General features: G+C 38.5%; 4 protein-coding genes, 4 long non-coding RNA genes and 2 pseudogenes across 20 annotated transcripts in view; 4 read left to right on the top strand and 6 right to left on the bottom strand.

Annotated features, from left to right (window-relative positions):
- Positions 1-2,838, bottom strand: part of LOC148847226 (uncharacterized) — an 8,942-nt gene extending 6,104 nt beyond the window's left edge. Inside the window, exons 1-3 of the long non-coding RNA XR_016101258.1 lie at positions 2,455-2,838; positions 1,569-1,821; positions 1,343-1,466 (exon numbers count right to left, since the gene is read on the bottom strand). This is a non-coding gene — a long non-coding RNA (uncharacterized LOC148847226). The remainder of the gene's footprint in view (positions 1-1,342; positions 1,467-1,568; positions 1,822-2,454) is intronic.
- Positions 2,839-18,011: 15,173 nt separating this feature from the next.
- Positions 18,012-20,087, bottom strand: LOC148847225 (GDSL esterase/lipase At4g10955-like; annotated as a pseudogene).
- Positions 20,088-21,774: 1,687 nt separating this feature from the next.
- On the bottom strand, positions 21,775-28,643 carry LOC148847224 (uncharacterized). 10 transcript variants are annotated; one of them, XR_016101249.1, is made up of 4 exons: positions 28,088-28,643; positions 27,290-27,486; positions 26,978-27,187; positions 21,775-22,481 (listed from the first exon to the last, which is right to left on the bottom strand). XR_016101249.1 is itself a non-coding variant. In XM_088951943.1 (4 exons), the coding sequence occupies exons 2-4, from the start codon at positions 27,445-27,447 to the stop codon at positions 22,312-22,314; spliced, it is 399 nt and encodes a 132-aa protein (XP_088808069.1). In that variant the 5' UTR covers positions 27,448-27,486; positions 28,088-28,608; the 3' UTR covers positions 21,775-22,311. The 10 variants fall into 10 exon arrangements, 1 of the variants encoding a protein (XP_088808069.1); XR_016101254.1 differs by having other exon boundaries at positions 27,078-27,187; XR_016101250.1 differs by having other exon boundaries at positions 27,329-27,486.
- An 11,508-nt stretch (positions 28,644-40,151) lies between these two features.
- On the top strand, positions 40,152-43,868 carry LOC148847223 (uncharacterized). The gene is made up of 3 exons (XR_016100266.1): positions 40,152-40,469; positions 41,287-41,357; positions 41,477-43,868. It is a non-coding gene; the product is annotated as an uncharacterized LOC148847223 (long non-coding RNA).
- Positions 43,869-44,806: 938 nt separating this feature from the next.
- On the top strand, positions 44,807-72,248 carry LOC148847221 (uncharacterized). The gene is made up of 2 exons (XR_016100264.1): positions 44,807-45,044; positions 71,743-72,248. It is a non-coding gene; the product is annotated as an uncharacterized LOC148847221 (long non-coding RNA).
- LOC148847222 (uncharacterized) lies at positions 55,657-71,311 on the bottom strand. Its single transcript, XR_016100265.1, has 2 exons — positions 71,244-71,311; positions 55,657-56,273 (listed from the first exon to the last, which is right to left on the bottom strand). It is a non-coding gene; the product is annotated as an uncharacterized LOC148847222 (long non-coding RNA).
- A 636-nt stretch (positions 72,249-72,884) lies between the features above and the next one.
- Positions 72,885-75,647, bottom strand: LOC148847220 (subtilisin-like protease SBT3 pseudogene; annotated as a pseudogene). Its single transcript, XR_016100263.1, has one exon. The product of XR_016100263.1 is annotated as a subtilisin-like protease SBT3 pseudogene (transcript).
- A 10,762-nt stretch (positions 75,648-86,409) lies between these two features.
- On the top strand, positions 86,410-121,220 carry LOS4 (P-loop containing nucleoside triphosphate hydrolases superfamily protein). The gene is made up of 8 exons (XM_088948863.1): positions 86,410-87,047; positions 87,147-87,440; positions 87,531-87,758; positions 91,563-91,628; positions 109,353-109,754; positions 109,856-109,967; positions 120,443-120,528; positions 120,813-121,220. Exons 1-8 carry the CDS (start codon positions 86,817-86,819, stop codon positions 120,873-120,875), a joined length of 1,482 nt encoding a protein of 493 aa, XP_088804989.1. The 5' UTR covers positions 86,410-86,816; the 3' UTR covers positions 120,876-121,220.
- Positions 121,221-121,350: 130 nt separating this feature from the next.
- Positions 121,351-131,204, top strand: PHF1 (phosphate transporter traffic facilitator1). Its single transcript, XM_088948864.1, has 10 exons — positions 121,351-122,531; positions 122,621-122,715; positions 123,356-123,488; positions 124,232-124,323; positions 124,968-125,067; positions 125,167-125,239; positions 125,342-125,462; positions 128,271-128,390; positions 130,535-130,605; positions 130,787-131,204. Exons 1-10 carry the CDS (start codon positions 122,358-122,360, stop codon positions 130,978-130,980), a joined length of 1,173 nt encoding a protein of 390 aa, XP_088804990.1. The 5' UTR covers positions 121,351-122,357; the 3' UTR covers positions 130,981-131,204.
- A 1,652-nt stretch (positions 131,205-132,856) lies between these two features.
- On the bottom strand, positions 132,857-139,269 carry LOC148847217 (ATPase complex subunit). 3 transcript variants are annotated; one of them, XM_088948861.1, is made up of 7 exons: positions 138,937-139,269; positions 138,744-138,784; positions 138,329-138,392; positions 137,351-137,536; positions 134,762-134,833; positions 133,355-133,533; positions 132,857-133,248 (listed from the first exon to the last, which is right to left on the bottom strand). In XM_088948861.1, the coding sequence occupies exons 1-7, from the start codon at positions 139,093-139,095 to the stop codon at positions 133,152-133,154; spliced, it is 798 nt and encodes a 265-aa protein (XP_088804987.1). In that variant the 5' UTR covers positions 139,096-139,269; the 3' UTR covers positions 132,857-133,151. The 3 variants fall into 3 exon arrangements, with proteins under 3 accessions (XP_088804987.1, XP_088804986.1, XP_088804988.1); XM_088948860.1 differs by having other exon boundaries at positions 132,857-133,269; positions 138,937-139,211; XM_088948862.1 differs by having other exon boundaries at positions 132,857-133,269; positions 138,329-138,397; positions 138,937-139,200.
- Between the last annotated feature and the right edge of the window lie 4,910 nt (positions 139,270-144,179).

Raw genomic sequence — 144,179 nt, 5'->3', positions numbered from 1 at the left:
CTTATGCACATAAACAATAGTAGCGATGAAATTGAAAAGGAGATGATTGTCTATAATAACAAACTTGTCTAACATTGGATGTTTAGCACACAAGGATTGTTATCTACGATAGGATACCTCATGCAGAATAAAAGATGTATGAATGCTTAAAGATAAACTGGTGCTTAGACAGGAAGAGATGATATGGCATGTTTTGGGAAAGAAATGAATGAGTGAATGACAAATAGATATGTGGACCAAAGAACATATATGATGGCACAAATGACCACTGTTAAGCACCTAGGGGAGAGACATCAAAGTTATTAATTATAATCAGACTTCAACAAAGTCTGGTACTCAGCCCTTCTTTGATCAAGTAGTCATGGATGGATGATTAAATATGTCAAAGAAAAAATTACATGGATTGACAAAACTAGAGTGAATATATAACTACTGTGAGAGTAGTGTAATATTAGTACTGGAGACCAAGATATGGCTCTATAATTTCTTTTGTTACCTTGGATCAATAATTCATAACAAGGGAGAGATTGAGGAGGATATTTTCCATAGAACTAGTTCATCCAAAATGCTAAGTGATTGGGGAGTACCACTCAGGCATGGAAGTAAATATGAATGTTGAAATGGTTAAATGGTAAAACTAGAAAAGATAGGATTAGAAATGAACATACTCATGGAATCTAGGAGTAGCTTCAATAAGTGAAAAAATGATGGGAAAGTCGAGATGGTGAACAAAAACTTGTTAGAGACAACTGAACAAATTTAAGGAAGAAAACAAGCCTTAACCAAACTAATATAAAGGTCCATATGATAAATGCAAAGCTATGATATAAATGAAAAGAATCAATGGAAGCAAACAAGTTTTAACCATATAGTTCTATAGGTAAGTAAAGATCATTGATTACTAGGGTTCTAATTTCTTTTCTCTCCTTGAAGCATAGACTTCCAAAGGAAGTGTTAGTGGACAAGCTCCATATTTTTAAGAATCAAAACAAATATCTGTTTATCTGATTATCAACATCCAACCACTAAAATTTATAAATGTGTTCGAGAATAAAGAAAAATGTCCTTTACAGATAAAAAGGAAAAAAATGCATGTATTTCCAATATGTCCATTCACAACTTTTTATGGTACTAATAATCCAGAAACAAACTTTAGATCAGAAAGGAGACTGTGATGGCTAGGCTACATGAAAAGAAAAAATGGCAAATAAAAGATAATAGCTCCAAGAGAGGACTATTGATTTGGAACAAGAGAACTGTAGACAATATTTGGCTCCACAATCCCCCCAAAAACCAATATACCTCCAACACTATTAGCTCCTATCAAGCAATGAGAAAACACCTTTGGTGCAACTCCTCATGAGAACAGTTGTGAAATGACAGACAGTTCATGCTGCCCAAACCAAAAAATCCCATCAATGGCTCTATCTGGCTTGGTCAAGTCTCCGGACTGATAGTTGCTACATCTGTCTCAAGAACAAACCTCTATCATGTGAGTTCCAAGAAACATAATATTATCCCCACCACCCAAGTCATACAAAAGAGCATATCTTATACATAATGCCTACTAAAAATCATGGTTGCCGAAGAGTTTGCAACCAAAGATTTTCCGAGAATTGTGTCAAAGAATAACATATCTTGTACAATAATAACCCGATGTGTCCCACTTCCATAATCATACTGAAAGGAGTAACCACACTGGGAATCCTGAGCACTGCAGCCACCATCTAAAGTTTGAACCGCCAAATTACATATTTCATCTGAACAAGATACTAGAGAAGCGGTGAATGAGGCAGCAGCATCCAAGAAATTAAATGCGATCTGCAAAAATGTAACAGTCTTGGTAAGGATTTCATCTGCAAAAATGTCAAAGGAAGTGAAAGAAGAGGAAGCAGGCATTGCAGGTGACCCACAAGACATCACTTCTCAAAAAAAATTTGAACATAGAATTCTTTTGGAGTCCCCAATTTCACTCTCGTAAAATAGAGTCTGGTTCAAAGAAAAAGAAATGTGTCAAAACCATTACAATAAATCCCCACCCAGTAGAGTTTTAAAGAGATCAAAAGCCGAAGAAGATAAACAAATAGAGAAAAAGAATCAGCATCTTCGAAACCCCATCTATGAACTACATCAAAAGCATCAAAAGAGAAAGGACGGTATAGACCCACGTAGATGTCAATTTGCAAACTAGAGAAGCTCAAAACAATAATAATCATCAAATCCAGAACCTACTAAACAAAGAAGAGGAAAACGGTAAAGAAGTAAATAATATCAAAAGCCCATCAATATAAATTATAAAATAACGAGTAGGCAAAAGAAGAACAGAAAGAAATTCTAACTCCGTGAACAGAAACGAATTCAAGAAACAAAACTCGGACGCCAAACGCCATCCGCAATTGAACCCAGAGCTTAAAATCAACCACGGACCAGAAAAACAAAAACAGAAAAAATTACCCGACGGTGTAAGGATCGTAGGTACTCTCCACGGGAAAATCAATCCCACCCTGCAAGATTCGGCGGTGCCTTAGCTGTCACGAGCTCGAAACTCACTCGGCTCAACTCTCTGGTCCACCGGAAAGGCTTTTTCGAGCTTCGGAAATCCACACTACATCACCGCCGGCAGGAGGACAGCGCCCAAACCAAGATCAGAAACCCGGCATTTCGTTTTGATTTGCTTTTCACCCTTTCCCGACAACAACAAAAAAACAAACGGATCTAATATTATAAAGTATAAACCCGTGCAATTCAGAGGCGAAGATCAAGGTGTATGTGCTTTTTTGTATCACTGAAAGTTCAGAAGAACAGAGTGTGCGTGAGAGAGGCAGAGAGAGAAAGAAAGAAAAGCAGAGAGAGAAATCAAGAAGAGAAAATAAAAAGACGTTTGACGAGACGAAACCTTGACAACGGCCACCAACGGACAGAGGATTCAAAATCAGATTACGTTTCTGTAATTTCTTCCTTTACTTCCACCTTCTAAAGCTTCTAAACTACAATGAGTGCGTACAACGCACTCCTCAGTCCCCACACTGGCCCAGTTGGATACACGGAATCATTCTTTCTTCGAATCCAACGGTTGGTATTCTCGTGCTTTAAGTTCAAATCCAACGGTTGATAATCTCGTGCTCAAATGATAGTTGTCTGACCACGCACGTAGCCCTGCATCTGTAACTGTAAAAACGACCGACAGGCTTACAACACTTCCGGGTTATGGCACCTTACATCTTAATAATATGGCCTATGTATATATGTATTAATAATAGAGTCAAACCGAACCGAAAAATTGAATAAAAAATTCAGTTAATCGAACCAGGCGGTTCAATTTTGGTTTGATAGTTTTGAAAAAAAAAACGAAGGTATCAGTTCAGTTTTGGTTAGTCAATATAGAAAACTGACAATTAACTGACTGATGTATTTATGTATATTATAAACATTTTATATTTTCTATATATTATAAGTCAATAAATAGACATTAATATATAATATATAATATATTATTTAAAATATAATATTATATATACATATATATTTCTAGTTTTTTATTATATATTTATATATATTTTTTATAATATATATTCATATACTCCAACAGCTTCATTGAAATCACCAATAATAAATATTGGATCAGCAATATTAATTAATCAGCTATACATATTCATCCAAAATTTATTCCTTACGTATGAGCTCGCCATATAAAAAACAACAACCCAAGGCAAAAAATCCGTAACATTATGAATTTTAAAAACAGTAAAATTTTGATTGGAACAAACAACCGAAACCTGAAAACCATCTTTCTAAAAGACAATAACTAATCCTCCAGTACGGATGTAAACGGATCAAATTCGAATCAAATCGAGTAATATATGAATTTGAATCCGATTAAATATTCGAATATTCGATTCGATTCAAAATCGACTAATTAATTATTTTAGTTAATTAATAAATATATAAAATAAATATTTTATTTATATAAAATATATAAATATATAAACTATTTATATAATTTAATTATATTATAAGACATTTAAATGTTTTATATATTATATATAAGAATTAAATAATCGGCTGAATTTGGATATTTATCGAATCGAATCAAGTCATATCCAAATTCGAATCCGATTAATTATTCGGTATGAATAGGATATATCCGAATTTGATTCAATTATGTCAAATCTCATATTCGAAATTGGATTTTCAAATAATGTTGACACCCCTAGCCACCAAACAATCCTATTCGGAGAACTATTACGGAATTAGGGAGGTGCAAAATAGAAGCCATGTGAGTGGCCTTAATATAAGGAATCTTCATTTTGCACAAAAAAAATTAGGATGATATTGTGAAATAAAATTCTTCCAACCTCCAAGTTCAAATCAGCCCCACACAATGACCCACAGCACATCCCCACCATGTATTGGGAACATCTCCCAATGATAGTTCCAAAAATGATGATGTTATCATCGGGAGATGTTCCCAATACACAACAGGGATGTGCTGTGGAACATTGTGGGGGGCAGTCTTTTGGTGGGGATGATTCGATCTCTCAACCTCCACACCCTCAGCAGTTCCAACCGCAAATCCTCATAAGCTGGATTGTGGCTGTTTAGGGCCAGCCACCACCACCCAAATAAAATAATAAAAGAAGATTCTCACTTAGCACCGAGACCTAAGCTCCATACTTCCTCCTCCAAAGAAAGCTTTAGTATTTCCCCCAACAACAACTAATTAAGACAAAGAAAAAAGACAACATACGTAGAAAAATATAAAAGTGCAAACATAAATATAAGGGCCTATTTGTTTGCTCTTAATTGTTATATTTTAAGAGGAATTTTTTAACTTTAAGGCCCTGTTTGTTTACCGCTATCTTACTTACTTGGGTAAATTCATTTTACCCAGGTATGTATTTCCCAAGTAAAATTTACCCAAATAATTTATTTACCCATGTTCTTTTTGTTGAAATTTACCTAGGTAAATGAGGCACTCAAACATACCCATGTTCTTTTGTCTCACCAACTTTACTGGGTAAGAGGCCCATATATTACATTGTTGCTAACATTACTCTTTTGGCCTAAATAATTTTTTTTGGATGTTTTGTTTTATAAACCTGTGTAATAGGTCCATGCCATATCAAAAGGAACCCAATCAATCACAACCCACCACTAGAAACAGCCCTATGTGTCCATTACTATTTGCCCCATTGAAATTGAGTTTCAACTCATTCTAAGTTATAACCTTTAAAGGTTTGTAATTTGTAATGAAAAAGAAAAAAAATAAATAAATAATAAGCACACCTTGAACCACTTCCATTTCTTATCAGTTGATTTTGCAGGCACAGTTTATGGCTTTTTAAGAAGGATTTCATGTAAGCGTAACACTGCATTCAAGACCATATTGAAGTACTTGCTTAAGGTGGACATCCTAAAGTGCCATTTTTGCTCCCTAATCTTGACATCATGTAATAAAATGTTTAGGAAGCATGCAACCATTTCTTCCACTCCCACATATCTCTTAATTTTCCTACACTCCTTAGTAACTCACATAGCCTCAAATAACTAGTCCTATCCATTCGTATATGGTCTATACATGATTGATCTGATTCCAAGACCATAGATTTAAGGTTTGAAAACCTAATTGCAAGCCCTTCCTCCCATGATTCCCTACCAATCCCCTCTATCATAACTTCTCAATATCCTAGAGACCATCATCCCTCTCCTCCTGATTGCAATGATAATAGCAACCAAAATACATAAATAATCATACTGCATCATCATTTCATAATGAATAGAAATAGCAATTGCAGCCAACTTTTTCTTTTGATTTCTATTTAGTGGTGATCGAGGCATGTCTCTGCAAAACATCATTACATTCAATTACATAAAATATAGTGATGACCAAGGCATGTTTTTTAAATTAGACATGCAAGAAATTATTAGAATAAAAACAACTTAAGATGGAAATAAATTCAAACTAGTTGAATTAGTTTGGAAATATATGTGCCAAAAAAAATCAAGAAAATGCAGAAATGCTTCCATATTTTCTAAAGTAAATTGCATAACAGCTCAAACTGAAGCTAGAACACATTGAATTATGCTTCCTAGTAGTTAATTTTCTTTTTCAAAATATAACTTTGTTCTGGAGCAAAAAAATCAACTAAAATGGTAATCTCATGCTTCCTAGTATCAAATAAAATGGTAATCTCATGCAACTATGCTGGAAATAACAACTGAAAACTAAATAATATTTTATCAAACAGAGTAAAAAAAATCAGGAAAAAAAAAAGAATTGGACAGATTTCTCATGGATGATTGAATATGGCTCCAGGACTCCCAACATCACACCAATAAAATCCATTTGTTCTTATACTTTGGTCTTATATGGTTTCCTGAATTTGAAACCATATATGTAACTGAATTCAGAAAGGTATTGAATTGGAATTCAGATTTTTGTGATAGCTCTCTCCTCAATTCTCTTTGTTGATTGTGTAATGGAGAGAGAGAGAGAGAGAGAGAGAGAAAGAGGCCTGGGAAGAATGGAGGTGTGTGACGCTTCAGCAAGCAAATCTCCACTGCTGGGAGGAGGAGGAGATATGGTAGAAGGGATGGTGGATTATAAAGGTCGCCGGGTTAGCAGATCCAAGAGCGGCGGTTGGAGATATGCATCATTCATCATAGGTGAGTTATTTTCTTAATTAATTTTCTTTTTTGGTTTCCTTAATTGATTCTTAAGTCTTTGAGGGTATAAGATTTGGAAGACGGACCGCAGGAGTGGAGATGGCGGAGAGTTTTGCTTACTACAGGCAAGCCCTCAAATAACTGAATAAGAATAAAGAGAAGGATAGAGATTTGCTTACCCTGGACAACTGAGAATAGGACACAAAATGATGTGCAGGTTCTTTTTTAAGCAGCAAAAGGGAATAAAGAGAAGGATAGAGGTCTTTAAGGGTTGAGTCACCAATCCAAAGATCCTCCCAAAAGAGAACCTTGTCTCCACATGCTATATTACCTCATTCAGTTTTTTTTTTTAATGGCCGAACCACCTCATTTAATATGGTTGGTATATATACTGAAAGTAGGTTGGATTTACTGAGATTTATTAGTGTCATCAATTTTGACTTTTCTTGTATTCTAGAGTATAGAATTCCACATGAGCCAGGAAAAGAGTAAAAGGGTACAACAACATGAGCCAAGTCCACCCTCTATGCTGTTGACAATATGTTTTAATGATATATTAATTTATTTCAATTTACTTAAGTGCTAAACGGTTTGGAACTTAACCATGAACTATGTTTTTATAAAATCTAGAAGTCTACAAGCTTGCTAATGTCCTGAAATATGTTGCATCAAAAGTTTCAATTGTGTGGGTTTTGTAAGATAATAGACTAAATTGTCAGATCAGACAAAGCCTTTTAGATATTTGAGGAAGAGTTAGTACTGGAAATGAATAGTTTGTGAAAAGAAAAAGTGTTTCTTTTATCAATGGTCATTTAGTTAATTCATCGAAATGTTCATTGTCACGGTCAGGGCCTTATTTTTTCCTGGAAATGGAATTCCTGTCTTACCCCAGAAATCCAATCAAGTGACAACCACATGGTCCACATCCAGCTCAATGTCAGTGGTAAGCTATCTGATACCTGCATTTTAACAATTCAAGCAGGTTGTCCTGGTTCTACTATTGCAGCACTAGTGGCTTGACAAGGAAACAATTAAAACCCAGTTTTCATAGACTAGGATCCTGAATTTTTCTCAATTCTTCTCTCTATTCTCTGGTCTAGTTACTAGCCTCCAGATATGACCTAATAGATGAATCCTTGTACTAAGGTATTGAGTCCTGCCTCAAATTGGTGATGAGGCCACCCCCACTTATACAAGTTGATGCTTCACTTGTTGGTACAGTTCAATGCTCTGGTAGTGGTTTTTCATCATCCTCCACTGTTGGTTTGGTTATGGGTTAGTTCGGATTGCCATTGGTGATCAGATCTCTTATTATGATTTATGACTGGAATTTGGCACATCTAGGACCACAGAGAGCAGGGACTATTGTATACATATACAAGTGTTCAAAGAATGGCAAGATTAGTTCTTGGAACAAAGTAATGGAGTCAAAGGCATGATTGGTGGGAGTTCTAGTGGTTGTCCTGCTTTAGTGATAGTGTAGCTCTAAGGGTACATTGGATCTTGGTAAGTTCCTGCTTCTCAGAAGTAAAACTTGATACCTTAAACTGAGTTTCCAATACTTAAAACAGTTTCTCCTGTTTCATGGACAGTCTACATTCTATTGGTTTCCTTGCACCATTGGATGGAATCCTATTGGTAAATCCTAAGCTGTCTGCGAAATTAGCTTATTCATTAAATTACTTTTTGTTGTTACAATTATTGTGAAGGCAGTGTAAGACGTATTCCTTGATGCAGGTGCTATGATCAGACGAGCAGAAATGTATCAATAATACATGAAGCAGATATCGGTTCCTTCTCAAATGTGCATCGGTTATTCTATTCACCTCATGGCAGGGCCTGGGAAAATCCATCAAATAGTTATATGGGCAGCCTCTACATTATCTTCAGCACCAATCAAGATGAATATCGCCCACTGGATGCCATAATCCATCCTTGTAAAGCTGAAGCCATGCTTTTGGATCCCATGCACTATGCTTTTGTTGATCCCATTTTCCCACAGATATGAAACACATTGTACAAAACCATTGTTTCTGAACTCGAGCTTAGTCCACTTAGGCATTCAGTAACATTTCTAGACATTTCTGTAGATCTAATATAATGTGAATTCAAGAAGAAATGATGTTTCCAATTGTTGTTTTTTTATAGTTCTGTTTTTCAGGTTGTTACAGCACTTTTTTGAACATCAACTCTTTTGCTATTATTTTTTTTTAGTTAAAAATGTTTGGATGTTATCTATCAAAAAGTAGGAAGAAATTTCGTCCAAAACAAAAGAAAAAAAAAAGAAATGATATTTTTTATCATTTTTATTGCTCATATGATGCTGATTATCACGTGGAAGAGATAAGTTCATCTGCTTAGCAAGGAAGTAGAAAGGAAAGGGAGTTTTTTTTTTTTTTTTGATAAATTAGAAAGGAAAGGGTGTCTGAATAAATTTTTCTGACTAGTGGTAAGCAAAAACAATGATCTCGAAGTGCACTCTGCCAGCAAGTGCAACTGTTCGTGTGATCAATGCATATTGTTGACCTACATTACATTTTCATTTGTTCCATAGAAATGTATTAATTGGATGGTTTCATTTTGACCAAGAAGATGTCCTAAATAGGTAATAGCCTGATAGGTTCCTCAAATGCTAATTCGGCCAATGGAATAATGTGCTAGGTTGGGTTTCTAGACCTTACTCATCAACGAGTCGGGTCTTGAATGGAACTGATCCAACATGAAATATTGGTGACTTAGACCCGAAACTAGACTAGATAGAGGGTCTATGATTTTTGGACCCAGAACCTAACCGATCGGTTATTAGGACAAATACACCCGATTATAATAAATAATAAATAACGAATAAATTTTTAATATATATTAAATATTCCAAACATAATATCAGGTGGGGCCTGGACAATACAAGAAGTCACCTCTGGTGATAAAGAAGTTAATTAGAAGGAAGTCCCAGTGATGGGTAAATAAGATATTGGTAGTGAACTATCAGGTAGGGGTGTAAACGAATTGAATTTGAATCAGATTAGGCAATATCCGAATTTGAATACAATTAGGAAATCCAGAATCCTAATTCAATTCGATATCCAACGGATATTGACAATTTATATTCGAATTCAAAACCGATTAAATGTTCGAATATTTGATTCAATTCGAGTTGCACTAATTAACTATTTTAGGTAATTAATAAATATATAAAATAAATATTTTATTTATAAAAATCATATAAATATATACATTATTTATAACTTAATTATTTTTATATAGTATATATAAGACTTAAATAATCGGTCAGATTCGGATATTTATCAAATCGAACTAGGTCATATCCAAATTCGAATCCGATTAACTATTCAGTATGAATAGGATATCCAAATTCGAACAATTCCATATTTGAATTATCCAAATTCGATTTGAATATGTCGAATCTCAAATTCAAAATCGGATTTTCGAATACCATTGACACCTCTACTATCAGGGTCATGCCAGCCTTAATTGGGGTCAAATCTGAATCCAATCCAATTATAAATCAGAGGTATTATAACATCTGAATTCAATCTAATTAAATAAATACATCACCCAAATGCAAGATAATCCGGTCGAGTCTTGGATTTTTGGGTTTCATTGACAAGCCTAGGGATATTGACTTCTAGCTTTTCATGGCAGGCCCTATATAGGCATCTGATAAGACATGTTAGGTGAATAATCGGATCAGACCTGATTATTATGAAAACTAAATTTGTTTATTTAAATAATAACTAAAAACATAAAATTTGATAATATAATCTCAATAAAAATGGTAGTAAAGTAGTATGTTGTTTATATGTTAATAAATTACTATCATATTTACTATTTTAAATATAAAATATATATTTAAAATTGAAATAAAATGAGCAAAAAGTATATATTTAGTAAATTAATCAGTATGGGCCCTAATCGGTTCGGGACAAGCAAGAACTAGAACAGACCTGATTATTTATTGGGACAAACTCATTAAACCATAATCGACATAATCAATTCAATTTGATTTGGTTTGCCAGGTAGAACTGACCGATTGGCAACCCTAGTTGCAACTCCATATTTTTTTTTTCAACTTGCTATTGACTTGAATGGTTGAACTATTTGAATCATAACCTAGCCATGATTTTGGGTATGCTGTTCTCAAAACTTGGAATCTTGTCAAAATTTTGATGAATGGTCAAAAACTATCCAAGACGGGTAATTTTGCCTAAGGGTGAAAATGGATCGGATCATTATCTGATCAGAGATCTGATCCTATTTGATTGAATTCGGATCTTTGGATCGGATAATAGGATCTAAATGATTGCATTCCATTGCATTTCAGCCAAACGATTGTTGTTTCTTGTTGCCAAGCACATGATTGCCGTTTCAGGTGTGATTGTCCCATTGGCAACCCTAGTTGCAACTCCAAATTTTATTTTCAACTTGACATTGACCTGAATGGTACAACTATTTGAACCATCACCCAACCGTGATTTTGGATATGCTATTCTTAAAACTTGGAATTTGGTCAAAACATAGTGAAAAAGTATCCCACTCAAATTGTTTAGCCATTTACCTGTTTGACATGGTATTATTCCTACCATCCAACTTTGACCTTGATTCTATTATAACCAAGCCCAATTTGACCAGTTGGTATTACCCATTACTCCATAATTTATAAGAAGCAACCATTTTAGTTAGGAATTAAGAATGGCTATGAACCAAAATTAGTTGAATTTTATCAAAACATATAAAAAGCAACCTAAAAGGCAAAATGATTAGCCAATTCGAATCAAGTCATTCACATGAGATGAGAATTGAATTTTGGCAACCACATTTAACCCATAAAGAAACCCCTATTATCAAATGTTGGTACATAGATATTGCTCTTCAATTAAGCATTTGGAATACAAGAAAAAAATGTGCAGAGTTATAGTGACACTGCTTGACCATTACTATTTCATTGAACTATTGACGGTTATCAAATGTTGGTACTGTTAGAGTGAGCCGAATAGGGGTAGTTTAGTAATCTCATGTCAGTTAAGTACTTTGCTTATGTGGCTGTTTTATTAGAGTACTCTGCCCCACACTTAAGTGAGGGCAGTTTAGCCTTTGTAAGTGTAATTAGAACCTAATAAACATTAGGGGGTCGACTGAATGAGAGACTAATCAGTTTCGACTAAACCCTCATATTCTCTCTTTCTCTTGTCTTCTTCCTCATCTTCTTCTTCCTTCTTCACTGGTTCAGGTTTCTATAGCTGCTCCAAAACATGGTATCAAAGCGAGGTTTTTGACCTGCTTCTTCTTGTAAAGCATCCCAACTGTGTTCGTGACACCTTCTTCTTTGTTTCTGGTTAGTTAACGGAGAGAGCTGGTTTGCCCTAGGTCCGAGACATCACAACTCATTGCTCTCTGTTGCGCACAGTTTTCTTCATCAAGGAAGGTGATTTCAGCAGTGAATGGTTGGCTGATACTCTCAAAGGAATGTTGGTTATTTAGTCCTTTTTTATTGCTGGTATTTCTGGGTAGGAACCCTTCAAGAATCAGTTAGTACTGATTAGAACCTAGAGAATTAGGTTCATTGTTGCCCTAGGAAGGGCTGTGTGCAGTAGCCGAATGGTGTAGGGCTGCTGTGAGTTGTTGAGTGGTGTTAGGGCTACTGTAGGTGGCCGAGTGGTGTAAGGTGGAATGCAGTGACCTTGCCAAGCTCCTTATGGTTGTGTAATGCCCTCTTAAGTGTGTTAAACAAATCTGAACTGGGTGTAGCAATTTGACTGTGTTGTGGTGCTTCTGATGCACAATTTTTTTTTTTTATTGAGTGGTTGTAAGAGGGCCTACTGTTGTGTTGTGGTGCTTGTGATGCTTATGTGGGTCGTAGGTGTGTGAAGTCAGCAGTAGTGTGAAGAATAACAAGTGTGTGCTCCCACTGTTGTGTTTAGAGGCTGCAATATGTGTTGAAGTATCAAACTGTGAACAACATCAATAAGTTTGTAGCTGAGAAGTAAGGTTAGAGGCAACTGTGAAAGAGTACAATGGCAGCAATAGGAGATAGCTACAATGATCAGAAACCTAGTGTGGTAATTTCCTCCGACTACCTAGGGGTACAAATGACCTCAATTAAGCTGAATGGGGAGAACTATGTTCCGTGGGCTAAATCAGTGGAAGTGTTTCTCAAGGCAAAGAAGAAAGTAAAGCATGTAAGAGATGAGAAGCCATCGGAGGACTCTCCAGGGTTTGATGATTGGGAACAAGAAGATGATCAAATCATGACTTGGTTGTGGAATAATATGGAATCCAAAATTAGTGCCAACTTCATGTTCCTTGATACGACTAAGGATATATGGGAGCATGCTAAGAAGCTATATTCTTGACAAGATAACACAACAAGAGTGTATCAGCTTTATCAGGAGTATTTTGATTTACAACAAGGAACCAAAACACTAGAAGAGTATTATGCCTGCATGAAGAATATAAGGAATGAACTCAATGTCTATCACCCCCTTACTCTAGATATTAAAGTTCAGCAACAGCAAAGGGAGCAACTAGATGTTACAAGATTTTTAGTGGGGCTGAAGTCGGAATATGAACCAGTTAGAGCCCAAATATTGGGGGGATCTACTCTTCCTACACTTGAGGAAGTATTCTCAAGGCTTCGTAGAATTTCTTTGGGACAGACAGAGAACTCCACACAGTCTGATAGATCAGCACTTGTGACAGCTAGAGGGGTTGGACATAGTACAAGAAGGGGAGGTCATGCTCCCTGAGGAGGTCGTGGCAGTTCCATGATTAGTCGGGGTGGTGATGACTCAGGGGGAGGCCGTGGTAGAGGAAAGAATAACTCTATAAGGAAATGTACTCATTGTGGTAGAGAGGGACACACGGTGAATTTCTGTTATGATCTACATGGCTCTCCTTCTAAATGGGCTAATCATGTTGTAGCGGGTGAGGTTGATATCAGTGACAGTAAACCGGCAGACCGAACTCATCCCACATCTACATCTACCTCTGGGAGGGAGATGGTGAGCGTACCGCGTGATGAGTATCAACGGTTCCTTCAAACTACTTCACAGCATACCATTGCCACACTTGCCCAATCAGGTATTGCTTGCATATCATCTAAAACCTCTCCCTGGATTATTGGCTCTGGAGCCTCAAATCATATGACTGGGACTCCAGGTGTGTTCTCTTCTCTTTCTGAAACCTCTACATCACAAACTGTTACACTTGCCAATGGGTCCTCATCCCCCATATGTGGTGTTGGTAATGTTGACATGGCTTATGTGCCCTTATCATCTGTTTTATATGTTCCTAAGTTTCCATTCAATCTTATGTTTGTTAGTAAAATAACCAAAGCTCTTAATTGTTATGTTACATTCTTTCCTTCCACTTGTGTTTTTCAGGATCTCAAGACGGGGAAGAAGATTGGTGGGGGGCATGAAGCTGGTGGATTGTATTATCTTGACGCTGGTGGATCTTCAATTGCTCTTCAGACTTCACTTACTCCTCTACAATGGCATTGCCTACTGGGACGTCCATCTCTCAAGGCTCTCAAGATTTTGGTCCTGTCATTGAGTCATTTGTCAGTTTTGCAATGTGAGTCATGTCAATTTGGAAAACATTGTTGTGTGTCATTCAGTCCAAGAGTTGAGAGTCGTATGTTGAGTCATTTTTCTTTGGTTCATTCAGATGTTTGGGGTCCAATCAAAATAGAGTCTTATAATGGGTACAAGTATTTTGTCTCCTTTATTGATGATTGTTCAAGAATGACATGGATTTACTTAATGAAAGAAAGAAGTGAATTGTTTTTCATTTTTCAAAAATTCAATGCTGAAATACGCACACAATTTGGTGTTCCAATCAAAATTCTCCATTCAGATAATGGTCGTGAATACTTTCTTACTTCATTTCAACAGTATTTAGAACATCATGGCATTATTCATCAGACATCATGTGCATTCACCCCTCAACAAAATGGGGTAGCTGAACGGAAGAACCGTCAGCTTCTTGAAACTGCTCAGTCTATTCTTCACCACATGAATGTTCCTAAACGGTTTTGGAGTGATGCTGTACTCACTGCATGTTTTCTCATTAATCAGATGCCCTCCTTCATCCTTCATGGTCAGTCCCCCTTCTCTATCTTGTCTCCCACTTTATCTCCATTCCCATTAATTCCTCGTGTCTTTGGTTGTGTGTGCTTTGTCCACAATCTGAGCCTCGAAATAGACAAGTTAGATGCACGCTTAATTAAATGTGTCTTCCTTGGCTACTCACAGACTAAAAAATGGTACAAGTGTTATAATCCCATTACTCGGAAGTGCTATGTATGCCCTAATGTCACCTTTTTTGAGTTAGTCCCTTTCTTCTCAAGTCCTGAAATGCCTTCGTCTCCACCCGTCCTTCCTCTTCCTCTTCTTGTCAGTGATCCAGTTCCAGATGTTGTTGTTGGAGTAGACTCATCACCTCATCCCGTGCAGATCACCACCGAGTGTCCACCAATCTGGCAAGTGTGTACACGTCGAACGACACCGGCCCCTCTTCCAACTTCTACCTCATCTGCGGATCCTCTCATGGCTCCTATTGTTGAACCTTCAGACCTTGACCTACCCATTGCCTTACGGAAAGATAAACACAATTCAACCCTCCATCCCATTTTCAATTTTGTTTCATTATCTCATCTTTCTACCTCACATCGCCAGCTTGTTTCCCTTTTATCCTCTATTTCCATACCTAACAATGTTCAAGAAGCTCTCAGTTCACCTGATTGGCGACGAGCAATGGAGGAGGAACTTTTTGCTCTTCAACATACTCAAATGTGGGAACTTACTACTCTCCCACCTGGTAAGCATGTTGTGGACTGTAAATGGGTGTATACTGTGAAATACTTTCCAGATGGTAGTGTGAGCATCTGAAGGCCAGATTTGTTGCTAAAGGTTACTCACAGTTGTATGGAGTGGACTACATGGAGACATTCTCTCCGGTGGTTAAGATTGGTTTTGTTCGTGTACTAATTTCCTTGGCAGTTATGTATGATTGGCCTCTGTTTCAGCTTGATATAAAGAATGCCTTTCTCCATGGTGATTTTGTGGAGGAGGTATATATGGAGCAACCACCTGGGTTTGTTGCTCAGGGGGAGGATGGTAAGGTATGCAGATTGAAAAAGGCAATTTATGGGTTGAAACAATCGCCGCGTGCTTGGTTTGGGAAGTTCAGTGAAGTGGTGAAGAGTTTTGAAATGAAGCAGTGCCAGGTAGATCATTCAGTATTTAGCTATGACTCAGAAGTTGGGAAGATTCTATTAGTGGTCTATGTGGATGATATTGTCATTACTGGCAATGGTAAATTGGGGATTGGCAAATTAAAGGTATTTCTGCAAAATCATTTCCAAACAAAAGATCTTGGAACATCGAAGTATTTCTTGGGAATAGAGGTTGTCAGGTCAAAACAAGGTGTAAATCTGTGCCAAAGAAAATATGTTCTTGATCTATTGGAAGAAACATGACTATTAGGTACAAAACCGGTTGAGACCCCTATGGAACCAAATGTTAAGTTAAGCAATGATACAAGAGAAGTATTTGAAGATCCTAGAAAGTATAGACGATTAGTGGGGAAGCTGAACTATCTGACTATCACGAGACCCAACATATCCTTTGCAGTCAGTGTGGTAAGCCAATTCATGCAGAATCCTTGTATACCTCACTGGGATGCAATTCTTAGAATTGTGAGGTATCTGAAAGGAACTCCAGCCCGTGGACTATTGTATAAAACAAGTGAAAAACCTGAAGTAGTGGAGTATACAGATGCAGACTGGGCAGCCTCAGTGAATGATAGAAGATCTACTATGGGCTATTGCACATTTCTTAGAGGAAATCTTGTGACGTGGAAGAGTAAAAAGCAGACGGTTGTGGCTAGAAGTAGTGCTGAAGCTGAGTATAGGGCCATGGCACATACTACCTATGAGTTAGTGTGGTTGAGAACCTAAACCTGTTAGTGGACCTGTCCATGGCCCTACAGTTGTCCAAAACCTGAACCTAGACCTGTCCATGGCCCTACAATTGTTCAGAACCTAAACCCAAACCTGTTAGTGGACCGAGACTTGTCCATGACATGAACCTAGACCTATCCATGGTGCTGTACCTGTCCAAAACATGAACACAGACCTGCCCATGGCCCTGTACATGAATTCAAAACCAAAATCCATATCTGTCAGTGATGCTAGACTTGTTCAAAACCTGAACCTAAAGCTGTCCATGGCCTTATACTTGTCCATAACCTAAATCCAAACTATCAATGGACATAGACCTGTCCAAAACCTGATCCTAGACCTGTCCATGGCCCTATACTTGTTTAGAACCTAAACCCAAACATGTCAATTGACCTAGACTTGCTGATAACTTGAACCTAGACCTATCCATGGCTCTGTACCTGTCCAAAACTTCAACACGGACCTATCCATGACCATGTACCTGTCCAACACTTGAACACAGGCCTATTCCCCAAGGCCAATCAAGGCCAAGTCTATGGGTTGGTTTGGGTAGCTTTAGTCCCTAAACATTGGAATTGGATTGGATTGGTTTGCAGTTAGTGTTTCATTCACTTTGGATTGGATCGTACCCAATCCAGTCCAGATGCACTTCAATTGATTTGGATTGGATTGTAGCAAGTATGCATAATCTTCTAAACAAACAGATGCAAAACTGAACCGTGTGCAAAGTTCGTATTCAGTTCAGATTTGAACTAAAAACAAATAAAGCATGTATTTTTATCATCACCATGAAACTTATTTTGCCATAATCATCATAAATATTCAATTGGCCGTTCATGTTGGATTCTCTACCGAAAATATTTTTAGTAGACTAGAACTAAGTGGTAATATAGGGCAAAGCACTCAACAAACCAAAAGAAAAGAGTTAGAGTTTGCATGTATGTAAGTCTTAATATAAGTTGAATATGATTACGGTAGAACATGAACAGAAATAGTACCCTCTAATTATTTTCATCATAATTAGAGGCTCAGTCCATACAATATGTGTGAACGATTGCATACAATATAAACTTGGCTCAGTCCATACAATATGTTCATCATAATCAGGTAAACTGTCAGAACCCTGTACCTAGAAGTTATTATTGTCTCAGTCTATACAATATTGGGTTGTGAAGAAAGAATTTGGGTTTTCGTTTTTGTTTTTTTTCATTACTGGGTTGTTCTCATCAGAATCATTGTTATGGTCGGATCCGAGTTAGTTAGAAATAGGAGTTAAAATGAGAGTTACACTTGAGACATCTCAAGATATCCAAGTCTGTACCGCCTTTCAAGCACACATGTAAGGATAGGTGAATATGATCGATCAGTTTTGTATTAGCTGTAGTTTCGTCCTCCAGCATTGGTGAATCCCAAGAGCACGTTTAAAATCTGATGATGGGCTCTGGTTGATGGTCAGATTGACTGATGAAAGATGCTGCAGTGGCTCTGCTTCCTGCCCAATTACATGCATGAATAGGCCCCAAATAGAGTTTTGAGTGGTCACTTTCTCAATGCTTCCAGCTCCAATCTCCATCTTTTTCCTATGCTCAAAGTACTGAACATACTCCGAACAGATGTCATCTGCAGGATTCAAAAACAGACATGGGACCCATGTAGACAATCAAAGAAGAGGATCTTCTTATGGAGAATTTTCGTTGTAACCCTTCACAGCCATAGAACGTCCTTCAGTGATCAAGCTGCTTGCGATGTGGATCTCATGCTTCAATTTTTTATCTTTTATCCTCTCTATTGCAGCAGAGAAGAATGGTGGATTGAATAAAATCTCAAATGGAACAGAGAAGAATGGTGGATTGATTAGAAATGATTTAAGAAAAGTGCCAGTCTTTGCCAAGTTCTTTCTGGCCAACATTGCTACAACAGATCCCAACAGATGACCTGTTATCCATACTTTCAAATCCCCAACAACAGTAACTGTGTCTTGGGCAAATTCCGTTGCAATCTAAAATCGAGAGGTACAATGAAGTTCCTTCTTGATGAAGTGGAGGTCCAAACTGAGATGTTGTAGGAAGGATTCAGGCATGGTAATGGTACCATGGAAAGCAAAAACATATCTTGGACAACCCTGTGTTGAGTGGCCACAGTAGCAGAACTGGGGTTTGACTTCATATATAGCGCCAAAGATGGAGAAATCTACGCAGTCTACAAGTGGACAAATCAACTGGAAATGTAAAAATTCCCACCAAGGTGGGGCAAGGGCTTTAACTGTCTCAGATTTTAACAAATTTACCAAATGTAATTTTGTACCTGTCAAAGCACTACATTCTCAAACATGCATGCAAATCCTGCTCACATCAATGCAAGACTTAGTTAATTGTGGTTATTGCAAGGAATGTTTCACTCTCTCCCTCTCTCTTCTTTGTTTTTTTATGTATAGTTAGTTGCAGTCCATGAGGGTTTGTGCTCAAAGAAAAATCAACATATCACCTCCTCCCAATTAAAAATTCAGGCCAGAAAAAGAGTCTGTGAATGTTTAGAGCTCAGGTTCCTCTCCCAAAACCAAGATAAAAGGATAGAGGAATTTTGTGACGTCTTCAGCTATAATGAGTAGAGGAGCACTTAGCTGTGTGGTCTTCTCCAACAGAGGAATTATGTCCTTTATTATTGAAATATTCTGATCAGTTACCAAGACATTTTCATTCCCAAATCCAATAATCATTTTTCTCAGGCTTTGTGACAAACTGTGGTGAAATGTAACCAAGATCAATGTGCAGACAAGTCTGAAAAACATCAAGGGAAAACGCCACATACATCATATAATTAACAAAGACAAATGGAGCTTAGAACCAGCTAAAAGATACAGACCCCCATTCCATCCGCCTCTACAATTGTCTCAAAGGATGATGAAGATTCAATGGATAAAACACCTTCTGGGCCAACCTTATCAGTTGCATGGCAATCATAGTCCCAGTGGTATCATTATTGCCAGCAGAGATGGAAGCAACAACTGAAGAAATAAAAATAAATGTTTGGTATAAGAATGTACCAGGCAACATTAGAAAATGCAGAATAACTTGAAGAAATAAAAATAGCAATTACCTTTAATACCATCACGTCCCTTAACAGGCCTAGATTTCTTCTCCAACTTACCCACTAGGCCTTGGACTGTCTTATTATTTCCTCTCTTGATTGAGATAGGCTTTGCACCGAAAGTAACACGCAATCAGCCTAATTTGATAATTTCACGTGCAAGAACTGATGCGGTTGCTGACCCATCACCGGCAGAGTTCTGAGTTCTACGTGCAAATTTCAACCCAGAATCAATAATGTCAACAAAGATATCATCTGTAGGCTCCAAATGTTCAATAGTTATTACATCCAACAATTTAGTTATGCCATTAAAGTTTGTTTCAATCACAACTAAAAGAAGTTCAGGATGCATCTCGATATCACCTTGAATAATACTTGAATAACATCAAGAAAAGAAGCATCAATTTATCCAACTCAAATCCTGTTTATCAAGCACATTGCGTTTTAGAAAATAAATAATAATTAAAGATACATCATTTTCAAGGCATAGATTGACACTGGGTGTTCTTCCATGTGAATTGTCTTTCTTGTTGTTAGTTACAAATACAAATTAAACCATCTATTTTGATGACAAATTGGTTACTAAATTAAAAACACAGAAAACAAGTTATTGGTAGTTTAAATGTTTGTTACCAAAACAGAGTTAAAATGAGTTCAAGAGTTTCTGGTTTAAGAATCATGTTTTCAACTTTTCATATAATGATCTTTCATGAGCTCATCATCTTTCCTAAATCATACAATATCTGTACTCTAAAATTTGTTTTCGTTTTAAAAACCCACATTTTGATGATTCAAAAAAATCTGAACGGATTCTTTTTTTGAAATAAAACAAACTTATTTTTGCATCTCAAAACAAACACATTATTCGAGAACAATCATGGGATCACTGATGATCCTTGTAGATCTTCAAACTGAGAAGTAAAAGGGAAAAAACAACATATCTGTTTCTTTGTGGTTTTAGGTTAAATTACACCCATTTGATGTTGATCCCAATTATCTAAATATAGCTCCGGGTAGTTGCTTTTTTAATGAACAAGTTATTACGTAGGTTGTGAACTCCTTCTTTATGAAGCTGAAATTGGGTTGATTGCTATATATGATAATACTTGAAACTTGCAACAAAGAAAAGAACATCACATTGGCTAACACTCCCACAATAAGTAATTCAGTTCAGCCACCTCAGTCTTTGCGTTCTAAAGCCCACTGTTCTTCTCAACTCAATTGATTTATTTGTGTCCAAATAATGCTGTTGAATAGAAGGATATCAAGAGGTTGATTCATAAGAATTCACCCAGGCAGTGACTTTGCAGAGAGAATTAATTTATTTGGCTATTGGAAATTTCCTAGATGAGGAAATGTGAGTAAAATCAAGAATAGAGGCTCCCTAATTGGGTCAAATAGGGAGCTTCCTCTCTCCCACACATGGAAGCATGATGTGGCCAATTCCAACTGATCTGGGTGACCTTCTGGCATCAGTCGCCCATTCAACCCTACAACTTATATCAGCCTTCCACTGCACCAGTTGGTTTTAATAGAAAATAAGAGAGTAACAGAAAATTGAGACAAAGTTCTCAACAAACTTTGTGAAATTTCTTGAGAATGAATTTTCCCACAACTTTCTGTTTCTCTCTTATTTTTCTTTCAAACCAAAAACAAAAACAGTCTACATGTTTTAATATTTTAATACCGAACTTTTCCCCCAACAGGATTTTATTCTAATCACCAGCTGGCAAGGGCTTTGGGTCTCAAATTTAATTAATCCATCAATGGATGAAAAAATTATGAAAAGTCTCCCAAGTTAAAACAGTAGCTAAACAATTAAGTGACATAATCCATATGTTTGAGTGAATGTCACACTCCTTTGAGGAAAGAGCTAAAATGAAATCCAAATGAATGGGGCCATTTTGAGGTCCCAGATCAACATTTTATATGAAAGATTCATGATCATTCAGTCTTTTTGACCGACTGTGAAAGATAATTGCCATGTGTTAGGCTAAGCAAGTGTAAAAGATACTTCAAACCTTGCTTGCGACCCCCAATAATGAAACACACATTTTTTTTGATAATGGTCAAAGGGGCTACACAAGACGGGGGTAGCACGTCCCCACATATCTCCAGACACAATTACAATAAGATCACAAGGAAGAGCTCTTGGATTGAATGTTGAAGAGTCATCCCCAAACTTCTGTGCTTCACAGGCTAACCAGTCAGAGAATGACCTTGTTATCTTCTTGATTCCTTCTTAGTGTAATTCAGAGTGCAGAGAAGCCTCATGTAGTCCTATGTATTTGCATCATATACAACTGGAGGGCTGCTCGTCGTTTAAGAGTTCTGTGATGGGTTTGATAGTGTTATCAAGTCAATCCGCTGTTGTCATCATGGCAGATCGAATGGCTGTTGGATTTCATTCAGGATGGACTGCTTTCATAATTGCTGCCACTCCTACTGCATGAGGACAAGCCATGGAGGTTCCGTATAAGATGTTGAAGTTTCTAATCAACTTTGTTGATCCTTCGTTCACCACAAGACTTACTGAAGACCAAGATGCAAGAACAAAGGAGTTGGGAGCCATGAGGTCAGACTTTAGAACGTGGTGGCAAATTGCAGATGGTCCTGAAAAGCAAATCTACAATGAACCTGAAAAGTAAATCTGCAACTTGATCAACATTCTTCAAGGTAAACTTGAAGGACTTGCATTTTCTGTTCAACTTAGAGTCATAATTAGCCCATCCAATGCACTGACTAGCTAGATCATAACAAAAAACCAAAAAAGAAGATTAGTTTTCTTCGCATTAGTCATGCTTACCAACTCACAGCTTTTAACTCTTGTACTAATTGAGGCAAATATACATGCAAGATTACTGGTGTTGACAATGCATTTGCATCACTCAAAATGTAGTTGCCAATATAATGATTTTGTTTCAGACAGCAGAACTACTAGGAAACAGTTTGATCTTTCATAAAAATGGAAGAAAGTATTTCCAATGTCTAAAAGTAGAAAGATTTTAGAGAATCTAAGACAATTATTGATGGAAAAAAGATTGTTGGAGAAGTAAGAATTGGCATAACTAGCTAAACCTCAGAATGGACTTTCAATCAAATTTTTATCCTGATATAACTTGACTAGTCGCTACAGGTTATCTTTTATCTGTAGATAAAATAAACAAGTTCTTCTATATGTTAACAGTTGACACTTCTCTCATGGCCTATATTCCATGATATTGTAAGGGACCAATTAGTATGATTTGCATAATTGCATCTCAAACTACTTAAGATAGGCAATTGTTCAGATTTTCTCTGTGCAAACAATGTAGAGAGTGCATATATCTAAAAAGGCCATTAACTAATCACGGCCGCTGCTATATGGGGTCATGGGAGGGGTAGACTGGATAGTGCTAACTCCTAACATTTGGCATTTTCTTTTGCACAAAGTGACTGCTCTCACTCTCACGATATGAGAGTGCACATATCTCTCATCCAAAAATAGTATTCAGTGGGAACTTTTCAAGCAATTTACTTCTATTCAACTCATGCCTAACACTTCACTATGAGAAGTTGTTTATTAGATACGGTTGTTGCATAACTTAAACCCACTTTCTAAAGGTTTTGGCGACTAAGATTCTACGCCATTGACAAATAGTGGATATACTTTTGCATGTTTTCTACATTGCAAATGCATTTATGAAATTCTTAGCTGCTATTTCTCCCTATTAGATATGGTGTCATGCCCTGATTTATTGCAATGTATTCAAGAGTTTGTGAACACACTACACAGATTACATTTAAAAATGAGTTTAATAGTGACATTTTGTGTAGCCAAAAAGTGAAAAATTACCAACAAACCACAAATCATGAAATACAAAATTAGGAAAAACAAAAACTTAGTTATACTTCACATTTACACAACCTCCAAGACCTAAAATTCAAGAGATCAGTGACGGGTGACGCAAAAAGAGCTAAGGGTAGAACAAAAAGGACATGGGTAGAAGTTGTAAGAACTGATTTAGGCACTAAAAATTCAACAGTGGATAGGGATTTAACTTGAATGGATTGACGAAAAAGGATTCATGTAGCCAACCCCAGAAAGCTAGGATAAGGCATGGATGATAATGATGATGGCATATTAGGGATGATTATTTAAGACCCGACTTGACTTGCAAATTTATGGATCCAAAAAGCCACATTTCTTCCAAGCCTAGCCTAGCTTCGACCTAAATTAAGACTACAAAAAATGCAGATCTGTAATGTTTAGCTATATTAGGATAAACCTGATATTCATTGTAACCTCAGAATGAACTTCCAACTTGCAACCTTTAATATTGTAACATCATAATGAACTTTGAGCCAATTTTTTAGCCCGATATAATAGATATGATCGCAGATCTGTAAATTTAGAATTGCTTTGAGATACCCTACAGCTTGTTTATGATGTTTGGGCACACTAATTCAATATCTTAGCATTAACAAAATATTATACAACTAAAAATAAGATAATATGTTAACGATAAATATTAATACACTGTTAATTAAATATTAATAAAATAATAATAAAATAACATGACTATTAACAAAAAATTAATAAATTAAAAATAACAAAAAGATATTAATTGTTAAATATAATAATAAAGTATAAATACAATATCACTAAAATAATAAAAAACATTAATAATTAAATTAAAAAAATTCCAAAAGTTATATTAAGATAAAATAATTAAATAAGAGTATATTATAAATATAGGTCGTAATAAAACATTTATGAAAAATCCATAAAATAATAATACTATAATAAAAATAATAATAAATTAATAATAAAAAAGAAAAGGTATTAATTCATTAATTAATAATCATAATAATATTTAAGTACAATATAAGATGTTAAGATATATAATTAAAGTAATAATAAATACTAACATATTATTTCTTAAATAATACTATATTATCTTTAAAATGATAAACAATAATAATGGAATATTATTAAACTAATAAGAAAATGATAATAAAATAATAATTACGAATAAAATACTCATAAATTAATGACAAATACTAAGGTATTAATTATGAAAAACTAATAAAATCATAACAATGTACTAATAAAATAATTATATATTCATAAAATAATCATTAATATTAAAATATTGAAGTCTAATGTGTGCCCAAACATCGCAGACAAGCTGTAGGATTTTTCAAGACAATTCTAAATCTTCTGAACTGCAATCGCATCAGTTATACCAGGATAAAAATTTGGATGAAAGTTCATTTTGAGGTTACAATTAAAAGTTGCAAACTGAAAGTTCATTCTGAGGTTACAACTAATATCAGGTTTATCCTAATATAGCTAAACATCACAGATCTGCATTTTTTTGTAGTCTTAATGTAGGTCGAAACTAGGCTAGGCCTAGAAGAAATCTGGCTTTTTGGGTCCACAAATGTGAAAGCCAGGCAAGCGAGGGTAGGTTATAAACAATCATCCCTAATATGTCATCATCATCACCATTCATGCCTTATCCTAACTATATGGGGTTAGCTACACGAATCCTTTTTCACCAATCCATTCAATTTAAAACAATATCCACTGCTAAATTATTAGTGCCTAAATCATTTCTAACTACTAATACCCTTGTCCTTTTGGTCTACTCCTAGTTCTTCTTATGTCACCCGTCATGGATCTCTTGAATTTTAGCTCTTAGAGGCTATATAAATGTGAAGTATAACCAAGTTTTTTATTTTTCCTAATTTTGTATTTCATGATTTGTGCTTTGTTAGTAATTCTCCACTTTTTTGGCTACACAAAATGTCATTGTTAAACTCATTTTCAAATGTAACCTGTGTAGCGTACACAAACTCCTAAATACATTACAACAAATCGGGGCATGACACTATACCTAATAGATAGAAATAACAAAAAAGAATTTCATAAATGCATTTGCAGTGTAGACAACATTAAAATATCTCCACTATTTATCCACTGCATAGAAGCTTAGTTCCCAAAACCTTCAGAAAGTGGGCATAACTTATGCAACAACCATATCTAATAAACAACTTCCCACAATGAAGTGTTAGGTATGGGTTGGATAGAAGTAAACTGCTTGAAAAATGAAAAGTTCACTGAATACTATTTCTGGATGAGAGATATGTGCACTCTTGTATGGTGAGAGTAAGAGCAGCCACTTTGTGCAAAAGAAAATGCTAAAGGTTAGGAGTTAGCACTATTCGATCTACCCCTCCCAAGACCCCAGATAGCAGGGGCCACAATTGGATAATGGCCTTTTTAGATATGTGCACCCTCCACATTGTTTGTAGGGAAATCTCAACTACTGTCTATATTGAGTAGTTTGAGATGCAATTATGCAAATCACAATAATTGGCCCTAACTCAACTCTCGAGCACCGTAACCTGACCCTGACCCCGACCCCGACCCCGACCCTAGAGGTTTAACCCGACTCGACCTGTAGCATTTCAAATGTATTTTTTAGCATGTTTTGGAGACATAAAAAACATTAATTTAAGTTAGGAAGTTGTTTTATACATTCTAAGGTGTTACTTTTTCCATTTTAAAAAAGAAGAAAATCAAAATCAACATGTAAATAAAATATAAACTCTAAGTCTATATAGTTAGAAGTCAAAAAATTGCAAGAATACTTGGCATATATGTAGGTATCATGACCCAACGGAGTGGGCTAGTCAAAACCCAAACCCAAACCCAACTCGGGTCAAAGAATCAAAACCCTAACCCGGCCCAAAAGCCGAATACACCTGACGCTAACCCGGCCCAAAAGCCGAATACACCTGACCCTAACCCAACCCTATAGGGTCGGGTCACGTCGGGTTTACCATTTAACCCGACCCATTGTCATCCTTTGTTAACCTATACAAGAACTTCCTCATTTTGTTAAATATATTTAATTTCTTAGTTTTACATGTCATCAAGAATAACAGTTTAATAGGCGATTAATTTAAGCAAAATAATGCTTTCATGTATACATCATAATTATCAATAGTAAAACCTTTTTAGAATGAACTTCATGACAAAGATATAGATACATACATATCTAGGCATGTATACAAATATATACAGAATATATTTACATATCTAAATAAAAGCATATGTTTATAGTGTATGTTAGAAGCCACAAGGATACGCACACATGACATAAATGCAAAGGTTAGCATATAACCAGTACTCATTCTCTATATTATGGACCAGAGCATACAATGGAGAAACATTCAAGTCAGGATTCAAACCCCATAAAATGGTTGTCCCTTGGTCCTGAACTCTAAGGAAGCCAATGCAGCAAAATTCTTGCCCCATCCTGGGAGAAATGTTAAAAATTTGAATTGAAACCTTTTGGTGGCAGTTGTGAAACGACGGACAGTCCGTGATGCCCAAACCCAAAAATCCCATCGTCAGCTCTGTCTGGCTTGGTCAAGTCTCTGGACTGATAGTTGCTACGTCTGTTTCAAGAACAAATCTCTATCATGTAAGTTCCAACAAACATAATATTATCCCCACCACCCAAGTCATACAAAAGAACCTATCTGATAGATAATGCCTACCAAAAAATTACGGTAGCCAAAGATTTTGTAACCAAATACCTCCCGGGAACTGTGTCAAAGAGTAACATATCATATACAATAATAGCCCGATGTCCCACTTCCATCACCATACTAAAAGGAGTAACCACACTGGGAATTCTGAGAAGTGCAGCCACCATCTAAAGTTTGAACCGCCAAATTATATATTTCATCGCAATCTACAAAAATGTAACAGTCTTGGTAAGGATTACATCTGCAAAAATATCACTGGAAATGAAAGAAGAGGAAGGAGGGGAAAAAAAATAAAGAAAGAAAGAAAGAAAGAAAGAAAGAAAGCTTTAGATTTAGATTCAGGCCGTTATATTTGGGGCAACCACGGCATTGCAGGTGATCGACAAGACATCACTTCCGGTGCCAATTTGAACATAATTCTTTTGCAGGAGAGTTTTAAAGAAAAAAGAACTACAATAAATCCCCACCCAGTAGAGTTTTAAAGAGATCAAGATAAACAAATCAACATCTTCAAAAACCCATTTATGAACTACATCAAAAGCATCAAAAGAGAAAGAAGGGTATAGACCCACATAACTGTCAATTTACAAACGAAAGAACGTCAGAACATCAAGAATCATCTAATCCAGAACCATTAAACAAAGGAAAACCGTAAAGAAACAAAGAATATCAAGAACCCATCAATATATATTATAAAACGAGTAGGTAAAGAACACAAACAAAACCCCGAAGCCAAACGCCATCCTCAATTGAACCCAGAGCTTAAAATCAACCAAGGAGCAAAAAAATAAAGAAAGAAAAAATTACCCGACGGTGTAAGGATTGTAATCACTCTCGAGGGGAAAACCGACGATCCCACCTTGCATGATTCGGCGGTGCACCGGAAAGGCTCTTTCGAGGTTCGGAAATCGACAAAACACCACCGCTGGTAGGAAGACAGCGCCCAAAACCATGATCAGAAACCCGGCATTTCGTTTTGATTTCCCGACAACAAGAAAAAAACAAACGGATCTTATACTATAAATCCAGACAACTCAGAGACGATCGAGGTGTGTGTCTTCTCGGAAGAATAGAGTGTGCGTGAGAGAGAGAGAGAGAGAGAGAGAGAGAGAGAGAGAGAGAGAGAGAGAAAGAAAGAAAGAAACAGTGTGGAGACTAGCAAAGGGCCCAAGCAAAGAAATCAAGAACAGAGAATAAAAAGTGTTCCATGAGACGAGATGTTGACAACGGCCACCAACAGACAGAGGAGGATTCAAAATCACATTTATGTATGTTTTCTTCCTTCACCTCCACCTTCTGAAGCTTCTAAAGTCTAAACTAACGACGACGCACTCCCCAGTTTCTGCTTATGATGATTGATGGTAACAGTTTCGGCTTATCCAATTTATTTATAAGAGATACATGGAATCATTCCTATCTTCGAATCCAATGGTTGATATTCTCGTTCTTCGAATCCAATGGTTGACATTCTGGTGCTTAAATGATGATGTTCTCACCACGCACGTGGTAACAGCCCGGGTTCTCGCACCGCCCATCTTAACACCTCTCTACTTCTTCTTCTGAAACGTGGCCTATGCATTTTAAGGCGATTGGAATAACTATTCAAGTCTAATGGAATTCAAATCGCACCGCCCATCTTCTAAATACAGTTTTGTGGCTTTTTGGAGGGTGAATAACTGTAAATTACTTAAGCCTCCTATTTGTTTTAACCCTTGCAAAAACCTCCCTTGACCTTTCAAATAAGTATGCAAACACACCCCTTCTGTTAAATTCCCTAATGTAAAAAATGGATAAAGTTGACATATTGCTTTAAACTTTTTAAAATCTCAATTTTACCCATGAGGAGTTTTAGTGAGATGAAGATTTAGTAGATTACCCTCAAAATCTTTTTAACCCAATTTTACCTCTGAGAATTTTATTGATAATATCTTTTGATTTTATTACTTGATTTATTCATTTTAGTGAATATTTTGACTAGTTTTATTATTTGTCATTGAAATTTTATTAATAGCACAATAATTAGTTTTATTAAATTAACAATTTTTCGACATTTTTATTTTTATTAAATTAATTATTTTATATGTTTTGAAATGCATATTTTTCTATTTTGTTGGTCATAAGGGCATAGTTGTAATTGTAACATCTCTCTTACATGAAATTTAATAAAAGTAGTATGCTTGCGTATTTACTTGAAAGAAAGATAAAGGGAGGTTTTGCAAAGGTCAAAATGGATGTTGAAATAATTGTTACATAATCCGGTGGAGTTTTAAGTCATTTATCCAATTACCCTGTTTTGTGTTATGATTTATAAACAATTACCACTACGTAGAACCAAGGTTTTCGAACTGCCATTGATTCGGGCAATCGGACTGTTCGACCGAGGAACCGTCCAGGCAATCGGTTCCGTTTTACTCAAAATCCGGTTTTTGGTAAAAAACCATTGAAAAGGTCAACAACCTATTGACTTGGGTGGTCGAATTACCGTTTTTATTTATTTTTAATTTATTTATTAGAACGAATCATCCATTTGAATCGGATGGCAGGATGGTCGGACCGTTGACCTAGTAGCTAGAACGATTCCGTTTCCGGGTCATTTTTTAAGACGTTGTGTAGAGCACTAGGATGTATGATATATTCAACTTGATCAACTGCCTTGACTAGGGGCTTGCAATTCTACGTACAAAATGTCAAATCAAAGTTAATTGAAGGTGGATATATAAAATTCTAGGAATAAATGAAAAATTAAATGCAGCTGGTAAACAAATCTTGAAACAACCTGTCAACCTATAATGAACGAGAAGGATTTAAAAGCAAAAAAACAATGAAAATTCAAATAATATTTAAGCTATCTGAACATAATAGTTTCTAACAGAGTTTTCAAAATTGGATCGGATTGGACGGTTTGTTCAGAAAAACTGGGAATCGGTTAGGTGATTGGTTTTGTTTTGCCCCAAAACTGTTTTTTTCGCCAAAAAAAAAGCGTTGCTTTGATCAGCAAACCATTGACTGGGTGGTCAAATTAAACCATCAACCCAGACAACGGTTTTTTCTCCTTTTATTATTTTTTGTTTTTTTTTTGTCAGAGCGCGCTGTCCATTCAGACTGGAAGGTTGGACTGTTCAACCCAGGAACCAGACCCTAGAATGGTTCCCTGCCCGGTTTGATTTTAAAAACCTTGGTCTCTAATTACTTAGAAAATAAGTGATGAAGGGATTAATTTATATAGAAATGAAAATAGAAATACCAATACATAATTGTGGTTAGGGGTGCCAATGGACAATGTTGGGATTGGGCCACATCCAAATCAAATCAATTTGAACAGATTGGACAAACCAATTAGACAAATTGAATTCGACCTGTTCAGACTTAATGGTCCAATATATTTATTAGATTGGATAGGACCTGGTCCATTTGTAATGGGTCTATATTGGACTGAGTCGGACTGAACCAATATCTGATCCATTGACATAAGATAAAAATAAAGGTGTCAGCAGACCAGGTTCAGGATGGACCCAATCTAAATTAAAACCAATTTCAATAGTTTGGAGTTTGGACGGTCTAGACACAGAATTGGACCAGTCGTCCATAAAGGTCTAAAGTATTTTTCAGATTGCATTGAATCTTAGTCCATATGTACTAAATTCATACTGAGAAGAGCTTTGACCAATAATCAAAACCCATTTCAGACTTTAATTCTTCATGTTTGGTAGGCATGAGGCAGTGTGTAGACGAGAAATTGTTGAATGGGTTTCGAGGTTTATGATGTGCGTATTGTAGGGATATGTGGAATGGGAGGAATAGGTAGAACAACTATTGCTAAGTGTGTCTATGATTAATCAAATATTTCACAAATTTGAACATGCAAGTTTTCTTGAATTTGGTAGAGAAGTTGTTGGCAACCAGTTTGTTGATCGACAAAAACTTCTTTCCGATATTCTAATGGCACCCACCCAGCTTTGGGATTTGGTATGCAACAGTTCCCTGCTTTGTATAGGATATGTTTTGTAAAGTATGATGTGCTCGTATCTGATTCATAGTATAACACGGATTTAAATATACATTCATATATGGGACATATCGTATCGGTATCAGTGCATGAGCATATGGGATATGTTTTGTAAAATGCACATATTAGACTGATATGGATGTGCATTGGCCTATATCGCATTGTATCATTTGATATGCACCAATACAGATCAATATATAGCGTTTCACTTAATGTTCTCAAAATCGGACCGAAGAAAAACTGGTCACCTGACCAGTTCTGTTTCACCCCAAAATTGCCTTTTGGCAAAAAAAATCATTGATTTGGTCTACAAATCATTGAACCAAGTAGTCGAACCATTGACCTAGACAACGGTTTTCTGGTTGTTTTTGTTTTTATTTTTTTTAGAATGGGCCATCTGTTCGGACTGGACGATTGGAGCATTTGATGCGGGAACGGTGCCCATAACAATTCCTTGTCTGGTTCGGTTTTAAAAACCTTGGCTTCTCTCCCAAAAATTAAATGACGCTTTTAGTAGGACTGTATCCTAGATCACCTGAAGTGGCGTCGAATTTCTTAACACGCTTTCAAATCGCTAAGCCATCATGTATCTTGTAATATTTCATGAAATAAAATAATTTTTATTACTTTTTCGCCAATCCAAACTCCAACTAAAAATTAAAAGAAAAAATATTAAAATTAGCACTTTATAAACAAATGAAATAAATAATCAATAAATTCTACATTTACGTCAAAATATGATTTTATTCTCAGGAAATTTATACAACTAAAATATTAACAATGGAATAATTATCTTGGCATTTAAAATTTATAAATTTGCACCTGATATACATCTTATAATTTTTATATATTTTATAATTATTAGTTGATATCATAATTTACATTAAATAAAAATAAATTTATTATTTACAAAAAAAAAGAAAAAAATGTTTACAAAATACTAATGAATAGAATATTAAATTTAAGCAACCAAATCCAGTAATTTACATTTATATGAATAAATGATTTTTAATTTAAAAAAATGTTTCGATACCATGGTAGTCACAACAAACACATCTTGAGATCAAGAAAACCCCTCTTTTAGCAACCATCCACCAGGATATCACCATGGACAAATTTCCAAATGAAAATTGAAACTTTAAGGTTGTGTTTGGTTTGAAGGAAAAAGTAGGGAAAGGGGTAACCATTTCTCTTGAGATTCCAAGAGGAACCAAGATCACTTCTGCTCCATGTTCTTCCATTTAGATATGTTGCCAGGGGTATAAGTGTCTTTTCATGTAATTTATAATTTTATATATAAAGGAGAACGGTTGCAGATAACCCTGTCATTTTTGTATCCTTATTTTTTTCATCTTTTAAGTTTCTCTCTTCATCTTCCTATTCCTTTATAGTAACATATATTAAATTAAACAAATCAAATCTAACAAGACAATAAGGTGGGAGAATGAAGACAAACAATCTTCATCCCATTCTCCATTTAAGTAGCACATTTTAATTTTTCTATTTCTTTTGTAGAGGTGGGGAGAGTGGGGGAGGAAATCAACCGGGTTCTTCTATCAGATGGCTGCATTTCATCTGCCAATATCACTTTCTTGATCTTTTCATGATGAGAATTCTTTAATTTTCTAAAGAGAAATTAGGAAGCCGTAAATATACTTTTAAGCAAAATGAGTTACTTTAACTGCTGGTTGTGAGACACTCAAATTCAATACAAAATGAGTCCCAAAAATGTAAAAAAAAAAAAAAAAAGATGAAAACTAAAAAATTGGAGAGGTCAAATTTAATGAATGAAAAGAAAAGGAATTATATTCAATTTATATAATAATAATTGGAGCTGTTCTGAAGCTGAAGATTGCATATGGCCTTGCCCTGCACAAATATGATTCAGACATGATATATTATACATGTGTGAACATATACATGCATATCAGAAAACGGGTGGATATGGTCAAATGGTAAAATTTCTCTTTTATGCAAAATTTTCTCTTGTGGTACACATGTGAGCCAAATTATCATGGACCACCTCTTCAAAATGTCTGACCATGTCAAAGAGTTCCAGTATCCGAAACTTCTATCTTGCCGTTAATGCTGCATTCTTTGGTCATCCATGTTTTGGTTATAAATTCAAAGGTTAGACCAACAAGTGAAACTTATTTTCAGGGGAACATTATCCAAGATTCACCCACCTATCAAAGGGTATTTATGAGTTGGTTAATGACTTTTACTCAAAGAGGATGGCATTCTAGGTCTCATGTTTTCTGTAAAAGTAGCAAGTATGGTTTGACAAGCTAATTGACTATGATTGTGTGATAGACTAAAACAATGTTTGGAATTAGATGAATGGTGTTGAGCAAGAGCAAGAGAAGAGAGGAGGAAGAGAGGAAGAGAAGAGAGCATTAGCTACGTGTATTGTTGCCCACAATAATGCACGGCTTTCTTTGCTGGTATCAAATAATTTTGCAGAGATTAAGAGCAATGTGTTTAAACGCTTTAGCAAGGACAACATTCACAGTGTGGTGTACCATGGTGAGTTTTTGTTCTACCTTTGTTCTTGTTTGGTGGATTGGTAATCCACTTCCACTGTCTGCCTTTCCACCCATTGAATGTGATCTGTGTTTCTGATGCTCAAACTTGTTAATAACTATGAATATCCTAAATGGTCCTGGGTCCTGCTATAATTGCATGCCATGGAGCCAATTGATAGTTCTTCTGATTTATCTTGAAAGGGCAGTCTTGGTCTATCTGTTATCTTTCCAAAACTTTCCATATTTCCTTTTTAATTCTATAAACTTTTCCAGCTTGTATGTAGGATTGGAACATGACAGAGCAATGCCTCAATGTTGATTGCTGGTCATAGTCAAGTGTCATTCTCTCCACAATTGAATGATGGATATGGCACTGAACAGAACGGAATGGCAAAACAGGATTCAGGTATCTCAACCCATATAGTTGGGACAAGGCCTAGATGATGAAGATGAGACTAGCACCATTCTCTCTGAAACTTAAAACTGAAGTAGAATTTCTTGTATAGAGCCTATTTGTCTCCAGAATAGCACTGGTGTTCTCAAGGTCTTAAGAGAAAAGGTGTAGGGATTTCCAGTAAGGACTGATTTGGACCATGAAATGCTGAGTTGGTTGCAATTATAGAAACTTAAAGTTGCCACCTACCATGATTTTTTTTGTTTTGATAGCAAAAGAAAAATCTTTATCACTTATAATGTGCAAAGACAACACCTTCACTCAAACACAACACCAACCAAGAAAGCAAACACTCACTGACCATTACACCTCTTCAAAAGAAACAGGCTCTCCACCTCTCTCACACCTTCATAGCTAGCAAAAAGAAAACAAGAATCCCCTTCATCAAAGCAACAACTTCAGACTCCCCACTCTCTGACTGAGCCACTGCCTCTAGACCTCCCACTCAAATATTTCCTCCTACCTGACCATTGCACCCACTGCCTGAGCCCCTGCCTTTTGCCTGTTCCTTGTAAGTTGTAATTAGGTACATGCTCATGCTTACATTCTTTCCTTTGAAATAAAGATGTTGGCCATGATGATGCTTTTCAAATTTCTATTTAGGTAATTTTTTCTTCTTTTGTTTGTTGTTAACCAGAATTTGGTAAGAGATAGAGAGATACAACAAAATGCACAAGATGTTGCAACCAGAAAGCAAAGAAGATGCTAACACATTTCTTGGAAAAAAAATTAGAGAGAGAGAATACACAGCAATATCCATGGGTCTACATGGACTCCAAGAAGTCGTGCTATCAAGACAGATCTGCAAAATGATGTCATTCCTAGACTATTTTATCCCCAGGCACTGGAATCTTCTTCTTTTTTTCCCTTTCTGTAGGTGGACTAATTTGGCTTTCCTCAATGTCGTGCTATCAAGACAGTATGAGTTTTACTTGCAACTTTCAACCCGGAATTAACAATTTCAACAAACAGATCATCCGTAGGCTCCAAATCTCCAATAGTCATAACATCCAACAATTTAGTTATGCCATTAAAGTTTGTTTGAATCACAACTAAAAGAAGCTCAGGATGCATCTCAATATCACCTTGAATAAAACTTGAATAACATCAAGAAAAGAAGTATCGATACAAATTTCCAATAACATTAATTTCAAGTTTGAAAACAAAATTAGACACGGACTCGGTGGCCAATATGTTGTGAAAGGCATTTGGCGGTGGTTATTTTACTATGAACAATGAAGAATGATTTCTCCTTGTTGGCCAATTGGCCTGATTTATCCAACTCAAATCTTGTTTATCAAGCACATTGCGTTTTAGAAAATAAATAATAATTAAAGATACATCATTTTCAAGGCACAGATTGACACTGGGAGTTCTTCCATGTGAATTGTTTTTCTTGTTGTGAGTTACAAATACAAATTAAACCATCTATTTTGATGACAAATTGGTTTGTAAAATAAGAAACACGGAAAACATGGTATTGCTAGTTTACGTATTTGTTACCAAAACAGAGATAAAAATGTGTTCAAGAATTTCTGGTTTAAGAATCACGTTTTCATCTAATGATCTTTCATGAGTTCATCATCTTTCCTAAATCATACAATATCTGTACTCAAAAATTTGTTTTTGTTTTAAAAACCATCATTTTGATGGTTTCAAAAAAATACAAATGGGTTCTTTTTTGAAATAAAAAAAAAAAAATTATTTTTGCATCTCAAAACAAACTCATGATTCAAGAACAATCATGGGACTATTGATGATCCTTGTAGATCTTCAAACTGAAAAGTAAAAGGGAAAAAACAACATTTCTGTTTCTTTGTGGTTTTAGGTTAAATTACACCCATTTGATGTTGATCCCGATTATCTAAATATAGCTCTGGGTAGTTGCTTTTTTAATGTACAAGTTATTAAGTAGGTTGTGAGCTCCTTCTTTACGAAGCTGAAATTGGGTTGATTGCTATATATGATAATATTTGAAACTTGCAACAAAGAAAAGAACACCACATTGGCTTACACCCCCACAATAAGTTATTCAATTCAGCCACCTCAGCCTTTGCATTCTAAAGGCCACTGTTCTTCTAAACTCAATTGATTTATTTGTTTCTAAAAAATGCTGTTGAATAGAAGGATATCAAGAAGTTGATTCATAAGAATTCAACTAGACTGTGACATTGCATAGAGAATTAAGTCATTTGGCTATTGGTAATTTCCTAGATGATGAGATTTTGAGTAAAATCAAGAAAAGAGGCTCCCTATTTGGGTCAAAAAGGGAGATTCATCTCTGCTACACATAGAAGCATAATGTGGCCATTCAACCCACCAACTTATATCAGCCTTCCACTGCATCAGTTGTATGTTAAGACTATGTTTGGCTTTGATAGAAAATAAGAGAGTAACAGATAATTGAGGCAAAGTTCTCAAGAAACTTTGTGAAATTTCTTCAGAAATTTCCCATCTCTTTCTGTTTCTCTCTTATTTTTCTCTTGAACAAAAACAAAAACAGTCTACATGTTTTAATATTTTAATACCAAACCTTTCCCCCAAAGGGCTTTTATTCTAATCACCAGCTAGCAAAGGTTTTGGGTCTAGATTTTAATTAACCCATCAATGTAGGAAAAAATTATGAAAAATCTCCTAAGTTATAACAATAGCTAAACAATTAAGTGACATAATCCATATGTTTGAGTGTATGCCACACTCCTTTGAGGAAAGAGCTAAAATGAAATTCAAATGAATGGGGCCATTTTGAGGTCCTAGATCAACTTTTGATATGAAAAGATTACTGAGCATTCAGTTTTTTGGCCAACTGTGAAAGATAATTGCCATGTGTTAGGCTAATCAAGTGTAAAAGATACTTTGAACCTTGTTTGCAACCTCCAATGAAACACAAACATTTTTTTTTTTATAATATTCGAAGGGGCTGCACAAGACGGGGAACCTGTGATACCCACATTGTCATACTCCGAATCAGTAATAAATTGAGGCGAATAAGAGAATCACTGGTCAATAAAGTAGTAACAATAATGAACAAATTAGTGGAGCAAAAAAAAGTCAAGTAGAACCAACTGCCATCTTACTTGCAAACCTCCAAAAGTAGAAAATAATTCAAAACAAATACCTATCCAAGACATTTAATTGATTAACAATATGGATCTTGTCACGGAAAATAAACCACATGAATCCTTAATATTAAAATGGCCTTAATAATATAATGGAAATCTATTCCAAATCAAATCAGTTTTTATATCAATTACTCAACCATTTATAATATTCAATTGATACAGACTGTTACAAAGCATACTTGATTGTTACAAGTGTATACTCAAACATTACAAACTGATCACACAATTCGTACAAACTATTACACAGCCATACTTTATTATTACAACCAATACTCAACATATAAAAACTGTCACAAACCTGTACTTTAACCATTATAAATCATATTCAACTGTTACAATCCCATTACTAACCTTCACAAACTGATGCCTAGCTAGTACAAACTGTTACAAACCCATACTCAACCATTACAAATATTTCCAATATGAATTGTCCCATTAATTAATGCTGCTAAAAACAACCCAAATAAAAGAGAGATTCCTCTAAAAGCTATTTTTATTGACTTTTCATAAACTAATTTGGTAGTTCACACTTTACATAAACTAATAAAATATATATTTTATATGTGAAAGCACATTACTTACAGTCAAGACCTAAATTTAGTTATACTGATTTACCTCTGGGATTTATTTGAGTTTCCTTGGCATATCCATGTATATCTTAATGTTTCCATTATATACACTTCTGATCTCTATACCACCACTCCTTTACTATTAACAAAAGAGAATATCAAAACGAAAAAATGATTTATGGTCTATTCTTATAAACTCTTTGTTTTTTTTTTTTTATCAGTATATTCTTATAAACTGTTTGTGAACTACTACCCAAAAGTGTAATTTTCCTAAACTCTATAAACAGATAGACTCAGCAGAGACCCTCTTCCCTAAAACTCTGTTGTTTCTTTCTTCCCAGATCATCAATAATGCTGCTGTTGGGACAGTGTTCTCTTTTTCCTAATCCTTCCAATCTCCATCCCTTCAAAAGATACTTAACTGAAGCAGGATAACATCCCTTGACGGCAAATAATTTCATCACTTTGAACCAAATTTTGTTGGAAAAACTGCAGTGAATGAACATGTGCTTAACCGACTCATCATACTCTTCACACAACTAACAAGTTTCTCTGTCCACCACCATTTCTCTCCTCAACAGATTGTCCCTTGTTAAATCTTATTCATATAAGCTGTCCAAACACACAAAGACACCTTTGAGGGCACACATGATCCACACAGCATGAGATGGAAAGCCATTATCCTCTTGTGATATTAAATGATTATAAAAGGACTTCACTGAAAATTGACCAGAATTCTCCCTGGTCCCCACCCTCCTATCTTCTCTACCCATGTCCATCTGGACATTGTACAGCAAATTCATTAGGCCCATCAGAGGTTCAACTTCCCAATCATTTAATTGCCTCCTGAACTGTGGTGTCCATGCCATGACTCCATTGTTTTCTGATAGGTGCCCAACTACCTATGCCTCAATATTTGTTGCTAGACCATACAAGGATGGGAAGTCATATTTCAAATGTCAGTTACCACACTAGCAGTCCTAAAGAATTACTCTTTGTCCATTCCCTACTGCATACATTACCCCTATACTGAACTCTCTGTGGCTGTTCTCAATCTCCTTCCAAATAGAACATCCAAAAGTGTGCTTGGCTTTACCTGGCTCACATCCTGATATCCTCATACTGTATTTGGCTTGAATTACTTTCTTTCCCCTGCTCCCCATTCTGCTTTCCGAATCTCCCAGACCACTTTCCCATTAATGCTACATTCACTTCCTTCAACTTTCTCACACACAAGCTTCCAGCTTTCTTTGTCCAACATACCTCATCCCAAGACAGTTTTTCATGCACAAAAATGGAATTTCAAAATTGTAACAGTGTTGTCTAGACAATTAATATAAGGGGTATGCTTGTAAAGGTAGGTTTTTGTGGAGGTGAAAATACAGGGGAGGTTTGAGTATTTTTGCTATAAAACACGGGTAGTTTTTAAATAATTTTCCTTATAGTAGTGACTTCACTAAGCTATAAGCCCAATATTGTCTTGCAGATATCCGTGCAGAATGTCCAACTTCAAATAGATGCATGTTTTTTTTTTCTTTCTATTCATCTCCCTCTTTCATTGAATGAATCTGGTTGGCTGGTAAGTTGTACTGTTTCAAGTTGGGCAAAAGTATTTTTGAAACAATCTATATGGTTATCTATGGGTTGGGTTAAATGGTAAACCAGCCTTAACCCTATTGGATCTGGGGTTCAGTCAGCCTCAATAAGGTGTCAGGTTGGGTCAGGTCAAGCTAACTTGACCTGCACCATGTTCGGAAGACCGGAAGCAAACCTGATCCATTGGCAATATCAAGTCTGCTCTGTTTTTTCTTAAAAACTGCATACAAAATATGGTTGAATAACTAACTGGATTATCCATATGGGAAGCATACCTTCTAAATTTTGCTTCCTTCGAGATGTAAAATAGTTACGGAAGCAAGGGAAAAACCAGTCAGATTCATGCTATGTGCATCCTGAATCTAATTTCTATATCCATCTTTCAACAGGTAGCTGAGAAAGATGAAAAATGATTTTTCTTCAGCTATACCTGTATCTGTTGAGTGCAGACACTATATATACTTACAGAAATGTGATTTTCTTTTCTTTTTGTAGATATTATCTAAAATCAGTGTTTTGTAATGCACCACTTTGTTTCTTTAGTTGAGGGCTTTAGAATAGCCAGTTTGTTATTACTTATGAGTGAAACTGCTGTACATTGGTAAGATAGCATGTGCCAGGCTGAATGGTCACCCAATATGAGTACTATTTCTCTTGGTTCAGAACAGATCACCATACAGACAGGCACATAAACTGCACCCAAGTTTAGGCTGGTACACAACCACCTAAACCATATTTTCTATTTACATCATAATTGAGCCCAAAACAATTCCTATCCACCCTCTCTTTGACCAATCCATCAGCCAAATTGTTTGCAGATTTTTGAACCTTGGAGAATGTATCCAGTTCTCCTGTCAAGCTTCTTATTTTCTTGTAACGTATCGATATTGCCAAATACCTTGACCAATCCAGCAGGGGTATATTTTTCTTTGTAACTTTTTATGAGAAACATATAAATGCTAAAGGGTTGTATGAAAACACCATCCTGACTGTTTTGATGAAGCTCACTTCCTTTATTCTTCATACCCCTATCTAAAAAATAATATGTTCCTTAAATGTGCAGTCTTAGGTCCACCTTTTCCTAGGATGTCAATAAGATATTGATATTTAAACAAACATCAAGAAATCTAAAAGTTTGTAGCAATAAAATCAGAACTTTTGCAACTCAAAGAAAAATATCAATTTTAAATTTGTCTCCTTCTCACCATGTCCAAAGGAGATGGGGGGGGGGGGAGCCATGGTTCCCCCTATGCCCGAAAAACCTCTATGTATGATGGGCCCTTGTCCATCTTTATTTGCTCCTTCTCATCCCATGGTTGGCCTTCCCACTCAACTTTGCCAATTGAAACCTAACCAAATTTCTTCTCAACTCCATGCAATGAAACCTAACTTTTGTTTTTTTTTGAGTTCACATGTAGATGGATATATCTGTAATTAACCCTCTAGGTCTGCTTTAGTACTAACTCCTTGTAGGGACTAAGGGCGCTGCCATTTAACATTATCGGTTCCACCAATGCCTTTTGCTGTGACTACGGTGTATTTGCAGCTTTATGGCTGGCATTACTGACCTGGAACTTTGAAGCATTATGGCTGGCATTATCGGTTCCACCAGTGCCTTGGATGATGATGATGATTCAGTTGGTCATTGGCCTGGAACTTTGAAGCATGAGAGTTTCTATATTGAGTAACTTGAACAAGAAGACTCTCTTTACAATATTTATTTTCTTCTATCAGATATCCTAATATATCACATGATCCGTGGTTAAGGAACAATCAAGCTCTATGCGGTGTACAATGTATTAGAGGTCAGCCAGCAGATCAAGTGATTATGTCAATTTGGATGCACTTTTCTTGCTTATTGAAATTGAACGTTATAATGCTTGGATTGAAAATCTATTTTAACTGATCCTTCAAACTGTGACAGATATTTGATAAACTATACCAAAATTTTGGCGGGGATGTGTTGCCAACACTGTTCAGTTCTTCAGAGGGGCTTGTAAATTCTTCACCAGAAAATATGAGATTTTGGCTGTGGAGATATATTTCCGGTCAAGCATTAGCTATTGTGTTATCAAATATCCTTTTTTGTGGTTTATGCTTTTTTGTTTTAGATTTTTTGGTAGCTTGGTCATGGCAATCACTTTGTCTACGTGTATTGTTGCCCACAATAATGCACTGCTTTCTTTGCTGGTATCAAATAATTTTGCTGAGATTAAGGGCAATGTGTTTAAACGCTTTAGCAAGGACAACATTCACTGCGTGGTGTACAATGGTGAGTTTTTCTTCTACCTTTATTCTTATTTGGTGGATTGGTGATCCACTACCACTGTCTGCCTTTCCACCCATTGCATGTGATCTGTGTTTCTGATGCTCAGACTTGTTAATAACTATGAATATCCTAAATGGTCCTGGGTCCTGATATAATTGCATGCCATGGAGCCAATTGATAGCTCTTCCGATTTATCTTGAAAGGGCAGTCTTGGTCTATCTGTTATCTTTCCAAAACTTTCCATATTTTCCTTTTTAATTCTATAACCTTTTCGAGCTTGTATGTAGGACTGGAACATGACAGAGCAATGCCCCAATGTTTATTGCTGGTCATAGTCACGTATCATTCTCTCCACAATTGAATGATGGATATGGCACTGAACAGAACGGAATGGCAAAACAGGATTCAGGTATCTGAACCCATATAGTTGGGACAAGGCTTAGATGATGAAGATGAGACTAGCACCATTCTCTCTGAAACTTAAAACTGAAGTAGAAGTTCTTGTATAGAGCCTACTTGTCTCCAGGATAGCATAGGTGTTCTCAAGGTCTTAAGAGAAAAGGAGTAGGGATTTCCAGTAAGGACTGATTTGGACTATGAAATGCTGAGTTGGTTGCAATTATAGAAGCTTAAAGTTGCCACCTACCATGATTTTTTTGTTTTGATTGCAAAAGAAAATTCTTTATCACTTATAATGTGCAAAGACAACACCTTCACTCAAACACAACACCAACCAAGAAAGCAAACACTCACTGACCATTACACCTCTTCGAAAGAAACAGGTTCTCCACCTCTCTCACACCTTCATATCTAGCGAAAAGAAAACATGAATCCCCTTCATCAAAGCAACAACTTCAGACTCCCCACTCTCTGCCTGAGCCAGTCTCTAAACCTCCCAATCAAATATTTCCTCCTACCTGACCATTGCACCCACTGCCTGAACCACTGCCTTATGCCTGTTCCTTGTAAGTTGTAATTAAGTACATGCTCATTCTTACATTCTTTCCTTTGAGATAAAGATGCTGGCCATGATGATGCTTTTCAAATTTCTATTTAGGTAATTTTTTCTTCTTTTGTTTGTTGTTAACCAGAATTTGGTAAGAAAGAGAGAGAGAGAGAGAGAGAGAGAGCTACAAAAAAATGCACAAGATGTTGCATCCAGAAAGCAAAGAAGATGCTAACACATTCCTTGGGAAAAAACTAGAGAGAGAGAATACACAGAAATATCCATGGGTCTACATGGACTCCAGGAAGTCGTGCTATCAAGACATATCTGCAGAATGATGTCATTCCTAGACTATTTTATCCCCAGGCACTGAAATCTTCTTTTTTTTCCCTTTTTGTAGTTGGATTAATTTGGCTTTTCTTGATGTTTTGGGTTCGGAATGTCAGTGTCTCTGGCTAAGTGGTAAACCCGCCTTGACCTGACCTGGGTCAGCCTAATTGGGTTTCAGGTTGAGGTCAGCCTGTGCCAAACATGACCTTTAGACATAGTATCACTGAAACATTTGTAAAAATAGCCTTCATATCTATTTGTTGCAGTATTTATATATTCTCGTTATCCACAAAGGCATCGTTAGGAGGTTTCTACTCCACCTAAAGATTAGAACTTTCTATTCAGAGGTGGATCAGATTGAAGATTGACACAAGGGATTTTCCAGAACAAAGGTGACAGTGATTTGCCAGAACTAGCAGACACCAAACAGTTGGGCTTAAGGCTGGATCAAGTTGACTTGTGTTGAGATGAATCTTGATACTAAGAAAATTCAACTCAGCTCAATAAAGCTTTGTCCCAACTATATGGGGTTAGATAGATTAATTTGGTTCTGCCATTCTGCTCTATTTAATATCATGTCAATTGCTAAATTATGGGCCCTAAAATCATTTTTCTTACTTTGACCAATGTCCTTTTTTGGCAATCCTCTATTTTTTTTAGATTCTTCAACTTGCAACAGATCACTCATTGATTTTAGTTTATGAAGATGCTCCATTTACAAGCTAGTTAAGGATTCTTTACTCAGATACATCAAGGACGTGAGTGGACAAGGTATAGGACACAGAGTTTACACTAACAGTTGAAGTATTCAACATGATATGTTACTTTAATCTTGCCTTCAATGAAATAACTATGGAAATCTTCCTTCTCAGCATTTGCTATAAACATAAATAATACAAGTTCAGATTGCTTTACTTGATTTCACTGGACTAACACATTACGTAATTAAATTAGTCCATTTCCAGTGATGCTTGTCTTTTTCATGATTTCTACCAATGCAGGACCTGATACATGTTATTCAGTCCAAATTGGCAAAGCAGTATGGTGATTACTTCTTGCATCAGATTGTTAAGGCATGCTTATGTTATTGCTTTTTTTCATTGTTATTACTCTACTCAGGAAACTTTCTTTGAGATACTATTATATTGTGTTGACTTCCATGTTTTAACACAAATATCAAACCAATCCATCAACTCTGTTTTGTCCACTTTCATCTTCCAATACCACTCCAGCAGAATCTATTTTTCTTCTTTTTTTTTTGTGAAAATTTTCTTGTAGTGCATACTAGAAACTAGAACTAGAATAGGAAATGACCATTCCTGGTTACTAGACTAAAAGTTGGAATTGGAACCCAACTGGTCATTAGTTGAACCCAAAACTGAAATTGGTATGTCTATTACTGGCGAAGTCCAGATTGGAAAAATGGAACTGGAATTGGTTGCGGTCCAAAGCTAGGTTGGGAATCCAAACTAGAACCACCTTAAGTCCAAAGATCTTCAAGGTCGCGTCTTTTTTTCTTGAATAGATCATTGTATCAATTCAGTACCATATTCCTAGCTATGGTTTAATCAGTGATTCAATTCCTTTCTTAGGTTTGACGTATGAATAGTGTGTAGTTCAGTTATAATCCAGCTTGGCTTAGGCATACAAAATGCTTCAACTCAATGTTATATAAATATCGTGTTTCAAAACTTTTATTTCTGTTGCAGGTCACCTTTTATGAAGCCCCTAAAGATTTGACAGAGTATGGGAAGCAAAAATGGATGCCAAGTCATTTTCATATTAATCCTTCACCAGTATATTGTAGAACAGAGTTGCACTTTACATCCAATGGAGAAACATGATACTGAATTAAGACAGTACTATTGAGCTTTGAGATTTTATAGTACACCTCTACAGGAAATTGAACCCCCCCTAGAGAGGACTTCATAAAGATTGCCAATTAAGGTAATAAGGCTGAAATCTTTAGTAGAAAGCATCAAGTTTTTTTTTTTTAAATTTATGTTTCTGGAACAAGCACAATGATAGTAGAAAGCATGAAGTTTTCATTGGTTGAACTTATAGGAGAAGAAGACACATCATTGGTGAAAGCAACTAAGCTTTCGATATTATAATGATTAATATTTATATTAATAGATTGAGTTCTACATTTAATCTTTTATCTAAGTTGTTTAAGTTTTCATATATCAATTTGCAAGAGTGTATTAAGTATGTATTATTGTGGTGGATCAATAAAGTGCAGATAAAAAAATGTTGAAAATAACATATCATTAAAAAAACAGAGATCTTAGCCGGCTTAGCTATACGTAAGGCCTAAATGAAAACTTAGATATGATCTAAGCCGGCAGTGCAGACCGTCACCTGAAGGAGCATACCAATTTTTTGCAAAATTTAGGACAACTTAAGGAGCAGGCCATTTTTTTTTTGCAAAACTAAAGCTGATGGTTCCAACCGCTGCCTAAAAGAGCAGGGTCGTCTTGGGTTCGCCGCCAACTATTTCAACTTTCTTTGATTTTCTTCTAGCCTGAGTGGAAGCTCGACAAGAGGCCAAAAAGGAGTGGTCGTTTTGTGGTTTTGGAGGTGAGTATGCCTCCAGTTACTGTGGTGGTGGTCATTGAGATTGTGTACTAGATGCCCTCTATTCTGTGATACAAGAGGGCTGTTTGTGGACATGTATGAGCAGTTCTGTTTTTTGCCCAAATAGTGGACTGTAAATGCTGTGTTTTGGTTCAAAATATTTTTTTTTTGTGGAGGTTTGAAGTGATTAGTATGCATACCAGCCTTGTTCTTCTCTGTTTTTACCTCATATGGGTGCTGAAAGTAGAGTTTTTAGACTGCTGAAGTTCACGACAGCAGAGGTGTGGTGGTGGTTGTACTGTGTTGAATGGTGTGTGGGTGATTCTGAATAGTTGAAAGTGAAACCTTGTGTCGTTTGGTGGTGTTTATACTTATTTCTATGTTTGGTTTAATGGCTGAGTGACTTCAGCCCTTGTATTTGGTGTGTGAATGGTTCTGCAGTGTGCAGTACAGGTGTTTGATTTAATGACTGAGTGATTTCATTTTTTGTATTTGATGTGCAATGTGTATTTGAAGAAGTTGGTGGTGCAGAGAGTGAGATAAGTTTTGTGGAAGTGCGTGAAGTTGTGCTGAATATTTGAAGGTGAATTAGTTAAGATGGCATCGATTGGAGATGAGAATGACAATAAAATAGACGTTATGATTTCTTCAGATTACCTAAATGTTCAAATGACATCTATTAAGTTGAATGGTGAGAATTATGTGCCGTGGGCAAAATTTGTGGAGGTGTTTTTAAAGGCCAAGAAAAAGGTAAAACATGTGAGAGAGGAGAAACCCTCCTCTAATTCTCTAGGTTTTAGTGACTGGGAACAGGAAGATACACAAATAATGACATGGTTGTGGAATAGCATGGAACAAAAAATTAGTGTGATCTTTATGTTCCTAGATACAACTAAAGAAATCAGGGATCATGCTAAGAAACTGTACTCCGAACAAGAAAATACAACTAGGGTGTATCAGTTGTACCAAGAGTACTTTAATCTGAAGCAAGGCAGTCAAAGCTTAGAGGAATACTATGCAAGTCTGAGGAATATCCGGAATGAACTCAATGTACAGTGTGAGCAACTTGATGTGACAAGGTTTCTGGTGGGTTTGAAGGCTGAATATGAGCCTGTCCGTGCACAAATACTAGGGGGGTCTGCTCTTCCCTCACTAGAAGAAGTTTTTCCCCGTCTCAGGAGGACATCTATTGAGTCTATAGATCATTCTTCTGTCTCAGACAGATCTGGTTTTTGACTAGAGGGGGAGGCCGTGGAAATAGAGGTGGTGGTGGTGGTCGTGGACTTCCAGGTAACTGTGGTGGTCCCATGTTTAACCGTGCTGGTGGTCGGAGTGGAGGTCGGGACTCAGGGGGAAGTCGTGGTACAGGAAGAAGTAATGCCCCTAGGAAGTGTACACACTATGGATTAGAGGGGCACACGGTTAATTTCTGCTATGATTTACCTGGTCCACCCAACACTTGGGCTAACCGTGCTGTGACTAAGGGTAGTGGTACAATTACTGAAAGACAGCAAACTGACCCGATTCCCTCCACATCTACTGGTGCTTCTGGGAAGGAGATGGTGAGTGTACCCCGTGCAGTATATGAGCAGTTCCTTCAGACATCTCAGCAGAACATAACTACCCTTGCCTATTCAGGTATGGCTTGCTTGGCTTCCAAGCCTTCACCCGAGATCATTGACTCCGGAGCCTCGGGCCATATGTCTAGGACTCCTAATGTATTTTCTTTTCTTTCTCGATCCTCCATATCCCAAACAGTTACTCTTGCTAATGGTTCTATATCTCCCATTTGTGGTGTTGGTGATGTTGATCTCTCCTCCTTGTCTTTTTCATCTGTTTTATATGTTCCCAAGTTCCCCTTTAACCTTATGTCTGTTAGTAAATTAACCAAGTCACTTAATTGTTCCATAACCTTTTATCCCTCTTCTTGTGTGTTTTAGGATCTCAAGACGAGGATGAAGATTGGTGGAGGGCATGAGGCTGGTGGATTATATTACATTGATAGTGGTGGCCCTCCAGTAGCTTTTAGTCTTCTCTTACTCCTCTTCAATGGCACTGCAGACTTGGTCATCCTTCTCTCAAGGCTCTGAAGTTGATGGTTCCTTCCTTGAGTCATTTTTCATCTTTGGATCGTGAGTCATGTCAGCTTGGGAAACATCATAGAGTATCTTTTAGTCCAAGAGTTGATAGTCGTGTCTCGAGTCCTTTTTCTTTAGTTCATTCTGATGTTTGGGATCCGATCAAAGTGATGTCATACAATGGCTATAAGTATTTTGTAATTTTTGTTGATGACGTTTCAAGGATGACATGGGTTTATCTTATGAAAGATCGCGGTGAAATACGTACCCAATTTGGTGTTCATATTAAAATTCTTCGCTCTGATAATGCCAAAGATTACATCTCAATACCATTTCAGCAATACTTAGAGCACCATGGGATAATTCATCAAACTTCTTGTGCCTACACCCCACAACAGAACGATGTAGCTAAACGGAAAAATCGATATCTCCTTGAAACTGCTCGGTCTTTGATGCTTAATATGAATGTCCCAAAGCATTTTTGGAGTGATGCTATCCTCACATCTTGTTTTCTCATCAATCGGATGCCCATGTCCATCCTTGGAAGTCAATCCCCCTTCTCGGTGTTGTTTCCCACCTTGTCTTTGTTTCCTCTCACCCCAAGAGTCTTTGGATGTTTTTGTTTTGTTCAAAACTTGGGGCCTGATTTAGACAAGTTAGATGCACGAGCTACTAAGTGTATCTTCCTTGGTTACTCAAGGACTCAGAAAGGGTATAAGTGCTATAACCCTAACTTCCATAAGTCATTTGTGTGTTCTGATGTCACCTTCTTTGAATCAATTCCTTTTTTCTCGGATACTGTGGTTTCTTCTCCTTCCTCCGTAGTTCCTCTTCTTGTCCCTGTTGCGAATCCCCTTCCCGTGGTTCCCATTCCAGTTGCAGATTCACCTCCCATGCCAATTACTACTGAGAGGCCACCAATCAAACGTGTGTATACTCATAGAAGAGCACCAGCCCCTCCTCCAATTCAGCCCTCATCGACAGATCCTGTCATTGCTTCTTCTCCCTTAGACCTTGATCTTCCTATTGCCCTATGGAAAGGTAAACGCACTTGTACTTCTCATCCTATTTCACATTATGTTTCAACTACTCACCTTTCTGCTTCTCATCACAACTTTATATCATTGCTATCATCTGTTTCCATTTCCAAGACTGTCTAAGAAGCCCTTACCACCCTAGGGTGGTGGCAAGCCATGGAAGAAGAACTCTCTGCTCTATAACACAATCACACATGGGAACTTACTGCTCTTCCTCCTGGTAAGCATGTTGTTGGGTGTAAGTGGGTCTACATAGTGAAGTATCTTCTGGATGGCAGTGTGAAGCAATTGAAGGCCAGGTTAGTGGCCAAGGGCTATTCTCAACTGTATGGTGTGGACTATATGGAGACATTTTCTCCTGTGACTAAAATTGGTTCAGTTCGGGTGTTGATTTCATTAGCTTCTATGTATGATTGGCCTGTGCAACTAGACATAAAAAATGCTTTCCTACATGGTGATCTTATTGAGGAAGTGTATATGGAGCAACCGCTCGGGTTTGTTGCTCAGGGGTAGGATGGTAAGGTTTGTAGACTCAAAAAGGCAATTTATGGACTGAAACAATCTCCACGCACATGGTTTGGGAGGTTCAATGAAGTAGTGGAGGAATTTGGGATGAAACAGTGTCAGGTAGACCATTCTGTGTTCAGCTATGACTCAAAAGATGGGAAAATCTTGCTAGTGGCGTATGTGGATGATATTGTCATAACTAGGAGTGACAATAACAGGATTGACAGGTTAAAGAAATTCCTATAGGACCAGTTCAATACGAAAGATTTGGGTAAGTTGAAATACTTCCTGGGAATAGAAGTTGCAAGGTCAAGGCATGGAATTAACTTATGTCAAAGAAAATATATTCTTGACCTTCTTGAAGAAACAGGACTGTTAGGTGCTAAACCAGCAGAGACTCCTATGGAATTTAATGTCAAGTTGAGTGTTGATGTAGGTGAAGAGTTTGATGATCTTGGAAGATACAGGAAGTTGGTGGGAAAGTTGAATTATCTGACTATTACCCGACCAGATATATCATTTGCTGTGAGTATGGTGAGTCAGTTTATGCAACATCATCGAAGTCCTCATTGGAAAGTAGTTCTAAGGATTGTTAGGTACCTGAAGGGTGCTCCAGCTCGTTGTTTGCTATACCGAAGTGGAGGGATCTTGAAATAGTAGGGTATACAGGTGCTGATTGGGCTGGTTCTATATCAGACAGGAGATCAACTACAGGGTATTGTACATTCCTTGGTGGCAATCTTGTAACTTGGAAGAGCAAGAAACAAACAGTGGTGGCAAGGAGTAGTGCAGAAGCTGAGTACAGAGCTATGGCTCATACCACATGTGAACTAGTATGGTTGAAGAACTTGCTACAAGAGATGGGGTTCTCGATTGACAAACCCATGAGACTATACTGTGATAATCAAGTTGTTGTTCACATCTCTTCCAACCCAGTCTTCCATGAGAGAACCAAACATATTGAGGTCGATTGTCACATTGTGAGAGAGAAAGTGAAAAGTGGAGTGACAACCACATCTCATGTGAGCTCAGGAAATCAGTGGGCAGACCTCTTTACAAAGGGATTGTCTCAGGGCAGAGTAGATTATATTTGTGATAAGCTGGGACTATATGACATATACTCTCTAGCTTGAGAGGGAGTGTTAGAATATACAAATCAGGGGTATTTTGGTCATTTGGGTTTATCTATTTGAGAGTGAAAGGTCTATTTTATTTAAGTTTAAGTTATGTATCCCATCACTTATGAGGGACAATATGGCCTTTCTTGTAACTATGTTATTGGAGATAAATACAAGTGGGTCGGCTAGAGGTGGATTGATTTTCCTAATTTGGCCGAACCCTTTGTTTGCTGAAAGGTTGTAGCTGAAGTAGTAGAAGAGAGGTGAAGGCAAACTAGTGCTAAGAATGTTGAACTTAGTAACCCAATCGACAGTACTATTATTTATAGTAGATTACAATACAGTGTTACATGAAATGTCTAGAATGCCCCTGATTAGTGATGGGACACTCAGACTGCTTAAAACACTAAACAGACTTGGGCCCAATAACAAAGGCCCAGTACCTAACAGCTTAAAACCCAATACTAACTAACTTGTACACTTATCAGCCGAACCAACAATACATAAAAACAGTTAACTTAACACTCCCCCTCAAGCTAAGCATGGATGTCAGTCATGTTTAGCTTGCCAAGAAGGTCCAAGAATTTTGTTGCAGCCAACCCTTTAGTCAGCACATCTGTAATCTGCATCTCGGATGGAGTATAAGGAAAGCAGAGTTCTCCCGAGACTATTATCTCTCTAACAAAATGTTGATCAATCTCAATATGTTTTGTCATGTCATGTTGCACTGGGTTATTTGCAATGTTGATGGCAACCTTGTTGTCACAGTACAGCCTGAGAGGACCCTCAGCTTTTATGCCAAGCTCACCAAGAAGGGTCCTAAGCCGTAGAAGTTCAGCAACACCATGAGCCATAGCTCGATATTCAGCCTCCGCACTTGATCTAGCAACCACATTCTGCTTCTTACTCCGCCATGTAACCAGGTTCCCTCCAACAAATGTACAATATCCTAAAGTTGATTTTTTGTCCCAAGCAGAACCGACCCAATCTGCATTAGTATAAGCTTCAATTTCAATTTTATTGTGTTTTCTGAACAGAATTCCCTTTCCTGGGTAAGTCTTCAAGTACCTGAGAATCCTTTCAACTGCTCTCATATGAGGGATCTTTGGAGAGTGCATGAACTGACTGACAACATACACAACATAAGCAATATCTGGTCGGGTGAGAGATAGATATATCAGCTTCCCTACCAAATTTTAGTATCTCTTTATCACAATAGTCCTCCCCTACTGATTCTTGTAGACCATGGTTCTGTTCTATTGGAGTATCTGCTGGTCTATACCCTATCATACTTGTCTCTTCTAAGAGGTCAAGTACATACTTTCACTGACATATATAGATCCCTTCTCTTGACCTAGCAACTTCAATTCCAAGAAAGTATCTCAAATGGCCCAAGTCTTTGATCTCAAATTCAGAAGCTAAAATCTCCTTTAGTCTTTTGATCTCTTCCAGGTCATTCCCAGTAATTACTATATCATCCACATAAACAATGAGTGTTGTAAGTTTGCTATCCTATCTCCTTATGAACAAGGTATTGTCTCACCACTCTGAGTATACCCCCCTTTCTTCATGGCCCCACAAAGCCTCTCAAACCATGCACGAGGAGATTGCTTTAGGCCATATAATGCTTTCCTCGGTTTACACACCTTTCTATCAAAGTCGTAGCCTGGTGGAGGGTCCATAAATACCTCTTCATGAAGATCACCATTTAGGAATGCATTCTTCACATCAGTTGATGGAGTTCCCATGAAAAATTTGCTGCTAATGACAGTAAAACCCGAATTGTGTTGAGCTTTGCTATTTGAGCAAAGGTTTCTTTGTAGTCAATCCCTTCTTTTTGAGTAAACCCCTTTGCCACAAGCCGGGCCTTGTACCTTTCAATGGACCTGTCCTGCCTATGCTTTACAGTGAACACCCACTTGCACCCGACAGTGCTATTCCCTTTTGGTAGATCCACTAATTCCCAAATCCTTGCTTTCATTAAAACTTTCATCTCTTCATTCATAGATTCTTTCCATCCTTGGGTCAGACACAGCATCTGAGTATCTCGAAGGAACATGTACAGAGGAAAGAGTAGACACAAAGGAGTGATAGGATAGAGATAAACGTGAGTAAGAAACAAAATCAGCAATGGGGTGCCGAGTAGTAAAAGAACGGATAGACTTACGAAGAGCAATAGGAAGATCCAACTTAGAAGTATGTGTGTTGGGATTACCTTGGATTGCGGAGACAGATTGATCCGAGTCCAACTGGTTGATGTTATGAATTTGAGGGCCCTTTTTTCTTTTGTTGTAGGTGACTCTTATATCTTTCTGTTGCCTACTAGAGCCCTCAGGAACATCTGTAGTATCAGGAGAGGTAGCAGGCACAGTGGGAGCCTCACTAGGTTCACCCGGGATGCCACAACTAGGAGGAGTAGAAGGAGAGGATGGAAGGCCCAAGGCACATAGAGGAATAAAAAAGAAGGGAGAATAAGAATCATCTTTCATCCCACTAGTCTCCCCTTGAAGATGATTCTGGGAAGACTGAAAGTAGGGTTGAGACTCAAAAAAGACTACATCTCTGGTCACATATTTTCTCTTGGTGATAGGACCATAACACTTGTAACCCTTTTGTGTAGGAGATTACCCCACAAAAATTCCTTTCGTAGCCCTATGATCTAAGTTGGTCTTCTTTGGATCCTTTACGTGTATAAAACATACACAACCAAAGACACTAGGAGGAAGAGAAAAGTCTAGAAGGGTAGGACACAAAACAGAGAAAGGGGTTTTCATACCCAACACCTTAGATGGCATCCGATTTATCAAATATGATGCAGTAAGTACTGCTTGAGACCAGTAGTGCTTGGGAACCTTGTGCTGGAATAGTAAGGCTCAAGTTGTCTCCAATAGATGTCTATTCTTGTGCTCAGCAATCCCATTCTGTTGAGGGGTATTAGCACAAGATGATTGATGTAGCATGCTAGCATCTTCCATGAACAAGTTCAAGGATTTTTCAAAATATTCAGTAGCATTATCTAACCGAAATTGCCTAATCTTCTTGTCAAACTGTGATTCAATCATTTTTCAAAATGCCATGGTTATCCGTGGCACTTCATCTCGTCCTTTTAACAGATAGATCCATGTGCACCGAGAGTAGTGGTCAATAAAACTGATAAAGTAACGAAAGCCATCAATAGAAATAATAGGTGAAGGGCCCCAAACATCATAATGAACCAAATCAAAAGGAGCTTGAATTTCATTACTAGAAACTGGATAAACAGTTCTACATTGTTTTGACAGTTGACATACTTCATAGACTAAACTCTGACTTGAAATGTCCTTAAACAATTCGGGGAACAACACTTCCAATGAAGAAAAAGGTAAATGACCTAACCTATCATGCCACAGATTTAACCTAGATATTGACTCCATATTCTCCGGACCACTAGCAGCAGATGCTTGTAAGGCTGAACCGATGTCTGCATCAAAATAGTATAGGCCTCCATACTCATGACCACTCCCAATTGTTCTCCTCGTCAATCTATCCTGAAAGACACAATGAATAGGAAAAAAGGTTATGCTACAGTTCAAAATTTTGGTAGGTTTTGAAACAGACAAAAGATTTGAGGTAAGACTAGGAACATGCAGAACTGATTTAAGAGAAAGGTCCTTGCTCATGTCAACCACCCCTTTGCCAGAGATGGTGGAAAAAGACCCATCAGCAACTCTCATCTTATCCTGACCAGACAACAAGTGATATGAAGAGAATAAAGAGGACATATGTGTCATGTGGTCAGTTGCACTGGAATAAAAAACCCAAGAAGTAGAGCCAATAGGACTAGTTGCACTAAAGGTAGAGACTATACCTGATCTGGCAAGAGAGGTGGAAGCAAAAGATTTACTCCTTAGACGGGCTAAAGCCTAGCTAAGGACCTCTACCTCACCAGCAGTGAAGCCCAAGGTACCGGCTCCGGAGGAATTAGCAACCTGCCTCATGGAAGAAGAAGCCACTGTTGGTATACTCTGTGAGCTATCACCATTGTTACTAGTGACAAGGTTCCCACCTGCTGCTTGACCCTTCTGTTGCTTCTTGTCTTTTCTCAATGCAACTAGCTTCAGGTGAGGATACAATACCCAATACTTTTCCTTTACATGTCTTTCACATCCAAAATGAGTGCACTTAAGATGCCTTTTGTCTGGATATTTGTTCCCCTTTTGATTTGTAAAAATCAGGGCTGAATGTTCTACAAATTGTTCAGCTGGTGCATCTGAGTGTCAACTTTTATCTCCTTTCTCCTGACATCTTCATTCCTTACCAAATAATAAACATGATGTAACTCGGACATTTCATCTTTTCCAAGAATTTGTGACTTTATGCCCTCATACACTGGGTCCAGGCCAGTCAAGAACTTAAAGGCTCTACTCTCTTCAATCTGCTTATCATGTCTCCTTGTCCCTGGCATTCTCCCAATCCAGAATCAAGTGATGATCAAGTTCTTTCCACAGTCCTTCCAGAGTTGCAAAATATGTTGCAATTGTCATATCCCCTTGCCTTAAAGCAGCGATGTCTTGGTTCAACCTGTAAGTTCTAACATTGTTTTTCTTTTGTCCTAAGGTTTTTGACACTTTTTCCCAAATCTTAGCTGCTGTGTGAAAGTGTTGAACAATCCTGGCAAAGGGTCCTTTGGTTCAACCTGTAAATTCCAAGAATTTCTTAGTATAGTCCTCTATGGGTGTCCTTTGTTTATGATATACGTGATAGTGACCTTCTGGCATCAGTCGCCCATTCAACCCTACAACTTATATCAGCCTTCCATGCACCAGTTGTATATTAAGGCTATGTTTGGTTTTAATAGAAAATAAGAGAGTAACAGAGAATTGAGACAAAGTTCTCAACAAACTTTGTGAAATTTCTTGAGAATAAATTTTCCCACAACATTCTGTTTCTCTCTTATTTTTCTATCAAACCAAAAACAAAAACAGTCTACATGTTTTAATATTTTAATACAAAAAAAAAATTATGAAAAGTCTCCTAATTTAAAACAGTAGCTAAACAATTAAGTGACATAATCCATATGTTTGAGTGAAAGTGACACTCCTTTGAGGAAAGAGCTAAAATGAAATCCAAATGAATGGGGCCATTTTGAGGTCCCAGATCAACATTTTATATGAAAGGTTCCTGATCATTCAGTCTTTTTGACCGACTGTGAAAGATAATTGCCATGTGTTAGACTAAGCAAGTGTAAAAGATACTTTAAACCTTGTTTGCGACCTCCAATAATGAAACACAAACATTTTTTTTGATAATAGTCAAAGGGGCTACACAAGACGGGGGTAGCACGTCCCCACAGATCTCCAGACACAATTACAATAAGATCACAAGGAAGAGCTCTTGGATTGAATGTTGAAGAGTCATCCCCAAACTTCTGCCCTTCACAGGCTAACCAGTCAGAGAATGACCTTGTTATCTTCTTGATTCCTTCTTAGTGTAATTCAGAGTGCAGAGAAGCCTCAAGTAGTCCCATGTATTTGCATCATATACAACTGGAGGGCTGCTCGTCGTCTAAGAGTTCTGTGATGGGTTTGATAGTATTATCAAGTCAATCTGCTGTTGTCATCATGGCAGATCGAATGGCTGTTGGATTTCATTCAGGATGGACTGCTTTCATAAGTGCTGCCACTCCTACTGCATGAGGACAAGCCATGGAGGTTCCATATAAGATGTTGAAGTTTCTAATCAACTTTGTTGATCCTTCGTTCACCACAAGACTTAATGAAGGTCAAGATGCAAGAACAAAGGAGTTGGGAGCCATGAGGTCAGACTTTAGAACGTGGTCGCAAATTGCAGACGGTCCTTAAAAGCAAATCTACAATGAACCTGAAAAGTAAATCTGCAACTTGATCAACATTCTTCAAGGAAAACTTGAAGGACTTGCATTGTCTGTTCAACTTAGAGTCATAATTAGCCCATCCAATGCGCTGATTAGATAGATCATAAACAAAAAACCAAAAAAGAAGATTAGTTTTCTTCTCATTAGTCATGCTTACCAACTCACAGCTTTTAACTCTTGTACTAATTGAGGCAAATATACATGCAAGATTACTGGTGTTGACAATGCATTTGCATCACTCAAAATGTAGTTGCCAATATAATGATTTTGTTTCAGACAACAGAACTACTAGGCAACAGTTTGATCTTTCATAAGAATGGAAGAAAGTATTTCCAATGTCTAAAAGTAGAAAGATTTTAGAGAATCTAAGACAATTATTGATGGAAAAAAGATTGTTGGAGAAGTAAGAATTGGCATAACTAGCTAAACCTCAGAATGGACTTTCAATCAAATTTTTATCCTGATATAACTTGACTAGTCGCTACAGGTTATCTTTTATCTGTAGATAAAATAAACAAGTTCTTTTATATGTTAACAGTTGACACTTCTCTCATGGCCTATATTCCATGATATTGTAAGGGACCAATTAGTATGATTTGCACAATTGCATCTCAAACTACTTAAGATAGGCAATAGTTGAGATTTTCCCTGCAAACAATGTAGAGAGTGCATATATCTAAAAAGGCCATTATCCAATCACGGCCCCTGCTATATGGGGTCATGGGAGGGATAGACTGGATAGTGCTAACTCCTAACATTTGGCATTTTCTTTTGCACAAAGTGACTGCTCTCACTCTCACGATATGAGAGTGTGCATATCTCTCATCCAAAAATAGTATTCAGTGGGAACTTTTCAAGCAATTTACTTCTATTCAACTCATGCCTAACACTTCACAGTGAGTTGTTTATTAGATACAGTTGTTGCATAACTTAAACCCACTTTCTAAAGGTTTTGGCGACTAAAATTCTACGCCATGGATAAATAGTGGATATACTTTTGGATGTTTTCTACATTGCAAATGCATTTATGAAATTCTTAGTTGCTATTTCTCCCTATTGGATATGGTGTCATGCCCTGATTTATTGCAATGTATTCAAGAGTTTGTGAACACACTACACATATTACATTTAAAAATGAGTTTAATAGTAACATTTTATGTAGCCAAAAAGTGAAAAATTACCAACAAACCACAAATCATGAAATATAAAATTAGGAAAAATAAAAACTTAGTTATACTTCACATTTATACAACCTCCAAGACCTAAAATTCAAGAGATCAATGACAGGTGACGCAAAAAGAGCTAAGGGTAGAACAAAAAGGACATGGGTAGAAGTTGTAAGAACTGATTTAGGCACTAAAAATTCAATAGTGGATAGGGATTTAACTTGAATGGATTGACGAAAAAGGATTCATGTAGCCAACCCCAGAAAGCTAGGATAAGGCATGGATGATAATGATGATGACATATTAGGGATGATTATTTAAGACCCGACTTGACTTGCAAATTTATGGATCCAAAAAGCCACATTTCTTCCAAACCTAGCCTAGCTTCGACCTAAATTAAGACTACAAAAAATGCAGATCTGTGATGTTTAGCTATATTAGGATAAACCTGATATTCATTGTAACCTCAGAATGAACTTCCAGCTTGCAACCTTTAATATTGTAACATCATAATGAACTTTGAGCCAATTTTTTAGCCCGATATAATAGATATGATCGCAGATCTGTAAATTTAGAATTGCTTTGAGATACCCTACAGCTTGTTTATGATGTTTGGGCACACTAATTCAATATCTTAGCATTAATAAAATATTATACAACTAAAAATAAGATAATAATAATAATAATATGTTAACAATAAAATTTAATAAAAGTAGTATGCTTGCGTATTTACTTGTAATTGTTGCATAGTTGTAATTGTAACATCTCTCTTACCTGAAATTTAATAAAAGTAGTATGCTTGCGTATTTACTTGAAAGAAAGATAAAGGGAGGTTTTGCAAAGGTCAAAATGGATGTTGAAATAATTGTTACATAATCCGGTGGAGTTTTAAGCAATTTATCCAATTACCTTGTTTTGTGTTATAATTTATAAACAATTACCACTATGTAGAACCAGACTCGGGCAACCGGACTGTTCGGCACAAGAACCATACAGGCAACCGGTTCCGTTTTACCTAAAACCCAGTTTTTTATAAAAAATCATTGGAACCGGACGACAGGACGGTTGGACCGTTGACCAAAAAATCTATGGCTATAACGATTCAGTTTCTGAGTCATTCTTTAGGATGTTGTGTAGAACACTAGGATGTATGATATATTCAACTAGATCAACTGCCTTGACTAGGGGTTTGCAATTCTACGTACAAAATGTCATAATCAAAGTTAATTGAAGGTGGTTATATAAAATTCTAGGAATAAATGAAAAATTAAATGCAGCTGGTAATGAAACAACCTGTCAACCTATAATGAACGAGAAGGATTTAAAAGCAAAAAAACAATGAAAATTCAAATAATATTTAAGCTATCTGAACATAATAGTTTCTAACATAGTTTTCAAAGTTGGATCGGATTGGACAGTTGGTTCGGAAAAAATGGGAACCGGTTAGGTGATTGGTTCAGTTTTGCCCCAAAACTATTTTTTTCGTTAAAAAAAATAACATTGGTTTGGTCAGCAAACCACTGACCCGGGTGGTCAAATTAAACTATCAACCCAAACAACGGTTTCTTCTCCTTTTTTTTTTATTTTTTAGTTTTTTTTTGTCAGAGCGTGATTTCCATTCAGACTGGATGGTTGGACTTTTCAACCCAGGAACCAGACCCTAGAATGGTTCCCTTCCCGGTTTGATTTTAAAAACCTTGGTCTCTAATTGCTTAGAAAATAAGGGATGAAGGGATAAATTTATATAGAAATGAAAATATAAATACCAAAACATAATTGTGGTTAGGGGTGCCAATGGAAAAGGTTTGGATTGGGCCACATCCAAATCAAATCAATTTGAATAGATTGGACAAACCAATTAGACAAATTGAATTGGACCGGTTCAGACTTAATGGTCCAATATATTTATTAGATTGGATAGGATCTGGTCCATTTGTAATGGGTCTATATTGGACTGAGTTGGACTAAACCAATATCTGATCCATTGACATCAGATAAAAATACAGGTGTCAACAGACCAGGTTCAGAATGAACCCAATCTAAATTAAAACCAATTTGAATAGTTTGGAGTTTGGACGATCTAGACACAGAATTGGACCAGTCGTTCATAATGGTCCAAAGTATTTTTCAGATTGCATTGAATCTTAGTCCATATGTACTAAATTCATACTGAGAAGAGCTTTGGCAAATAATCAAAACCCAGTTCAGACTTTAATTCTTCATGTTTGGTAGGCGTGAGGGAGTGTGTAGACGAGAAATTGTTGAATGGGTTTCGAGGTTTATGATGTGCGTATTGTAGGGATATGTGGAATGGGAGGAATAGGTAAAACAACTATTGCTAAGTGTGTGTATGATTAATCAAATATTTCACAAATTTGAACGTGCAAGTTTTCTTGAATTTGGTAGAGAAGTTGTTGGCAACCAGTTTGTTGATCGACAAAAACTTCTTTCTGATATTCTAATGGCATCCACCCAGCTTTGGGATTTGGTTTGCAACAGTTCCCTGCTTTGTATAGGATATGTTTTGTAAAGTATGATGTGTTTTTATCTGATTCATAGTATAACATGGATTTGAATATACATACATATATGGGACATATCGTAATGGTATCAGTGCATGGTCATATAGGATATGTTTTGTAAAACGTACGTATTAGACTGATATGGATGTGTATTGGCCAATATCGCATTGTATCATCTAATACGCACCAATACAGACCAATATATAGCGTTTCTCTCAGCGTTCTCAAAATCGGACTGAAGAAAAACTGGTCACCTGACCAATTCTGTTTCACCCCAAAATTGCCTTTTGGCAAAAAAAAAATCATTGATTTGGTCTACAAATCATTGACCCAAGCAGTCGAACTACCGACCTAGACAACGGTTTTCTGGTTGTTTTTGTTTTTATTTTCTTTTAGAATGGGCCATCTGTTCGGACTAGACGATTGGAGCATTCGATGTGGGAACCGGTGCCCATAACAATTCTTTGTCTGGTTTGGTTTTAAAAATCTTGGTTTCTCTTGACGCTTTCAATATGATTGGATCCTAAATCACCTGATGTGGCGTCGAATTTCTTAACACGCTTTCAAATCACTAAGCCATCATTTATATTGTAATATTTCTTGAAATAAAATAGTTTTTATTACTTTTTCGCCAATCCAAACTCCAACTAAAAATTATGCAAGAACAAAGGAGTTGGGAGCCATGAGGTCAGACTTTAGAACAAGGTTTCAAAGAAAATTAGGAAAAACTGGAATTCTGTGGCTGAACCAAGAACTAATCAGAGCAAAAGCCAAACCACGTAAACATTCACCCACTTATGGGAGTTATGATAGAGTTATCTTAAGCAATTATTACAACAAATTGGATGAACAACTTTTGCTGGATGCTAGAGATCTTTCGAGAGAGGAGTTTGACTTGTATCTTCAATGATAAACCTCACCCCTATAGGAAGGTGGCTAATAATATCCCTTTTTTTCCCCGAATTACCCATCAATCATTATCTCCAAATCTCATTAATCAGATTAAGAAGATGAAGATATCAACTGCGGGCATGTTAGAGAGGTCCAGTATAGTGAGGTTAGACAATGAGTATGTCGAGCAGGTATTGTTTACTGCAGGTGTCTTCGTAGCATACTTTTGGAGGATGAGTGGAGCATTATATAATCAATTTTAACTTTTATTACCTGCACCAAGACCAAGGCAAGTGTCCACATAGTATATTATAGATTAGTGACTGTTATACAACGTTTCTAAGTGGCATTCCAACATGAAGACCTTGTGGCCATGGGATAGGTGTCCTGTACTGGTGGACCAAAAACTAAACTAACATTGATAATTCAAGCTATCACAGGTCTTCCCAGATGAGTGAGCAAATGGTTGCCTGAAACCTTAAATTTGGTTTGCTGGGATTTTGTTAGAGCTCAGATACAAATATTAACAAATCCCAGTTATCTCTGAATCGTATGTTACCAACTTCAAGAATTTTACAAGGTAGCCTCTGATTTCTAAAGATTACACTCGACTATTTTTAAAACGTGTTTGCTACCAGTTTTGGATGGTGAAAGAATATTTCTATGTTTTGTGTAAATTTCTGAAATCTCACTTGAAGTTTCTGCCCATTGCTGAAACCTCCCCTGAAGTTGAATCCAGACATTTTCTTGCAAGATTTCATTAATTTATGATTTTCTTGCTATTGACAATTTGGCTCCAGGGCTTCAACAGCCATGTTGACATCTCTCTCCTTGGCAGAGGAGAGCTAGGTTCATTAACCTGAGAATTAATAGTAGGTTAACTGTTTCTTAGTATAGTCCTCTATGGGTGTCCTTTGTTTCTGATACACGTGATAGTGCACTCATGGTAGTATTTCACCTGTTAGAGGGAAAGAAGTCTGCCCAAATCTATAGAAACCACATGACAATGTGGATTAATGGCATTTATCAAATACAATCTCATTCTCTTAAGACGAGCCCTCTTGTTAGAACAAATGTCTAATGGATCAACCAATTGTTGTCAGCGAAAAAATTACTGATTGGGGTTAATATATGGTTACAAAGTTGAAAATGTAACAAAGTATTAATAATAATAAATAAAAACAGTTACAGTTAAGATCAAGTGTAGTTTCAGTTCTTGTTTTTTTTTTTTTTTTGATCAATAACATCAACTTCATTAAATTAAGAGAATAGAGGGAAAAGCATACAAAGTGAGCTAAAATAACTTAACTCCCCCAAAACAGAAAACACAGGGAATGCAAAGAAAATTAAAAACTAGCCCAAAAAACAGCCTCCCTATTCACTCCTTGCTTGGCCAACCCATCCGCAAATGAGTTGAAACTCCTCTTCACCCAGCTGTACTGAATCTCAATGTCCCTACCCAGCCATAAGAACTGTTTTTTCTCATTGTTAAAGTATCACAAACCACTGTCCTCTGTATTCGACCAATTAACCACCACCTTCGAGTCACAATGCAGAATCAAACGGCTAATATTTAGATCTTTTGCTCTTCGAATTCCTTCAAGTGCTGCAAGGAATAGGGCCAGAGAATAAAACAGTAACAATCCCTTCCTCATTCCTGAAAACTCCTCCAATTCCAGAGGGCCCTGGATTCCTTACACTGCTGCCATCAAAATTCAGCTTTATAAAGCCCGAGGGGGGAGGGGACCAGAACGGACAAAGAGTCCTCTTGCATCTAGCAGTGAAAGCAATCTCTTTCCAGTTTCTTAGTAAGTCATCCATAGGACAATCTGAAAACAACTCCAAAGATTTTAGCCAGTGGACCGCTCTTATGAGGATTCGATCTAACAAATCTTCCAAAGTTTTTTCCTTGTCAGAAAATATGCGTTAGTTTCTTTCTTCCCACAAAGACCAGCAAACCGCTGCCCTAATACACCTCCACCTCCACATAGTCTTCCCTCGCTTTTTAGGCCAACTGAAAAAAGAAGGAGAAAACAAACCTTGGACAGTCTCCGGAGGATACCAAGAACGCCCAAAACGGGAGAAAACCAACTCCCAAACAAATTTAGCAACCTTACAAGAGACCATGAGGTGGTAGCCAGATTCCCCATCAGCTTTACAAAGAGTACATCTATTAGGAAGTAGACAATAGTTGGGTCTCTTTCTTTAGAGTAAGTCTAAAGTGTTGATTCTTTCCAGGAAATTTTCCCAACAAAAAAACCCCACCCGAGGAGGAATAGGTCTTTTCCAAATTTCCTTAACTGGAAAGGACAACCCCAGGGGGGTAGGAGGCTGAGTTAAGGTTTCAAAGAAAGAAGCACAAGAAAAGGTAGAGCTAGAAAGGGTCCAAAATCTGGTGTCTTCCTTTGCAAGGTTTAGGAAGACACCCTCAAGGGAGGCTAGCAGAGCTACCAAGCTATCCAAGTCCGTATCCCTAATTGCCCTATGCAGGCCAAGGTTCCAACCAAAGCCCGAAGAGGAAGCTGAAGGAACTAAGAAGGAAGAAATTGGTTCATTTTTCAAGTTTGAAAGAGCATACAAGGAAGGGAACTTGTCTTTCAGAGGAGAATCCCCGACCCAAAGATGTTCCCAAAAATTTATTCGGTTACCAGAGTTTAGACCATACCTGATCCAAGGGGAGAAAACTGGAAGCAGATTGTGGATGAATTTCCAAGGAGAAGCAGCTAAAGCCCTTGCAAAGATTCCAGGATCCCAACCATTGTCTTCCAGCCCATGAATGCTAGCCACAATCTTAGTCCACAATTTATCCCTTTCCAAAGAGAACCTCCACAACCACTTCCCCAGAAGAGCCATGTTCCTTTTCTTGAAATTACCAATCCCAAGACCTCCTTGTGTTTTACACCTAGAGACCACCTCCCAACTCACCCTATGATCTCTCTTCTCCTCCCCAGGCTCCCAAAGAAAGTTCCTTATTAATTTTTCCAAAAGATTTGAAACCTTGAGGGGATCTTAAACACTAACAAAAAGTAAACAGGAAGGTTGGTTAGGGTAGATCTAATGAGAGAGACTCTTCCACCTAAAGAAAGAAAACTTCTCTTCTAGGCCGCTAGCCTCTTCTCAAGCCTCTCCACTACCAGAGCCCAAAAGCTAACACTCTTAGGATTATCTCCTAAAGGGAGGCCCAAATAAGTCAGGGGCCAAACCGTAATAGCACAACCTAGCTCATCTACAGGTTCCCTTAGATCTCTTTCGTTCACATTCACTCCCGCCACACAACTCTTGTCAAAGTTTACCTTTGGGTTAGATATCTGCTCAAAAAGTTGTATTGTCAGCTTTAGATTCCGGATCCAACTGAGGTTCCCTCCTTCACAGAAAATGATAGTATCATCTGCAAATTGTAGAAGAGTCAAGGGAACCTCCTCCCTTCCTACTCTCCACCCTCTTATCAAATTCCTCGAGTCATCTCTATGGATTAATCGCCCAAACACATCAACAATAAGGGTGAAAAGAAAAGGGGAAAGAGGATCTCCTTGTCTTAGACCTCTCAAAGCCGAAAAGAAGTCAACCACAGTCCCGTTCACTAGGATAGAATAATGGCAAGTCCTAACATAGCCCCAGATCCACTTGCACCGCCTGTCACCAAAACCAAAACTCCTCAACACCTCCATCAAGAAAGACCAATCAACCAAGTCGAAAGCCTTCTCCAAATCCAATTTGCAGACCACTCCCTTCTTCTTTGACTTTCTAAAGCTCTCCAAGCTCTCATTTGCAATGAGGATCTGATCGGTGATCTGTCTTCCCTCCACAAAAGCACTTTGGTTGGGTGCAATAATAGAGGGGAGCACCTTCTTTATCCTAAGAGACAGCACCTTTGCAATGATTTCGTACAAGCTAGTCACCAGACTAATAGGTCTAAAATCTTTTGGTTAAGAAGCATCTTTCTTCTTTGGGACTAAGGCAATGAAAGTTGAGTTCAAGCCCGGGTTTATTACACCCCTCCTGTGGAACTCCTAAAAAACCGAAGCAAGATCATTCTCCAAAATATCCCAGCAATCCTGGTAAAAGGCCATTGTGAACCCATCTGGACCCAAAGCTTTTGTCCTATCCATGGAGAATACTGCTTCTTTTACCTCCTCCATATCGAACCTTTTTTCTAGCTACTCTCTCTTCTCTGCACTTAGAGTCGGCCAATCCAAACCCTCCAACCACACTTTCTCATTCATAGGCCTTCTAAAAATAGATTTGAAGTGGTTTACTAGGGCTTCTGCAATTTCAGCCGGGTGAGACAATACTGCTCCATCAGCTTCCAAGTTAGAGATGTAATTCTTCTTTCTCCTTCCATTTGCCACTGAATGGAAAAACCTTGTGTTTCTGTCTCCCTCCTTTAGCCACTTACACCTAGATTTTTGCCTCCAACTGATTTCCTCCTTGATCAGGATGTCCTCCATCTGCCTCCTTAAAACCCATCTCAACTTCCTTTCTTCCTCTCCAAAGGGACCTATCTCTTCCTTCAGGTCCAAATCCTCAATTTGCTCCACCAGAACTTGCTTTCTCTCTTCTAATCTTCCAAACTCCAGCCTATTCCACTCCTTAATTGAGATTTTAGGTATTGGAGTTTCTTGTGGAACCTCATTCCCTCCCAATCAACTACCGGATTAGCGTGCTCCCACCACTCTCTGATTTTCTTAGTGAAACCCGGATGAGACAACCACATATTTTCAAACTTGAAAGGGGTAGGCCCTACTCCTTTTAATTCCTCCTTGACCAAAACTATTGGTCAGTGGTCTGAAGTAAGTCTAGGGAGAGCCCTAGAAGTAATATTGCCCCAATGTTCCTCCCAATCTGTTGAGAACAAAAATCTGTCCAACTTAGAGCAAATTGGCCGAGATTGAAGGTTGGACCAAGTGAAGTTATTATTTAGGAAAGGAAGTTCTTTGAGATTAAAAGAGTCCACAAATTGGTTGAACTTCCTCATACTTGTTGTCACTCTCTGTCTGGGGTTGTTGGTTTCCTCCATAAATCTCACTACATTAAAGTCCCCTCCCACACACCAGGGTCCATCCCAAAGGCCTCTAATGTCACTCAATTCTTCCCATAATTTCTCCCTTTGCCTATAGTCAGTGGGGCTATACACATTTGTTAGTACCCATTCATACCCATCGGCCACCTGTTTGAACTTCAGGGAGACAGAGTGATCTCCAATTAGCTCCTCCACACCTAAGAGTATCTCTTCTTTCCACAAGGTCACAATCCCTCCCGAGGAACCCTACGAAGGAGCAGCCACCCACTTAATACCTCTAGAACTCCACACACTCCTTGCCCAGCTGCAATCGAAATCCATTCTTTTGGACTCCTGAAGCATAACCACATCCGGATTAAACTTCTTAATTACCTCTTTAATTGTTGCTCTCTTCCTAATGCTGCCCAACCCCCTCACATTCCAACTTAGGATTCTCATTGAAAACTATAAGCCTTACCCTTACTCCTCCAAGAACTATTTAGACCCTTTTCTTCTAATCCCTTTCACTTCGAACTTCTTGTCCCCCTCAATATCTTTTTTTAATCTCTCCACTTCACTCAGCCTTCTAAACTTCATCTTGCTGTCCTCTTTATTTTGCATGTAGGCTTTTAGATCATTCGGGTTCTTCAGCTTGCACCCCAACTTTTTCGCAAACTCCGCAACTGACTCTTCCCCAAAAGTTTCCTCTTTTTCTAAATAAGCACTCTCCTCACTCCTAGGAAGCTTCTTGTTCCTTCTCACTTTACTTCCAACCACAGCCCTGTCTGTCCCCTCCAAGCTCCCTCTCTGCAAATCCTTCCTTTCCACTTCACCCAAGAGGCTTTCTAAGATTTCCCAAATTATTGTCTCTCTGCAAGTTTCCTCACCCACTTCCCCCCCTTATAGACTCACTGTGGCTTTCAGACCAAGGGCTTCCGACTCTTGGTTGGGAAGAGAATCTGATACAAGAGATATAGAGCGCTCATCAGTATCCAAAACTGAATTGATAGAGTTGAGGGATTTACCTGAGGTAGAGAAGTGAGGAGAGAACAAAGGCGAAGGAGAGGTAGTCACTTTCTTTTTTGAAAAAATAGAGCACTCTGTCTCCTAGAGACGGGGGAGGGAAATCCTTGCCGCTGTATCAAGACAAAGACCCCTTTCTGTACCCAAGTATGTACCTCTCTGTGAAGTATTCTTGTTCTGCTCTGAGAAGACCCGGGCAATCTCCTTTTCGGCCTCTTGCAAAGCACTAGAACTGAGGGGGGGCTCAGCCAGTATTGGGTTAAAATCAAACATCCGCTCCTCCCCCTCCACCTTTCCTTCCCCCACCGAATCCCCTAAGAACAAATAGTCCAAGCTAAAAGAATCCCTGTTCTGACCTTTAGATAGAGCTTCAACTGCCGCACTGCCTAAACTCCCACAGGCATCTGAACTTTTATCATGATCAGAATCTGAACCGCAGCTCAACCAACCTTGATCAGCCTCTTCTTTCTCTTCTGGTTTGTCTCTTGAATAGCGCGGGTTTGGGTGATTAGAAAAGCTGAGATTTTGCTCGTCGCCGGCTGCCCAGCATAGAGGCCGGTGTTCTCCAACCTTGTTCGTAGACTTCGCCCCTCCACAATCGAGAGGGAGACTTAGACGATGATAGATGAAAGTTGTCATCTATCATTGCCCCATGCCTGCCCCGCCCCACGTGATGACTCAGTTGTCACGTGGGCTTTTAAAACCGAAAGAATGCTCAACCACTGGCCCGACCGGCTCGACCTTTCTTAAAGCCGGTTCGGAGAGAGACTTAGAGCACAAACGACTCTTTCCCAACTTAGCCACGTCAGCATAGGACGAGCCACCCTCTTTAAACAACCCCTCTTCAAAAGAATTTGAAAAAGAAGCCTTAATAGGAAGGCTTCGAGACTTGGGGCGCCCCTGTCACTGTTCCGCTTCCTCTGTAAATCGCCCACACACAACAGGCTTTCCCGCCATCCCCTGAAGGCCATGTGTACACCCCCCTGCGAGCTCGTCAGTTCCTTCAACCTCTGGTCATCTTCTCCAAAGCAAGGCTTCAACTTCTGAAGCTAACCAGACCTTGTACCAAGCACCTTCTGAGAGAACTTCGAAGAACCGCGGCATGTTCTCCTGTTTGATCCCAGCAACCTTAAGTTTCACCGCTCTCAGGTTTCTTAAGTTAGCCCCCAATAGAACTCCACCCAACGCTCTAGTAATTCTCCCCAGAATAAGATCATTCCAAAGGTTGAAGGGAAGACCAAGAAGCTTAATCAAAAAACTGTCGGCTCTGGGTTCAACTTCGTTGCAATCTGGAGCCCAGTTCTGGACCTTAATCAAACTTCCTTCTACAAGGAAAGAACTGAAGAACAGAATCTTATCTCCAATATCTAGTAAGGCTTTCTTTTCAGCAAAAGGCAGCAACAATACATCTTCCTCTAATCCCAACCTCTTTGCTGAAACTTCTAAAACTTTTGTCCAATATTCTATCACCCTTTCTGCCACTAAGACCACCCTCTTCTCCCAGCTCCCACTCCCTTCTTCCACTGCTACTCGTCGGAGGACAGACAAGCTAGACACCAAGACTTCAGGGTAAAGCTTTGGGCGGGGCACAGAACAAACCTTCGAGCCAGGGGCTTCTTCTACTCTACCTTCGACCTCCAAGAGAAAAGCATGAAGATTAGAAGCGAAAGAAGCCCACCCTCTCCGCTTCAGGCCTTTTGGAATACACATCACTTGCTTTTTGTTAATACCAAAGAGTTCAGTGACCATTATGAACCACCCTTTTCCATTCCTTTTTAGCACAGATTCGAACCTCTTGTTCTCACAGGTCATCGAGTTTCTCCAACCTTCTTCCCGAAAGGAATTTACAGCTCCATCTACAAAACCTTTCAACCACACATAGGCCTCCTCTGGTAGGAGAATCGACGCCCTGCTCCCTTCTCTGATTTTCAAGAGAGCCTTCCCCTTTGTCCTTCCCTGCTCAAACAGGAAAGATTTTGCTTCAATGGACAATTCCAGTCTCCATTTCTCCGCCAGCTTGAACTTCCTCTCCTCTCCCATACTTGTTTATTCGCCTAGCCTTGCCTTTGCACCTTAATTTCAGTTCTTGTTGGTAATAATAAATAAAAACAGTAACAATTAAAACATAGCAGAACATAGCTCTGTAGAATCAGGTCAGAATGACTACTAGTAGAGGTTTTGTTAGCCGTTGAGAATAAGATCATCATTAACATTCCTCTACGAATTAAAAGAAATAATTGCTCAATATATCAAAAAATCGAAACTGCTTGTAGTTTAAACATGCCTTATTTTCATGAGTTTTAACTGAACAAAAGGGTGAAGCTACTTATGATTTTATCTCATTGATGGAATCATAAGAAGAAATACCTTTGATAGAGAAAAGGCTCGTTCCTCCATTAATTTATTGGGTCCACAGTGTCACAAGCTATAGATATACGGCCATCAGATTCATTTGGGTGGACAAAGAAAGGGTGGAAAGAGGAGGGAAGGATGACTCCACAGTTCAAACGATTGTGTTACATATAAATTGTTCCCCTTGTTTGGGAGTGTATGATAGAGAGAATGGTTTTCCATTAAAAAAGACAGAACGGTTTTACCTAGGCACAATGTTCTTATCATTTATTTGTAGGATTCACAATCAATCAAATATCTGGGTTTATAAGTTGGAAGATTAAAAGCTGTGTATGTGTGTATGTAACTGGATTTGACTAAGGCACACTGTGTATGTGTATGAATTGACAAGGTCGGATTAAGTGCCCAAAAAATTTTCCACAATGCTTTACCCTCATGGCCCCGTACCTATCCAAATCCTAATTCCAGCCCTATCAATGGACCCAGACCTGTCTAAAACTACAGACCTGTCCATTGTCCTGTACATGCCCAAAACTTGAACACAAACCTTTCACTTGAATGCTGACCTGTCCATGGCCCTGTACATGCATCCAAAACCTAAAGCCAAACCTATCAATGATGCTAGACTTGTCCAAAACCTAAACCCAAACCTATCAATGGACATAGACCTGTCCATGGCCCTATACTTGTTAAGAACTTAAACCCAAACCGGTTAGTGGACCTAGACTTGTCCATGACTTGAACCTAGACCTATCCATGGTGCTGTACCTGTCCAAAACTTGAACACAGACCTGTCCATAGCCCTGTACATGCCCAAAACTTGAACAGAAACCTGTTCACTTGAATGCAGACCTTTCCAGGGTGCTGTACATGCATCCAAAACCTAAAGCCAAACCTGTCAATGATGCTAGACTTGTTCAAAACCAGAACCTAAACATGTCCATGGCCCTGTACTTGTCCAAAACCTTAATCCAAACCAATCAATGGACATAGACCTGTCCAAAACCTGAACCTAGACCTGCCCATGGCCCTACAGTTGTTCAGAACCTAAACCCAAACCTGTTAGTGGACCTAGACTTGTCCATGACATGAACCTAGACCTATCCATGGTGCTGTACCTGTTCAAAACTTGAACACAGACCTGTCCATGGCCCTGTACATGCCCAAAACTTGAACGCAAACCTGTTCACTTGAATGCAGACCTTTCCATGGCCCTGTACATGAATTCAAAACCTAAATCCAAACCTGTCAGTGATGCTAGACTTGTTCAAAACCTGAACCTAAAGCTTTCCATGGCCTTATACTTGTTCAAAACCTGAATCTAAAGCTTTCCATGGCCTTATACTTGTCCAAAACCTAAATCCAAACCTATCAATGGACATAGATCTGTCCAAAACCTGATCCTAGACATGTCCATGTCCCTATACTTGTTTAGAACCTAAACCCAAACATGTCAATTGACCTAGACTTGTCGATAACTTGAACCTAGACCTGTCCATGGCTCTGTACCTGTCCAAAACTTCAACACGGACCTATCCATGACCATGTACCTGTCCAAAACTTGAACAAAGACCTGTCCGACACTTGAACACAGGCCTATTCCCCAAGGCCAAGTCTATGGGTTGGTTTGGGTAGCTTTAGTCCCTAAACATTGGAATTGGATTGGATTGGTTTGCAGTTGGTGTTTCATCACTTTGGATTGGATCGTACCCAATCCAGTCCAGATGCACTTCAATTGATTTGGATTGGATTGTAGCAAGTATGCATAATATCCTAAACAAACAGATGCAAAACTGAACCGGGTGCAAAGTATTCAGTTCAGATTTGCACTAAAAACAAATAAAGCATGTATTTTTATCATCACCATGAAACTTATTTTGCCATAATCATCATAAATATTCAATTGACCGTTTATGTTGGACTCTCTACCCTTAATATTTTTAGTAGACTAGAACAAAGTGGTAATATAGGGCAACAATCGAGATTAGTTCAAGAAATTCTTACCTCTATATTGCAAAGTAGTAGTAGGTCGTGCTACAATCACACCTAAGTTAAGACCAACCTGAAATCCCTAAAACAAAGCACTCAACAAACCAAAAGAAAAGAGTTAGAGTTTGCATGTATGTAAGTCTTAATATAAGTTGAATATGATTACGGTAGAACATGAACAGAAATAGTACCCTCTAATTATGTTCATCATAATTAGAGGCTCAGTCCATACAATATGTGTGAACGATTGCATACAATATAAACTTTGGCTCAGTCCATACAATATGTTCATCATAATCAGGTAAACTGTCAGAACCCTGTACCTATTAGTTATTATTGTCTCAGTCCGTACAATATTTGGTTGTGAAGAAAGAATTTGGGTTTTTTTTTTTTTTTCATTACTGGGTTGTTCTCATCAGAATCATTGTTATGGTCATCCCAGGGAATGGATGCATGGCCCATTTTACATGTCTATATGTGAGCTTATTTTCTATATAATTGTTTTATGTGTCAGGTTCGTGAACCGAGATATTGCTATTTGTTTTGTGTTAAGTCTACTACATCTGATTTTGCCAACAAGGAGGTTTTGTATGAAATGGCGATCAAGAGGATCCATCCACAAGAAGCAAACTGAAGGGTTTTACAGTAGCCATGGTAACATACAGAAGGGATTGAAGCACAAAGGATGGTCTTTTACAGTCCAATCCCTTTCGTCTTATGGTCTATGGATATGGATGACTGACGGGTTGATAATGGGGTCTCCACTTTCAGCCTGCACATGTGGATAATGGGGAACAATTTCGGATGCAGGGAGCAGTATTACAGTAAGGGCACCTTCATCTCCATGGATATGGGATGCAGGGGAGAATGTAGAAAATTTAAGAGGAAAGATCATATGGGTAACTTCTGACTTAAAATATATCTATAATTTATATCTATATAAATATATTAAGCTGAAATGTGTATGTAAGAAAGCGAGGATGAGGGAAATGGAATCTAACAGTATTTTTTGCCTTTTTTTTCATAGAAATTACAAGAATGCCACTCTCTACCAATTCTCTCTTTTGTTTTTTTTTTCTTTTAAATTACAAAAATGCCACTCTCTCCTACCAACTCTCTCTTCTCTCTCTCTCTCTCTCTCTCGTTTTTTTCTTTCAAATTACAAGAATGACTCTCTCTCTCTCCTTATAAATTACAAGAATGCCACTGTCTCTCCAACTGAGGGAGACCTCAACTCGGACTTATTAAGTTGGTGTGATGTCCAAAACATACATCTACCCTTTGGGATTACAAATTCCGACTCTGGGCTAAACCGTCATTTTCTCAATAAAAAATGAAAAAATACGGACAGGTCCAATGCAGATTTCTGAATTCCACTGCAAACCTATAAACATTCAAAATGTCAACACTCCCCACTTTATATACCAATGTTCGCTCGTGAATTGGCATCTATTTCGAGCTGGCACCTACCCCAACTATACGGCCTAAAAATTCTGACCCTGGGCTGAAGTGTCATCTCCCCACCCCCCGTTGGGGTCACATGCATTGGGGCTCACATCCAACTACAGTGTAGACACATTGGGGCTCACAGAAAAGATAGACTACGACATAAATTTAGTGGAGGATCCAATCTTGTTTGTAGAGCTAAGAGAGAGATTACGAGAGAGAACTTCATTTCAAGGGAACATTTTCACACAGCCTGAGCCTCATCAATATCCCATGACAAATAAACAAGGGAAGGGAGTAGAAGAGATTTGATGCTCAAACATAGATGAGAAGGATCATTAAAACAAAACAAAAGAAAGAGTCCATTTGGCTAGTCCCTTAATCATCATTTAGGAAACTTGTGGCTACAATTGGACTTCTCACCACATGTTTACCTCCAACTTCTTCCCAGCTCAAATAACCATGGACATCACCATTTTCCACTACCCTTGGGCCCTTCAAAGTGAGCTTGAAGCTTAGCTTCTGGTACTTCTCCTTGAAAACCAATCTATCTGGCTTAACCTTCAACTTGAAACCATCAATGGGTGCCAATTTAGCAATATATGTGGCCATTCCTTCTCCAACATTTGTCACTGTCCTAATAAACTCTCTTACTACTTTGGTATTCAGAGACAGTGTCGAAGAATCCTCACGGAGAATGGCAATAAATGAGGGGTAATTAAGATCCAACAATGGGTTTGAACAGTCAGCTTTTGAGGATGATCTTATTATCTTCTTGATTTCCTTCTTGGTGTAATTCAAAGCACAAAGAAGCCTCACATAGTCCTCTGCATTCGCATCATATACGAGTCCAGGGTCAAGTGCCTTGTTAGGATTCAGTTGACCCGCTCCCATGGCCAGAGGACTGGCGGGTCCCTCGTTGTCGACGAGTTCAGTGATGGGCTTGAGAATGTTATCCAGTGAATCTGCTGTGGTCATCATGGCAGACCGAATGGCCGCAGGGCTCCATTTGGGATGGGCAGCTCTCAAAAGTGCTGCCACTCCAGCTGCATGAGCACAAGCCATGGATGTTCCATATACGATGTTGAAGTTGTTATACAGACGTCTTGATCCTTCGTCCACCACAGGACTTGTTGGAACCCAAGACCCAAGAACAAAGGAGCCAGGAGCAATGAGGTCTGGCTTTAAAACATGGGGGCAGATTGCAGACGGCCCTCTGGAGCTGTAGATTGGTACTCTGGGTGCTGGCTTTGTTCCAATACGCATGTTAGGAAATTTCAGAGTTGCTTTTGGGTCATGGCTTCCATTAATGTATTTAAGGATTGCTTCACCTTGTTGGTAATTCATGAGAACTGCTGGAAATGAAAACTGGAGGTAAGGATCCAAGTTATTGCCTTCATATAATAAGAAGATACCTCCAGCTACCCCTGCTTCACGAACATTGTAGATTTGTTGAGCAATGTCGTCATCTGGTGTAAACTTATCATCATAGCCAGCCGTGCCTTTGCACACGATGATCTTGTGACCAACTTTGTTCAGTTCCTGTGTATCCGAGCAATCACCCATGTAGACGAGGGGTAGTCGGGTTAGCGAAGAGCTTCCGTGAGACAAAGATGCACCTGCAATTGAAACACCATTGCCCAGAGCTACAACTCCGTACAGTTCACGATCGAGAGAACCAGAGGCCACAGTAAGCAGCCACGGAGCATCATTGTGCACAGTAAATACATAGGGCCCATCATTCCCCGCCGATGCAGCAACAAAAATACCCTTCTCCATGGCAGCAAAGGAGGCTATGGCGATGGGTTCATTATAGAAATCAGAAGCTGTGTTGCCCAAGGACAAGGAGAGGACATCCACACCATCAACAATTGCTTGATCTATTGCCGCAATGACATCAGAAGCAACGTAACTACCTCCCCACAAAGCCTTATACATGGCTACCCGTGCTTTTGGAGCCATTCCTCTTGCAGTCCCATTGGCGTATCCAAAGTAGGAAGCCCCTTTGACATAGTTGCCAGCAGCTATGGAAGAGGTATGTGTCCCATGTCCTTCTGTGTCACGGGCAGAATTCATGGAGAAGTCTATGTCGGGTCTGTGAGCCATTATACCCTTATTGTAGAAGCGAGCTCCAATTAGCTTCCTGTTGCACAAGGTAGAACTGAAATTTGTACCACTTACACATTCTCCTTTCCACCTCTTTGGAACTTCGGCCAGTCCATCGTCTCCAAAGCTTGCACTCTCTGGCCAAATTCCACTGTCAACTAGTCCAATTATGACATCTTCACCATAGTTTGACACCGGCCATGCTCCAAAACTAGGATTGAGACCAAGGAAATCAGGGGTGCGGGTTGTGTGGGCCTTAAGAGGCACGTCGCGAGTCGATGAAACAAAGCCAGGTGATTGTTCGAGCAGTTCGAGCTCCATAGGGGATAACCTTGCAGCAAAACCATGGATAGCATTGCTATAGGTATAGATGAGGTTAGAGGCTTTAGTGGTGGTAGCAACACCAGCCACCTCATCCTTAATGGAAGAAAGTGTAGCTTCATACCAGCTATGGTGATCTGTGAAGGGTGTGGGCATGGCTGATAAATCCATGTGGACGATGTACACATCTGGTTTTGCCACCAAGGAGGTGATGTATGAAATGGCCATCAAGAGGATCCACAAGAGGCAAAAGGGTTTTAGAGTAGCCATGGCTGAACATTCAGAACAGATTGAAGAACAATGAAACCATGAGGATGTTCTTATACAGTCCAATCCCTGTTGTCTTTATTCTGAATGGATATGAATGACCGACGGATTGTTAATGGGGCCTTCACTTTCAGCCTGCCCATGTGGAAAATGTGGAACAACTTCAGTAGCAGGGATCCGTATTCCATACAGTATGGGCAATGGACGCCTTTGTCTCCACCGATCCGTGGTTCTACCTGCCCAAGTGGAGAATGTGGAAAAATTTCATCTCTACATTAACAGAAAATATGAACCGAGAAACGATTAAATTGGCCACCACTTTGGTCGATAATGAAAAGAAAAACAATATGGTTGTATTTTCTGGAGCTCTAAATGGGTTTAAATGTTGACGACACAAAATTTTAGTTTTGATCCCTCACCTTATTCACTTTAGCAACAACTTTGTGGAGGCACCATTGAGGTAAGACATTGACAAAATTGACTATCGTTACTCTTGGGCCCTACATGGCATTATTATTATACTAGATAGCACACTTGCAAATGGAGGTGGAAAAATGTTGAATACCATGTCACTTTTCTCATCATTCATTTATTGTTGGAAATTTGAAGCAAAAATAAAGTCTGTGCCCACATCATCATCACGATATATTTACAGAGAGAGAGGCTATTTCCAAAATTTGAATCCTGATCGCCTAGGTCACAGTGGAATAACTCAACCATTACCTCAAAACCCACCTATATTGATATTCAGAGTTATATTATCATTATAAAATTTTAAGTATATTCATCAATAATTATAAATGCCAAATATAATCGGTTCTAATCGTGCTAGATCCAATTGTCCCAATTAAGAACTTGTTCACTTATGACTTATGAGTATAATAACTATTACAACTTCACACTTGCTGTGAGAAATATAATTAAATAGGTTTAATATAAGCAAAATGATGCTATTTTCTTTCGTGATGGCGCCAGTTAGGGGTGCTCAACTGAACCGTGGGTTTATTTTTTAAATCGGATAAATCGAAGCCGATCAGTTAACTGATTGACCAATTCAATTAACAATCAGTTCAGTTTTTTGGTTCATCGGTTTTTTATTATTTACGATATATTATAATAAATATATAAATATATAATAAAAACTAAGAATATATATATATATAATGCATATTTATTAATTTATAATGTATAAAAAATATAATATATAAATATATGCATACCGGTCGGTTCAGTTAACCATCAGTTTTTCTATTTTAGTTAACCAAAATCGAACTGGTACCTTTGATTTTTTTTTAAATACTGAACCAAAATCGAATCAACTGGTTCAATTAACCAAACTTTCAATTCGATTTTTCAGTTTTTCTTGCTCACCTCTCGTGTTGGTGGTATCCCTTGAGAGTTGGGGCAGCCAATGCAGTTTATGCCTTTTTCTGGTGGTGGTACACTGGTACCCTTGGTTGGTTTTTTGGATATCCATTTTGGGGATCTAGAGGTTGAATCGGTGGCTATTCTCAAAGCAATCTCTTGGGTTGCAACTGCAAATTGCAGCTGTCTGATTTGTTTTGGCTGTTCGGACTTTGTTTAGGAAAGGAGAATCTCTGTCAAGTGTGATGGTAGAAAAACTCTTGTGAGATTTGACTCTGCAAGGTAGACATGGTGGATCCATGAAAAGATAAGACTACATATAATTTTAGTTAAAATTCCAATCCTGTCTGCAGAGACTATGAGAGAGAGGAACTTAATTTTCAATGGAACGTTTTCACACAGCCTCATCCATATCTCATGAGAAAGAAACAAGAAAAGGGGGACTGAAAGGGATATAATGCTCAGGTTGAACATATAGGAGAGGAATTATTAAAATAGAGGACACCATCTTCTACATACAAGAATTATTGCTGCTTGCTGGCATTATGCATTATTGTTGACAATTGTTGTAAAGTGGAATAATGCTTTGCAAGGTTTTTTAAAAAAAATATCAGAGTCACCAGACAGCGAATCGTTCTGGGTCCGGTTTCTGGGATGAACAGTCTGACCGTCCGGTGGTCTGAATGGATGGTTCGTTTTGATAAAAAAAAATAAAATAATTTTTGGCCAAAAAATGGTTTATTGACCAAATCAACAGTTTTTAGAGTGAAACAGAAATTGGTTCTTGGTTTTTCCAGTCTAATCGTCTGGCCTGGTCTAATTTTGAAAACACTGATGTTTTGTGACATATAAATTGTGATATACTGATATCAACATCAATAATTGTTGGATCTATTGTCCCAGTGACATTGGATTCGAAGAAACTAACTCTCCATAGCATGGTTTTCAAAATCGAATTGGACCGGATTGGATGGTCAGACTGAAAAACTGGGAACCGATCATCTGACTGGTTCCGTTTTACCCCAGAAGACCAAAAACTGTTGATTTGGTCAGCAAACCGCTGACCTAGGCGGTCGAATCATTCAAACTATTCAACAGTTTTTTGCAGTTTTTTTTTTTATTTTTTATTTTTTTTGTTAGAACAGGCCATTCATTTGATTTGAACGGTCGGACCACTTGACTAAGGAATCATGCCTTTGGGGCCGTTTCTCACAATCCCATTTGCATTGCTATCCAAAGTAGAAAACCACCAAGACAGCGACGGAAGAGATATGTGTCTCATGTCCCACAAGGTCTCTTTGAGAGTTTGGATCAAATCGGCACACATTGAGGAAGCATTCAGAATATTTAGGGACACCTGCCCCATAAAATACCCTCAGCCTACCCTTAAAATGATTTAAACAAAATTTTAAGACAGCTGCCCCATAAAATACCCTCAAGCTCGAAAGGGAAAAGACTTGCAGCAAAACCATGGATGGCATGGCTATAGGTATATATTGTTAGAGAATGAAACCCCATTAGTTAAGAAACTTCACCTAACAGCTAATGGAAGAAAGTGTACCTTCATACCAACTCTGGTGGTCATTGAAGGCACACAAGGGGATATAATTAAGGCCTGTTTGACTTTTATAAAGTATTTTCACACCTTTGAAAATATAAAAATACAAAAAATATGACATAGCGTTTGTATTATGTATTTTGTACTTTTTGCTTTTATATATATATATATATGAGAAACCCCAAAAGCATGAAATCAGTTTTTTTATACTTTGTGCTTTTGGCGAAATTGTGCTTTTGTTTTTGTGTGAACGGGTGGTTACACTCTTCAATAAAACTCTTGACCCTACCTCCGCTTGTCGTTGCTAGAGTCAGACCGCTGTCACCGGTCTCAAACCCCAAAACCATTGAAAACCATCACTAGAAGTACAAACAGGCATGCTTTTGTCAAATAGAAAATGATGCTTTTGTTTTGAAAAGCATACCTTTCAAAATGTTTTATCCAAATAGTTTTTAAAGCAAAAATACCAAAGTAAAAGTACTTTATGTACTTTATACTTGGATATTTCTAAGAATACTAAAGTAGAAGTCTATCGAAACACTGCCTAAGTTTCCACACAAAAACTCATTAGTTTTGAATTGGATATCCAATAACATGCATGTAAAATAAATTATTGTCATTATCATCACCATTGTCAATGCCTTATTCTAATAACTATATGGGGTTGGCTACTTGAATCCTATTTCATGAATCCATCCATACAAAAAGAAAGCCTCAGGATGCGAGAAATGAAATATAACAATAATTTTTGTTTTTTTCCTTATAAATTACAAGAATACCACACTCTCTCTCCTACCAACTCTCTTTCCCTCTCTCCTACCAACTCTCTTTCTCTTTTTCCTTACAAATTACAAGAATATCACTTTCACTCCTACCAATTATTATTTTCTTTACAAATTACAAGAATGTCATTCTCTCTCCTGCCAACTCTATATCTCTCTCTCTAAGAGAGACCTAAGCTTGGCACCTTAGTTGCTAGGGAGACCTCGGCTCAGCATCTCGACCGCTAGGGGACCTACAACCAAAGGTAGTAGAACTTAAGCTTCTGAGTTTTTCACTCGAGCCAAGTTCGAGCTCAAGTCTCTAATTTGAATCGAGCTCAAACTCGACGGCACCTCGACCACTGAAGGAGACCTCAGCTCAACACCTCGTCAACTAAGGGAGACATTAGCTCGACACCTCACATGCTAGGGAAACCTTAGCTCGACACTTCAACAAATAAGGGAGACCTCGGCTTGGCACCTCAGCAATTGAGGGAGACCTCGGCTGCTAGAGAAACCTACAATCAAAGGTAGTCGAACTTGAACTTTCAAACTTGTTAACTTGACCCGAGCTCGAGCTCAAGCTAGATTATTAACATCCAGCGGAATTTGATGATGTTTAGAACCTTTTCTTATGTTTAGAAAAGGTGGTTCTGCATCCTCTCTTCCTCCAAGGCTAGAAATGGTCTCTGCAAATCCACCTCTTGGAGTAACCAAGGTGGCCTTCTCATTTTTTGGATAGTTAGACACGTGACAACTTTTGAGAAATTCCTACTAAAGCCCACAATCCACTACTAGGCTACATCCCCCCACCATTTAGCCATATGACCTTCTCATTTTTTTGGAAAGCTAGACGTGTGGCATTAGAAATTGCTGCTAAAACCCATAACCCACTACCACCATTTAGACATGACATCCTATTAATTCAAGAAATAAGATTAAAAAAGTAGGTAGTTTTACTCCTGAACATTCTCAATAAGATTCATAAATAAACCCACATTTGTTTTTGAATGATTTTTTTTTTCAAAAGAAAATACTTTATTAGTTACAAACTTGATTTAATTTTCAAGAAGCAACCTAATTTAACCTTTAAAAGTAAATAACTCAAAATAGATTTATTAGATAAATAGTAAATACCAAATAAAGTGGTTATTGTTTACCAATAAGATCTTATTTAATATCTTAAATCAAATTAAAAATATATATAAATTAATAGTGAGTTTCAAATAAGTTAAGTCAGAATAGATTGTTAATTGCAAAGATGCAAGACCTATATTAGTTTTTTAATTTAATTTTTGATACTAAATAGTAAACTTCAATCTAAATTATACACACCTTTAGTTACCCTGTACTTAGCACGGGGTCATTCTTGGTGCGAATCCATGCCCGTTGCTGGTCCACCTTGCAAAGTTGAATCGTCGCTGCCACATAATCTCCTGGAAGTGCCGATGCCCGGAGATAATCGAGAAGAGTTTAGAAAGAGAAGAAATAAAAATGCAAACAAAAAGCAATTACGAAAAGGAAATGTCACCACTTGAGTAGAAAGCTTTAGCATATAGAGAAATGTGAACCTACATGGTCGCGGCCACTCTTGATACCTCATTTGGCAAAGAGAGCTCCAGATAATGCGCCTGTAGTGACACGGTTGACGTTTCTCTTGAAGCACTCGTCAAGTCGTGCGAGTCCAAAATCAACATCCCACGTTAGAGTCATTCCCTACAAAAGCCCAACTTTGAACATTGACTAGGAAAGTGGATCCCGGTGGGGAAGGAAGGGGTTTTTGCAGCGCTGGTCTTCCACCAGTCCGCATTCTCGAATTAGGGCCTTCAACGGGTAGGGTTTGCCCAATGGTCCTTGGCAAACCGGACCGAGTATAACGGTTTCGGTTCCATAAATATATCCGACAAGGTCGACCACTCATCCAGCACAAGGGAAACAGAAGGTGAATCCATTAAGAATGTGCAAAACAAAATTAAGAAAAACCAAATCATCACATAAGTCGACGCTTTGTTACCTTGCCAAAATCATCATCCCCAATAGCTCCGAGAAAGGTTATCGTTGCCGTCTTTGTCACTAGATGATACCTAGGAAAGCCATACATAATGAGTTCATAATGCAGTTGTCTATTCTGTTTCTACCTACTACTTCTTCAGTCACATACATAATTTTTGAGCATTATTATGGGGTTGTAAAGGCCCTTACTAAGAATAGCAAATCCTAATGTAGAAGAAAAAGAGATACAACCTTGGTGCCGCACCAGCCTTCCTGTCTTCTTTCATCTTGAATTAAGTGCCGTCAACGGTTAGGGCCTATCCAACGGACCCGAATAAGTAGAGCCAATTATAATGAATCTGGTAGCATGATTACGTCGGGACTAATAATTGGATCTATTCTTGTTCTTGTTTGTCCTGAATCGATTCATATCCTAAACCGATTATTTTGATAATTATATATAATATTTTCTTCAATTTCTTATAAATTTTATCATATTATATGTTTAGGATGGCACATGTGATAGATATATATATATTTTTTTATAAGTGATAGATAGTTTAAATTTTAACATATAAATTATGTAGTGTCTTTCGAACAATTTTATTAACATTATGTGATCAAAGTTTAAATTTAAGTTACTATCCAAATAAAAGTACTTTTCTTTATAAGTGGTTTGGTTTATTTAATGCTCAAACATAAATTTTAAATTTACAAAGACTGTTCTAGGTCTATGATTTTGTCCCAGTTAATAATCAGTTCAGGAGTAATTCTACCTACACCCAAATGGACCCCACCCGTTGACAACCGTATCCTGAATGGCCAACTTCCGGTCAATCCACCACTTAAAGCTTCATGAGCAGAAAAGTAAATGGAAGTCCATTATGAATGGGATGTGTCCAATACTTAGAGTGCCATCAAAGACCGAAAGCAATGTAAGGTGCAAGAGTCAGCAACCCCTTCCCCAAATGGACAAGACCTTGATTAATCCACGACTACACGTATGACAACAATGATAAAACTTATTAGGCAGGAAATTGACACAATGATATGGCTAATAACTTGTTAGACATTTCCTATATTTCATGCCCCTTGGAGCTAGAAACATAAAAAAGCTGGAGAGAACCAACATTAAAAAGCTGACAGAAAAAACAAAACTAAAATTCATCCAGGTTACAGAGATGAAACTCCAATATATCCTCCCCTAATATGATATCCAATTTCTCTCTTAAAACTAGGATAAAAGCTGGAGAGATCAGAACCCAAACTGCAACCAAGATACTAACAGCTGCCACAATCTTCACCAGATTCCAGCATTTGTCTTCATAGCCACTTCTGATCTTTTCTTTCATAAACTTACAGAACCGGGAAAATAAAATGCCTGCATGAAGCGCAATCTTGAAGGCACCAGAAACAAAGCTCTCCCTATCAAACCTGAGACTTCTGCAATTCCTCAAAAGCTTCCCCCCTAACCAACCACTGCTTTGCAGCTCCCCCATCATTCTTCAGCCATTATTTCTTCCTCTCCCTCTTCATCTTCCTCCCAAACCTTCCCCCCTTCGTCAGGCTGAGGTTCTATGGCTTCCTTATTTCCCCCCCCCCTCCCGTTCTTTCATTCTTCCCCCTTCCTTCCACTGCCACCTTTTCAATGGCTTCCTCTTCATCTAAGTTCTCCTTACCTTCCTCCTCAACAGTGACCTCTGACCCATTTCTTTCCCTCTTTTCCTTTGAGGACTCATCATCTTTTTTGAATGGAAGGGAGGGAATCCGACATCGTGTTAGCTGGGTCTAACTCTGTATATGTTACCTTGTCTCTATCTTTCAATAAGGCTTGACCAATTTAACACTTGTACATCTACAAACAACCTCCAGTACTTCAATTTTTAAGGTATATGGCTGTTTCAACCACAAATAGCTTCAAATAATAGTTGCATGTCGATTTTCATAAATCAGCCTAAAACGTTTCAGGACAACCTATGGGAGGTTCCCCAGGACAAATCTGGCCTTACAATCACCAAACATCTAATTTACTGATGTTACAGCAAGTACAGGTCATCCCCTGACCCACAAACACACCATAAAGGATCGCACGGTCCAAAAAAAAAATTTTGAAAAATAGGTTCTAAACCCTTCACATCAATCACACGAAACAGTTACGGAAGGTTTTCTTGGTACACAACCAAAAGTCTGAAAAAAGCCTTCTCAGACCAGTCTGATTGGTATTCTCAAGCTTCTCCAAGAGAAACACAACAAAATGAGTGGAACACTTGATCAGTTCCATTTTCCTGGCATAACAGACCTGCTTTGTTACCGTATTATCTTGGAGAAAACAGTAGAGAGCTGGAACAGAAGAGGAGAAAAGGTGGAGAAGAGAGGAGAATAGAAGAGAAGAAGAACGAAAGGCAAAAAGATATGTTGGCGGTGCTAGAAATAGTTTATACCAGGGCGATAAAAATAAAATAAAAGAAAATTATAAAAATGCCCTTACAGCATTAAAGGTGAAAACCTTTCACCTTAATAATTGACCACCTGAAACTAAGAGGTTTTCATATGCCAATTATTATGTTTTGTGCATGAAATAGAAAGAGGATGTGAATCATTTATTTATACATTGTTGCTGGACAGAGCTCAAATGGGATTTCTTCTTTAAAATGGCATTAGAAATCATTGTAAGATACATGGTAACCCTTTGAGTAGCATGAACAAAATTATGAGTTATCAGGAATGTTGGGATCACTTAATAACCTTTCAATCCTTTTTTTCTCTAGAATCATTTGGCATGCAACATTGTCATCGTAACTGTAGAAGAAAAGGGCCATTTGATTTTAAAGCAGTGGGGAAAAACTGGACTAGGCAGGACAGTCGGACTCGAAAAACTAGGAACCTGTCAGGTGATCGGTTCCGTTTGATCTCAGAACCATTATTTTATCAAAACCTGTTGATTTGATCATTAAATTGCCGATCTCAGAATCATCTTCGATAGTGACAGTTTTTATTTATTTATTTATTTTTTGTCATGGGCTGTCCATTCAGTTTGAATGACCGGACCATTTAACCCAGAAACCGAACCCCTAAAACCAATTCATTGTCTAATTTGGTTTTAAAAACCTTGGTTGGGATGATATTATCGTCCCACCTTAGTAGTCATTGTACTATTGATGAGTCTTTGAAGAGGCTCACGAATGCCAATCACCACTAAGGCATTAACTACATCTTTGTTTCTTTTCTAAACCGGAGTATCCTCTCATATACAATCTCCTTGGGGCTTTTCTTGTATCTTCCAGATTCTTTGGTTCCATATCGGCGTTTTTTCGAATACCACTAAGGCATTAACTACATCCTTTTGTTCCACCATACACTGTTCGGGGCCTTGTGACGGCAAATCCCAATCTTCAATTAATCATCTCATGTTTGGGGCAAGGCGGGATATGTCCTCCCGTGCTTTTCTTTTCATGTTTCAGCCAATTATTTAATATTAATAAAATTTTAAGATTGCTGCCCCTTCACTAGAGTAAAGTTTGGGGGCTATAAAAAAACCTATTTATCAAGGCTCAAGCTTTGAGTTACTCACTAAGCTGCTTTGGAGAAGCTAATAAAAGAAGCTTTGGTAGAAAGCCATAATTTAGGCCGTAAGATAGCTATTTTTTGCCATTGCTTAAAAGCTGTCTGGGTGGAGCCCACCTTATAAATCCAGAAGCTATCACATGAAAGCACTCCAAAACAGACACCAAAGTTAAACTTGTCCTTTTAAGCACCTATATAAAATTGCTAATATGTCAAGTTTTGATCGTGATAGGGTGGAACTGGCCCCGATCCAATTATAATTGGGACACAAAACTCTAAATAAAAACTAAATCAATTATATATTAATCAGGTTAATTAGGTCTGATCCAATTATATACTTGACATTTGGTTCATTGTTGGAATTAGAAAATCAAAGTTGGAATTATCTATTCTCCCACTTGTTTGGTTCAAATGGGATGCAGAATTGGATTTCATAAGATATGTATGACTCTCAATAAGGAAGGTTGGGGGGTTTGAAGTCACTTATCTTTGTTTTTTTTGAATCTGATCCACTAGAGTGAGATTCTCATTACCAAGGGGAGAGGCCAAAAATGGCCATTTCCCTCAAATGGGGAATTGCCATTCCATAAGAATGGGAATTCTAATCTGATTCTGGCCAATCAAATAGTTAAAATTGGAATAGGCATTACCTTTAATATGACAACTCGGATTTCATTTTTGATAAATGTAACCTTAAAAATGGCAGTAAATAGTACTTTTTATATTGTTATAAAAACAAGTGTTTTTTAACTAAAATTATCTTATGTAACGTACAAAATTATCCTTTTAGACATGAAATATAACACAAATTACAAGAAAACCATGAGACTTTTATATATTATTAGTTACATGTTTGGTTTGGCTCTTAATCAATTTAGAATAGCAAAAACCGGTATAATCAGTTTGGTTATATCAGGTAGACCTGACCCATTAATGACCATAGCAAGAATTTAGGTAACTATAGGGATGGAAAATTTCCCCATAAAATTAGGGCCCCACCCTTCCCTAAGTGGTGCATGTTTTCCCCTATCTTAAACAAGGCAATGGGAAACTAGGGCCAGATTTGCATATAATTTCCCAAACCCCCCATGAGCCCAGTGGTAAATTACTAAGATTCTCCTAGGTTTAATATTAATTTCTAAAATATCCCTGCGTTCCTGTCAATTTGTTAAAATCTATAGTATCCTCTCATATCATTTCTAGAATACCCCTCCAATTCTCATAATATAGTTTCTAAAATGCCTCAAATTCCCATAATATCATTTCTAAAATACCCCCAAATTTACTTTCAGGTTGGGAAAAATTAAGGGATTCTCCATCATTGACAGGGAGAAGTTGCTATACCTTGAATCCACCCCATTGCTATTCTTAAATCATAATCATCTATGCCTTATCCCAACTATATGGAGTTGGCTAGATGGGTCCTATTTTGCCAATCTGATCACTTCTTATAATTAGCATAGTTGGTGGTCTTCTATGCACGTGTCCAAAGCATCTTAGTCTATTCTTTCTCATTTTATCACCAATTAGAGTTATTCGTGGGTTTCTAGAAATTACTCCATCATTATTCCTATCATTTCTATCTTACTCTACTCTATACAATATAATTGGCCTTACAACTGTTTTATAAAATTTTCTTAGTATTCACCTGTTACATAAAAATCTAGGTGTACCCTTCTATTTTCTCGTTCTAATGCTTTGGGTGAAATCCTCCTCATCTCTCCCTTATATGAATTATTGAACCAAGATATCCGAAATTATCACATCAATAACATGGTTTGGGTTGGGCCCATTCGTATATGGAGAACAAGCATCAGAAACAGCTGAAATTTCCCAAATGTAAAATCTCAGACGTGGACTGGACCAACTACGAGCCCATATCTTTCCGCATCCGCCCCAGCACATGGGCGTCCAGACTTCTCTAGACTGAGAGAACCGTCTGAGTCGAGATTTCGTAGTCGGTGAGTCGTCTCGCCCTCCTCACTCCTCAGTCCTTCGTATTAACACTTCCTGAGTGTTAGCGACTTGGCGTAATATGTCCGATTGACTGCCGTCCGCAATTCGAGCACCAACTGTACTTGAATTATACAGTCTGATCATTCAGTCGTCCTTCCCATTCTCTCTCTCTCTCTCTCTCTCTCTCCCTCTCTCCCTCCCTCTCTCTCTCTCTCCATCTTCATCTCTGTTCCTCTCCTGCAAATCGACTTAATGGCCGACAGCAGTAACGTAGCCGCTTCTGGGACAGAGAATGTCCCGGAAGTAAATCCACCGCAAGTTAGACGTTCTTGGGCCGACGAGGAAGATGATATGGCCGAAGAACCCACTTCGTCGTCGTCCGGAGACAAGCCGTCTGAACTGAATGTCGATTCTCTGGCAATCGATGAGAGCAAGAAAGTCAACAAGTTTCTGGACGAACCAGAGGATTCGAATATTAAAGCGGTAACAGAGTTTTTCTTTTTTTGCCCCCACTTGTTTCTTCTTGGATATTAGGGTTTTAGATCACCAATTTGTTTTTTCTTGATACTAATTTTGATCTAGGTTACGTCGGGGGATACTCCCTATACGTCTGCTTCTACTTTCGAGGATTTGAAACTGTCTCCTGAGCTGCTGCAGGGGCTTTATGTTGAGATGAGATTTAAGAAGCCTAGTAAGATTCAGGCAATAAGCTTGCCGATGATCCTGACTCCACCGTATAAGGATTTAATAGCGCAAGCTCACAATGGTTCTGGAAAGACCACTTGCTTTGTGCTCGGGATGCTGAGTCGGGTTGATCCCAATCTCAAAGCACCTCAGGCGCTTTGCATTTGCCCTACAAGAGAGTTGGCCATCCAGGTATCTATTTATTAATATTCTTTTCTGTACCTCCTCCTGTTGGTGGTATTTGTTGGTTCATATTGTAACGGTAGGAAACGAATGTTGCAGAATCTGGAAGTTCTACTGAAAATGGGAAAATACACAGGGATAAGTACTGAATGTGCTATTCCCTCGGATAGTTCCAACTATCTTCCAATTTATAAAAGGGCGCCAATAACGGCACAAATAGTGATCGGAACTCCCGGTACCATAAAAAAGTGGATGTCAGCAAAGAAACTTGGGACGAGGGATATTAAAATTCTTGTTTTTGATGAGGCTGATCACATGTTAGCAGAGGTAACTTGCTTGCATTTAACTGACTTCAAATTTATTCATGGGATTAAGTTCGTGGGATTTTCTACTGTTCCTCCTCGCTTGACTATTTACAGAATTCTGTCCCAAGTTTTCTTAACCTAGATGAAATATTGCTGCAAGCATACATAGCTATATATACATATGGACATGGGTTAAAGTAGTGAGAAATGTAAAGAACAGAACGGAATGACAGAACAGGACATATGTAGCCCATCCCATAAAATTAAGATAAAGCTTAGACGATGACATACGTATATAATACACACATGTGACACTTTGAGAGAGCATATTAATTGGGAACACGAATAACTATCACTATTAAACAACTCCTTGGCAAGGAAGTAAGGATGATCTGTAAATGAGTTTGTTGGCCAATTTGATATCCATATATACATATACCAATCTCATGGCCTTTTGCATCAGATAGATGAACCGTGCTCTAGAATTGTTCCCAAACCCGTTTCTACTACATTTGTGGGAGTTGGAGATAATCTAATTCCCTCTTTTATTAAGGAACCTCAACCTTGTTCACTATATGTGGTAAGGCATGCAAAAATCTAGAACTCTGCCATATTTCCTTATTTCATTTAAACCTCCTTTTGTTCTACTTCCACGGAAAGAGATGTCAAATTGAGAGTCTTTCCCAAATGCAGCCTCTGTACTACTGTACTTAATGGCTATCAGTTCTGCCCTTATTGAATTTCACATAATAGGAGATTTATCAAAAAAAAAAAAAGAAACAATTCCCATAACAAGAGGTCCTGAGAAAATGTTAGGATATGTCCTTGATGGCCTCTACAGACCTCTCCAACTCCTGAAGCTCCTGGGCTACACAAACTACAGCCCTCAAAATTTAGGGGGTGTATGCGAAGTTTTTCCAAGCAATCTTTCAGGCTTTTCAAAGCTCGGAAGACCAAAATTTGGTCTTTTTCTGTTTGGCAATGTAGGACAGGAAGCTGAAAAGACCCATGCGCAGAAACCTCGTTGAAGCCCAAAATGGTGAAAATCAGGAAGCTTCCCATCTTTCCGTCCCTAAAATCTCTCATTTAACAGATCAGTAGACCATGGTAGATCAAGATACTTACCATGGTCATTATCTTTAAAGACAGGATCCCAAAAGCTCAGTATGTCTTTTGGCCATCTAGGCTATCGGAAGATCTTTCTAAAAGGACTTGCTGAACATCACCTTAATTTGACGATGTTATTGCTGAGTGGACTCAGATGCCAATGAGTCCTTTGTTTAGCTGATGTGGAAGAACTCAACCATTGCCAGTTTCTATCTGTGTCTTATGTTGAGAAAGGGTCAAAGATCTTCCGAGTTTTGATCAATGCATAACCCTTATTGATATGGTTTCTATAATACCTTCTTGAGATGTTTCCGTTCTCTTGAAAATTCTCCATTTCTTTTTCCTATAATGTCCAAATGATTGTCACCCTGGTGCATTTTCACATTATTTTACCTTTCTTTCTATTTTAAGGGATGATAGATAAGCCCACCTCATTAGAAGGAGGTGTCCATCTACAGCCAGACAGAGAAAAGAACCAATGCCATACTCAATGAGCAAAAAACAGGAGATTATCAGATGATGTGTTAATTTCCCATAGGTGTTAAAAAGGATAGAACAATTTGGGGCTGGGGGGGATAAACACCAAGAAGGTCTTTTCTTCTGCAGAGTCTCAAGGTTGTTGATTTATGTACACATGCAAAAACATGTCTGCACCTATCTGCAGATCCTTTTTTTGTTTTTTGAGCTTGCTAATTCAGACTCCACACAGACACATAACAGAAGCTCGTTTGGTTGAATCTTGTTCTCTTGATTGAGACAGCAAACTGTTGTGTTATTTGTAATGGTGTTTGGACTTCTAGTGATCTCATGACGTTCCTTATCTCCAAGATTCCCCAATATTTCCTCCATCTTCTCATAATAGGATAGAGAGGGCTATTCAAGACTAGGTAGAATGTTAGTTATCAATAAAAAGACTAGATAGAATGTTAGTTATAAAAAAAAAAAAGACTAGATAGAATGTTCTCTCCAATCTTTGTAGGTGTTAGTAAAACTAAATGGCTAAAAGGGTTTTGCAAATCATGTTTATATACTGTTATACAATGGTTAATTGTTTATAATGTTAATCAAAAAAATGTTTGTAATATTAATAAAAGTGATATTCATATTGGGATAATAAACCAGAAGCTATGGTTAAACAGTTAGCCATTATTTGATTTAAATAAGTAGAAGATATATATTTGTTTATAAGATAGGTGAATTAATCTTCCATGTGAGGCTCACTAATCAAATATAAGGTGTTTTGATACTTATGCCTCACCCAAAGGAATATATTTCATAAATGCTTCAGTCTGAGGTGAATGCCCCAAATGTAAATTATGCATCTTCAGGCATTTTAGGAATAGCTTGACTGCCTTGTAGGGCATCTTAAAACATCGATTTTATCAGTTTTTTTTTTTTTTTATCAATAACAAACATTGATTTTATCAGTTCCTACAAGGAAGCTGGCCCAACCAATGATGACATTTATTATTGCCTTATTTTACATCAGATGGTGTCAAAAAAAAAAAAATCAAATGGGAGCCAAAAGAACTTCCATTTTTCTCTTGCTAATTATGTGGTTCTTTTTTCTTCTAATCAATATTTGAATTGCTTTTGTTAAGAATCAAGACAATAAATATAGCAAATACTGTATCATGAACAAATCAATGTCTCAATTTTTTTTCTTGATAAGCAAGACTAAGTATAACTATTGCAACAACAGAAAAGTGTACAAAGTTGGTAACTGAATAAGCTGCCTTGATTACAAACAAGTACATTTATCAGTTTGCAAGTCCATTCCAGATTGGGGCTTCTTCAAATAAAATTTTCCCTATTGACCCCAGATCTAGCCAGTGAGTATTGGCTGCAAGTCATTCCTAAAATAAGGTAGTAAAAAAACATTGGTTATTCTAGGAACCCACCTGGACAAGGCATTTAGGCCATTGAGTCTTTGCTCTAGCTTATCTAACAAGAACCTGAACATCTGTGGTACTTCATTCCCTAGACTCTAGTCATGTTATGACCGCTTGGCAATCCCCTTCCATGTTTATTCCATTCTATCCAGTGCTTGAGGTCAATCTTTACTTGAGATCAAGATTTCTACTCTCACTGACTTAACACCACTCACCAGCCCTGAGAAGCTGATAACTATGTTGACCTAATCATCACTTATCACCCCCTGACCAATGATAGTCCCTGCACCTCCTTCATCCTAGTGGTAATGATAATGTGGGGTGGCTGACTTTCACAAATATTGGATGATCTGACTTTCATTTTGGCCACTAAAAAAGCTTCTTAGAGGATGTAACTGATGCTCAACAGATGAGGCCTACCTGATAAAAAAATTGGGTGTCCCATTCCACCACCAGCCTCTTGATGCCCAATGGGTGACCATGACCCTGAAGAAGAGCAAGGACGTTGAATTTAGATAGATTGTCTTCACCAAAAGGAAGCATCCAATTAAATACCACCTCTTGTAAAGTTTTACTGAATCTACACATTAGAAAGTGAAGATATTATAGACTTGACATGGAATCTACATTTTGTTCCATTTTCTTTCTTTTTTTAATGCTTGAGGACCTTCCAGAAAGAATATTTCTTGATTTATTTTGTTGATATAGTGGCATCTAATAAAATTTTATGAGTTATAGGGAAGAGTAGTAGAATGGCCCTTTTACGCTTCCATACCCGGAAAAGGTTGCTAATTTATTATTCTTTTATTTCCCTTATTCATCCACAGGATGGCTTCAAGGATGACTCTTTGAGGATAATGAAGGACATAGAAAAAAATAGTGTGCATTGCCAGGTTTGTCTCATTAGTTATTGCTATTGGAGTTGATATTATCTATGCTTCTCTTCTTTTCTCGTCTTACTCTCTCCCCCTCCCCCCTCTCTGGCTAACATTCTATTTGGAGTTTGCTATGACATAGCCAAGAAGTATTTGTAGGGGCAGTGGTCCAATGGGGGCTGTTCATTATGAGATCAATGATAATTTGGCCTCCTTGTCAATCCTAGGTCAGATAGGATTCCTTAAGATGAATTTAACTGCCAACTAGATAGTGAGATTGGGTGTGTGAAAGGATGTATGTACAAAAAAAAAAAATAATAGCTTATGTATGAACAATATTTCTCACCAACAGAATATTTACAAAAGAAAACAAGGATGCAAAGGTACCCTGCATCAGGGGACACCCCTCTCTTTATGTACAGACATGTGGGTATGCAAGTCAAAATGGTAAGATTGGCCACTTCATTGCTGTCCGTCAAAAGTTATTTTATTACTAGTACCAGAGCTGCTCTTCAGCATGTTACAATGCATATTCATTCTTTTTGATTCTTGTATTTCTGTAAGTTTTAAGTAGGATGCATGCCTTTGGCGCAGATGATTTCATTCTCTGCAACTTTCCTATACAGGGGAGTACCATTTATTAACATTTTATTGTAGTAGCTATGGTTCACAACAGAAACCAATGACCCAATCAAAGAATAACTACAAGCATGAGAAACTTCAATGCTTTTGTGAATGACTTTGAATTAAAGGTGCTCCCATGGCTACAAGTAGAACACACCTGGTCAAATTTTCAAGAACCCTCAACTTGCTCTAAATTGGATAGATTTCTGTTCTCAATGGACTGGGAAAAGATTTGGGAAAAGTTAGCTTCTAGATTAGATCTACACTAGTTAACTTGTCTGTCTTTTTTTTATCGGTTTTTAAGATTCCAACAAGGGTGGCTAGCAAGTTGGAAAACTAATGAGAGACTTTGTTAGTAGTCAAGGGGGGAGAAAAAGGACCATAGGGTTGGGTGGGAAGTGGTGAGTAGAAGTAAGAAGTCTAGAGGTCTTGGCATTGGGAATATACGGAAGAGAAACTTTGCTCTGTTTGGAAAATGGTTGTGGAGGTTCCTACTAGAAAAAGAAAAGCTGTGGGGTGTGGGCTAAGGTAGTAGTTAGTATTCATGGGCTTGCGGATAATGGATGGGATTCTGGGATTCTAGCTTGTACTACAAGAGCATCACCTTGGAAAGCAATGCAAGCTATCCTACCTCTGTTTTCACCCTGTATCAAGTATGACTTGCACACAGGGAGTTGGAGAGTCATTTGTATTATGGAGGAGAGAGTTGGAGAGAATTCCAAGCGGCATTGAGATGGAGAAGGGGGTGGAAATCGAAGCAAAAAGTTTCTTACTTGAGGAAGGAACGAATAGTAGAACAGCAATACTAAAGACCAAGGAAGACAAAAGAGTTACAATATTTTTAATAGGAGAAGCTATTTGTTGGCTGAAAGGTTTCGTTGATGGAACAGTTTACTCTGTTAAAAAAAACGAGGTTGGGAAAGTTCCTTTGGTCTAGTGGGGAAGAGTTATGAAGTAGAGGTGAGAAGAAACATGAAAGGATGGTTTGTTGCCATTACAAAGTATTTTGGAGATAAAAGAAAACAATTGATCTGCGTTTCAGAGGGCAGGGGGAGAAGAGGCTGGATGGTTGTTGCTGATAGTTATAGGAGTTATTGACGAGACTGGAAGAGAATCACTTTCAAAAAAAAAATGGAATCAGCAGAGAATCACTTTCAAAAAAAAAATGGAATCAGCAGAAGACAATAGGGGTTCATTGTGAAGCACTAAGAGCAACATCTGAGCTGCAATAAACTAGGGAGGAATCGAAGGTTGAAAAATCTGAGAGTAGGAGCTTGAAGCTTTTTTTTTTGGCTAGTTCAAACGAAAGCCAAAAATTGTCGTCAAAGGAGTTTGGAGGCAGCAGTTGGTTCTTACAATAGTAAGAGATGCTACAGATTGGGGGAGGCTTCTGGAGTGTATCATGAAAAAATTCATGTTCAAGTGCCCTGCTTCTGTTATACCTTTTGATGCTCGAAAAGCAATCCTAGACATTGGGGAAGAAGGGCTAGCTATATCAAATATTGAGTCAGTGGAGACCTTGGATGGTCTGGTGGTGACTGAAAACTGGCATATTTCCTGTAACCAGATGGATGTCTCTCTCTTTTTTTTTGAGTAAGGTTAACTTTTATTGATAAGAGAAAATAGAGGATGTACAGCAGCCTGAAGAAGCTAGGACAAAATTACAAGGTAAACAATTTCCACTAAACAGTCTTTCTCTAACCCCTGATTTTGCTAGACTGTCAGCAACAGTGTTCAGCTCCCTAGGAATCCAGACCAGCTTTACATTCAAAGAGCTCAAAATATCCCTAGCTTCAGCTAGCAAGTGTGCTAGCCTCCAAGCCCCCCTTTCCTTCTCCCTTAATCAAGCTATAGTATTTTCTGAAACCCCTTCAATGGTTAGAGAGGATATACCTAGTTGTTTAACAATGCGTATTCCTGTAAGAGCAGCCAAGACCTCTGCTTTTGTGGCATTTGCCTTCCCAATTGGACCACTAAAAGCCCACCAAATATTCCTCCTTTCGCCTTGGATAACACCTCCAATTCCTGCCTGACTCGTGGACCCTTGTGCACTACCATCAAAGCGCACCAGACCTTCCTAGTGACAAGACAGTGAAGAAGAAGATTTGGAGCTCACATAGTAAACAAAGGCTCCCCTTGGATATCTTCAGCTTGTTATTTGACAAAGCCAAGGTTCTGGGCTTGATCAAGGGTTTTGAAGTGGGAAGAGATCTGGTCCAGGTTTCTCACTTACAATTTGCTGACGACATCATCCTATTCTTGGATGCATTATTGGAAAATATCTCGAACGTGAAGAGGGTGATCGAAGCTTTTGAATTGGTTACCGGGTTGAGGGTTAATTTCAGCAAATCCAGCATTATTCCTATTAACTCAGTCGAAGAAAGTCTCATAGAGAATATCAAAGAAATTCTGAATTGTAAAGTGGAAAGCCTCCCCATTACCTACCTTGGAATGCCCCTGGGAGGCAACCCAAGATCCCTAAACTTCTGGGACCCAGTGGTGGAGAAATTTGAAAGGAAATTAGCCTCTTGGAAGAAATGTTACCTTTCAAAAGGGGGCAGACTGATTCTCCTAAAGGCCTCTCTAGCAAACTTACCAACTTATTACTTTTCAGTCTTCAAAGTTCCTCCAAAAGTGAGACTTTACTTAGAGAAAATCCAAAGAAATTTCCTTTGGGATGGAGGGGGGGGGGAGAATAGAAATCACCTGGTAAGTTGGGACCAAATGTGTAAGCTGAAGGAGTTGGGCATTTAAAAGAGAAGAACATCTCTCTCTTGAGCAAATGGCTATGGAGATTCCCAACTGAATCCGATACTCTTTTGGCAGCTGTCATCTCTAGCAAGTATGGAACAAATGCAAATGGGTGGGACAGCAATCTTCAGTTGAACCAGGCAAAGAACTCAAACCCTTGGAAAGGTATAGTTTCCTCTCACTCATCCTTCATTCCTTTCATTAGACTCAAAGTGGGAAACGGAAATAAAATAAAATCCTGGAAAGATCTCTGGTGGGGGGATTCCACCCTAGCTGAATCCTTCCTTAGAATCTTTAATTTCTCCTCAAATCAGGACTCAACTGTCTCCTCTTGCATTCCAGCCTTACCTGCTGACACCAATTTGACTCTGAACCTGAGAAGACCTTTAAAGGAAATTGAGATCTCAGGCCTTTTAAACCTCTTCCTTACCCTAAAAGAAGTCTATCTCTCCCCTCATCCCTCTGATACCCGAATTTGGACCTTAAACCCAAATGGTGTGTTCTCTTCCAAATCTTTGTTTAAGGCTCTTCTTGCAGGTGGCCAGACTTCCTCTTTCCCATTTAAGAGGATATGGAGCAGCCATATTCCTCTAAGAATCTGTTTTTTTTTTTTGTTTGGGAAGCATGTATACAGAGAATAAACACTTGTGATCTTCTCCAGAAGAAAAGCCAGGGAAGGTGTTATTATCTCTCCTCATGTATGTGTGCTTTGCCTAAGAGAAGGGGAATCAGCAGATCATCTGCGCATTCATTGTAGTTTTTCTCAAAAGATATGGTGACACTTCTTAAACCTGTTAGGCTATAGTTGGGCCTCTCCCAAACACATTCAGGAGTTCCTCAACCAGTGGTATGGGTCAGGTTTGAGCAGAAAAGGTAAAGTGTATTGGCAAACCGTGGTTCATGCAGTCTTATGGGGAATTTGGGAGGAAAGAAACAGGCATATTTTTGAAAACAGTTCTAGATCTCTAGAGGACCTAATCGTTGTATCTTCTTCTGTTGTAACTCATGGGCCATTAACAGTGAGATGTTTCAAGACCTATCCCTTAATGATCTTAACAGTAATATCCAATTGATCTTATTTCTCCCAAATCACCCTCAACCAACCAAAAGTCTTCAGCTTCCTCAAATTGAAGCAGGGATGATTCTAAATTTTGATGGGGGTGCTGTAGGCAATTCGGGCAAAGCTGGGATAGGTGGAATTTTGAGGGATGAACAGGGACTGATTTATTGGGCGTTTAGTGGTCCATTAGGTATTACAGACTCAACAAAGGCTGAAGTGATGGCAGCCCTCACTGGTATCAGAATCATAAAAAACCTAGGCATTTAGAAAATATCCATAGTAGGAGATTCAGCTAATATACCATCAAATGGCTAAAAGAGAAGGAGGGGGGCCCTTGGAGGTTGGGTCATTATCTGTCAGAGGCAAGAGACACCCTGGAACATTTGAATGTTAATCTGAAGTGGATCCCGAGGGAGATGAATGATATTGCTGATGGATTAGCTAAATTGGGAGCGAACCTAGAAAATTTATACAGCAACAAGCTTCCCCCCTTGTAATTTTGTATTTCTGCTGTTTTCTCTTTTAGTACACCTACTCATGTACTTCTTATCTCTATCAATGAAATCTGGTTAACTTTTTCTCAAAAAAAAAAAAAAGGTTTCCAGGTCCTTTGGTCAGGGGTGGTAGGGGAGATGTAGGCCTCACTAAGAGAGCTCAGCAAGCTTGCAACATCAGCAATCTCTTCCTCTCTTAAGGGCCTTCTGAGGTTTAGGTTTCAATTGGTTCCTAAGGGTGAGGGGTGAAGGCTCAAGGCTACCGAGGCTTCTTGGGATTGGGATAGGTTGAAGGATAAGAGTTAGCAAGGGTGTCCTCACCCCACCATAAATCAGTCTAATAACTGATTCAACTTCTGTTTCCCACCTGATATCTGACAAACTCAATGAACAAGTCAAAGGTAGAAGAGATACCTTTCCAAGGGTTAGAAGGTTTCATCCGGTTCAAGTGGACCTTGCTATTCCCAACCATTGGCATGTTTCTTGTACTTGCTTGTGATGATGGATGTCCACAGAGCTTCCGTCTCCAAGGAGTACCTCCATAACCATTTACCAAGAAGTGCTAGGTTCCTCTCATTAATGTGTCCTAGCCCCAGACCACCGGCTTCCTTAATCTTGCACACCTGATTCCAATTCACTAAGTGGCTCTTCTTCTCACTTCCCCTTCCCATAAGAAATTCCGCTGGAGCTTTTCAATCCTGTTTTTAACTTTGCTCAGGAATCGGAACACCGACAAGAAATAGGTTGGCAAATTAGAGAGAGAAGTCTTAATTAGTGTTAGTCTTCCCCCTTTTGACAGAAAACTTCTCTTCCATGTGGTCAATCTTTTCTTGCATTTTTCTACCACTGGGTCCCAAAAGCTTTGGCACCTTGGGTTTCCACCAAGGGGCATTCCCAAGTAGGAAATGGGAAGCCTCTCCATATTACACCCTAGCAGCTCTTTGAATCTCACCAAGAGAGTGTCACTTACATTCAGTCCCACTATGCTGCTTTTTGAGAAGTTTATCCTAAGACCAGTCACCATCTCAAAGCTTTTTAACACCCGTTTTAGGTTAGAGATCTCCCAATCAGCCTCCAAGAACAATATCATGTCATCTGCAAACACCAAATGGGACACCTGAACTGCTTCCCTGCCCACCACAAATCCTTTCAGCAGATTTGATTCCCTTGCCTTTTGAATCAAGTAGCTGTGTCTAGAATCTAGGCGAGGCACATATTCTAAAATGTGCCTTGAGACGCACCTTTTAAATAACTGAACAGAATTAAATTACATTTTGATGGAAGATCTATGGGAAGTTTTGGTTTGGCAGGTATTGGAGGTGTCTTTAGATATGGTGCAGGTAGTGTTGTTGGCCATGTTTTTGGGAACTTTTGGATTCAGAGACTCATTAAAGCTGAAATGGCATTGCTGCAAGAGATAAGACACGCGAAGCAATCAAATTTCCAACATTTGGAAGTAGAAGGAGACTCAATTGCTTGTTTCTTGGGCCAGAAGTAAGCATCAAGTGATGCAATGAGACTGGAACAAACTGTCACAAGTAAGCATCAGAAGAAATCACTCCAAGGGGTCTTAGAATCACTCTAGGGTTTTTAGGAATCACTCCATACAACAAACTTACAAGAGAGCTCTAAAGAAATCTTCATTCATTCAATAGCTTTAAAGGAAGAGAATACATCTATTTATATTGTGACTTGTGTGGCCCGGGATACTGTTCATCATAATTACAAAAATGCGACTCCTTGTCTTGTGCATCAAGAAACATAATAACTTTTTATCTACTAATGCAAATAAACTGAAAATTGAAAGACGAGACCTTCTAAACTAAAGAAAGAATGATGAGTTACTGCTCACCTCGGAAGTCCCTTCGAGGGTGGCTTAACCTCCTGAAACAGAAGATGGGGGGGGGGGGGGGGAGAGGGGAAAGGTAGGAAGAAAATGACCCAAAGAGAGATGAAAGGGATATTCATTCACGCCACTTATTACATGATCAGGGCCTTATATAGCTGGCCTACATGTATGCAATCATGGAGAGAATATCTTCTGGTGGCAGTGTAACTAACTCTGGGAGGCTCTGCTGTGTGTCACACTAGCCTCTCTATCTTCTAGTGAAACGCTGTTCGGTGGTGGCCTGTTTCACTCCTACAGTTGGGTTTGGAGGGAGTGTTTGGGTCCCAACAGTTCCTCCCCCCTTAGCATTGACCTTGCCCTCAAGGTCTAGGTTTGGAAACCTCTCGTTCAACCTCAGATAAGGTTCCCAAGTGGCATCATCTGGAGGAAGCCCAACCCATTCTACCTTGGCTTCTGGCACAACTTGACCACCTCGTCGAACCCAACGGAAATCCACAATTCTGATAGGCTCCGTGTTAGTGTCCCCTTCTTCAGTGAATTGGGGTAAGTTGGGTGAGACAGGTGTATGATTTCCCACTGCCTTCTTAAGAAGTGAGATGTGAAACACTGGATGAAGATTTGAGGTTGCAGGGAGGTCCAATCGATAAGCAACAAGGCCCATGGTGAGTTTCCGCTCACCTCGGAAACCTCTTCCAGGGAGGCTTGACCTCCTGAAACAAAAGATGGGGAGAAAAGAGAGAAGGGAGGGAAGGAAGAAACTGAAATCAGGGAGAAGAAAATTAAGGGAGAATTATTCATTGCTTTCATTATATGATGATGGCCTTATATAGCTGGCCTACAGGTGTAATATCAGAGGGGATATCCTCTGATTTCTGGATAACTAACTCTGGCATATAACATGGGTGGAATATCTTCAGGTGGCAGAATAACCAACTCTGAGTGTGACTAATTCTGGGGCTCTGTCGCCTGGCTCCTCTGTCTTCTTGTGAATGCTTGATAGGTGGTGGCTTGCTCCACTCCCCTAGTGGGTTCTGGAGGGGGTGTTTGGGTCTCAACAGTTTCTCCCCCCTTAGCATTGACCTTGCCCTCAAGGTCTAGGTTGGGAAACCTCTCATTCAGCCTTAGATAAGGTTCCCATGTGGCCTCTTCTGGAGGCAGTCTGACCCATTCAACCTTGGCTTTTGGCACCACCTGCCCTCCTCTCCGAACCCATCGGAAATCTACAATCTTGACAGGCTCCGTGTAAATGCCCCCTTCATCTGTAAATTGGGGTAAGTTGGGTGAGATAGGGGTATGATTCCCCACAACTTTCCTGAGAAGTGAGATGTGAAACACCGGGTGTAGCTTTGAGGTAGCAGGGAGGTCCAATCTGTAAGCAACAAGGCCCACTCTCTTCAGCACCTTATAGGGCCCATAATATCTGGGAGCTAGCTTGTGCCAAGCCCGTCTCATCACTGAGACCTAGCGGTAAGGTCGGAGCTTAAGGTAGACAAAATCACTTACTTGAAACTCTAGTGGGCGGTGGTGAGAGTCATAGTAGGCCTTCATCTTTTCCTGGGTTTTAGTCAAGTTGGCCTTGAGTAGTCTAAGGATCTCATCTCTTTCCAGTAGGCGAGTCTCTACTTCTGCCATCTTAGCTGACCCAAATTCATAAGGTAATATGGGAGGAGGTTCTCTGCCATATAGAGCCTTGAAGGGTGTCATTCCTACTACTGACTGATAAGTTGTGTTGTACCAGTATTTTGCCCACGGAAGCCAGTGAGCCCACTGTTTGGGCTTCTCCCCTATGAAGCAACTCAGGTAGGCTTCTAAGCACCGATTAAGAACTTCAGTCTGTCCATCCGTCTGGGGGTGGTAACTTGTGGATGGGTGCAGTTGGGTTCCTTGCAATCGGAAGTATTCCTTCCAGAATGAACTCAGGAAGGCAGGGTCACGGTCCGATACAATGGATCTTGGTGTCCCATGCAATTTTCCGACATCCCGTATGAAGATGTCAGCCACTGTTGCTGCGGTGTAAGGGTGAAGCAAGGCAGAGAAATGGCTATACTTGGTGAGATGGTCAACTACTACCATGATAACTTCCTTCCCTAATGAATGGGGAAGTCCGGTGATGAAGTCCATGGAGAAGTCTTCCCATACTTGCTATGGAATCTTGAGGGGCTATAGGAGGCCTGCGGGAGACTGTGAGGAGTATTTCTACCGTTGACAGGTCTAGCATTTAGATACATAGTGTAACACGTCCTTGTGCATACCTACCCAATGGTGGTGGTTGCTGAGCCTCTTTAGAGTCCTTAGCAGTCCTGAATGTCCTCCCAAAGAGGAATCATGAAACAACTTCAATAGTTCAGTTTTGTGGCTAGAGTTTGGAGCAATCACGAACCGACCCTTAAAGAAGAGGTCTGGTCCCACAATTTGATACCCTGCAACCTAGGAAGGGTTTTGCCTCAATTTTTCCCTAATGTCCTGCAGCCGCGGATCAGTCCTTGCTTCTTGCCTTATGGCTTCAAATAAGGGAAAACTGGGCTGAGAGTAGGTTAGTTGGGCCAACTCTTCTACCTGTGATAAGGCATCAGCTACCCTGTTAGTAGGCCCAGGTTTATACTCTATTCGGTAGTCGAAGCCCATCAATTTACTAAGACACTTTTGCTGCTCTGGGGTGTGCACTCTTTGTTCTGCTATATACTTCAGACTTTGTTGTTCTGACCTTATGATAAATTGGCGTCCCAATAGATATGTACGACATTTCCGGACTGCCATTACCACTGCCATCATCTCTTTGACATAAGTGGACTGGTTTTGGTGGGCTGATGATAAGGCCTTGCCGAAGTAAGCAATGGGTTGTCCCTTCTGCATCAGGACGGCCCCCATCCCTGCACATGAGGCATCACACTTAATCTCAAAGGGTTGAGTGAAATCTGGAAGAGTAAGGACTGAAGGACTCAAAACTGCTGTCTTCAAGTCTTCAAAGGCCTGCTGGGCTTCATCAGCCCAGCTGAAAGAATCCTTTTTCAACAGGCGCATTAGAGGGGCGACCATGAGCCCATACCCCTTAATGAAACGCCTATAATACCCTGTAAGCCCAAGGAAACCCTTGAGAGCCTTTACAGTAGTGGGCTTGGGCCATTTTTGGATGGCATCTATCTTTTCTGGGTCTGCCATGACCCGCCTTGCTGCAACCACATGGCCTAAGTATTGTATCTGTTTTTGTCTAAAAGAACACTTGGTCATTTTGGCATGTAACTGGTGTTCCTTTAGAGTGGTGAGGGTAAGCCTCAGATGTTCCATATGGGTGCCCCAGTCCTTGCTGTAAACCAGAATGTCATCGAAGAATACTAAAACAAATTGCCTTAAGAAAGGCCTGAAAATGTCATTCATAAGGGCCTGGAAGGTGGAGGGGGCGTTGGTGAGCCCAAACGGCATAACCAGAAACTTGTAATGGCCATCATGGGTTCGGAAAGCGGTCTTGTGGATGTCGGTCTGGTGAACCCGGATCTGATGATACCTGGATCGCAGGTCTAGTTTGGAGAACATCTGTGCTTCTCTTGACTTGTCCAACAATTCATCAATGAGGGGTATCGAGAACTTGTCCTTCACTGTAATCTAATTCAGGGCCCGGTAATCTACACAAAACCGCCAACTACCATCCTTCTATTTTACTAGGAGTACAGGGGATGAAAATGGGCTGGTGCTGGTTTATATATGCCCTTTGTTCATTAGCTCTCTTACCGCCTTCTCAATTTCTAGCTTCTAGAAATAGGGGTATCTATATGGCCTCACATTGGTCGGTTTAGAATTTGGTAAGAGGGGTATCTGATGGTCATGGGCCCGGGGTGGAGGTAATTGGCTTGGTTCCTTGAACACATCAACAAACTGATCGAGTATCGGTCGTAGTGCCTCGTGTTGGGCTTCCGTGGATTGGTCACAACCTTGATTGTTTAAAGTTGGAACTGTGGGCTGCATGCCTAAGTGCATAAATAAGGGCTGTCCAGTATCCTTGGAGGCCCGTAATATGGAAGCTACAGTATCACCTTGGGGATTCGGAGGCCGCACCCCTTGTAGATGGCAAGTCTGACCATCCTGATAAAAGTCTATTGTCATTTTGCCCCAATCACACAGTGCCGGCCCTAGGCCACGTAAGCAATGAATTCTCAGAATAATATCAGCCCCTGAGAAATCCAATGGGTGGAGATCTACCACGAAATAGTGGCCTTGTATAAGGATCTTTTCCTTCTTGCACACACCATCACATGTCATCTGACTTCCATTAGCCACATAGATTGAAAAGAGTGGAGTGGGTTGTATAGACATACCTAGTTGCCTTGCTAATCGGCAAGTGATGAAATTCAGGGTAGAGCCACTGTCAATCAAGATCATCACAGATCGGCCCACCAACCTTCCTTCTACTCACATGGACTGAAGAGGGTTGAGGCCCATGAGGGCGTGTAAGGAGATCTCGGCTCCCACAGGTTCTGGTTCAACTGAGATCAATTCACAGTCTTCTACGTTTTCTTTCGGTTCTTCCTCTGTCTGAAGGAGAAACACTCGCTAGACTCTGCACTTATGGCCCGATCCAAACTTGTCATCACAATTGTAACAGAGGCCCTTCCCGCGTCGGGCCTGCATCTCAGCCCACGAGAGGCGCTTGAAGGGCACAGTGGGCTTGGGCAGAATGGGCTTCTGAGAATCCCCAACTTATTTCATGGGTTGCTGTTCGGTTCGCTAGGGAGCCTTCACATTCGGGTAGGAAGGCTTGCTGGTCCTGCGCATGCTATCAATCTTTTCTTCTTGTAGGCGAGCCATACCCACCGTCGCCATAACTATCGCTGGTTGAAGAGCTCTCACTTCCGGGCAGACGTCTTCTCTAAGACCTCCCACGAAACACCCTACCAAGGCCTTCTCCGGCCATCCATGTACCCTGGTCACCATTCTTTCGAACTCAAGCTGGTAGTTTGCTACTGTCCCGGTCTGTTTTAGTCGAGTGAGGAGTTCGTCGTAATCCACGAACGCCGTCGGCCCAAAACGGATGCACATGGCTTCTGTGAACTCCGCCCAAGTTACTTGAGGATGGGTTTGTCGATACCACTGGAGCCAGAGAATAGCGTCTCCTTCTAGGTGAAAGCGATGGCGACGCGCTGGTGTGCAGGGGTTTCATGATACTCGAAGAATCACTCTGCTCTGAAAATCCAATGAATGGGATCTCCATCGGAATAGTTGGGAAAATTGATATTAGTAACCTTTCCGGCGGGGTAACCTCCAGTTCCCTTGCTACCGGAAACAGAGGCGTCGGCCCCTGTTGGATGACTGGTCTCGCCGGATTGTTGTTGGGAGGCGAGGTTAGAGATGACCACCTTGAGATCCCTGAGTTCGTTCAATACTTGATGGAACCCAATCTCAAGTTGGTCGACTCTATCTTCCATGGTAGAGGATCTTGTCTGCGGCATAGCTGGTCTGCAACCTTGCTCTGATACCAACTTGGTGAGTTTCCGCTCACCTCGGAAACCTCTTCGAGGGAGGCTTGACCTCCTGAAACAGAAGATGGAGAGAAAAGAGAGAAGGGAGGGAAGGAAGAAACTGGAATAAGGGAGAATCATTCATTGCTTTCATTATATGATGATGGCCTTATATAGCTGGCCTAGAGGTGTAATATCAAAGGGAATATCCTCTGATTTCTGGATAACTAACTTTGGCAGATAACATGGGTGGAATATCTTCAGGTGGCAGAGTAATCAACTCTGAGTGTAACTAATTCTGGGGCTCTGCCGCCTGGCTCCTCTGTCTTCTTGTGAATGGCTGATAGGTGGTGGCCTGCTCCACTCCCCTAGTGGGTTCTGGAGGGGGTGTTTGGGTCTTAACAACCCACTCTCTCGAAAACCTTATAAGGCCCATAATACCTAGGTGCTAGCTTGTGCCAAGCCCATCTTACTACCGAGATCTGGCGGTAAGGTCGGAGCTTAAGGTAAATGAAGTCACCCACCTGAAATTCTAATGGGCGGTGGTGAGTGTCATAGCGGGCCTTCATTCGCCGTTGGGCTTTTGTCAAGTTGGACTTAAGCAATCTGAGAATCTTGTCTCTCGCAAGTAGACGGGTCTCTACTTCTGCCACCTTGGATGACCCATATTCATAAGGTAATATGGGAGGAGGTTCTCTGCCATATAGAGCTTTGAAGGGTGTCATTCCAGCAACCGACTGATAAGTCGAATTGTACCAGTACTCTGCCCACGGAAGCTAGTGAGCCCACTGTTGAGGCTTTTCCCCTATGAAACATCTAAGGTAGGCTTCCAAGCAACAATTAAGAACTTTAGTCTGCGGGTGATAACTCGTGGAGGGGTGCAGTTGGGTTCCTTGCAATCGAAAATATTCCTTCCAGAATGAACTTGGGAAAGCAGAGTCCCGATCTGAGACAATGGATCTTGGGGTTCCATGCAGCTTGGCGACATCCCGGATGAAGATGTTAGCCACCATTGCTGCGGTGTAAGGGTGAGGTAATGCAGAGAAATGGTTGTACTTGGTGAGACGGTCAACCACTACCATGATAACCTCCTTTCCTGTAGAATGAGGAAGACCCGTGATGAAGTCCATGGAAAGGTCTTCCCACACTTGATCTGGAATCTTGAGGGGTTGTAGAAGGCCAGCGGGAGACTTTGACGAGTATTTCTGTTGCTGGCTGGTTTGGCATTCGGATACATAGTGCAATACATCCTTATGCATTCCTACCCAATGATAGTGGCTGCTGAGCCTTTTTAGGGTCCGTAGCACCCCTGAGTGCTCTCTCAAGGTAGAGTCATGAAACAACCTTAGCAGTTCAGCTTTGTAGGCCGAATTCTGGGCAACAACAAACCGACCCCTAAAGAAAAGATCAGGCCCCACAACTTGGTAACCAACAACTTGTGAAGGGTCTCGCCTCCACTTATCTCTAATGACCTGCAACTGCGGATCAGACCTGGCTTCTTGCCGTATAGCTTCAAACAAAGGGAAGCTAAGCTAAGAGCAGGTCAGATGGGCTAACTCTTCTACTCGTGACAAGGCATCAACTACTCTGTTTGCGGGCCCTGACTTATATTATATGACGTAGTCAAAGCCCATCAGTTTACTAAGCCATTTTTGCTACTCCGGGGTGTGCACCCTTTGCTCTGCTATGTACTTCAAACTTTGTTGGTCTGTCCTAATAACAAATTGGCGTCCCAATAGGTATGCATGCCACTTTTGCAATGCCATTACCACACCATCATTTCTTTGACATAAGTGGACTGATTTTGGTGAGCTGTTGAGAGAACCTTGCTGAAATAAGTAATGGGCTGCCCCTTCTACATCAAGACGGCCCCTACTCCTACACCCGATGCATCACATTCTATTTTAAAGGGTTGAGAGAAGTCTGGAAGTGTGAGGATTGGAGGGCTAGAAACTGCTGTCTTCAAGTCTTCAAAAGCCCGTTGGGCTTTACCAGTCCAACTGAAGGAATCCTTCTTTAATAGACGTGTTAGAGGGGCGGCCATAAGCCCATACCCCTTAATGAAGCGCCTATAATATCCGGTAAGCCCAAGAAAGCCCCGTAGAGCCTTTATAGTAGTGGGCTTGGGCCACTTTTGGATGGCGTCTACCTTTTCTGGGTCTGCCATGACCCGACCTGCTGCAACCACATGGCCTAAGTATTGAATTTGTCCTTGTCCAAAGGAACATTTTGTCATTTTGGCATGTAATTGGTGCCCCCTTAGAGTTGTGAGGGTGAGTTTCAGATGTTCCATATGTGTGTCCCAATCCCTACTGTACACCAGAATATCATCGAAAAACACTAGAATAAATCGCCTTAGGAATGGCCTGAAGATGTCATTCATGAGTGCCTGAAAGGTGGAGGGGGCGTTGGTGAGTCCAAAAGGCATAACCAAAAGCTCATAATGGCCATCGTGGGTCCTAAAGGTCGTCTTGTGGATGTCAGCCTGGTGGACCTGAATCTGATGACCCAGACCGCAGGTCTAATTTGGAGAACTCTCGTGCCTCTCCTAACTCATCCAGTATTTCATCAATGAGGGGTATAGGAAACTTGTCCTTCACGGTAATCTGATTCAAGGCCCGGTAATCTATGCAAAAGCGCCAACTACCATCCTTCTTCTTCACTAAGAGTATAGGAGATGAAAAAGGGCTGGTGCTGGTCTGTATATGTCCTTTTTCCAATAGTTCTCTCACTGCCTTCTCAATTTCCAGCTTCTGAAAGTAAGGGTATCTATATGGCCTCACATTGGCCGGTTTAGAATCGGGTAAGAGAGGTATCTAATGATCATGAGCCCAGGGTGGAGGTAATTGGTTCGGCTCCTTGAATACATCGCCAAATTGATCGAGTATCGATCGTAAGGCCTTGTGTTGGGCTTCTGCGGGGTGAACGCAGCCCTGGTTGTCCAGAATTGGGACTGTGGGCTGAATGGCTAAGTGCATAAATATGGGTTGGCCAGCATCCTTGGAGGCCTGTATCATGGAGGCTAAAGTGTCACCTTGTGGACTAGGGGGCCGCACCCCTTGTAAATGACAAGTCTGGCCATCCTAGTGAAAATCCATTGTCATTTTGGCCCAATCACATAGAGCAGGGCCCAAACCACGCAACCAATGAATCCCCAAAATAATATCAGCCCCCGAGAAATCCAATGGGTGGAGATCCACGACAAAATTATGGCCCTGTATGAGGATTTTTTCCTTCTTACATACACCATTACACGACATTTGACTCCCATTAGCCACATGGATTGAAAAGAGAGGAGTGGGTTGTATGGTCATACCTAGCTGCTTAGCCAAACGACAAGTTATGAAATTCAGGGTAGAGCCACTGTCAATCAAAATCATCACGGTCCGGCCCACCAATCTTCCTTCAACACGCATGGACTGAAGAGAGTTGAGGCCCATGAGGGCGTGTAAGGAGATCTCGGTCCCGTCTGGAATCAGTTCACAGTCATTTAATCTTCTGGATCTTCCTCTGTCTGTAGCAGAAACACCCGTTGGACCCGCATTTATGGCTCAATCCAAACTTATCATCACAGTTATAACGAAAGCCTTTCTTGCATCGGGCTTGCATCTCAGCCCATGAGAGACGTTTGAAGGGCATAGTGGACCGAGGCAATATGGGCTTCTGATGATCCTAGCCGGTTTCATGGGCTGTTGATCGACCCGTGGAGGAGTGATCAAATTCGGGTAGGTCGGTTTGCTAGCTCTACGAAGGTTGTCGATTCTTTCTTCTTGCAGGCGAGCCAATCCCACCGCAGCCATGACAGTCGTCGGATGGAGAGCCCTCACCTCCAGACGGATATCCTCTCTGAGACTTCCCACAAAACATCCTACTAAGGCTTTCTCCGGCCAGCCATGTACCCTGGTTGCCATCCGCTCGAACTCGAGCTGGTACTCTGCTACTGTTCCAGTTTGCTTCAACCGAGTGATAAGCTCGTCGTAGTCCACGAACGCCGTCGGCCTAAAGCAGATGCAGAAAGCTTCGGTGAACTCCGCCCAAGTTACCTGGGGATGATTCTGGCGATACCATTGGAGCCATAGAATCGCGTCTCCTTCTAGATGAATGGAGGCGATGGAGACGCTGGTGTGCGGGAGTTTCGTGGTATTCGAAATACCTTTCTGCTCGAAAGATCCAAGGAATGGGATCACCGGAATAGTTGGGAAAGTTGATCTTAGTGACTTTTCCGGTGGGGTAATACCCTGTTCTTTGACTATTGGAAGCAGAGGCTTCCGCTCCTGCTAGGTGACTGGTCTCGCCGGACTGTTGCTGGAGGTGAAGCTGGAGACGACCACTTTGAGTTCCTTGAGTTCATTCAACACCTAGTGGAATCCAACCTCAAGCTGGTCGACCCTATCATCCACGGTAGTGGAACGTGTCTATGGCATCGTGAAGCCTGGGATTTGGATAGCCTGGCTCTAATACCAATCTGATGACTTACCGTCACCTCGGAAGCCCCTTCGAGGGTGGCTTAACATCCTGAAACAGAAGATGGGGGGGAGAGAGGGGAAAGGTAGGAAGAAAATGACTCAGAGAGAGATGAAAGGGATATTCATTCACACCACTTATTACATGATCAGGACCTTATATAGCTGGCCTACATGTATGCAATCATGGAGAGAATATCTTTTGGTGGCAGTGTAACTAACTTTGGGAGGCTCTGAGTGTAACTAACTTTGGGAGGCTCTGCCGCGTGTCACGCTAGCCTCTCTGTCTTCTAGTGAAATGCTGTTCGGTGGTGGCCTGCTCCACTCCTATAGTTGGATTCGGAGGGAGTATTTGGGTCCCAACAAAGAAGATGTTATAGCCCAGGCCCACATAGGATTAGTTAAAGTGACGTAAATACCCATAATGTCCAAATAATCAAAAATACAGAAAATTTTGGAAAAACTAGACAGCAGTTGTTTTGGGACTATTGTAACCTTCATTAAGGTTGGTTAATGTCTCATTGGAGGGATGAAACCGCTATATTGCACCGTTAAGTTTTCACCTTTTAATTTAATTTATAAAATTTCTTTTGCTGATCTGGAAAAGAACATTTTATTGTATTAGTGCATTTACCGTCATTCTTACTCTTCGTCTGTTTTAGAAAGATGACTTTGTATTAGCAGAAAATTCCATGCATAGTAATATTGCCTTTATTTCAAGAAACTGGAGAGTGAAACATGATATTTTTGAATCTGTTATAATTTCTCTTCATCCCAGCAATTTATGGCTATTGAGCCTAGAGAAAAAACATTGCATTCTTCAGTGTGTTGTCTTTCAATCTTTTATCGGAAACTTGCATCTTGTTTCTGATAATACATCGTATATGGAATATGGTTAATGGTTTATGATCTGTTTTATTGCGCCAAATTCTATCTTGGTTTACAGTATTTCTGCACCAACAACTTTTCTTTTGGATGGATAAATATTTAACTTCTACAATGGCTCACAACAACTAGGTTTGATTTTTTAGTTTTGGGATATTGTCTGCAGGTGCTTCTTTTTTCAGCTACCTTTAATGAGACTGTCAAGAATTTTGTGTCAAGGGTGGTTAAAGATGGGAACCAATTATTTGTTAAGAAAGAAGATTTGTCATTGGAGTCTGTAAAGCAGTACAAGGTGGACTGTCCAGATGAACTTTCAAAGGTACAAGTGATTAAGGACAGAATCCTTGAATTTGGAGAAAGGGTGGGGCAGACAATTATATTTGTACGCACAAGAAACAGTGCCGGCATGTTGCATAGATCATTGGCTGACTATGGTTATAAATGTACTACTATTCAAGGTGCTCTTAAGCAAGAAGACAGGGACAAGATAATCAAGGAATTTAAACAAGGATATACTAAGGTCCTCATATCAACTGATCTTCTTGCTAGAGGTTTTGACCAATCACAGGTAGTGGTCTGTTGTGATTTTATAGATTATTTGTGTTTCTCTTCTAGTAGTATAAATTATTTTGTTTATCTAGTAGTCTATGTTCTAACAGTTTCTTTTAGGTTAATCTGGTTGTCAATTTTGATCTCCCTGTCAAACATGAAACTCCATCAGAACCTGACTATGAGGTTTACCTACATAGGATTGGTAGGGCAGGACGTTTTGGTCGCAAGGGTAGGTTTTCCATCTCAGGGTCTTAAATTTTCTGCTAATTCTGTTTCTTAATATGCAGTTTTTTGTCATGCTCATAGAAAATGAACATGCAGTTATTCATGCTAGGTGCAACTACTGGTAGTCTACCCTTTAAAATAAAGAAAATTTTAGAAATACTATATTACATTTTATTCTCTGATGTCATGCTTTCATCTTCTTGTGGTGGAATCATGTTACAATTATAATTAATTATTGATTCCATAGTTTTCAGGGCGCCAAGGCGAGGCTAGGCGACAGGGAGGCGCCTTGTCGCCTAGGCGATGGATTTTTTTTGAAGTAAAAACATGTATCCTAGGGTAGTTCCCCAATCATATTTCCTTAATAAATATCCATAATTTTCATAAGAAAAGTATGAACTTTATGTTGAAGTATTGAAAATCAACATATGCCAACATTTTCATGAAAAGAAAAAGAAGAAAGAAAAGAAATTTCTAAAAATATAGGGGATGAACCCCTATTTCTGTTATAGAAAAAGAAGAAAAGAAAAGGTGGAAGAAGAAGGAGAAGAAATTAGTATATCAAACACAAAATTAGTAAAGAAAAAGAAGAAAATGTGTTGATTGGACAGCATTTTAAGTTCTTCCTTATTGGTTAGGGTTTTGAAGTCTTTGAGGGTTCAATAAAGCATTTAACAATTTTTGTGTTGATTAAACCCTAACAAATAAGAAAATAATAAAAAGAAATTAGTAATATAATCACACAAAATGAATATTTTAGCTTAAAAATGTCTATTTTATAATTATAACCTCAAAAAATTAAGAATATAAAAGTTTTTTATAACATGCTATAGAAAACTGCTTGGCAATTAGGCAAGGCGAGCCTCTAAGGGTGCCTTGTCGCCTAGGTGTCGCCTTGACAACTATGATTGTTTTAATTTTTATTTTGTTGAGAAAAGTGAAGTATAAATTTATAAAAACTTGAATATTTTGAGAAAAGTAAAGTATAAATTATTATTTCAATTCTTGAAATAACATGAGTATTTTTCATGTATCTTTTTGATTGGTACCAAGATCAAGGAGGTATTATTATTTATTTATAAGGAAAAAGAAGTATAAAGTGGAAAGTCCATAATAGGAATAGAAACCAAGTGCAAATTATAACTTTAAACTTTTATCAACAAACTAGCAACGAAGTACCTCCACAAAAAATAGTCTACAAGCTCCATCTTTCTCCCCTTGAATCAGGTATGATTTGAAATTTGAATTCAGGTAACCTCATAAAGTTTTGGGAGCAAACTTGGGTTGGGGAATCCTCATTGATGAACCGGTTTCCCTCTTTGTATGCTCTGTCTGACTTGAAAAATGAGCCCATTTCTTCATTCCTTGTACCTTTAGACTCAACTTCTAGTTTTGGGTGGAGCTTGGGCCTGAGAAGGGTTGTTAGGGATACAAAACTAACTGGGTTGCACCTTAACTCTCTTAGCCACTCCTGAAAATGTTTTTTTGGACCCTTCTAAGGAAGATAACAAAATTTGGACCCCGTCTTCCTTGGGTACCTTCTCTTGTGCCCCATTCTTTAAATCCTTAACTCAGCCACCTGCTCCTCCTAGTTTGTCTTTTCCTGTTAAAGAGGTATGGAGCAAGTCCATTCCTCCTTGGGTTGGGAGTTTTTGTTGGGAAACTTTCTTGGAAAGAATTAACACAAGTTATCTGCTTCAAAGAAGTGAAGAACGAGGCCCAAGTCTTGTTTATCCCTGCATAGGTGTACTCTCTGCAAAGTTGATGGGAAAACTGGTTACCACCTAATGGTATCTTGCCTTTTTGCGATAAAACTACATGGGAATGGGTTTTCTTCCATTTTGGGTGTAGTTGAAACCCCCATTGAATGTGCAAATCCTGTTTTCTCCTTAATTCAGTTGGCCAATGAAAGGAGGAAGGATCATGTGGAGAAAGAAATTCGCAAATTTTCTTATACTAGGAGAGAAACATTGAAAACATAATAGAATTGATCCAGATAAGGGTGTCACATTGGCAGAAATCCTTGGACTTATTCATAGATTTCTCCATGGATGACTTGCTGAAAAATTGGAAAGAGATAACTAATTCCGCCTAGTTTAACAGGGTTTCAAGTTCTTCTTGGATGGCCATAGAATAAGGAGTACAGGGCTGTCTGGTATTGGGGGAGTCTTCAGGAATGGGGAAGGGAATGTCTTAGCCATGTACTCAGCCCCAATTGGAGAAGGTGACTCTCTCAGGGCTGAGATCTTTGCAGCTTTGGAAGTTGTCCAAAGAGCAAGAGATTTGAACATCAGAAGGCTGGTATTCGAAGGTGACTCGAAGGTGGTAGTGAGATGGTTAAAGGAAGACAACATTGGTATGGGGAACTACATCAATGAAAGGAAAAACTTTAAATGGCTTGGTAAGGACATTGAGATAAAATGCAATTGGGTGAAGAGAACTGCTAACTTATTTACTGATGGGTTAGCCAAACAAGGGATGAATATGGATATAATACCTCCCCCCTTATTGTACTTAAAATTTCTTAAATATTAAAGGAGTGGCAAAACTGAATTTTGACAGAAGTTGTCTAGGTAATACTGGACCCTCTCCAGTATAGGAGGGATTCTGAGAAATAAGGATAGCAACATCATATCTTTATTCTCAATACCAGTGGGAATTGGTAACTCTACAAGGGCTGAGATACTAGCTGCGGTAATCAACATGGAGAACTTGTTAGTTGAAAGGGACTCCAAGGTGGTAGTGGGCTGGATGTCAAACCCAGAAACAGTCTTTTGGGGTTACAGGGATCTTCTGAAGAATGTTAATTGGCTTACAAGGAATATGTTAGTTAGTTAATCAGCAAATGCCATGGCAGATTCTTTCTGTTTTTGACTACCTTATTGTAGAGAACATTGATGTGGGCCCCACAGCTGTGGTCCCACTCTGTCTGTAGGGTAGAATGTATCTAGTCACAGCTGTGGTTATTTTGCTATTCTGTTATTTCTAGTTTCAGTTTTATATTGTTTGTTATTTGTTAGCAGTTATGATGTAAACACCAAGGGCAGATATGTCATTTCATGTAACTAGCACAACCTATATATATTAACTTAAAGTGGCGGTGACAGAAAATTGACATTCTGTTCTTCTTCTCAAAATATGTGTTCTACTGCTCTTTCACCACTCTTTCTTCTACTTCTTCACTTTCTCTTCTCATCGAAAGTGAGATTGATCACTTAGAGACTCTTGAGTGGGAGAGTCCCTATGGCACGAGATTGATCACTTAGAGACTCTTGAGTGGGAGAGTCCCAAAGATGCTCAGACCCATAGAAAGCACATCGAGACAAATAGTGTTTTTGAGTTCCTGGCGGGACTGAACTCAGAATATGATATTGTGAGGTAGCAGATTTTGACTAGAGACAGTGTGACTCTCTCTCAGGCTTGCTCATTTGTACACAGTGAAGAGACCAGAAGGAAGGTTATGATGCAACCCACATCAGCCTTTGTAGCGGCTACACCAAAATCAGGGTGTGATTCAGAGAAGGACAGGAGGAAGGAAGACAAGAAGGATGTAGTATGTGAACATTGTAAGAAACCCAAACATACAAAAGAGACATGTTGGAAACTGTATGCCCACTTGAATCCTGCGAAGTTAAGAAACAAGAAGGGCACTGCTCATGTAGCCATGAACACTAATTCAGCATTCTCATCTGGCACAAAAGGAACATCTTTGGAGACCTTAGCTGCAGTTTGGGCTGCCCCAATACAACTGGAAAAGGAGGTTGGAAATTCAGCTCAGCCACCGCAGCCTCCATCAGCCCCTGTCACATCTCCTTCGCCCATACAGGTACTCGAGCTTCAGCCTATCATGCCTCAGCTCCAGGTACTACTGAACCTTGTTGGGTAATAGACTCAGGTGCATCTGATCACATGACTAGGTTGCCTTCATTGTTTACTACTTACCATTTGTCTTTTGGTAGGGATAAGGTATCTATTGCTGATGGCTCCCTGGTTCCTATTTTTGGGAAGGGTGACATCAAGCTTTCAGATACTATCTCCCTATAATCTGTTTTGCATGTTCCTAAGCTTGATACTAACCTTCTTTCAGTCTGTAGTATTACCAAGCATATGAACTGCTCAGTAACCTTCTTCCCTGACCGATGTGTTTTTCAAGACTTGGAGACGCAGAAGGTGATTGGGACTGGCCGTGAGACAAATGGGATCTACCTGCTCGGGGAGCGGTTCCGTCAAGGAGAGTCAGTAGAGAAGTTGTCTTTTGTTTCTCAGAGTGTGAGTCCGGTTATGCTTTGGCATAACCGATTAGGTCATTTGTCTTTTCGATCTTTACAGAGTTTGTTTCCTACTTTATTTGTGTCTATTGAGTTGTCTCAGCTACAGTGTGAAAGTTGTGAGTTTGCTAAGCATTGTAGAAAGCCTTATTTATTGAGTAATAAAAGGAGTGATAATTCTTTTGATATTGTACATACTGACGTTTGGGGGCCTTATCATATCCCTTCCATGGGTGGGTACAGATACTTTTTGTTATTTGTTGATGACCATACCCGTTTTTCTTGGGTTTATCTCATGCGTTCACGAGATGAGGTACCTTCCCTGACCCAAAATTTTCACCAAATGATCCTAACCCAGTTTGATGCCAAGATCAAAGTTCTCGGATCTGATAACGCAAAGGAATACTTTGCTAAGTCATTAACATCTTATCTTCTTCATCATGGGGTTATCCACCAGAGCTCTTGCCCTCATACACCTCAGCAGAATGGAGTTGCTGAGAGGAAGAATAAGCACATTTTGGAAGTGGCTAGAAGCCTCATGTTTACTTCTAATGTCCCTATTCGCTTCTGGGGGGATGCTATCCTCACGGCAGTATACCTTATTAATCGGGTCCCTTCTAGGGTCCTTGATATGCGATCTCCTTTTTCGCTTCTACACCCACGTGAAGACTTGTTTTCTATTCCCCTTAAGACATTTGGTTCCACTTGCTTTGTTCAGCTTTTCGGACCCCATCCTTCCAAGTTCGAACCCAAAGCCTCCAAATGCATATTCCTTGGTTATGCACAAACTCAAAAGGGTTATTGATGTTATCATCCTGTCTCCGGGTGGAAGTTTGTCTCCATGGATGTCACTTTCTTTGACGGGACACCCTATTATCCTTGGGTTTCCCCTCGGGGGGAGAGTGGTGAGAGTGGGGGTTTGAGTTCTTGTCTTCAGGGGGAGAGCAATGAGAGTGGGGCAATTTCTTTACCTATTCCATTGGGTGATGAGAGCCGCAATGGTGAGGGTGGTCAGAGGGATCAGGAGTTGAGGAAAAGCTGCAATGGTGAGAGTGGTCAGAGGGATCAGGAGTTGAGGGTTTATCACAGGCGGTGCAGGCAGGTTGATCTTGATCATCAGTAGTCCAGACCAGCTCCAATCTCATCTGCAGCTCCAGGTCCAGATACTTCAGTCCCAGAGCCCACAGAGACTTCCCCTACAGATGATCTTGACCTTCCAATTGCAGTCCATAAAGGGAAACGACATTGTACCACATCCACAGCCCACTGTATTTCCCATTTTTTATCCTATGATCGCCTATCTCCTACCTATAGGTCCTACCTTAGCTCCATTTCCAATGTCCCTATTCCAAGAACAGTGCAAGAAGCCCTATCCGTCCCTGAATGGAAAGATGCAATGCAAGTTGAGATGGATGCCCTATTGAAAAACAACACCCGGGAGGTAGTTGATTTGCCAAAAGGAAAGAAACCTGTTGGATGTAGATGGCTATTTACGGTGAAGCATAATGCAGATGGATCTATTGAGAGGTATAAAGCTCGGTTAGTTGCAAGAGGGTTTACACAAACTTATGGCATAGATTACTTGGAGATATTTGCACCGGTAGCCAAGATGACTACTATTCGAGTTCTATTGTCCCTTGCAGCAAGTCACACTTGGCCTTTATACCAAATGGACGTGAAAAATGCCTTTCTGAATGGAGATCTGCAGGAAGAAGTTTACATGCGATTGCCTCCTAGATTCTATGATGCAGAAATAGGTAAGAAGGTCTGCCGGCTCAACAAGGCTTTGTATGGTTTGAAACAGTCACCTAGGGCTTGGTTCGATAGATTCAGACTAGCACTTGTGAAGTTTGGATATGTACAGGCCCAGTCAGATCATATCCTATTCATTAAGAGGGTAGAGTCCTCTTTGACACTACTGGCCGTATATGTTGATGATATTGTGGTCACAGGGAATGATAGCCATGAGATTGAGTCTCTTAAATAGCTTCTTCACCAATAATTTGAGGTGAAGGACCTTGGTGTACTCCGGTATTTTTTGGGTATTGAGGTTGCTAGATCCAAACAGGGGATCTTTATATCTCAGAGGAAATATGTCCTAGACCTGTTGGGAGAAACTGGAAAGTTAGGTGTCAAGCCTGCAGATACACCAATTGAACAGAATCACAGGATTAGTGCCGAGAGTGGGGAGCTTCTTGAAGACAGTTATGTTCCAGCAATTGGTAGGAAAGCTCCTATTATCTCTACCTCACTCGGCCAGATATTACTTATGCTGTTAGTGTTGTCAACCAGTACATGCATTCTCCTAGAACCACACATCTTCTTGCGGCATAAAGAATCTTAGCCTACTTGAAGAGATGCCCAGGTAGGGGTATACTTTTCAAGAAAAACGATCACATGAAGGTGGAGGTCTATACTGATGCAGATTGGGCTGGGAGTGTTGATGATAGAAGGTCTACCACAGGATATTGTGTCCTTGTGGGAGGAAACCTTGTCTCCTAGAGAAGTAAGAAACAAAGTGTTGTCTTCCGGTCAAGTGCTGAAGCAGAATACAGGTCCATAGCCAATGGAGTGGCTGAAATCCTATGGCAAAGATCTCTACTTGAGGAGTTGGGTATTGAGTATGAGAAGCCCCTGATGTTGTACTGTGATAATCAAACCGCCATTAATATAGCACATAATCCAATACAGCATGATAGAACCAAACACATTGAAGTTGACCGCCATTTTGTGCAAGAAAGGGTCTCATCTCAAGAAGTATGCCTCTCTTACATCACATTCAGTATGCAACTAGCAGACATCCTCACTAAAGCCGTATCAAGAAGGAAGCTAGAGGCGGATCTATCCAAGTTGGGAATGATGAACATATACTCCCAACTTGAGGGTGAGTGTAGAGAACATTGATGTGGGCCCCACAGCTGTGGTCCCACTCTGTTCGTAGGGTAGAATGTATCTAGTCACAGCTGTGGTTATTTTGCTATTCTGTTATTTCTAGTTTCAGTTTTATATTGTTTGTTATTTGTTAGCAGTTATGATGTAAACACCAAGGGCAGATATTTCCTTTCATGTAACTAGCATAACCTATATATATTAACTTAAAGTGGTGGCGGCAGAAAATTGATATTCTGTTCTTCTCCTCAAAATCTGTGTTCTACTGTTCTTTCACCACTCTTTCTTCTACTTCTTCTTCACTTTCTCTTCTCATCGAACCTGAAATCTCTTAGTGGTCAAGACTGAATAGCAGTCTTGAAAACCTACACTTATAATTGTAATTTAGGCTAGAGTGTGCTTAATTGCTCAGCTCTAAGGGGAGGTAAAATCTCGTTCCTCCTCTTAGGCTGATTGTACACTTTTTCTATTCTATGCTTAATAAAATACCACTCATTCATCAAAAAAATTTTTTAACATTTCATTTCATTTTATTGTTTGTTAGGAGGGGGTAGTTTTTAACTTGTGAGAATTCTTAGAACTGTTTGCTGGAAGTAATGTTTTAAAACATGGAGGCATGCCATGAGGTGTAGTTTAGAATACAAGAGGCATCCTTAGCTAGGAATGGCAATGGGGTGGGGATCATATTCCCCATCTCTGACCCCGATTCTGAAATCAACCCCCATACCCTTCCCCGATCCCTGCCGGGGATAAAATTTGTCCTCCATCCCCGATCCCCGATGGGGATGGGTTCCCTACGGGGGCCCGAATCCCCAAAATTTTCTTACATAAGTATTTTTTTTTGAAAAATAAATTTACTTAAAAAATAAAAATTATAAATTATAAATAATGTTTTAAATATGTTTTGATATATATATATATATAATATAATATAAACAATATAATAATATATATTAATATAAATAACATTACGGATATATAATTGGGGTCAAGGTGGGGCAGGGACCTCAATCCCTGACCCCGACCCCATTGGATCAGGGGAATCAGGTCCCCATTGGGGATGGGGAAAATTGCTATCCCTATCCTTAGCCCAAGGAGGCATGGGCCTCCTCAAGAGGGGGGGGGGAGTACACGAGGTAAGCTTGATGCACCTAAGGCACACGCCTCAGAAGCATAAACAGTTCCAGCATGCACCTCAGGGCATTTTGAGGGTGTCTCACCTCAAGGCGTGCCTCCAGGTGTAGACCTTTTTAAAACGTTGACTGTGAGTATGGTATTTGATAATAGAAGGGTGTCTGAACCAGTTACTGAGAATTCATATAACTGTTTATTGTGAACATGGTGTTTGACAAAAAAAGGGTGTATTCAGTTAGAAAAAATAATGTTGTTTTATTAAAATATCCATTACTATTAGGTCTTATTTCTGTTAATAGTCAAAGCAGCCCTCTCTATTCCACCAAAAATTGGAAGATGTTAGAACCGAGAATGCAGGTGACAGATATGTAGGACAATGATTTAGAAGGTGCGCCTAGGCACACAGGCGAGGCACATTTTAGGGTAGGCGCCTCGCCCAGGTCCTAGGCACAGCCCTTTCAAAAGGTGCATGCCTGCTGCGCCTCAGCCCAGGCGTGCGTCTTTTGAAAATTTTGGCACTTTTTTTCTTTTCTTGTGTCTAGCGGCTGGGGCAGGGGCTCTGCCCCCGGACCCTGTGCCACGCCCCTCGAGGCAAGTCCAAACAAGTCCATGTTAGGTCTTAAATCTTAGTTCTCACACAAAAGATAATGATTTTATAATTTTAGTTGCATTTTAAGAAGATATTTTATTAGGATGAATGAATGAACAACATTAGCATGGAGCATGGCACGTGGGTTACCCCCTATTTGATCGGGTCGTTGACAATAAGACCAGAAATCAGGAAAATTCTCACATTACTTGGAGCTGCAATTTGTGGATCTCTAGTTCTGAGCTGTTTAAAAGGTGTTCCTGTTAGTGATCTGAATAGAAACTTGTTAACCTTTTTATTCTCCTCCTCCAGGCCGCTTCTCATTCCTTGTGGCCCTGGGATAAGAAAGGTGAGGGGGAGATGGCCTTATACTTCGATGGCAGTGATTTAGGCAATCCAGGTAGCCGGAATTGGAGAAGTGTTCAGAGATAGGATTGGCAGTGTTTGCTAGAGATTTGGCTGCTCTTACTGGTATCCACATTGCTAGAGATTTGGGCTTACAGACTCGAACCATTATAGGAGACTGCTAACATTATCAGATGACATGGAGAGGAGGGAAACACTTGGAGATTGTATCACTATTTGGCTGGAGATATTCTGACTTCTGAGTTCAATGTTCGTAAATTTGTCTAGGGTTCTGAGGAAATTGAATTCTGTTGCTAGATGGTTTAGCTAAATCTGGTGCACATCTGGATGTAATGCTTAGTAATAGTTATCTTCCCTTGTAGCCTGTTCGACATCTCTGACTTCACTTTGCCATGATGTACATCTTCTCATGTACCTCGTCTTTTTAATAAAGTTCAGTTATATTATCTAAAAAAAGAAAAAACACTCCATCTTAAAGAGGTTGATTCTGACTAGTGTCTTGACCAAAAAAAAAAAAGACTAGTGTCATATGCTATAATAACCAATGTTCAGAGGACCGGAGGGGTAGACCAGGCATAGAACTGGAGAAGGGAGAGGTTCACGGGTCAGAGGTTAACCGGGGTCAAATCGGAGGTTGAACCATGATGATGCGGCATATGCATCATATATCATACGGGTCATATAAATACTATATGTAATATATTTTACAACTTTTAATGTACTTAAATATGGTGGATGGATGGTAAGTTTCTTAATTTTTAATACAAATGACTAGGGTTCAAATCTTTTAACTTACATTTTCTTTAAAATACGTGCATAATAATGTAATATGTATAATAAATAGTCATTAATTAGCATAAGAGGTGGATTAGTGATAATTAAGTAATTTGTGAAAATAATAGGTCTTGAGTTCAAATCTTATTAACAACATTGTAAAATTTCACTTATGTATGGACTCAGGTGGTTTCATGAAACCAGGACCAGTTCACCGGTTTTCTGGTTCAACCGGTTGGTTAGCTGGTTTTCAGTGGGTTTTGAACAAGTCTGGTTATTGGGGTATGACCAAACCGGTCAGGGCCCTGGGTCATGGCTCAACTCTCTGGTCCGGTCCGGTTTTCTAAACACTGATAATAACTAATGGTTCTAAATCAGTCTTTGCGGAATCCTTATGCAACATGAAATTTTAAGGATACAGACATAAAAGGATTCTCATGGGTTCATTTAATTTTACAGGAGCTGTGTTCAACTTGCTCTGTAGTGACAGGGACAAAATGCTCATGGAGAAGATTGAGAAACACTTTGGGCATCGAATTGCTGAGGTAATTTAGATTTTAGCCTTTCGAAAGGCACTGTAAACTATGTTGATATTGAAAATCTTTCATGCAGAAAAGAGTTAAGGGTTGGCTCTATCTTTTATCTGTTTCGGTTAAATTGGAGGAGTTTTTGACATGTTTCTAGGTATTTTGTTTGCGGTAAAGACAAAGTATTTGGCATGTTGGTTAAATGACGTGTTGTTTTTGCTGGTGGAAATGCTCGTTTTATTTATTTATTTTTTTTCCTGGTGTCAACTGCTCTCTCATTATTTTCAATCCCTGCGATGCAGGTACCTTCTTGGCAGAGTGAAAAGGATTTTGAAGAGGCTTTGAAAGCAGCTGGGCTTGCATAGATTATGGTGGATTGGAACTGCCTTAATGCCCACCTGGCTGCTTACAAGAGATTTTCCATGAATCAATGTTTGTATCTTCCGTGAGAACTGCCCACAGGGTTCTTGCAGCTTTACAGGTCTTGTATGGATGACATTCGTGTCTGTTGCTTCAAGATGCTGGGTGTCAAGATATTCTCAGGCTTATTAGATAGATAATTGATGATATGATATCTATATATTTGTTTTCTCTGATGTTTTCATTGAAAAATGTAAGTCATCCCTTTCGGAACTCGGAACTTGATCAGATGCATACAACACGCTTTGTTTTGTGTGGAATACGACTTTAAATCGTCTGGGTTGTTCTCATTTTGCGGTGTTTACAGTATTTCAGGTTTCTTAAAAAAGACAAATATCTAATTCCGTGTCTTAAGTTTAGCCATCCTCAATGTTCGTCCATTGTATCTTTTCTATCTGTGGGTGTTCTCTTTGTTAGCTCGTATCGGTTGGGTTGGGATTTGGGAAAGGCGGGGTACTTGATGTGATTGGTTAATCAGCCCTTTCTGTGTACAACGGTGTGATCTTTGATCTGCATCTTTGTGATTTTCTGTAGCGGCAGCAGATTGTTTTTGTTTCCGGTGAACGTGAACCAGGGAAATCCCTGGAAACCCCAAACTAGTTAAGGGAAAGGAAAAGAAATGAGAAAGAGGTGCTGCAGAAAAAAAGAAAACCCGCTTTATCTTGAATCTAAGCTTGTTCATTGGGAGAGAGATTATTATAATAAGAAAAAGGCCAAGCGCTCCTCCGTGGTGGTATAAACTATAAAGTACAAATAACGTACAAGTAGACTTTAGAGGGGAATGAAGTTCATTTCATCATCTCTCATTTGTCTATACTGGCATTCTTATTGTTTGACTTTGATCGATCTCCCCACCAACACCAAACACCAATGACCAACCCAAGCCGAAAAAACAAAAACAAAAAGCGTTATGCGTGTTCATCAACGATAATTCTGAAAGTAAATTCTTGGTCATTATTAATTAACTTATAGTGTGGAAGCAATCAAGAGAAAGGAGAAGAGGTGTCGTGGCGAGTGACGACGACCCGAAAACATCGTCTCCTTTCATTTATTTATCTATTTGATTTCAATAAAATACGGCGGTCCGGTGCCAACCCAAATGGGCAAATGGTACAATTTGGGGAATATCCCTTCCTTTCTTTCTTCTGGTTTGCTTGTTACAATCTGAAATCTGCATGTTAGATGTTACATTACATTGTTGACAAGACAATATATTAACTCTCACTCAAAAAGTCAGACTCCAAAAGAGATTAACTGGGAAACAACAAAAAAGTCGACCTTCTGTAGTTCTGTGACATTGAAACTTCTTCGTCATCCTCTTCTACATTCCCACTTTCCACCAAACTATTACAAACATCCCTTCATCGACCACAAATACAACAGAACTCTCTCTCTCTCCTCAAGGCTCAAGTAACATTTGCCCATTCATGGACGCCCCTGCATCGCATCAGGACTCCGTCACTTGCGCTTCCTGGATCCGACGGCCAGAAAACGCCCACCTCGTCGTCTTCGGTAAGCCCCGGCGTGGTCACTCTTCTCCACCTCTGCTCCACATCTTCTCTTTCGATGCCAAGACTGCCTCTCTTTCATCCTCTCCCAAGGTCCAACCTTTTCTCCCTTTCCCTCTTAGGGTTTTGCTTCTTTTATGCCTTTTTGTGAAATCCTCCTCCTCTCCTCTCTTTGTTCCTAGGCTACTCACGCGTTAGAAGAAGGCGATCCTATAAGCATTGCGGTTCACCCAAGCGGGGACGACATCGTTTGCTCCACCACCACCGCTGGCTGCAAGTTAGTTTCTTCTTGATTTTTTTTTTCTTGCTTCCTTAATTATTACTAACGACTTAATCCAAAATTTATGGAGTTACATTATGCCCCAAAGGGCCCAGGTTTAGCTCTGATCAATACAAAATACTGGCCGCCGGTTGAAGCTATTTGACACCTTTTGTATTAATTTCACCTTTTCTTTTTTTTTCTTTTTTTTTTTTTTTGTATTAATTTTACCTTTTCGGCACACGTTGATGCCACCTCTCTAATCTTAATTTGCTAGCAGTTTTCTCTTTAAAATATAAATATGCACGGTTTGACTTTTTTACTTAATTTTCTAATATTTCTGGAAACTGATTTACTGTTGAGAGCTTATTGTCAATTTGTCATAATATCGCACACCTAATAACCGCAGAGGTTGTGGTAAAAGTTCAGCTTAATCCTGCTACCTGAAATATATATCCTATTCAGTCTTCCCCTGCTCTGCTTTTCTTTGGACAATGATTGGATTGGTATTATATCATGCAAATTGTTCCAAGTGTATGGATAAATTACCTCTGTACATGTAATATTTTACTGGATTTGAACAGAGCCCTTTAGGATCAGGTTTTATTCTTTGAAATCTGAGGGGTGAAAAATATGATGTTTTGTCCGCAATTTACAGATTGTTCGAAGTGTGTGCTGGCGAAGAAAACATAAAGCTGGTGGCCAAAGATATACCACCTCTGCAAAGTGTTGGTCCTCAGACATGCTTAGCTTTCAGCCCTGATGGTTCAAGATTTGCTAGTGGTGGGGAGGTAAGTCTTCCAACTTCCAACTTCTACTTGTAATATTCTTGGTTGACACTGTTTCAATAAGACAATGATTATTTATTAGTCACCAGTACTTGAAGTTGTAGATATGCACATCTAAGTATTTTACTTTATTTTTGCATAAAATTTTGATATATTGCTACATGCTTTTATATGATCAAGGGAACATGGCACTGTTAGCCACATCCTTTTTTGATTAAATTACACATCCACAGTGAGAAGCCAAAGAAGCCACTGTTTGTAAGGATAAAGGTCAAAACATGGGAGGTGCTTTGTCTTTTAAAATATGTACTTTTTTTTCTCATAAACAGGGGTGTGCCCCCTTACTAAAAATGGGATATGCCCAAATCACACCCCTTACTTTTTTCCCTCCCTGAGCAACACTGCTTTGCCATGTTTACTTTTATCAGTTTAGATAGAAATCCACTGTTTGGTACCTTGGGTGGCATTCAGCAAACATTGGTGGAACATTTCTGTTGTTCCAAGGAGCAGGAAAGAAGTTTTTCCCTCTATTCTAGGAAAACCAGAAATGTTCTAATGGTACGTCAACAAATGAAACTCTACATCTAAATTTCCCCCTTGGTTCTTATTTATCAACTTTGTGCCTTTGAAAGGCTCTTTTTTTGTGCCCATGACTGTAAACAGTATTTTAGAGAAAGTTTGTGCACTGGATAAATTATGTCTGCATTGGTACAATTTGCTCTGACATATTTCTTTATTATCTGTAGGATGGACATCTTAGAATTTTTGAATGGCCAAGCCTGCGCATCCTTTTAGATGAGCCAAGAGCACACAAATCCTTTCAAGACATGGATTTTAGGTAGGGTTTAATACATGTCCATTCTGTTGGAATGTTAACACGCATATGTAATGTCTTTTTTTCTTATCAGTTACCAGGATGAAATTTTATTAATAATAAACAAATGTGTACAAGTTGTGCATCCCGTCAATACAAGGCAGTCCCTACTACCTCACCTTATCCCATGCATTGCAATTTAGCCCAAAACATTTGATTTCTATTAATCACTTGTTTTGCTAAGGCATCAACCAAAGAATTGGCTAATCTTTGCACCTATTGAATCTTCACTTTCAAACCATTAGTCATCCATCTAAAGTTCTAAACTTCTTGATTTCATTAATGTAGTTCCACATCACTATCTCTTCATTCAATAGCCACTCTATTACCACTTTTGAGTCACCTTCAATGATCAATTTCTTGCAACTAAGCTCTATTTCTCTCTGTACCCCTTCTTGGAGTATTAGAACACCTATTGCCCTTTTGATCTTTCGTGAAACTTTTATTGGTTCTTAGTATCAATGTGCATGCATTCAGCATTTATTACATGCAAGTGTAGAAGTGCATAAGTTTTGGCTGCATTGCCCCCTCTTCATTCATTGATTCATCTATGGTATGTATTTGAATATATAATTGCATATGCTCTAACCTGTCTTGCCATACTCCAGTTTAGACTCAGAGTTCCTTGCTTCAACATCTACTGATGGTTCTGCACGAATATGGAAAGCAAATGATGGTGTTCCTTTGACATCTCTGACTCGCAACTCGGTATGACTTGTATGGTGGTGTCATGCAGAGCAGAATTTATTATTACATTTTTATGGGCATAGAGAACATACCATTTCATTTTTTTCCTTTTATTTTCAGGATGAGAAGATTGAATGCTGTCGATTTTCCAGGGATGGGACTAAACCCTTTTTATTCTGCACTGTTCAAAAAGGTTTTCTTCTTTGTTTTTAGAAGAAAAATACTGTACATGCATTCTCTGCTTTTATCCTGTTACTTGTTCATTTCTGAACTCCACTGGTTATTGATAAAACAGGCAATAAACCAGTAACTGCAGTTTGGGATATTAGTACATGGGATAGAATTGGTCATAAGAGGCTACTTCGAAAGCCCGCTTCTGTCCTTTCAACCAGCTTGGATGGAAAATATCTTGCACTGTAAGCATAAGAAATTCACATAGAATCTCATCTAACATTTTATATAAGCTTTATAGCTGATTTTCATTGTTTATGTAGGTGTACCAGTCTGTGCAAAAGAACTGGTTGATCTAATTTTTCTATTCTGAACTTGGTCTTGTTCTCATTTCTGAAGTTATGTTGTTTGCATTCATCTATTCTTTCCAAGTCATCATGGTGCTTTTTTCTGCCCCTTTTAATATGGCTTTCCCAGAGCTTATTCTATGTTGACAGTAATGCATTGTTTGTTTCCTATATCACCGATATAGTTTTCTGGTCAAACAATAACATGTTCTAATATTAAAAAAAACTGCTAATTGTTCTAATATTAAAAAAAATAAATGATCAACAATATGTTCTAATATTGAAAAAATGACTGCTAACTGTTGTTTTTATACTATTTGATTTGAGTTCTAAATAATTACTAATTAAGCACATTTATATATCTGGATGGTTAAATTTGCATCTCTTTAGTTCATTTAAGGTAATGGTATAAAATTGTATTACTTGAAGGCAAAATGTGTATGAGGGGATGCATATACCTATAAAAGGAAAAGATATCCCTTCTATCATGCCATAGGAAGGTAAGGAGCTATGACTGTACAAAAAAAAAAAGGCCTTTTGCACATTTGGATTAACCTATCAGCAATATATTCTATGATACCCAAATACCTTTATATGTGCAGCGTACCAATATCAAATATGATACCAGGTACTGCATGGGTACTTCCAGGTGTACTCTATACATTAGCGCTTACTAAAGCATAAATGGTATGCTTTAATAATTTATAATATAAAACAATATGTATATCTTAGAAGTTTAATTGAATTTGACAAGACACAAGTTTTGAGAAATGATATTTAGCTTAAAAAACTGGATATAAACTCATAATATAAGCATTTTACGTGGGACACCCTTACCTGTATCTGTGTCCGTGACTTTAGGAAATGGAAAATCATATCTCCATTTTCTGTATCCATGTGTGTCCGTTTTATGGATTAACTATTTCATCCAATCTAAAGGTCAAAGGAGGGAGATTAAAGAAATTAATAAAACCTGGGGGAAAGTCTAGAGTCTAGACACATCAAAGTTTAAATTGTTGTTGTTACAAATATAATTTTGGGAAATGCAGGAAGATTTTAAATATTATGATATATATATATTCCCTGCTAGTTGGCTTTGGCTTCGGTTATTTTTCTTAGAAGCTCTGAGAATAGTTCCCCATTAAAGAGTCATTGAAATATGGCAATACAAAGAATACCAAATTTAATCCAATGTGTAGATTAAGGCGATAAACGACATGTGTTTTTTTTATTTTATTTTATTAATAAACATGTGTTTTTATTTCTATATTTTAATGGGATATATAATTTTCCCGCATATGCAATTTTAGTTGGATAAAAATCACTAGAAGTTTCTTCTTCTTCTTCTTCTTCTCTCTACTTTGATTTGTTGTTTTTCTTAAATTTTGAAGAGTGTTTCTCATTTTGTTTTATATTTTAATTAAAACGACTTTCTTTTTCTATCTTATATTTTGGTTTTTCCTAATAATTACTTGATAAATTTGGTGAAAATGTTTCCATGCTTGAGCTGAAATTCTGCATTTAAACTTGGACTTATTTAAGTTTGATTAGACTTCTTACTTTTGCACTCCTGGAATGTCTCTATACTGCAAAAATGGAAACATTTTGGTAGAAATCGAAAACTATGATGTTGTGATAATGTCTACTACAGTGGATAGCCGAAGATTCATGATGACAGTTGAAGTCAGCTGTCTCAATACATGCATTCTGGTTCTAGATATTTCTGGTCCTCCCAACCAGAACTATCACCACCACCACCACTTCCAAATATCTGCCTCTTTAGAAAATGGTTCCAAATAATAAACCTTTCCAAGAGGCATCCAGTTAAAGCATCCTTGAACTGTGTAATTTGGGTCATGAAAACTATGTTGGAAGCTTCTGCTGGTAATAAATCAAATTAAGTTGAGGAGCCTCAGCTTTTGAATCCAAAAGTTGATCCACTGCTTGGACATGCAGTTCCCATCAAGAGGAGAACATTTTCTACTATTGTTTACTTAATAAGAAGTTTTTAGAACTTATAAAACAAGTTGCAGGTAAGGCCTCATTTCCTGGCTTGAAGAGATTTCTAGACATCTATTTTAGAATAATATTTATTTCTCTCTGACGTGTATGCCTCTCAATAGTCAGCTGCAGGATTTCATCACCTTTTTTTTTATGTTTTCAAGTATAGGATCTACTTAACAATTGTGTTTATTAATGAGGTCTTATGTTGTAATTAATGTCATTGTCCTAAAAGTTTCCTGTCTATTTGATGATTAGAAAAGATCATGGTACAATATCACTTAAAATTTGATTAGAGTAAAAGTCCAAACAATTTCCATTTGATTTCCAACCTATGATCTTATGTGCTGAATCTCTTCTTTGTTGTATGTCAAGAATGATATTCTTTACATTTCTCGACTGATAAAAAACTATCCTTTTTAACTTGGAATTTGGAAAAATTATATATTTGTATTTATACATTTGCTTCTAGCTAAGCAAGGGGTACAAAGAACTCAATTGTAATATCTGGGTTGAGTCAGCTTTTCTATATCTATGTTTTTCTTTTTTCACAACCTCTTCTTGTATTTATGCCTATTTTTATTAATAAAATCAATTCTGTGTTGCTGATCAAAAGAAAAAAAAAAACTATACATTTGCATGCACTTGTTGAGCATTTAGCTTTTACTTTCCCTGACAAAGTGGGGCTTTTTGTAATAACCACAGGGGAAGCAGAGATGGTGACTTATGTGTAGTTGAAGTAAAGAAAATGGAGGTCTGCCACTGGAGTAAGAGGCTTCACCCTGGTTCAGGCATTTCATTGATAGAGTTTTGTCCCAGTGAAAGGTAAATCCCAGTAAATGTCCACTTCTTTTGGTAATAGAATAGTTATCAAAATGATTAGGTCATGTACCTAAAAAAAGCAAAATTTGGGCTGGGGTCTTCCACATTGATTACATCTCAAAACAAGGACAGGTCACTGGATTAATCTGCAGAAAGAAGAGCAACTGAAATTATTTATTATGATATTTCTGTAATTAAAGGACTAGTAAAATCTTTTCTTTAACAGGCTACAAATATTGAATTGAAGCTCCAGGAACAGAAATGTTGCATATTGCCATGGTGATAGAACATGGAATTTGACTCAAATTGCATTCCTTGATTCATGGTAATATATGGGGGATTTAATTGGCTACCCCCCTTCCCATTATCAGATCTGTTGTTGAATAATGGTTTCAATAAATGTAGATTTTTGCACTGTGGACTTTTGCTATAATATTCAAAGGGCATGAATCTCTAGGTGGGTCAGGAATTACAACTCTCCCTTTTCCACCTAAGAGGATCCATTCTCCCAAACCCTGCTCTCAAAAGAACAAAAAAATTCCTATTCCATTATTAATCTGATTGTAATAACTGGGTCAGAACCATAAACTGTTGCAATATCAAATGTTTTTACTCATCTTCCTTGGTTGATAATGTGTTTAATATATTGTATGGTTTTGATGGGATTTATTGAACCATGGGGCTTGCTCCCTTGTAGATCAAGATAATTTTTGTAACTCGTAGTTGTGACCCGTCTATGTACACTTGTTAACTTGTAGTTATGATGGGCCTTCACCATGGTTCAGCATGTAGCCCTTTTTTATTTGCATTGATCATGGATGAATTGGCTAAACATGTTTTTGAGGAGGTCCGATGGTGCATGTTATTTGCTGTTGACATCATTTTAATCGATGAAACCAACAAGGGATTAAATGCAAAATTAAGCTTATGGGCAAATGCCTTAGAAACAAGATATTTCAAAGTATGTAGGACTAAAACACAATATATGGCATATAAATTTAATAATAACAATAAGAATGCAAATCAGGGTACACTAGGGATTGGAGACCAAGAGATAATTCAATGCGACCATTTCTTTATCAATAACAGGAACATTTCATTAATATAAGAGGTTAAAATACAAGGGAGGGGAGATAAACTATCTTAACTCCCCAAGGGATCTGAAAAACATTCAAAAGAAAGCCACTTAAACTTTCTCTTCTCATTGCTGTAGTTCCAGAGCCCGATCTTGTCTTCCTTTAACCAGCCCACCATTATCTTAGAATCTCTTTCTTTGACCAGCTTACCGATATTCAGGCCCCTAGCTCTTTTTACCCCTTCCACCATTACCTCAGCCCTAAGGGAGTCTTCCACTCCAATTGGACCAGAAAACATGGTTTAAGAAGAGATTGGCTCAATTGACCATTTCGGTACCTTGGTTCAATAATTCATAACAAAGAAGAGATTGAAGAGGATGTTGCCCATAGACTTAGAGCAGGATGGGAAAAATGGTGAAGTGCATATGGAGTTTTATGTGATAAGCAAATACCACTTAGATTAAAAGGAAAATTCTGTAAAACAGGTGTAGGGCCAGCTGTGTTGTATGGAACAAAATGTTGGGATGTCAAGAAACATGTCCAGAGAATGAGTGTGGCAAAAATGCATATGCTGAGATGGATATGTGGAAAAATTAGAAAGGATATGATCAGAAATGAAGTCATTTGTAGGAATTTAGGAGCTCCAATAGGTGATTAAATGAGAGTAAGTAGACTAAGAAGGTTTGGTCATGTGCATAGAAGACCATCAACAGTATCTGTAAGAAGTGATTTGTTACTAGTTGAAGGGTCTAAAAGGGAAAAGGGGTAGACCAAAAAGGACATGCGCAGAAGTAGTAAGAAATTATTTAAGCTACAATTATTTAACAATGGATATGGCATTAAACAGAATGGACTGGTGAAACGGTATTCATATAGCTGACCCCATATAGTTGGGATAAGGCTTGGTGGCAATGATTATTATTTCATATTCTTTTTCTCAGTGGTATTCTCCATTACTTCTAATTTTCTCTGTTCTTTCTTTTTCTTTTTTTTTTTTAATTCTCATCTAATTGTTTTGAGATTCCAAACTCCCTATACATGATCTTCTAATGTTCCTCCATGAAATTGCAGAGTGGTAATCACCAATTCTAAGCATTGGGGAGCTGTGGTTACAAAGCTAAATGTTCCTGCAGATTGGAAAGGTCTCTCTCTCAAAGTATAATTGTTTAGATGAATATCCTCTGTTTTATGTCCTTATTGATGGTTCTTGGAAATCATGAGTTGGTGGTTTCACAAATAAGCTGTTGTGTGGACCTAAATTTTACATCATGGGGTTGCTATCTGGGCTTGTTTGATATTTGATTTTTGTTTGCTTCTGTGCAGAATGGCAAATCTATTTGCTGCTGTTGGGACTCTTTTTGTCCTCGGCTGTAGCATTCTATGTATTTTTTGAGAATTCTGATTCATTCTGGAACTTCCCCTTGAGTAGAAATCAGCCTGCTAGACCAAAGATTGAAGGTATATTTGGAGATCCTCAGTCCTCTGATGAGGGAATATTTGGACCATTGGATATGTAACTTGATTGTATAATTCTGTTAGAAATGTCCTTGAACATTTGATTGCTGCACCAAGATACGGTAGCTACGGTAGCTTTTGAGGCCAGTGTTTTTGGGATGGCAACAAAATTTTTTAAGGCATCCTCAGCCTTTAATACGGCACTGTGGCAAGATATTACTTGTATTTAAAATTTTACCAGTGTAGCCACTTGCCAGTTTTGGAGTGATGTTTGGACTTAGAGATCCATGTGCTCTTTTTAATTTTTTCTTCAAACTATTTACAGCAAGGAAGACAAAAACTCTCATCTTCCGAGTACAACTTAAACCCTCCGAATAGAGAAACAGAGAAAAGGAAACAAAAGAAACAATTAAGTTACAGCTTAGCCCAAAACACTGTTTCCCTTTCTATCCCTTGTTTAGCTAATCCATCAGCCAAAGAGTTGGTTGATCTCTTAACCCAATGCATCCTAATTTCCATCTCCCGCACCAGCCACCTGAATTTTTTCTTTTCATTTCTGTAATTTCATAAACTGCAGTTGTTTTTAATCAGCCACCCTATCACCACCTCCGAGTCCCCTTCAATTATGAGTTTTCTGACATTCAATTCTTTGGCTTTCTGAACTCCTTTCATAATTGTCAAGATCTAAGCTCTAAGGGAATCTCCCACACCAATTGGGCTTGGGAACAGGGCAGAAATGATCTCGTTCTTATCCCTAAAAACACTTCCAATCCCTGATTGTATTGGGTTCCCCCTACAACTCCAATCAAAATTTAACTTTAAGAAGCCAGCAGGTGGGTGAGTCCAAGACACCCTTATTACTGGTTTGATCTGAGTTCAGTTTGCAATTTCACCCCACTTTCTCAGCATGTCTTCCACTGTATAGTTTGTAAATAGCTCTAGTGATTTCAGCCATTGTATTGCCCTTATGTGGATTACAGCCTTCACATCTTCAGCCCCTCTCTCATTTTCTGAGAAGATCTTAGTATTTCTTTCTTCTCATAATGTCTAGTATACTGTATCCCTCAGACTTCTCCACATAGTCCTTTCCCTTCTCATGTGCCACATGAAAAAGGGGAAAATAGGCTCTGCAAGTCTGGAGGGTTCCACCTACACCCAAAGAGAGAACAAGTCCACTGCCAAATTGATTTTGCAAATTGGCAAGACACTAGTAAGTGAAAACCAGTTTCTCCATCTGCTTTGCAAAGAACACACGAATGTTACTTTTGAAACTCATCACTGCTATGAATTCTCTGTTTCACCCAACAGGAATGTTGTGGACTATGGAGTCTGATTCGTTATTAATTTACCTAGAATATGGGGTTCCATGCCCACCCAGTGTTCCTTGCAACTCGTAGATTCCAACTTTAGGCAATTTGACCACCAAGGTTAGTGCGCAGAGGGGTTTTCGGTGTATGACTAACAATCCTTTCCCTTTGGGAATCCCGGATGCGGATCGACTTTTGAAACCCAGCTGAAACATGAGATTCCATTATATCGTGGGTTTGGTGAACCCATTGAGTGACCAAATCTCACTATGGGACTATGGGTGGTGCTGTGACCCGTCATGTGGGTTCGCCTCAAAAGAAACATTTTTCTACCGCTACAAATCTAATTCATTGGATGAGTTTAACTCCGAGGTTGCCGTCGAGCTTGGAGCCTTGGATTGGAAGGTAAAACCGTAAAATGATTAATGAATGATGGTGCTGCATCCAATTCAAAATGGGAAATGAGGTAAGCCAGAGGTAACAGCCCTGTTAGAGGTGGCTGTCACCTGGAAAAGGCGAAAGTGGAATAGAGACAGTCGTCAACAGAAAAGGTAATAATGTGGTTATTGCCTAATTGGAAAACAGTGCTTTTGATGCTGAAAAAACTTTTTAAAAGTTGTAAAAAACCTTCTGGAGAGCAGCATGTAATCTTTCATTAAGTTGAAAAAAAAAAGAAAACAATTCTATAAAACTTTATAGTTTTCTTTCTCAACAAGGTAACCTCAAGACGCGAATCAAGAGAGAAACATCTTTGAGTGATCAATGACATCCCAAAAACATGAGGCAAACAATTAATTTGACCACGATCCGATCATTGACAGTCAAAAATAGGATGCTTTCTCTTATTTGAATAAGGACAAACTGCTTTTTCCTCTTCCAATTACTTAAGAGATATACTAAGCTCTGGACTATCCAAAACAGTTATCCTATTTCTCTTCTAGCAAGAGGGATGTGCATGAAAGCATAGATGCTAACTCTTCGTCTGTTGCCAACCCAAAACCTTGCCATCTAATTCTTCCAAACCTGTCCAGCAGGAAAACATACCTGAAAAGTGAATTAAAAGAAAAGCATAGTTGAGATCATATCACATTATAGAGCCTTGATAAAATTGAGAACACAGCAACCCTACCCAGTAAGAAGGTTCAATATCTTAAGGTCTTTTCTGAAATAATAATGGTCACCAAATGAATATACGATCTGTCTTTGGAGGGTGTTGATACTTTCATCGATATGAGATTTCCGCATTACCCGTAAAAGCAGCCGTTTTATCGGATTCAATGATAAGAACCAAGAGTCAATAAATGAAACCTGAAAATACAACCCAAAATGTAAATTTTGACCCAGTAATATATAGATGATGGTACCATCATTTTTCTTTTCTCTTTTTTGATCAGTGATAGTACCACCACATTTATCAGCAAGAGACAATGCCACATACCCTTGAGTACAATCCTACAGATTTCTGTACAAATTATATGTTGATAAATGATAACCAATAATTTATAAATAAAAAAGTGATAATGCAATTCCTTCATCGACTTAAATCCAGTAAAATTTAGATGCAAGGGTAACCAAATGCATTAGTATGAGACAGGACTGAAAAGTAATAAAGCAAATGCTCAGAATCACACATGATGATAGATCTTATATGGGCCATGCTAGAAGCATACAGTAAGTAGAACTGTTATTTAGTATAATCAGCTCCATTTTGAGCCTCAAACCAGTTCTATCATCTCTTTCATTAAAAAAATAAAATAAAATTTATCATCTGATCTATCTGTGTGCCTTTTATTTAACACCACCTCTCATAACGATACCGGTGTTTCATCTTCACTTCTCATTTCTAAGATATTAGTTTTAGTGTTTCTATCATCTGATCTTCTACAATAGCTCCAATAATAGCAAATATTCTTTAATAGAAGCAGGAAGATTCATATGATTGGTACATGAGAAGTTTTCTTATAAAAAAAATCATGCATGAATAGTTTTTCCAGTGCAAAAATAGTAGTTTAGAATTTAGCTAGTACCACCCATTTCAACCAGAATATACCAGAGTACATGCACTGTTTCTCTCTTGCACTGTTGAACATGAATTTTGCATGTGCCACTCAAGGGAGCATGATCAATACAATTTTGTAATTATTTGTAATCTTTATTGAATAATTATGTTCACATGCAGGCTTTTAAAATGTAAATCAATTCAGCATGTATTAGGCCAGTTTTGATAACACAGAGGCTATATTCTTAATCACAATTAAAATGACACTCCATTTCAGAATGTTAAATGTTAGTATATAGTAACTTGTAGAGGTTCACTTGACTGTATTGAGAATTTTCATATAACAATGTAGTCAATCCCTCTAAGCATAACCATTTCCAAAAGTATTAAGCTAAGATCAACAGAATCAGAATAATCAAATCTAAAATAGTAATAGAAGTATGATGAGGACACTATTGTAGTTACCTCATATTCCTAAGCAATAATCAGTGAAGCAAAGAACTATTGCTTATATAGAAAGACACTATTGGTACTTACCTCATACATCTGGACATCTTTTGAAGCTCTAAAAGCATTCAGGAAGGGTGTACTCCAAGAATCTATCATTGCCTGTTGAAGAAATCAAACCAACAATATAGCCAGTTTCAGATTGTAGGAGAAAACTAAACATGGGCATTGAAGATTTTCTAGCCCTCTCTTCTTTCTTTGTTTTTCTTTTTTTTTTTTTTTTTTGGTATTACATAGTACTTATTAAAGGGGTGGACTCGGGGGTGGGGACAGAGCAGGGTACACATGAGGTTCACTGGCCATACCATGGAAAGCCTGCAGTTCCATGGGTTGATCCCACACCTATTTTGGAGGGACACCAAGCAACCATTTCAACTACTGAGTCATTGGCAATCTCAAAATACTTTAATAAACTCTGCTCTATTTTAGAAAATAAGTTTCACCAAGCTTACTGTTAACCTAATAGCTAATAGTGATCATGATGACAACTGCGATGGGATATTTCCACATCAAAATGCTGCAAATCTATTTCTATACTCAATTTATACTACTTGGAATCAATTACACAACCCATTAGTGCAAATAATAGGTCACTATTTCTTTCTTTCTTCCTTTTTTTTCCTCTTTTTCTGAAAGGTGAAGAAATAGATCATCATATTTTTTTCTTAAAATTAAAAGAAAGAAAAGAAAGGATGAATTGCTTTATTTGAACATAATAGGTGGCAAGCTTCATTAGGAATGAAAACACAAAGATCTCAAGTAGAATACTTTAAAACCATAAGATGCCCCTAGAATCTCAAATATTAGCTTAAGAATGAAGCTCGAACTAGATAAGGGAAATAAGTGGTCCTCCTATCGATGTTCCTATGAATGCATGATATTTGATTAAATACCATTCATAGATATAAGCGCCACACTGAAACTTTGAGAGAGAATAATTGAACAAAGATTGTGACTTGAAACAAGTGTATCAAAGAACTAATTGGGCTTTATGTCAGGGAGATCAACCATGGAAGCTATATTTCTTTTGAAACGATTGATAGAAACGTTCAAAGATAAGAAGAAAGATCTAGAAAATGCTTATGATAGAGTTCTTAGAGCGACAATATGGTAGGTCTTGGAAAAGAAAGGGGTTCAAAATAGGTATATAGACCTAATTAAGGATATGTGTGAGGGGGGCAACAACCAATGTTAGAACATCAGTGGGAGAGACTTCAGATTTTAACAGTTAATGGGTTTTCACCAAGGTTTAGCACTTAGCCCTTATCTATTAACATTGACCATAGATGAACTGACTGAACATATTTAGGGAGAAATTCCATGGTACATGTTGTTTGTGGATGACATTGTTTTAATTGATGAAACCAATGAAGGATTAAATACAAAATTAAGCTTATGGGCAAATGCCCTAGAAAGTAGAAACAAGATGTTTTAAAATAAGTAGGACTAAAACAGAGTATATGACATGTAAATTTAGTAAAGGAATGTAAATCAGGATACGCTTAGGATTGGAGACCAAGAGATAACTCAATGCGACCATTCCTAGTACTTTGGTCCAGCAATTCATAACAAGGGGGAGATTGAGGAAGATGACACCCAAGGAATTAGAGCAGGTTTGGTAAAATGGAGGGGTGTATCTGGACTTTTGTGTGATAGGAGAATAAGACTTAGATTAAAAGGAAAATTCTATAAAACATTTGTAAGGTCGGCTATGTTGTATGAATGCGGCAGAAATGCAAATATTAAGATGGATAAGTGAAAAAGCTAGAAAGAAACCATCTGTAGTAACCTAGGAGTAGCTCCAGTAAGTGATGAAATGAGAGAGAGTAGGCTAAGATGGTTAGGTCATGTGCATAGAAGACCATTAACAGCTTCAATTAGGAGAAGTGATTTGTTACAAGTGGAAGGGGCTAGAAGAACTAGGGGTAGACCAAAAAGGATATGGGTAAAAGTAATAAGAAATGATTTAAGGTCCAGAAAGCTAGGGAGATGAATATCAGAAAACTCATAATTGAAGGGGACTCGGAAGTGGTGGTAGGATGGCTGAATAAAGACAACAGTGGCTTATAGAATTACAGCAATGTGAGGAGGAAATTCAGATGGCTGGTTCGAGAAATGGAAGTTAAAATCAGTTGGGTAAAAAGATCAGCTAATTCTTTTGCGGATGGGTTAGCTAAACAAGGGGTGGAGAGGGAGTCAATGTTTTGGGCACAGTTGTAATTTTATTATTTCTATTTCTCTTCCTCTTTTTTCCTTCCTTGGGGCTCAAGCTGCAGGTGGAAGATAAGAAAGTTTGTCTTCCTATTTGTAATTATTTTTGAGATTATTTAATGAATTGTGTTATTGATCAAAAAAAAAAAAAAAGAAATGATTTAAGAACTAATAATTCAACAATGGGCATGGTTTTAAATAGAATAGAATGGCGAAACAGGACTCATGTAGCTGGCTCTATATGGTTCGGATAAGGTATAGATGATGATGATGATGATGAGATACAAGTCTTGTGCTCGAGACTCCACCTTTTGAAAAGATGTCAAACAATAAGTTTATTGTTCCAAAATCTACTATGACATACATCAGAAAGATGAAAGAAATATGAGAAAGCTAAACTTTCCTAACCTGAGAGTTTGCACGAAATGAAAGACACAGCAAGGATGCTGCGGGGACGGACAATTTTTCCTTGGCCTCATTTCCTTTAGAAACAATGGGTAGTTTAAGACTCCTACCATCTGAGGAGTCAACTTCTATTGTGGGAAACTTAACAGCTGCAACCGCTGGAATAATAATTTTATTTGCCATTGCAATCTGCAGAAATCCATAAAAAAAATTCAGAAAAAAAGCATTTGTTACAGACTAAGAAAAATTAAGGAATACAACACATAGCTGTTAGCAACGTATTGAAAATCATAATTACATCATAAATCATAGAGAAGGTTGAATCAAACTGAATCATGAATCGTATCATCTATCATAAGATTTTTCTGTTTTTTCCACAAACTTATAAAAAAAGAAATAAATGTATATACAGAAAAGTGATTTTACCATATTTTTAATCCATATCTACCATTAAAACAATGCCATTTACTACCTGTACATTAGAAGCCTAAGATGATATATCAAGTTCAACTTGAAAGTTAATTAATCCACATACAATGGCTCTTTAACCTAAATATGATGGAAAATAAACTAAATATGGGTTAAAAAGGTCCCAAAGAACCTAAATAACTGTTCTGGTGAGGATTTTAAAGCAAGAGTATCTTGAAAAATAAGTCATTAAGATTTATGAGTCAAATCATAGGATTCAAACAATTATTGTAAAGTTTTTGCAAAAAATTAAAACCCTTAGATTCATGATTCAAATTGTGAACCATATTGTAAAGCATAAGTTTTTGAAAACTATACTGTTAGCATATTCACCACATTGTAGTTCCTTTTAGAACCATTTTTTTCTTCTTTGCGGGGCACACTAAACATGAGGAGTAAAGCGTCCCCAGTAACTTTCAACATAATAATAATGACAATGATTGTGTGAAAAAATTATAGGTTTACTACATCGCTAAAAACTAAAGAACCTAAAAGAGAACTTTTTTGGCACACCTTACCACCATGTTTCTTGAGCTCAGAAATGTCAGCAAAGTATCCTCTATTCATTTCGTCTGCACTGCCCTAAAGCACAGTAACTAATTTAATTAAATTAAGTACATTAACAATGATGATGGAGAAATTTTCAGAACATATGGTTAATGGATGGAACTACAATCATGATGATTTAAGTATAGGATACACAAATTTAGAGGAAATGTAAATAATGGTTATTTAGTGCAAGATCAAAATCTTATTTTATTTATCAGATTGTGCTTCCACATGAAAAGAGATTCCAGAAAATGATTTTTCCAAGTAATCACTAAAGAATTGGTTTGTATTTCCAACCAATCTGTGTGAGGTTAATCATCAAACAACACTACGACGTCAAGCAAATAACAAAGGCATAAAATATTAAATGTGAACTTACAGCCTAGCCCGTTCTTTCTCGATGGCCGCTTTGTTGCCGATCTGCAAAAGAAAGATTCTTGCGTTTGCTTATAAATTTCAATATTGTGAAGAGAAACAAATCTTTCAATAAAACAAAAGGCTAGAGAGGATGTAAGTCAACATAGGTCAGAGAGTGTACATGGTTGATGAATGGAGAGAAAAGGAATAAAAACCTGGTAGATGTCGAGTGAGCGATAGGTGGTCTTCTGTGAAGGGAGAAACGAAATCTCTTCTTCATGCTTTCCTCTGAGGAGACTGGAAACTGCAGCCCCAGTGGCGGTGGTGTGGAGCTGATGAATCATTGTTAAACGTTTCAATTTCAACCTCAACATCTTTGATTCCGAGAGAAATGACAGTGCGAGAGCCGGCCTGCTTCTGCTTAGCCTGTGTTCTGATTCTCTCCTGGTACCAGTCTACCACACCAGAAGTCGGGATCTGCTAATAACAATCAAGGCACATCAGACTGTAGACCTGGTAATCGGGTCGCTTTCAGGTCGGCTCAAGACAAATTCGGGTTGGGTCACCAAAGGCTATACCCTAATCCTAAATTCTCGGTTAGGATTGACCCATGGGTCAACTCGGATTAACCTTAAAAAATAACTGAAATTTCAAAAAAATAAAGAAAACCATAAAAATATTTAATTAAAAATCCAAATTTAAAAGAAAAAACTTAAAATTTTAAAAATTCAAAGAATTAACAATAAAGGATAAATCTAAAGATCGAAGGCTCGGTTTGGAAGGAGTACAAATATAAATATATAGAGTGTAAAACCTTATATTTTGTATTATTTTGTATGTATTTATATTGTATATATTTATATTTATACTCGTTCCAAATTGAACCCAAAAAATTAAAATTTCTAACAATATATAAATAATTTCAATTAGACCTAATAATCAGGTCAACAGGATGACCCATGATCCAATCTTTTTTGCAGGTTGGGTCATCTCGGATTTGGATAAATAGATATGAGACCCTGACCCTATTTTTGGGTTGGGTCGAGTTGATGCCATCTTCAAGTCTATCTGGTCCAGACCGCATTGTAACAAAAAAAACTGGACCAGAAGAGCCCCCACTCTAAAAGAACCAGTCCATCGAGACACCAAGACCGGTGCTGCTGCTGTATCTGGCTCGGCCACTCGGGTTGGTGGTGGGAACCGGATTCAAATGGAACAACGACCATATTTCACCAGTAATGTTTGCTTGCAACTTTGTATTGCCCACGTGGCACATGTCATATGTTAGTTATTGTTGATTGAATCTGGCCCATGGACTATGGATCGACCGGATGCCATAATATCGGGTTTGGGTTAGGTTTATGGTTTGTCCAACGGAGTTGAGATAAGCCAAGGTTTGTTCATATAATCAAATGGTGTCAGGACACAAATGTGAGTTCGGATCTCCTACCCACTTGACAGTTGACACTACAGGTGTAGGTAGATGTTCCCAATGCACAGCTGTAATGTCATGTGGGTAGGAGATCAGAACTACTCAAATGTTTATCTATGGATTCACCGGTTTAGGCTTGACCCGGAGGCTCGACCTAAGAGAAAGTATCAATGCATACTTGTATTGTGGTGCATATGCATTTGCATGTGTGTTTCATAGGTAGGATAATCATTCCTACCCTAGCTCCGAAGGCCAAGGTCTGGCCCATAACTTTTGGGCTTGGGCCTAGGCTTGGACCGGAAATACATATTTACGATGATAATTAATGTGTATTAAGTCTGATCCAAACCGACCTAGCTCCAAATAGGATACATGGAGGCAGAAGTTTTGTTTACTTACGCTCTATTTTTGTCCGCAATGCAATATCATTTGTATTAATTCAAATGGTTGAAAGTACAAATGAGATAAAAAAATTGCAAATTCTGATCCATTTTTGCTTCAAATTTTACTTTAATTAATTTCAGATTTTATTTGGCAAAATCTGAAACAATAAATAAATTAAAATCTGCACTGAAATCATTTGCACTCCCATACTTTTGTATTAGTATAAATGAAATTGTACTGCGATCAAACGATGCTTTAATGATCCAAGGCCATGCATGGATGTATTCAGGGCCTGAATTGCAGTTGAGGCTGGCATGCAAAAGCAACTGCTGAGCACAAATATTTGCTACACTGGTTCATAGGCTGGAGGGTCTCCTAATCTTTTTGTTTTTTGTTCAAAATTTATTTATAATATCAAGAGAAGATTTATAGAAAACATCAATAAATAATAATATTAAATAATATTTACTTTGAAGGTATAATTATGAAACAATGGTAAAACTAGATTTTACCATTACATTAAGCCATTAATGGTCCATGAGACCTAGACCCAATAAATTTTAACAAGGATGGGATTAGTTAAAGTGGCTTGGGCAAAATCATGCGCAAATGGAAAGTTTTGTGGGCCGACTGTGCACATGAATTGAGCTTCTCATGAGTTATTCGAGTCCAGTTCGTGAAAAGTTCAATTTGATTGGCTAAACTAAGTTTCAAGCTAAACTCGAATTCAATATAAAAGCTTGATTCATGAGACTTGTGAGCTTAATTGAGTTTTTTATATGTATTATAATAAATAGTTTTTATAACTATTAATTTTTTTTTATTCTTATAGGAAGTTTAGCTTATAATCAAGCTTGAGCTGAGATAAGCTTGAACTTATGAGCTTTTAAGTCAAGCCAAAATTGATCTCAAGTCTTTAGTTTGAATCAAGCTCGAGCTTGAGCCTCATAAATTTTAGGTAAAGTGAACTCAAGTAGTCAGATATTTGGGTCACCTCAAATCCACCCCTAAGGCTGAGCTAGGCTCGGCTTTGGCATCCACTTGATTTTTACAACATACTATTTATTTCCTCTTTTAGGCTTTGATCGGTTTCATACAAAAAGGAGATCTTAAGGACTTCTCTTCAATTTTCTATTTCTCTCTTTCTTGTACCAAACTAAACATGCATGACCTTAATGCCATAGAAATCCAGATCCCATGTCTCTTGAAGGAAAAAAACATGCAAATACTCTAAGAGTATAATCCAGCCATATGTAAAAATTATACTCTAAGAGTATATTTTTATGGTTTTCATCGCGGGGAGATGTTTCCAATGTATGACTGGATGTTGTGCTCTAAGACTAAGAGTGTTTGCATGGGTTTTGCTTTTAGTACATCCCGGCTAAGAGATTCAATCTAAGTAAATTCTTCACCCGCTAGCTTTAGAATCTGAATTAGCTAGATGAAAAGGGTTTACAATCTCTAGGTATTGAATCTCAGTGATATGTGTGCCAATGGACCCCAAGTCATTCAACCCGACTCCAACCCCAAGTCATTCAAGGGGGTTGTTTGATAATATGGTTGGTTTTGTTTTTGAACTCAAAAGCAACTGCCCACATCAAACAAAAATAATACAATTTGGCTTGTATTTGTTTTTATTTTCAAAAACAAAATTAGCCATGTTCTCATCTCCTAAACATAGAAACAATTTAAGGTTGCATTTGGCATTTTTTATTTTGAGGACTTTAACCTGACCCACTAACAACCCTAGATGTAAGCAATACACTTGCTTGGTTACATCAACATGTCGAAAGCGCCATGCTATAAGCACCACCATTTACCACTAAGGTTATGTTTGGTTTGATGGAAAAAGTAGGGAAAGGAAGGAAAAGACAAAAAAACCAATACAAGAATTACAAAGGTTTTCCTACATTTTCTTTCTTTTTTTTAGATTTTCCTTCAAACCAAACATAGCCTAACTAGAAGCTTTTGCTAGTCCGGATAGTGAATGCCTGACAATGTTCCATGTGGCAAAGTAGTTTGGAATTCAAACTTTGAATAGATATTAATTGAAAAAGCCCGAAAGACCTTCGAATGCGTGCAAAATAAGACCTATATAAGTTTTATATTGAGAAATTAGAACTTTGAATGGATGGCATTAGTCATCCATTAACATTAAGATTATTATATTACCTTAATATTAACTATTAACTAAATAACACTTCCTTCTCCACTGCCTAGTTTGTTAGGTATGGTCCCTTTTTTATACTTTGCCCCACAATTTGGAATCTGCCTACCTGGGAGACCTCTCTCCAAAATCAACAAATGCAAAAGAGAGAGAAGATTTCAAATAATAGTTTTTTAACTTGTTTGGCTGAGTAATTCTACTTTGCCCTTTTTCTTTTTCTTTTTTATCAACTTTGAGATCCTTCTCAAAAGCGCCAGTATGAAGGGGGAGGTTGACCTGCAGGGCCCATTATTGATTGGTGGTGGTGGGACCAACCTATAATAACATATGGGGCCCAATTCCAATGTCATGTATGACAATGGCCTCCATTGAGAAGCATTTTTAAACCCAACCTCCTCAACATGTTGATTAATAGATGCAAAGATGATATTGGGCATTCCACTAGTAATCCCATTCCCTCGTAGGAGAACCTAAAAGTTATCAATTAAGGATTTTTCTAATTGCATTAGGTCTGATGGGCCTTTGGAAGCAGTGGTGATAGTCAAATATAATATCATCTTTTCATCAATAGTTCTTATTAGAAGTTATTATTTTGAAAATGGTAATCTAGATTCAGAAAATTTTGATATTTTATCAAGTTGGCTATATCAGTCCCCTTTTTTAAGGGTATTCCATGAAAAACTATAAGCCCATTAACCTCGTTCTATTAATTTTCATTTTGGCGTTCAGATTTTCCTGAAATGAGAATGAATCAATTTCTTTGAAGTTTATTTAATCCATTCATTGACGAATCTTCCTAATTCAGAAGAGATGATAGTGTCCAACATCTAATATCTATTATAGTCTTGCATTAGGAATATCTCCCTATGAAATAAGGCCCAGAAATGTGAAAATGTTTTTGATGCAAGGTTATAAAGGCTGTTCAAATGGGCTTTGCACTGACACCGAAACCGATCTCTATTAGATTAGATAAAAGGATAACCTTGATACGATGCTTGACACTAAGCTCTAAATAAGTGAAATACTTGAGAAAATCAAATGATTAATGTGAGAAATAGGTTTAAGTGAGTATTAATTAAAAATTTGGATTTTTTTTTTTTTGTTGCAGATTGAACAAAACCCAGATAAAAAAATACAATTAACAAGTAAAAAAGAATACAAGAAGAAAATAAGAAAGAAAAACAAACAACTCAAGTATGTATAGATATTTAGATGGTTTGACTTATAGCCTATGTCCATGGGCATCAAACGAGTAAAATCCACTATAAAATAATAAAAATTAAATTACAGTTACAATGTTTAATCTCTCACCAAACCCTAGCTATCAATACATCCAAAACGCCCCCTGACACTTAGTTCCCGTTCATTGCCTTTCAGCATTCAACGTTTCCAAAGGCAATCGAAGTGTTTGGTTTCATTTTTGCACTTCAGCCCATCTTTTGTTTTTCAAAAATTACCCCCAGAAGCTTTCTCCT

The sequence above is a fragment of the Nelumbo lutea genome, chromosome 6 (assembly GCF_056320005.1).
Source record: "Nelumbo lutea isolate HS-2025 chromosome 6, American lotus-T2T, whole genome shotgun sequence".
NCBI lineage: Eukaryota > Viridiplantae > Streptophyta > Magnoliopsida > Proteales > Nelumbonaceae > Nelumbo > Nelumbo lutea.
Note: the sequence above shows the minus strand (reverse complement) of the source record. Positions and strands in the feature narration are given on the sequence as shown.

Excerpts from the sequence above, each read along its gene's own strand:
- PHF1 (XM_088948864.1), top strand. The coding sequence starts at position 122,358 with ATGGACGCCCCTGCATCGCATCAGGACTCCGTCACTTGCGCTTCCTGG. Across the intron at positions 124,324-124,967 it reads TTTCAAGACATGGATTTTAG|TTTAGACTCAGAGTTCCTTG; the intron begins GTAGGGTTTAAT and ends GCCATACTCCAG. Across the intron at positions 125,240-125,341 it reads ATTCTGCACTGTTCAAAAAG|GCAATAAACCAGTAACTGCA; the intron begins GTTTTCTTCTTT and ends TTGATAAAACAG.
- LOC148847217 (XM_088948860.1), bottom strand. The coding sequence starts at position 139,095 with ATGTTGAGGTTGAAATTGAAACGTTTAACAATGATTCATCAGCTCCAC. Across the intron at positions 138,785-138,936 it reads GCTCACTCGACATCTACCAG|ATCGGCAACAAAGCGGCCAT; the intron begins GTTTTTATTCCT and ends TTTCTTTTGCAG. Across the intron at positions 138,393-138,743 it reads GAGAAAGAACGGGCTAGGCT|TGCAGACGAAATGAATAGAG; the intron begins GTAAGTTCACAT and ends GCTTTAGGGCAG.
- LOC148847224 (XM_088951943.1), bottom strand. The coding sequence starts at position 27,447 with ATGGTGGCTGCACTTCTCAGAATTCCCAGTGTGGTTACTCCTTTTAGT. Across the intron at positions 27,188-27,328 it reads TTTGACACAGTTCCCGGGAG|ACGTAGCAACTATCAGTCCA; the intron begins GTATTTGGTTAC and ends TTCTTGAAACAG. Across the intron at positions 22,482-27,077 it reads TTCACAACTGCCACCAAAAG|CTAGTCAGTGCATTGGATGG; the intron begins GTTTCAATTCAA and ends GTTATGATCTAG.
- LOS4 (XM_088948863.1), top strand. The coding sequence starts at position 86,817 with ATGGCCGACAGCAGTAACGTAGCCGCTTCTGGGACAGAGAATGTCCCG. Across the intron at positions 91,629-109,352 it reads AAAATAGTGTGCATTGCCAG|GTGCTTCTTTTTTCAGCTAC; the intron begins GTTTGTCTCATT and ends TATTGTCTGCAG. Across the intron at positions 109,968-120,442 it reads AGGACGTTTTGGTCGCAAGG|GAGCTGTGTTCAACTTGCTC; the intron begins GTAGGTTTTCCA and ends TTAATTTTACAG.